Raw genomic sequence first — 106,887 nt, 5'->3', positions numbered from 1 at the left:
CAGCTAAACCACCCAAAATGATAAAATAACTTGGGGCGTAACCGTTGCATGAGGATACATTGACGAATTACATATTTTCCAATGTGAGGATCCCAGGACAGAGGATATTGTACTGACTGTAATGCCCTCTGAGGCAAATTTCTTGTTTGTGATAGGGGGCTATACCAATAAAATAAAATGTAATTGAAAAAAAATGTATGAGCCCAGCACAAACATTGTACTGGATGCCACTATTTTACATCCCATTAGACACTATGGAACAGTGATCAAACAGCAACAAGTTACTGTAGGATATGAGACTGTCATGGAGGGGCAAAAAGGCAACAGGGGATGAATCCAGATGCAGATAGACATGGGGAGCAGAAAAATGATACACGGGGATTTTAATAAACAAATGTCCAAAACAAAACTTACTTGCCAGGTGACTACAAAACCAGTAACAAAAAATCCAACAGGCAAACCAGGACCAGGCAAACCAGGACCAGGCACACCAGGACCAGGCACACCAGGACCAGGCAAACCAGGACCAGGCAAACCAGGACCAGGCAAACCAGGACCAGGCAAACCAGGACATGTGCACAAGGGATAATAACAGAACATAGCAGATGAACCAGCAGACAAAAGAAGGACTATAAATACACAAGAAACTCATCAGACAACAAGACACAGGTGGGCAGATACAAGAGCAGCCTGAAAGCTGATTGGTGGAAGAAACACATGGGAACAGAGCAAGGCTGACGAGACTAATACAACACAGGTGATCACAGAAAAAAGGAGGGAAACCACAAGGACAGGAAATTAAAGTACCACTGGGCACAGGAGGCAGGGAATTTCAAAAATAAAACAGGAAACAAACTAAATCAAAACCAAGATCGTGACAGACATGATGTTGAAATGATTAGTACTGACACTGAGTTTGAACCCTCTGGCGGTTTTGGGCTTGTGTGGAGTCAGCAGGTTTTACCTGCGTAAACGTGGGATTTCTCCAGGTCCTCCAGCTTCCTCCCACAGTCCAAAGACTTGCAGATTAGGTTAAATTGCCCATAGGTGTGAACGCTAGCCTAAATGGCTTTCTGCATATATGGCAGGGCTCACCTCAACTCGCTCTGTTTTTGTTATTAATTAGCAAAAGTTGTAGATAGTAACATGTCACTCATACTTTTGTTTTGGTACTCAGTCGAGGTTCCAAGCGAGCTGAGACGAGACGGTGGAGTGGAAACACTGCAGCTAGCAAGACACAGGACACTGTAAACAAATGCACCATTTCTGAATAGCCAAGCTACTATGGTTGGGTGACTAATATTATTATATATTATTTAGTTTTAATTACACCGGTTTCCAACGCTGTCTTTTACAGCGGTGCACTTTTGCTCCTTGCTGCGGTTTAAGGACGAATAGTGGGGTTGTGTTCAGTATTAAACATTGTATTTCTTTTATTGTTTCATGTTGGAGCCATGAGATTAGTTGATTAATTGATTAGTTGATTGTCAGAAAGTAACCAACTATTTAAATACTAGATTAATCATTTACTGGTAAATCATTTTTTATGCAAAAAGCCAAGCACTCCCTAGTTGTAATTTATGATAATGCAATATATTTCTGATGCACACAAATGTTTCTTTTTTTAAATGTATGTAGAAATTCACAAATATATTTAAAAGGATATGAAATTTTCATAAAAAAATATTTAGATGTTACATTTATCTACAAACTGTAGCGAGTCAGATGTCTCCTCCATTCATATAATCTTCACGTTTGGTTTTGGCCAATATATTTGAGCCATCTTTGTGTTTACTGTGCCACTAACTGGAGGGTGTATGGTCTGTGTAATCTATTATTTCCTCATCATTTGAATTTTGTGTTTTATGCAAATAACAACTATAGATTACTTTAACAAAGTAAAAGGATATAGTTGATGATGATGATGATGAGTATTTGAGTTCATTAGCTATAGGCCTATCAGAAGTATTCTGATTAATGATCGTGAAAACCCTGAAACCGTGATTTTCCCCCTAACAATAATGATATCAAAATGTCTTATTGTGACACCACTAGTCGGACACTGTGGACGTTCCCCCCTCTCCCAGAGCCTCCACCCGCCCTTCTCCCAGTGAAGTAGACTCCTGGTGGCTGGCTTTTACTCCTAAAGAGTCATAGCAGGTGTGTGGTAAGACTGGCTTTACTACTAAAGAGGCATAGCAGGTGTGTGGTAAGACTGGCTTTACTGATAAAGAGTCATAGCAGGTGTGTGGTAAGACTGTCTTTACTACTAAAGAGGCATAGCAGGTGTGTGGTAAGACTGGCTTTACTGATAAAGAGTCATAGCAGGTGTGTGGTAAGACTGTCTTTACTACTAAAGACGCATGTGATAAGGAGGCATCAGGAAACATCCTACAACTCCTGATAGATAAAGCTGACTATGACACATTGATACATGCAATACACACATTAGAAACCATACGAACATAACTCACACCCAAGTGACACCTGTGAATTACTTGGTTTAAAAAAAGATTGACATATCAGAGGAAAAGGAGGAAGAGCTTAAAAGGGCAAAAGCGATGTCAGCCACACTATATAAGACTATGTAAGAACAGAATAAGTCAGTCATTTTTCTGAGAGTGACTCGGGTTGTGTTCTTTGCTTGTAGAATAAACTCTATTGAATCAAACTCTGTCTGATTTCAGTATGTTCTTCATAGATCATCAGGACACTAATAGATATTAAGTATAGAATAAGAATAGAGTTGGGATCAGTAGTTTAGACTTCATCAACTGGCCCGGCCTGAACTTCTTTTCCTCAACAGTTGCTGTTAAACATATAATCAATTATTAATGTCATTAATGTCTTGAAATATTAACAATACGTAACATTTTTGTCCAATGATGGCTGTTTGCTGCAACTGTTTTTTTATCAACTGAAGTTCATATTTTAGCTTTGCAATATTTAAAACAGCAATTAGACGAGCAAGTAGGTGAAAATGTACAAAAAGCTGAAAACATGGTTGTTGCATTGTCTCTGTCACCTCCTTCTGGTGTTGCATCCTTTCAAGCTTTCTCTGTGTGCATCGCCCTCAATCTTTGCCTCAGGACCTCTATCGACCCCTGCGCTCTCATCCATCCTGCTCCCTCCTTCACTCAGACAGCGAGTCGGCTCTCGGGGTCAGTGGGGGCGGTCACTGTCAGCTAGTGTTTGAAAACCACAAGACAAGAACGTCTTCAGAGAATAATCTGCAACATTTTCACATGAGGGAATCAAAATTATTTTATATTGATATGATTGTTGTAATTTCCTTCCATCTAATGGTTTGAAGCCTCAACTGTTGTTAACTTTCCTGTGAGAAAGTTGGATGGTTCATTTGAAACAAAATCAGGGATTGTAAATCTACTGTATATCTCGCTTCTCGCCACATGAACACAGCAAGCTTATGATGTGATGCTGTGGTACAAATTAGAAGCCAGTGCATTCATTTTCTGTCAGCTGTTATCAACTGAACTTTTAGGTGAGCCCATGAAGGATGCTGACATTGTACTTCAACGCTTCCTTTACCTTGACTACACTTGCTAACCCTTAAGGGAGAGCAGGAAGTTGTGGAGGAGGCAGGGAACAAAACAACAAAAAAGGAAGGGGGTGGGGATGTCTGTCTGGCCACCATGTTGACCTCATTGACCACAGCAGGACCAGTCTTGTATGCACACACACACACACACACACACACACACACACACACACACACACACACACACACACACACACACACACACACACACACACAGACCTAATCAATACGTAACTCAAGAAGGAGGGGGGATGATGGGGGATAGGTTGCTAAAGATGGAGGAGGGTAGATGAACGATGTAATTGAAAATACACGTAAAGGGGCAATGTTTGGGTGGTGTTGATAGATGCAACCACACAACAAAATGCTTCTATGACTATAATTGAATTGAATGAGCTATGGGCTAGGAGAATATTTATAGTAGCTTCATGTGCCTGGATTGAAGAAAATCAAGCTGATTTATGTGAAACATAGCAAGTGAAACTGTTGCATTTAGATTGGGAAGCAAAATGTTGCCATTTCAGAGTGTTGCTAAAATAATCTCTAGCCAATTTGTTGAAGCAAAACTGTTTCTAGATCAGAGGTGGCCCGTCCGGACTGTGCCACAACTGTGGCAAGCGAGCGGTACTCGTTCGACACCCGTCAAGAAGCTGCCGAGCTGAGCGGACGTAGACACATTTCCTGAGAACAGCCATTGTTGTTACGATTGGTCAGCTGCCATTTATCATCATAGTATGGATTTTATTTGAGTCAGATGAGCTGCCTTTTTTTTCTTTTGTCATTTGTAGACTTAATAATTACAATATGCAATGCTGCTGTACTATACTGAATATTGTTTTGCTACTACTACATTTGACTTCATAATATATTACACTTACTATCACACACAACTATCTACATTCTAATTAACTGGAGAAAAAATAGTCATAGTCATAGTCCAACCAATCAGATCTTTAGTTTGACATGTCAGAGCTACCGAGGTAGTCTACAAGTATGTCAGCATTTATGTGTGGCTGACTCAGCAATAATGTGCAGCGTGATTGGTCAGTGGGCTAGCGTCACAGTTGTCAAACTGAAATAGCTAGCTGAAGTTAGTATTAGTAGTTCAAGTTGAAAGATATGTAAGAAGTTATGACATTAACATGACATTTTTAGCGTTTTGCTTGGTGTAGATTCTTTTTTTTTTTTACCTAGCTTTGTTTTTTTAACACTCAATGGCTGAAGGAGGAGAAACAGATTTCTCAAGGACATTTCCAGAGAAACTGGACATCGTAAGGAAGGGTCGGCCAACCACACAGCTAGCCGCCCTGACCCAGCCAGGAAAAGGATTTGTACGATCGGTATTTCTGGCTGACGGCGTCGGAGAAGCGTTGCACATTTTATGGCTGGGAATGCGTTTTATTTGCAACTGAGCGTCTTGGTGTTTGGAGCTGTTTGGAGCTACGCTATGCTATCCTGAGGCTAACCAAGGCAGCAAAAAGACACCATAGCATGACAGGACACTTACAAGCTACGGTGCTTTTGAAAACTTTTGGAGAGACCCGAGTGGATCTACAACTCAACGAACACGTTCACAGGAGGACCTCTTACTGGAACTGAACCGCACCGAACATGGAATACGTGTTTTAGCGCTGCAGTGTTGCTGGATTGATTTGTCATGCTTTGTTTCGCATTAATCGCATGATTTTTTGGCGATTAATTGCATTATTATGCGCAAAGTTCACTAATGAATTCAAAGGTAGTGTATTGCGCACTTTTATTTTAAAAGTACTGCACAAAAGGGCAATAACATTTTTGTTGTTTACACTTTAAACAAATAAGGTTCTTTTTAACAGCAGGATTCCCTTTACACAGTAGCAGTTATAATGCAGTTATGATTCTGATAATAGATATTCAGCCGGTGTTCACAACTTTATCTTCATGTGTGTAAGAGATGCAATTTGAAATATACACCTTGAAAACTGCAAACCTATCTACGTCATGTTTTTTTCCTTTTTTTTATGTTTGTTAAATTCTCAGTAGTGATAACTAAATGATATGCTTATTATACATATTCCAAACAAAAACACTTTATAAACTCTAAAAAAAATATTTCAATTAATGATTTATTTTTTGCTATTTTAGCTATTTTGGTCAGACACTATGCAATGCTGATTACCGCAATATGTGTGGTATTTGTTATAAATGTATGTTGGTACATAGAGGGTGATAAGAAGCTGTACAAGGAGGGACTTAGGACCCAGGGGAATGTAGGTGAAGGAAACAGGAAGAGACAGAAGAGAAGCCACACAAACAAACGATCCTGTAACGAGACGATCGGTTCTTGTGTTAAAAATGTCCGCTTAATAAAAAACAAACCAAAAAAACTGCGTTAACGCGCGATAATATAATTGTCGGCATTAATTAATTAATGCGTTAACGCGATAATAATACTTTAACTTGCCCAGCACTAGTTGTCATATAAATATATGTGACTGGTTCTTGTGAGTTTGTTCTTGTCATTGTGTTAATTACGTTGATTTTGACTATATGCATTGTTCGTTAATGACGAAGCATCCCGTCATGTGGGGGTTAGGGTCGGACATTTGATTCTCTGTTTGGGCTTTTGTTTTCTTTTACAAAGCAAGAATGATGGTCTGGAGAAATGGGGATTGTGTGGCGATTGCTTTAGCCCTGTTTGAATCAGTAGGGAACAACTGAAGTTTGTAGCGCTGTTGTTTTCCTGCTAAGCTAGTTTAGCGCGCCTCCCAGAACACGCGCCTCACCAGGGTACAATGTTTTGTTTCCGGGGTCAGAGTGTCTCTTATGTGGTGGGTTGCCATGTTGAGCAAAGTCCACCGAAAACATTATTTCCCACAATTTAAGCTTCTGCATTTTCCAAATGCACTAGTATTATTCAAACATATTGTTCGGTTCGTAAGCCTCGTACCGAACGGTTTAATAGGAATACGTGTATTGTTACACCCCTAGAAAGAAATAATAACCGTAGCTGTGGCGTCATAATGAGGTTATTAGGAGGTGGTTCAACTGTAGAAGGACAGCACTGAGGCCCAGGTATACAATGCACGGCCCGCCACTGTTCTAGATAGATTCAGGCTTTCCTTCAGACTAAAAAAACATTACCCTCATAATTATAATAGATTATCAGACAATTATCAAACAGACAGCATGTGCGGCTGCATCAAATGGGTTAACTGTCTGGGTCTAGGAGAGTGGGAAGTGTGTGCATGTGTGTGTGTGTGTGTGTGTGTGTGTGTGTGTGTGTGTGTGTGTGTGTGTGTGTGTGTGTGTGTGTGTGTGTCAGTGAGTGCAGCCCTATAATGTTAGTCAGTCTTGGTGTGTGAACATATTTGAAGGTAGCGGCGAGGGAGCAGGAGGAGGAGATAGCGAAGGAGGGCAAAGCTAGAGAGGAGTGGAGGAGGGGTGTCTGGTAGACAGAGAGAGGGAGGGAGGGAGAGAGCAAGAGAGGGGGGAGGAGAGACAAGTCGACTGTGCACAATGTTCATTCAAACTGACAGAGGCTGTGTGTGTCCTGGTTTGCACTTTCCATTGCTCCACAGTCAGTCAGTCTCTCTCGCTCTCTCTCGCTCTCTTTCTCGCCACACAGCCTGCAGTTTACAGCAGCAATAGGAAGACACCGGAGAGCCACCAGTGAGGAAGAAAGAAAGGGAAAGAGTGTGACTAACGACAGACGAGGAAGAGGAGGAAGAGAAACAAGGGGAAGGAAGGAAGTGAGGAAGAGTCGGGATTTGGGGAAGACGAGATGAGTGAAAGATGTGAACAGAGGATGAAAGAGAGAGAGAGAGTGGTGGCTTGGATTTTCAATGGGAGGGGTCAAGAATAAGGTTTAAAGATAGAGGAATGCAGAGAAAGAGGGAGGAAGACACCAATGCTCCTTCAGAGGATGTTAGGTAAGTCAGTTTGCACATTTATTTCTTACATTTTTACAGGTTGATGGTTGTGCATGCGTCAGGGCTCTGATCCCAGAGCAGCCCTCGTATCTACTTTCCATTGTCAGTCTGTGGGAGAGGCTGCTTGCTGGCAGACATGAATGCGATGTGACAATGTGTCAGCGGATGTTTGCTGAAACTGATGCATGATGCAATGCCAAGGAGGAACAGGGGAAGAGCGCTCAGTTGAGCATGGAAGTGGATGTAGTGAAGGACACAGAGGCTGCACGCTGACATAGCAGTCAGTGCATTCACACAATGGGATTTTCATTCATGATTTCTCATGTGATTGGCTGTATGTGTGTGTGTGAGGGATGTGCACATTATTTACACGTGTGCATTTGTATTTGAGGAGTATATTTGTGTGTGTGCATGCGGCTGCATGCATAGATAGGCATGTTCCATGTACTGAGTGTGTGTTTTATGTTCTTGTGGGGACATAAATCTGTTTTCACAGTCACATTGTTGGGACTCGCCTTTCTTTTGGGGACATAACGGGGACAAAATGCTCGTCCCCATAACGTGTGTGTGTGTGTGTGTGTGTGTGTTTGGTGATTGGCTGTCCCGGTGGAAGTGAATGGCAATTAGATTAGAGTATTGATCCAGTCTGGGCCAGGTAGCAAGATGCAGACATTGGTCACACACCCAGCAATACAAAGGGGGGTATGGGGCAAACAAACATGTATAATCACTAACAGTGCATATATAGGCAATGCATACATCTCATTCAGAACTCCCATTGAAAAATTCCCTGTGTCTTCATACACAAGCCCACTAATATCTAAATGCATTAATAATGTTAAGCGAAGGCAAACACACACCAGCAAACTAAATATCGAAATAAAATCTAAATAACTAAATATTGAAACACACTCTCACTCACATACACAAACCAACCAACCAGCGAAGCAAAGCTCTCATTCAGAACTGCTATTAAAAAGTTGAAACTCTACCTTCTACACACACATCGGTGAACTTTCATACACACTCTCACTCACACACACAAACCAGGCGATGCCTCCCTTGAACTCATTCACCAGGGGGTCACGGGTTCAAGTCCCAAGTGAGGGGAGGGGGGGGAGGCGGGAGGAGGAACTCCGCTCACTCACTTACTCAGCCCACCAGCCACCCCGTGTCTCTGTCTCCCTTTACCCTCCCCCACATTTGATTTACCTCACAGTCCAGCCACCACGTCTTCTCATTCATACACACAAGCATTCATACGCAACCATGCACAAACACATGCACATACACAGGAAGTAGTGTAAATTCAATAGATGCAACCTTGACATAACACAACACTGTATGACTGTGTGTGTGTGGGAGATGCATGCATATGTGGCATGTACTCTGTGCTTCCTCTGTGTTTGTGCGGAGGTCATGAGGTCCTGAGCCATGGGTGTTAAAGAGGAGTGGGGTTGTATGAGGTACTTATACAAAGTCAGTGTAGCACAGTAGATGGTGGTTGGCATGACCACAGTTGGAGAATCAGACTAGAGTATCAGCATAGGAGCCAAGCAATGCACTCAATGCACGAGGGCAGCAGCCACCTAAAAGAAAGCCTCACCTAACAATATTCAGTTTAAGTCTGTGCTATATTTAGGATATTTACAGCCCTATCTAACAGGGAACTCAACTGAAAGTGAAACTTATCTATGCTCTCTGCAAGGCTACCGGACTCAGTTGACAAGATGTGTGTGATGTGACACATTTTGAAACCTGTCAGCTACTTAGCTAATAAAATGAAGGTATATTTCAGTGAAGATCTGAACTGCTGAACACTTTAAATTCAGACTTTTATATTCTGCAGGATTTGCTTGGATAAAATCGGACACATTTGCCCCATACTACCGTGTGTGTGTGTGTGTCACTGTTTGTCTGTTTGTGTTCAGCTCCATCCACACTGTGACTTCTCATGTGGCTAGGCCTACATTGCATCGACATAGTGATGACAACACACAGCCACACAATGTCTCCTCAAGTAAGAGATGAGTCCTTTCACCAATGTGGATGTAATTTCTGGAGCATATACGTGGATATTTGTCATCACACATATGCCTGGACACACACACACACACACACACACACACACACACACACACACACACACACAGCCGCTCTTTCATAGGAAACAAGAGTGGCTAACCTTTGACCTTTACCATTCAGCCTGTCTGGAAAATACCAAGCCTGGGATCGATCAACACTCCTCTAACCCAGACAGCCCCCAGCCCTCCCCTTCCACACACACACCCACTCACCATTGACTCTCCTCCCTCCTTCACTCCTCACTCTGCCTTTTAGTAATAGCACACTCAAAGTCCCAGCAAGGCCGAGATCCTCCTTGTGGCATTGGCACCTCAGTGACTAGTCAGTGGCAAGTGTCAGTCAGGCGTCAGTCAGGCGTCAGTCAGGCGTCAGTCAGGTGCCACAACAGTGTCAGCGAGCGGCACTCGTTCGGCACCCGTCAAAAAGCTGCCGAGCTGAGCGCGCGGAGCCACGTTTCCTGAGAACACCCGTTGTTGTTACGACAGGTCAGCTTCCGTAAATCAGTTTTATGATTTGAGTTGAGTCACCTGAGCCACCCGTTCTCTGTATACATCCTGAGAGTAACCACGTTGTACTATTTTGTTTCTCATTCATTTTATTGAAGTATGATTTTGTTGTTTTTGCAACAAAAGGGAACATAATACACTCTTTCCAAATTATTACTTTTATAGTGATTTACAACAATCGGCTAAAATAATGAAAATAAATAATCTGTTTTATTATCATTTAAAAGTATATATATGAAAACGTTTTAAAATTAAAACCCATAAAATCTCTGCGTATATGTAGGTGTCAGTAGGTGCCACAAGCTGCCAGTGCCACCAGTAGTCAGAGGAGTGTGCCCCCTGGTCAATACAGTTCGTAATATAGTTTAATCAAAATCATATCGTAACAACAATGGGTGTTCTCAGGAAATGTGGCTCCGCCCGCTCAGCAGCTTCTTTACAGGTGCCGAACTAGTGCCACAGTCCTGACTGACGCTTTCCACTGACTAGTCACTGAGGTGCCAGTGGCACAAGGAGGATCTCACTGTCTCTCCAAAGTCCTGCCAGTCATATTTCTCAGTATTTGGGGACATGTTTTAACAGCTTAATCAAAAATATCTAGCAAGTTTGGTGATGTTTGGTGAATTCTGATTCACAGTCTTGATTTGTGTGGTGCCACGCTAATTCTTTGCATTTGTTTGTTTGAATGGAACTTTAAGGGATGTTTGAGGAACTCTTGTGGACGTATCCAACACGTTCTGTGATGATTGGCCCAACAGTTATTGGCTTTGGTCGAGTTGTGTGCTGAGCCATGCCCTTTTGAAGTTCATAATTCAATATCTTGGCTGCTAAATAAGATATCAACAAGCACATTTGGTCAGCTTGGTCCAATAGTATTCCACAGAACTGTGTTGTAATTAGACCTATGGTTTAGGAGGAACATCTAGTCAGGCCGACTCATATTGTCAAAGTGGCTTTTTGTAGAGCACATGTCATGTGTGTTCAATTTGTGGGGGTGTGGTCTCACCAAAATCAAATTGTTGGATGTTAGTTACAGCGCCACCATGTGGTCATATTCCTTGAGAATTTGCAGTTATTGGGTCAAGTTTCAAGTTTGTAGCTCGTTCCACCTCACAGGGATTTGAGCCCCTGCGGCCGGAAACAAATTTATAGTAATAATTATAACATGCCGTCATAAAATCAATAGGGTTATAACAAAGATAATGGTGGAGGAAATATCAGTTATTTATGTCATTTGTTTCAGATTGGTGACGCTTCTCACTATAAGAACATTAAGGAATACATTCTTTTCAGTTTGAAAGGCACTACAGGTAACAAATAGAGGTAATACATTTATACTTTAGGATGAAACATTGAATGTGCATACTTTGTTATTGGCACTCTTAAATTAGCTTATCTTTCATAAAAATGCCTGAATATGCCAATTACAACATTTGAATGAAGTCTTATAATAATGTACATTCACACATAGTATCAAATGTATATATAATTGTATTTAAGTACAATGTAATATGTAATGGCCATAGCATTCATATGTACCTTTTTATTGTAAGTGTGTTTGCATGTGATGGGCAGTAATTGCCCAATGTACAAACTATTTATTTGATTGATTTCTACCCGTAGTGACCAAATATCTGTTATTTCTTTGGCACTGTTTCAGCTGCAACTATATGTGGAGCCCTGTGTTGTCAACAATTCAGCTGTTTAGTGCAAGTAAGTCCATCTAACCTACAGTATAACCCTGTGATGTAGTGCTACTGTGGTAGAAGATAAACAGAAAACGTACAGTATGACTACCAGCTGTTGTGAGACAAATAGATACCATTGTATTCAAAGCAGTAGATGTCCACTCTGAGATGAATCCAGAGCAGTGCTGGTAGTACAGTATGCATTCTCAATTGTTTTCTTATTCTGTCTAGTGTACAATCAATTCATAAAGATACCTGAAGTATTGCATCATGATAGGGAACTGTTGATAATAATTATGCACCAGACATTCCACTTTACTGTTTTTGCATCTACAATAACACATTCAAATTGACCCATTCCCTTCATGATTTGTGAGAGCTTCCATTGTTGACCGACCCCTACAAAACATATATGCAAAAAAGAATTTTGGCAAATTAACCAATCACCATGCTTTGCCATTGTAATTCCATTCAGAAGCACTGATTGGAGAGGAATTGGAGAAAAAAGAAAGAAAAGTTGCTGCAAATGTCCTGAGTTTTTCAAGTCTTGGGGAACATTCAACGCTGTCGGTGAGTTTGTGACTCAGAGAAACCATCGAGTGTTGAGTGTACCCTTAAACTTGAGCTCACATGAGTCTGAAGCACACACAGACACACCATATACATGTGAATAACACGACACACATCTTTACAGTATTTAGATATTTTATAGGAGGACATTCTGGATTGCTAGACACAAGTGGAACTACAAATGCACACCTGCTTGGCTTATTCAATTGTATGCATGTTCTGATACAATTCTAAACATTTGCTGTAAATAAAAAGCTTAAAAACAGTATTCACATGATCATATGTAAACTGAAAGAGTTTTTGGTGTAAGCGGGTCTCTGTTTAGCAGAGCTCCAGTGTAAGATATGGGGAACAAAATCGACTGTCAACCAATACTGTTTTCAGCTTCCATACAAAAACAGATAAAAAGGAAAACAGACTGTTCAGCACCACATACAGCACCAACACATTCTCACTCCCAACTCGTCATGTACAGATGCCTGGTCAGTGAACATAAGCTTCCAACTATGACACTCTAGGTCCCTCTGGCGTCAGTTCTGGACGTGGACGGCAATGTCAGTTTTCCTTGAACACCTACCCCCCCCCCCCCCCCCCATCCTCATCTATGGATCTATGGTTCCTTACTAGGAAAACTCCACACAAAATATTCCTCCAACAAAGCAGGTTCCCAGTTCACATTCATCGCTGTCGGTGGGTTGGTGATACTGTTAACTCGCTGGTCGATGAATGTCAACCGTGTCCATGCATGGCCACGTTTCCTGAAGCACGGCCTCGATCATCTGCCCAGTTGATGGTTTGTGGGTGAAATAATGGTGCTTTCTTGATTAGGAAATGTTTTGTTAAAATGATCAAGACATAAATAAAGACATAAAAAAACATGTTGAAATTGTTGTGTATTTTATGTTATCTTGCAACAGCTGTACCTGTAAGGCACAGTTTTTGACGGCAAACCCATTAAAAGTGGTAATTTCTGACAGATTGAACAAGGTAAGAGAGAACACCGCTGCTTTGAAAATACATTTTTGAAATGACGAATGAGAATGAAGTGCGAATCAGACCAGTAATCAGACAAGTGCTCAACCAAGCACTGATAAAAACAAAAAACATGAAAAAGCTGACATAAAAAGAATTCATACGAGGAGACATCGAAGGAGGAAGAGATATTTGGTGGAGCAAAAAAAACAGATTGGAGAACATGAAGATTGGAGATAACACAAGTTAACATGACTTCAAGTAGTAGTGTGTGTGAGTGTGTGTGAGTGCATTGCCTATAGGCTCTGTAACAAGAGACTTTTTTGGAGCGGAGGAACTTTTTCCATAGTTATAAGAACATAGTTCCAAGAATCCTCATTTTCAGAGTACACTCTCCCTGCGCATCAGGAACTGTGAGTGATGAAAGTGTGTCGTGATTGGCCGAACAGATGAGCCAATGGAGCATCGGCAACCGCCATTTTTAAAAACCCATTGGCTGTGTAAATAACAGACAACACAAAACACTGACAACAGCTCTGCAGAAAAAAACTGAGAAAAATACAGGGAACCAATCCCCACACTCACAGAGACTCCTGAGGGTTTAGTTCTGCCCCACTGTCAAATCATCCCGTGTTTGAGGGCTCTCTATCAGACATTTTGAGCCCTTTATCAACCCTTTCCATAGGTCAGTATTAGATGCAGACTTTGCCCATGGAAATTACCCACAATTCATTGCAATATGCCGTGAAACACGGGGTAACCAGCAGAAGCATGGAGACCTAAAAAGTTAAAGCAAGAGGACGGCTCACGTGTGTTCAGCCTTTCATATTACATTCACTCAGAAACATTAAGGGTTAAAGATGGAACAAAAAGAGGATATTTATTTATTCATTCATCAAAATGTTGTCATTGAAGCTGTTTTGACAAAAACAAGTAAATAGATTATCTGAAATGACCTTTCATCTTGTGAAGAAAGAGCCTGAAGACGTTCAAATCAGGGAGTAAAAATGGTAAAATAAATACAATTATACATGATATTGTTTTGACATTGTCACGGTAACGTGATATGTCCCATTCCTATTTACACCATTTTAAGCCCTCGCGGTCTCTCCCACTCAACCACTCACCAGGTGACGTCAATAAGTCTCTGAGGGTTCAGGGTTTGAGGCTTTAGGGGGGACACTGGGACTGGGCCAGACAAATGGACCGACACTTTACAAAAGCGGCCGTCTGAAGTCACGGTTAGTGGCTTTAGGGAGAGTGATGGACACAAAACGGAGGACTTTCTTGTCCTCAATAATGCTTATTTTGTTCTGCACATCTATTGTGAAGTCCGCAGATAACATGTAAAGGAACAAAGCAGTAATTGCTCTCCAGTAGGACAGAGACTTCAGCCTCCAGCAGAGCTACGAGTGAAAACAGACAACAACGAAACCGAGGGAACGAGTGAGAGACGAGTGTTGACCACATTTATGGACCATAATCTAGTAAACCTTCACGTGGAAGTGTTGATTTTAAAGTAAATTTGATGTGAGAGAGAGAGATATAGAGAAAGACCCGCAGTGTTGTAACTAACGTTAAGTGTGAAAAATAAAACTTCTAAAACTTCCCACGAAATGTGTCTGTTTGAGTTCATAGAGGAAGATTTTTAACTAAGCAACCAATCTACTTCCTGTTTACATCGGCACCCACCCACATGCCCAGTGTACGTGAAGAGTCACGTGATATTCGTTTTCAGGCGTTTTGGTCTGGACGGAGATCATTTAGGAAACGATGCTGAAACGGAGTGTGGACGGAGATGGTTCTCGTTTTAACGCAGTAGTGTGGATGTAGCCTCAGGTCACTTGAGCATTCCTATTGGCGGTCGTATGCAAACAGAAGAAAAGGTTGAAGGTTTGTCGTTCTTGGGGAAGCTTCCCAGTGGGCAGTTCCTGTCTGCGATTCCACAGGTGAGTTTGTCTCCGTCTCCTCCCTCTTACAGAGCCAGACACACGGTTTCTTTTCTCATTCATTCATTCCGTTTAAAAGCGCACACCGCAGTGCATTCATTATTTTATTGTCTGTAGAATTTAAGTCCTGGTCGGATATTACATTGTTACTCAGGAAAATCTAAGTATTAAAGCTTTTTTTAAAAATCTGGAATATTAACTGACCACCTGAGGTTCTCAAATTAAAGAGACATTGACAATGATTGCAGCTTGGGTAGTTTTACTGTCCATCCACACCATGGGTGTATTCTCATGGACACATGACACGGGGTTGGATGGAGCGTAGAGAGAAATGCAGCTCTATTTGCGGGCCTGATATAGCGGCTTGAAGCACACCTGTCGGGGAATGTGGGTTCAGTTGTAATGATTGCTCCATCCACCAGTGGCTGCCATTTACACCGCATGAGAGGATTCACAACACTAAAGTTCCAGCTTTTTAAGTCGCTCACTATGTTTTTACATCGGTTTTTAGTCCCCTTAAGACAATATAATATGGTTATATATGGTTCTTTATAAATATAGATCCCAGTAAGCTGCATGTCTTCAACTGGGGGAGGGGACTGTGTTCCAGTCTAGATTCGATTATTTACTTTTACATGTTTGATACAATGTTTGTGTAAAGGTTCATTTTGTACATTAATGTGTTGTTTCTTTTAGTTTTTAAACAAAGACACTAGAGGAGCCAACCACCGTTTCTTTCCAGACTTATTTGATTTGAGTGTGTCTTTTAACTAATCAATTGAATGGGCCATTTTATTTTGTTCACTTTGTTTTCAGCTGAAGGGGGGACCGAGTGGTAGAGCAGCCATCTTGCATGTGTATTTATTGTGTGGTTTGAGTCACCTTGCTGTGAGTAGGTCCATTTCATTTGGTTTGGTTTGTGTGCAGTGTTGGTTCATATTGTTCCTGCACCGGGTCATTTTAAATATATCTAGCTGTGACTCAGTTGCACCCAGTTGATGTCAGCTGTCACTGATGGAACATAACTCCTACAATATTGGAGATTATGTGTTAATATTGTTGAGTGAGCAGAATCATGGTGCAGCTGTAGAATGTAGTTTGAAAGTTAGTTTTTAGGCTGCGTATCGTAAGTTTTAAACTCATTTCAGTGACGGTGTGTACGGTTTGTTGAAGTAGGTGAAATAAAGCCACTGAATGTTGTTGAGTAAAGATCCAAATATAATGTACAACATTTAAAATCCAATACATTTCAACCTTTAAATCACCCAAAACATTATTACTGAGTCAGATTGTGAGCTTACAATCACGTCTCCCATGTCTATGGAGCTATGTGTTATTTTCAACTTTTAAGTATATTTTCCATCTTCAGTTGGCCTCTGTGTATTCTTACTTGTCAGATTAAAACTGAACAGATGTAGGCTAGAGCCTAATACTGTCAGCTTCCACCACTTCATCATAGTCTGGTAAATTATGAATCAATGGTGTTTGTTCTGCCCCCACATTTCTATGTGTTGCATTAGAGACACCAAGTGGTGTAGAATGTCATTGCATTTACGTTCTCCTATGTATCCCTCCTCTCTTGCCATAGTTACTTCCTTCTTTGTTTCTGATTCTCCTGAGAGGACATGGTGCAGCACCTCTTCACTTCACCTGTTTGGTAGCCTCTAAAGCTCTCAGTCTGTCAGGATTTAGATGTAGCATGTAAAGATCTACTACGATATATTCTTTGTGTATTTGCTGTTTTAATATAACATTTGTGTTGTATTAATAGATGATAATCGTGAGATGGAATCCTTCTATCTCAGGATTAGTCAAGTCAGATTTCAGGGTTATTGTCAAAGATGAACCTGCGTTCTGAAACAGGGCTCATAACGGTTTGCCTATAAGGTCACTGAGGTCACTGAGGTGGCTGCTTTTACACACTGCCTGTAGAGCCACTGTTCAACAGCAAAGGAAGAACCGCCCTCCACCAGGGACCTGAGTCAGAATCATAGGAGTGATCAACAACAGCTTGTTGTGATTATGTTATATGTCATGAACAGCAGTACATGTTCAAACCTTATTATTGACAGTGAGTACAATCAGCTCTCAGTCTGACCTCTCACCGCCCACAGCTCCCTCCTCTCACCTCCCTCCTCTCTACTTACAGCTACTTCCTCTTACAGGTCCCTCTTCTTACCCTCACCTTCCTCCTCTCTGCCTCCTCTCACCCTCACCTTCCTCCTCACACCTCTCTCCTCTCACCCTTCCGTCCCTCCTGTCACCTCCTAGTTCACAGCTCCCTCCTCTTACCTCCATCCTTACAGGTCCCTCCTCTTGTCAACCCTCACCATCCTCCTCTCACCTTCCTCCTCACATCTTGAATCACGACAGACTGAATTTAGACAAGCGATAAGATGAAAGAAAGTTCCTTATACATTACCCAGGCTTTAATCCACCTGTATTCATTTTCAATAAAAACACCATCACATGATTATTTAAAAAGAATTTTATTTTTGTAAACACATTGATTCATTTTGAAGTATGGGACTCCCCATTCACCTGTCCACATCTGGGTTCTCCCGTAGAGTGTAATCTGGCAGTTTCCACAGTCATTCATACATAGTAGTATGTAGTACAAAAATCAAAGCTTTTTTGGTACATCAGAGAGAGAATACTGCAAAATAGCTTTGGGGTCAGACTAAGGCTTGAATTACTTCCTGTCGGAGGCAGATGGTGGCTTCGATTTTGACTTTTGCCCCCCAGGACCTCACTAGCTTACAGTTATCTGCAGGACATCTCTAGCCACTGACATTCCACAGACGGGAAGAAGAAGACAGGCTGAGGAGGTCTGTGATCGGGATGATGCTGGAGGAAAAGAGAAAAGAAGGCTAGTTAGCCTCGGCTACCAACTGTGATAAAGAAATACTATATAGCATATCTGTCTGTTAAAGTAGATGATTGTTTGAACAGAATACTGCTTGATTGGTTTTACTATTGTGTGTTTCCTTCCATGTGAGATGAGTGTTGGCTGGCTAACCTTCCCTCTCTTCACAGAACCTGCCTCTCGTCTGTTACGTCCCGAGTGCAGCTCCTCCACAGCCATGAAGATGCATTCATTTGTTAGGATAAATAAACAATTTGTGTATCATTTCATAAATGTTTTAACTGTCTGTGTCAGAGTTACACTTGTCAGGCTGAGCTCAAACTCAGCTTATAATTCAACTGAATTGCAGTTTAATTCGATAAGTAAACCAGTGAGATTGTCCAGATGTTCTTTTAGTGATGGAGCCTGATAGAGAGGTGACACCACAGCTTCTCTAACCAGCTGCTCTGTGTGTGTTTGTCTCCAGTGTAACAATGTTCCAGTATATAGTGCAAGACCTGATCCAGAACGCACACTTGAATGCAAACAAACTGTTATTATATTATATGTTATTATATCAAAGCTATTGAGCTTCTGTTTCTATCTTCAAACACAATCTTTCTATGAACTAAAGTGTCTCTGTCTCTCTCTATCTGTGGAGGAACGGACAAGTCCTGTACAAGCTTCCAGAAAACGGTTTCTCTTCTTTCAACTCGGCGGCTCCTCCTCCGAACACCGTTCACACAAAGTAAGCTCTGTCGCTTTGGTCAAACTCTACTTTTTTTTGACGGGCTCATGATCTTTGGCAGTGGTCACCAACTCATAAACAACATTCACCTTTAAAAAAAAAAACAAGAATATTATAGTAATCCGTCTTTTTGAATGAACAACACAGCACCGTCTTGTAGTGTTCTGCTCACTTTAGTGTTTCTTCCTAAAATGCTTGTGTTTTTGTTCTGTGCTCCACAGAAAGAGAAAGCGTGAAGGCCAGCACCACGATGGGCCGTACGTCAAGAAGCCGCCAAACACCTTCATGTTGTTCTTGAAGGAGCAGAGGCCAAAGTGTGTGTCTGACATGAACAGCAGCGGGATGGCCGCTGTCAACTCCGTCCTGGGACAGAAGGTAAGTGTGTTTGCTCTGTGAGACACTCCGTGTTACACAACCTTCATGGCAAGTTTGGTCAAAGATTCTGCTGACGTGCTTATTCTTTATTGATCGGTGTCCAAGAAAACTCTTTCCTCTAACTCTGAATCTTCACATCTGGAAAGCAGCTTTTGATGATTTTCAGTTATTGTCTCATAACTATAGAAGACTTCTTAATGCAAACTGTTCTGACACAAATGCACCGTGGGAGTTTGTGGAGCCCGCTCTCACTATTGTTGTCCTCTTTCCACAGTGGAAGTCTCTGTCCAACAATGAGCAGGCCAAATACTACCAACAGGCAGACAGAGAGACGTGTACATGCTCAGCTGGTCACCCAGCAACAACTACGTATGTACGGCTCATGTTAACACCAGAATACTAGAGCGTATGAATCAAAGTCACAGAAAGAGTCTTGTTTTTATCAGCTCACGTCAGATGGAAAGTTCTTCGTGGGTAGATTCCCTCATAGGGTCATCTGGGCTTCATTAGGTGAAGACAGTGCTGCAGCGGATGACCTATTTGCTTGCTCTCTTCTTTTTGAGTTTCCTCTTCTGTCATCCGTTGAATGCATCTCATGACACTATTCTTTTGCTCTTCTCTGGGGATGGTACGTTTGAAGACGGATGGGACAAAGTCTTGTGACGGAGGTTTATCACTCTTTTTCCCAAAAACGTAAGTAAAGACACATGTAGTTACAGGTTTATTAGATGTAGAGGTATAAAAGTCTGATCATTGTTAAAATAAATTAGAATTAAATATTGCTCTCTTCTTCGCCGCAAACTGAAAATAACCCTACTTTTGATTTGTTACCTCAGTAAATAATGTAAACATGAGTTTATGGTCTGAATTGCTAGTTTCAAGTCTTTTTCAATACACTGTCACGGGGCATGATGGAGGACTCAAACGCAGACCAGGCAGAGCAGTGTGAAGAAGGTAATTTAATGAACAATAATCCAACAGCAGACTTACAGGACTCGGCAGGGGACACCGGGAACAGGACAAGCCGACCGGGCGGGTAGACATTACAAGGATCTGGCAGTGAGTGACTGAGGGGCAGGAGTTTATGTAGCGGGAAGAACAGGTGAGAAGAGTTGTGCTGATGAGGGGGAAGTGCTTGATAATGATCAGAGGCAGGTGAAGGGAATTAGGCTGAGGGAGTGACTGACAGGTAGAGTGGAGTAACACAGACACACAGAACACAGAGGCAAAGCCTAATCGTGACATACAGCATGATGTTCATTTCATAAAAGATGGTTCAATTAGGAGTAAAATAGACAATAAACCAGGTTTTACCATGCTTTCGGGCGGGGCTATCTTGTCATTGACAGGCCGCTAACACAGTGTTGTCTGGTCTGGGAGTTGTCAATGTTTTCATCTTACAACTTTAACCCGTTAAAAAGATTATTTTCCACGACACACAGAAGCTCATGAAAGTTAATATCTTATTCAGCATCGGGTTGTACTTAGCTCCACCCTCTCGTGTCGCTTCTGGTGGCAAAAAGCCCAAATGGTACATTCATGAAATTTGAGCCTTTTAGGAGCAGAACTGAGGTGCCTGGGCAGTAATTTGGGGTTCAGTGTCTCGCTCAAGGACACTTTGACATGCTGACAACAGGAGGATTTCACTTATTTTTTTTAAATGAAAATATAAATATAATTGCATTCACCACTACAAACAGTTTTTATTAGCTGCGAGTTGATTGTGAAAGAGAAAAAATAAACAAGTTATCCTCTTCCTCTGCCTTTATGGCAAAACAACAGCTTATAACCTGCATGGCGCACACCAAACAGTGGTGGAAGTAACTAAATACATTCAGAAGTTAGTTACTTATACTTGGTACAATTTGTATGTGCTTCACTTCACTTCAAAATGTCCAAGTTGATGCTACTTTGTAACTCTACTCCTCTACAGTTCAGAGGGAAATGTTGTAATATCCTCCACTACATTGATCTCACGGCTGAAGTTATGAACCTGTTGGCCTCATTGTGAGGCCTCTGCTCGCATTCCCAAACTAAAAAGACTGTAGTTCTCTAACTACAAGTTCTATTTCAATACATTTGATGTTATATTAAAGAGAACACTTGTGAGATTTGTTCATATGTGTAAATATTGTGTATATTTTACATAATTAAGTTCAGATTAAGTATCTATTATCTAATAATATATAATAATATATCAGTGATAGCTGCCTTTTTTCGCGGAATGAGTATTTTTGACTTACTTTAACTTAAAACACATTACTTTAGCAACACCTTTTTCAAGTTGTATACTTTCACCTAAGTAAAGGATGTGATTACTTCTTCCACCACGGACCATTACAGTCTTTTTTATGTAAATCAGTTTCACAATCTGTCAAACAAAGCCAGACAGTGCTGTGAGCAAGATTTCAACCTGCACAGGGAATCCCCATGGATTCATTGCGATTCCATTGCGATTCCATAGACTCTTAGAATGATCATGTTATTAATTAGTCATCAGGACTACAGTAAGCCACAAAACCCAGTACAAGCCTATCAGAGCCCCCCCACACCCTGTAGAGATAGTCCTTGTTTTCCAGCCTGTCCCACTTGACATCTGGATCGTATTGAGAAATCCTTCCATCAAAAGTCAACACATGGTACGAATCAACAAGGTTGTGTGTGTGTGTGTGTGTGTGTGTGTGTGTGTGTGAGAGAGAGAGTTACGGTATATCGGATTGCTTGTTTGATTTGTTTCTGGATTTACTCTGGCCCATTTGTGTCTCTGTGCTCCTCTGTATGTGGATCCTGAGCAAACATTGATTGAGGAAGAAGCTTAACACGGTTGACGGTTATTTCCACCGCCCCAAACATGAAGACTGGAAATACAAGTTTTTCACTCACAGTGATTTGCTTCTGGCTTTGTATTGCAGTAGACCGAGCAAAAGCAATGGACAACATGGAGGGGAATGCAACCACTTCTGAGGTGAGAGATGCATGTCAAAGGATTTAGGTTGTTTGATGTGCTATATGTAGTATGATGCATATAATCAACTGTCTATCACATGTTATATACCAGGAAATTGCACCATATATCAGGTTCCCCTACCTGTATGTGTAGTTTTTGTCTATGGGTACTACAGGGGTATACTGACAAAAAGACAAAAAGTAATCATTTGGCTGGTATTTTATTATATTTCAATCTCTGTACTTTGTGGCTTGATTGTATTTGATGTTATTGAGCGTCATTGTTTTATCTTGTATATAATGTCTATCAGTGTTTATTAGTATTATTCCTTATTTTGTCTAATTCAGCTGACTTTGATCATTTCCAGAGACCCATCCGTAGCTCCAGATCTCTGTGTGCTGGTGAACAGGAGTATGTTCACAAGAGGAAACAAGTAGTTCTGGAGTCACTTAGCAGCCTGGGAATCAACTGTACGGCAGTAAGGAAGACAATTTATTTGTGTCTCTGTCCCTTTCTCTGTCCTTTGTTTGCTTCATCATAGAGAAAAGTTATTTTTCTTTGGGAATGTGTCGTGTTTGCACAGATCTTCTCCTGCACATGTTTATAATGTGACGACCTTTCTTTTTATAACAGCGATGTCTTTTTCCTGCATGACTATGAGCACCGTAGACCCTCATGGGAACACAGTAGTCTCTAGTACATCCTCAAGTCATGTGAATCTGTATTGTTAGGTAACAGGTTCTGCAGCATCGTACTAGTTCCCTTGAGAAAACAATAGACTTCTCCATTCGATTTTGGATTATTGCGAAAAATAAGCTCTGTGGCAGACACAAGTGTATGAATCTTACACGTTTTGTTCAGCAAGATAATCATTGCAAATTAACACCACTTTTTTTACTTTTTAAGCGTGAATGCAATCAGTAGAAGTAAAATCCTAACTACCCTACTGTCGCATGTATACACATTGAGGCTCTAAAGACTGACTAGTCAGCATGATGACACTTTGGACTCTCATAGCCACTTATTAGCAGACGCTTTTTTAATCCACATAAAAAATAAGAAAATTCACAACACTGGAACACAGACACAGAGACTGATAATAAGTCTGGACCAGTGGAGTGCCTGGCAGGAACAGGCAATCCTTCCACTGTCAGGTTGAGTTTATTAGCCATGGCTCTTTGATCACCTCACTGCGTGCCATGGGCAGAACAGAATCTTTATACACCAGGAGTTCTCCTCCTATTCCCACACACCAGAGAATAAAATGAGTCATGTTGTTCCTCAAAAAGAACGTTTGCTGGGTCCAGCAAGTGCAATTTTAGACCACAACACAGATTAAGAATTGAGTAGTACAATGATTAAATGGAGTAATTTACAACTCGAAGACCAAAAACAGGCAGATAATCAAAAATAATCAAAAATGCTCAACACTGGTGAGAACTATACACAGAGAACAGGGCAGGAACGTAGACACCAGCAGATCAACTGACTCTGAAACAGGGAAACAGACTAAATGCACAAGATGCTAATCAACTAATGAAACCTTGGTGTGATAGAAAACAGACAAAGGCAGGAAGTAAAACCAAACATGGCACATGAGGGAAGTCACTCAAAATAAAAGAGGGAACTAAACTATCACAAAAACGTGAATGTTTATGGTTGGCTTTTTACACCCTGAGCAATAGGGGCACCCCAGCCATACTATTTGAATAAGGTTTCAGTTTGACAGACAGCAGAGAGAAAACAGTTAAAACAGCTCACATCAGAGTGCATCAACATATTCTATTGTTTCATGTCTAGAAGAATGCAGAGCTAATACAACAGCATCTACTAAGAACTTCATAAACCACCCTTACAATGGAGTTTGTAAAATAAGATATTATCTTATCATTTACTTTACTTTATCAATACATTAGCTTAGCAGCTATCAAATGAACCAGCTCTCCTTTATGTTTCCAACAAGGATTCGGTTCCCCACATCGCTCTGCTGGCCTCTGGTGGGGGTCAGAGATCAGCCGTGGGTCTGGTGGGTTCCCTCTATCAGATGGAAAAGGAAGGTCTGTTGGACAGTTTGCTCTACCTGGGAGGAGTTTCTGGGTCAACATGGTAACAATATTCACACTTACACACACATTTGTGTATGAATGAGAACTGAACAGATGGACAGACCAACACACAAAACAGAACAAACAATTGGATTAAATTCTGAGATTTATTTTACAGCATTCCAGTGAACAACAGAGGTGATTCGAGTAGAGAGGAGTATGACATGCAATACTCAAGACTTAGATCTTACTGGTACATGGAATGCTAATGTAACCTCTGTGGTAACAGCAGGTTTATTCCACATCTGCATTTATGACAAAGGACATCAGTAGAATGGTCATCAACAGCGCATGCTCTGTCTACTAGCGAATCCTCCGTTGCTTTGAGGATTACCCATAGTCCTTTGCGTCTACTATTCAGTGCAGGTACAAATTTACAACAGCAGGTAGCGTAGTTTTCCCATTTAGCGGGATTTAACCTGAACCTGTTCAGCTAAATTTATGTTACACTAACGCGAATTGATCAATTAGGAAGCAGTTTGTATGCTAAAACATAACTAGTTATCAAGCACTGTATTTCCATTAACACAACCAATAATATAGTTTGGAAACTGCTCCTCGAAAAGGTCAACAAAGTAGTTTCAGGAAAAACTACTTTGTTAGGTTGCAATGTTGCAATGTGGTCGTGTCATTCAGTAAAGTGGACGTGTTGTGTAGCCTGCCAGACCGCAAAAATAACCTTTTTGAAGCATTGGTTCATGTGTATTAACCAGCCAGGGCAGGAAGGCCCTAAAGCCAGTTGATTGCCCTTCAAAGAAGGGCAAAAGAGATACAAATAAAAGCATGCACACACACAAAAAATGATCGTAAACATGGCTGCTCTTGGTTTCTATAGCATAGAGAGGACGGCCACATGAAATGTAGCCAGGGGTTGAGTTTTACATCCATTAATAATGTTTGCTTCTCTACCTGGTTTTGCTTTGGACTGATAAAATAAGATCATTATTGTTTTTACATTTGGCTTGAAGAGCTTGGTTAATGCAATAGTTCAATACAGAAAAAAAAGCTCAATCTTATTCCCCATGACAATTCATCTTGACCTATGCACTTCTTCTCCTCTGATAGGTCCATGTCCTCCATCTACAGTGACCCACAGTGGAGCAGCAGCCTGGACACAGCAGTGTCCAGTCTGTCGGGTCCTGGGGTTGAGCTGGAGGCAGCTTTGGCCTGGTTGGGTGAGAGGGCAAAGGAGGAGGACTTCTCTCTCACTGATATCTGGGCGGTCTTGACCTCTGCTGGGATCATGAAACAGGTACCAGGTCAAAACACGCACACTTTTACTCATATGTCCCATTTTAAAACGCATCACACTCTGTTATGAAGGTAGTCCTTAAAAACATTGTGTTTCATCAGATGGACCTACGGCGTCTTTCAGATGAGGCCAGCAGAAATGTCACCAACCCTTACCCCATCTACAGCGCCATAGAGAAGCACTGCTTCTCATCTGGTCCTATAGAAGGTACACATTCATATACAGAGGTCACATTAGGACCTTAGTGAGTTATTAGCCCTTTTCACACAGCCAGTTGGACCATTCACTTTGTGAAAAAGCAAAGCCAGCGTGAGGGCGGATCTTCTTCACGGCTGTTTTACAGAATCTCAATGTGAAAGGGGCTGTTGACTTGCAGGTGTAAACAGACTTTCTGTCTCTCAGGAAAATGGTTCGAGGTGAGCCCTCACGAGGCTGGTTTCACAGAGTTGGGTTTCTTCATCGAAACGTCTCTCCTGGGCAGCAAATTCGAGAGCGGAGAGCTTCTGGAGCAAATGCCGGAGATGGATATGGTCAAACTACAAGGTCAGAATCAGAGTCCCCGTTATTGGCCAGGGATGTGTGCACATATTAGGACAGCTCCCTGATGTTCTTACACTGAACAATACAAAGTGCATATGTGGCAGGGGCAACACCACCTGGGGAATTGCACCCCAAGGGTTATGGACATATGAACCTTAAATATTGTTTGGAAAATTGATGAGGAACACAGATTTGTTACTGACATATGACAAATGTTTTGTAAAATTAACCAACGGTTTCTTGTTTGGAAATATTCTGCAAACGTTTTTTGAAATGTGAGAGCCAATGGCAGGGTGGCTTGAAGCGGCCATTGCTTGGGCATTCTTCAGTGTGAACACTCTGTTGGTAAAATCATAATAATCACCCATTCAAAAGGCAGTATACAGTACATAGTGATTGAGTGTGTAGTATACAGTAGGCCTACGATTTCAAACACAGCCGAGGGACTCAAAAGCACAAGCGGAATACCTATACAATATATGCAGATGTTGATACTGTAGATTGTTTCATGCATAAAAGTTATCAAACTGTGTGTGTGCTCGTGTGTGTGTGTTGAAACCATGCAGGTGTTCTCGGTAGTGCGTTGGCTGATGTGGAGACAATCAGAGGGTTGATCCCTGCCTGGCTGAAAGGTGATCACAGTTTGACATTGTCTGACACACTAAATGTATTTTAAGACACTGCAGGGATAAATATCATGTTGTGTGTGTGTGTGTGTGTGTGTGTGTGTGTGTGTGTGTGTGTGTGTGTGTGTGTGTGTGTTTCAGTGCCTGGACAGATAGACAGTGGTGCTGAAGAGTACCTGCGTGTATACAATGCCCTTGATATACTAGTTGCTCTTACCAGAAGCACCGTTAAGGATCCTACTGCTCTGTCTGACCTCGACAAGCTGCAGGAAATACTAAAAGGTAGTAGTAGCAGTTATGACCCTGCTCAGATCATTTACTTTAAAGTGAAACTATTAAATACAATTGTTTTGGTAGCTGCCAGCTAATTTGTAAGATTACAGCTACTGATAACCTGAAAATGATGCTATCAATGTTTCGTCTTCACATTTCAGTGTTTTTGTGTCCGTGATGAAATAATGACACACATTCTGATTCAAAATGCCACGGTGTCCGTTCAAATCTTTTCTTTTCCAGACAAGGTCAAACTTAATGAGTCCGCGTGGCTGGAGTCAAAAAGTTCAGAGGAAAGAAAAAGTCTTTCTCAGCAGTTGATTACGGAGCGGCTGGCGGCAGTAGAGACCTGGAGCGAGAGTCTGGAGGATGGAGCTTTCAAGACACACGGTCAGTGGGTCAACGTTGTAGACAAACAGACCCATTTTAATGTGATGTAAACATGGTGTGTATTACTTTTCAATGTTTTTCCCCAGTCTCTCTGCTCACGAAGCAGGTCCTTCCCAAAATTATGGCATGGGAGTGGGGAACGACCAGAAATTTCCTCTACCAACACCAAGGTGGGAAAACAGACCCCTTCATCAATTGTTGCAATTAACTTTGGTAAAAACGTGACTTTGTTCATCTGGTTTATGGCGCTTGATTTCCCTTTACCTTTGTTATGACTTTGTTTTCAGTCAGTTTGGATTACTGCTAAAGTACCACAACTTCATTGCCATCACAGCGTGCAGGTTTTGATTGGTTAGTAACCGCAGGAGTGAAGGGAGTGCTTGGATCCTTGGATATCAGGATGAAAGGCCCCAAAAACTAGCTGTTCTTACTTTTTGGTTTTCATACGTATTCAACAAACAAATCTTGTTAGGTGAGAGGTGATGGTGGGAGGATTTTTTCTTACCACTTGGATAGAACAATCGTGTATCGTGTAAATCACTACATTCTGGGAAATATGCCGAACAATGGGTCAAAACACTGCGTATTTGAAAAGTGTTAACCTAGATAATAGGTAGATCTAGATGAACCCTAGACAATGAAACTCTCAGGAGTTTGTCGAGACCAAAAACAGACCTAAAACTGAGACACATGTGGACACAAACGACTCTAAACGAGTGCTCCATATCTATTGGAGCTATTTGCAAGTCTTTTCTTTAATGACGGACATTTAAAAAACAGCAACATTATATTTTATTTGCAAATGCAATACAATAATGAAGAAAATTATTCGTAAGTAGATTAACAAATAAATAAGTTAAAACAAGCTTTCCTGAAGTTTGGTTGACTTGAACAATTCTTAAATGTGTTTGCTGGGCAGATTCAATGGTTCCAACTTGCCTTCGCTCTCAAGAAAGATTCCACCTGGTAGACGCTGGGCTGCTGATAAACGCAGCTTACCCTTCATTTCTGGGAGAAAAGAGGGACATTGACCTCATCATCGCACCAGAGTACAGCGCTGGGATCATGTTTGAGGTAGGCCTACGGTATGATTATGGATTGACTGTGTTGTCATTTTAACATGTTGTTGGTTGAGTACACATGACATGTCTCTGTTCTGGGAGAGGGATCCCTCCTCAGTTGTTCTCACTGGGGTTTCTTCCATTTCTTTCCCCATTAAAGGTTTTATTTTGTATCTTTTTCTAAACCGATGCAAGGGTCCAAGGACGGGGTGTTGTGTGCTGTACAGATTGTAAAGCCCTTGAGGCAAATTTGTGATAATCCACAATATAAGTAAAATGAATTGAATTGTTTCAGTCTGCCTGAACCATAAATTAAAAACTAACATGCCTGTAGTACAGTGCTATATATGGGCCTTTCACTGCAAGCCAATCAAATCAAAGCTATCTTGTAGATAATATAGTAGAAAAAGTGCTATAAACCTATTGCTTAACAGTCAGTAATATCATTATGGAAAAAAGAGAATTTCTGGACTTAATGCGACCAAGTCTGCGGTCCATTTTAGATGCTTTAATGTATTTCTAATATAAATTTGGATGATAAACATTGGTAAGACCTCTAATTACTACTGCTAATCCCTTTACACAAGTATCTACTTAAAGTGGTATCTGCCTCTACCTAACTCAAGGGGATTTATTTCCAAGACTTTGTTCCAGAGAATGAAAGCTGTGAAAGCTGTGAAATAACATTCACCCTCTGCTCCTTTCAAAGCCACTGACTCTTGCCAGAGATTATGCAGCTGAGGTGAAGAAGCCTTTCCCAGAGATAGACGACAAAATCCTTGAGGAGAGAGACTGGCCAAAGGACTGCTACGTGTTCGAGGGAAAAGAGAACGAGCCCTCCATCATTTACATGCCACTCTTTAACAGAAGAAACTGCAAAGGTCTGTCACACACACATGCAGACTTTTCATGATTGTTCTTCTCGGAGGCCGAGCTGCTGTGGAAGTGAAAATGATACCGTGATTATTCGGCATTATAGTGAGGCAACAAGCAAACTAAAACATACGATAGGATACTAAAATGTCTCCATTCATCCTTGACTTTGATATTCACTCAGAAACATCAGTAGACAAGTTTATATTGACCTATTCATTCCATGTTTTCCATGTCTGGATTTGTCTTCTATGGTAACAATGTAGCCGTTTACAGGTCCTGATTGGTCCACATGGCCTATAATACATTTCTCAAAGTAGGGAACACACACACATTTATGAGGTCATCAGATAATGGATTAAAAAGACAATCTTTAAGCCAAAATGAAGTATGGCTTAAACTGTTTTATAATGAGCTTACAACTAACTCAGCTAGCTTACTTTATGTGGCAGCCGTAGCTTAAAAAAATGAATCAGAACTGATGGTTAACTTATCAGTACCATGGATTCAAGGATAATTTATTGTCATTATGCAACGCAACAAAATTCAGTTGTAGCCCATTTACAACACAATAAACACACAACAAACAAAACAAAAACAGTTTTGCATTCCTGTAGTTTTTTGGATCATAAGGAATGTAAACAGCAGCAACATGTGAACACAGAGTCCTCCTCCTCCTTCATTGACTCCTTTAATTTTCAGTTCATTTTTAAGAAACGCATCTCTGTCCAAATATCTGTAACGAATCTGTGGGCCCTTAACAATTATACACCATATATTAGGCTTTTTAAGCTTATATTTCCTGGGGTGTAATTCCCCAGGTGGCGTTGTTGGTTCACTTTCATTTCCCCCCCTAAGGCCCCTAAGGCCATTCACATGCTTGGATCCGTAGTGTGTCCTGTAGCCTTCATGATAAACAATCAACTCTGTTAATCCATCGATTGATGTGTTGGGAACAAGCACAGATTTTTGGTATATACATGGAGCAAACTCAGTTCTGGGTTTGAGTGCATGATAGTTTGCCCTGACGCACAGTACTGATAAAAGACAAGGGGAGCACAGACTAAATCCAGGGAAAAGAGGGGGATAACCAGGGACAGGTGAAACTCATAAGGGCGGGGCAGACAATCACAAAGGCAGGAAGTAAGACAAGACACAAGAGGCGAGGACATTCAAACTAAAACAGTAAACAAACTACAACAAAAACCCCAGGACCATAGCTACAGAGCTTCACTTTTAGCAAGGTGTCAAGAAGTAGAAGGGTAGCAGGAGCCTAAACCAGTGTTCGCTGCTTTGTTGTAGATGCAGAGGAGGTCAAAACGAAGATGGAGGAGTTCTCCACCTTCCAGGGTCCCTTCAGCCTGGAGAAGATTGAGTTTGTGTTGGAGACGGCTAAAGCCAACATAAAGAACAACAAGGAAACTCTACTGGGGGAGATTCAGAAGGCTGTTCTCCACCGCCGCAAGAGGTAGGGATGGGTGGGTCAAACCTGAATCTCACATCTCCACATGAAATCTGTGGGCTCATTGTGTCTCTGTGTGTCTGAGGAAACAGTCTGTGTGAAAGGAGATGGACTGATAAAAAAATAATTCAGTTCCCGGAGTTTATATAATATCTGTGTGTGTGTGTGCTTGTCTGAGACAGAGATGTGGATGGTTGACGGAAAAATAACTGACTGATTAAAAATGTAACATGTCCACTTCTCTTTGCTTCTCCCCACCAGGAAGTCTGTGCTGCGCTAGATCTCTGATTTCATCATGATAACTCAGACACTGTGCCTGAGGAGGCCGAGAGAGCACAGCATAACACAACCAATACGTAATCATGTAACAGCATATAATCATACGATCATTGAATGTAGTTTGTGAGCTATGTTTCCAAAAGTATATGGATACTACTCTTATCATAGCTCTTAGTTTCAAAGAGGGGAGATCTTGCTGTAGCAATAATTGGCAACAATTTGAACAAGGTCATATGCTGTTTCAACATGATGATGAAACCCTGCACAAAACCAGGGGCCTGTACCACAAAGCAGGATTTGGGGTTAGCGAGGTAACTTCAGGGTTAACTCCGGGTTCTCAGTTCACTGATTACCGGGGTAGATCGCCGTGGTTACTTACACTGAACACCTAACTTGCTCCAGAGGAGGAAAGTTGGAGATAAGAGATCAACTGGTAAGAAGACACCGCCTACTGACCAACCAAAGCTCGCTACGTAGATATCGGAATTAATGTTACACAAATACAAAGAAGTTTAAGTCATAATCCAGACAAAAAGCAACACAGTTTAAACAGACTCATGCAACAAAAGACGTCTGTCAATAAATCGCTGACTGTGGATGTGTAAATGAACAGATCTGTAATATCACTGTCTCACCTAGAGCCCGATAGACCTGACTATAATTACATGTATATTTTAGTCAATAAATATCTTGCAGACCTATTCTCATGCTGTGAGTGTGACATTATTTCAGCTGTAACCCCAGCGGTGTGAATCAGCATATTCTCTCATCATACCTTCATTTATGTGGGTCAGCTTGTTGAGCTGTGTGAAGCAGTTTGACATGTTGGAGTTGTTTCTTACAGTAACAGGCTGGATGCAGATCTGTTCATTTCCGCGAGAACGAAAATCAGCTCACGGTGAGAAGCATTTATGATTTTTTGCGGTGAAGCGGTTTGTTGTGGTTCTTGTTGACTGTGTCTCTGTAATGGTTTGACGGAGAGAAATTCTGAATATCTCTGGATTCTGTGTCGAATTCTCCCGCTCTGTGATGTATTGGTTGTCCGTGTTAGCTTTTAGCTTTGTGTTCGTAGCCTTGTCCCGAGTGCGTAGCTCGCCGAGTCATGGCGCAAAATACGTGATATTGTGGGTAGGCTACATCTTCTAGTTGATTATCATAGTTTGTGTATAATTGTGTTTGGAGTGTGTAAAATGGCTTGGATGATTATGTTGCCCAGAATCTCTTCTTTAACTACGTATATCAAATGTGTGTAACATTCGTTTCTGAGAAGTGCATTGAACGACACTCTGTGGGGGGGCGGCTGCTATCGGGTGAGGAGAGTTAAATCATGATTTGCAAGATATGAATAATAAAAATTCCGACTGAAATTTGCATTTTTTTAACACACTAGACACTTCTTTACATCTCCTGAAGTTTTGATGTTGGTTAGCGGTCGAACAACAGCAGATGTCTGAGTATTTGGTGGGTATAGGTCAGTCTAGCACACAATTCCTTGATGTTGCCTATGATTTTCTGTTTCAACTCAAATATGACGTCAGTTTTCCTTTTTGTTCACTGAAAAACTAAATAAATTACAATGAAATTACATAATAAGGAAGCCCAGGTCAGCAAGGTGTGAAAATCTTTCTTCTGAAGCCGCTGGTCATGGTCCCTCATACGTTACCATGAAGGAAAAATGTGTTCAAATAAAATGGAGTGAGGCCAAAAAGGGATTGATTTCTGATGGAATACCCCACAGGTCTTTTCCAAGGAAATTATTAGGAAAATGCACGCCTGTAAAAGGAGGTGCTACCCTTTTGTTTCACCATGTAAGGGTTTTGAATGGTGTCTCAAAGTTAGTGCTAGCAACTAACCTCTGGCTCTAAAAGTATTCACACCAGTCTAAAAGTCTAATTTCTAATTGTAGTTAACCCCCTAAGGTTGCTATAACCTACGAAATACAGGAGACGCTCAGTGTCTTCCACTGTGGCCAAACATTCTCAGCATATATACTGTGCATACTTACCCCATTTACTAAATGTTGGTATGTCATCATGTCACATGTCATCCTATAAAACATCTGTCACACTGGTTTCGAATGAATGAACCCTATGCCTGCACTAGAGGTCGCACAACATCCACAGGCGGGAGTTGTGTCTTTATGTGGGTCAATACAACCCAGCATTCATCGAGGCCAGCTGCATACAACACAGTAACTCGAACCCCTTTGCGACTATGTATTGTTTTTTTAAATAAGATGTCTGGGCGATTTAGACAGTAAGATCATCACTGAGTTTTTCTTTTTTCTTCTGAAATTGTAATAAAACTATTGAACCTGACACTGTTTGCCTGGGTTGTTGTATTAACTCTCTTTTAATTGTTTCCTACATAAGTATGACTTCATCGTTCTTTGTGGCATTTCAAGCACTGATTTCCCAATCATAATCTTTGCTGGTATTTTGTATATCTTCAGGTGAAAGAATTCTGTCATAATACAATATCGTGAATATTTTGTGTCTGTTTCTGTGCGTCAGTGAAGTTGCCTGATCCGCTGCAGACGAGCGGTGCGCTACACACATCCACCCTCTCCAAACGAAAATAGAGAAGAAGAAAAAATGCTCCATGAACGGATTTCACAGCTAGAATGCCTTCACGGTGGATAGATACAGAGATAGATGCATTAAAGACGCGAGTAAAGATGCATTAAAGACACCGACATGTTGCCAGAACACCAAACCGAGACGCGAAGAGGGACGCTGCCGTGAGAACGGATCTCCTGTGAGGCTTCAAACCATCTCGGCGCTCCACGGGGGGACAGACGTGGACCAGAAGAAGAGGGGGAAAATGTTAAAAGTTGGTCCGTGTCGTCCACAAGTGCGACGCCGCAAAGCGCCGTCCATCGACAGCTGCAGCATATGAGCATGGATTGAACGCATAATGCATGTCGTTTGGGATATATCTGTGATTCTGCAAACATATATCATCTGCACGTCATCAGGTAAGGTGCCAAGAAGGAACGCTCCTTCAAAACAACACAAACACAATAGGAGAATATCGCGTAATTCAAATAGGATATGAAAGGAAATGAAAGGAAATGTTGCGGTAATGCCATCTCTTACAGGAAGTCGTCATTAAATACTAACAGATATTATGTAATTAAAGTGATATTTCTATTCAGTTACTTACTACAGAATATTTGGCTTAATTTTGTCCTCATATCCTGAGGTAAGACTTTACTTGTTGAAATGTGTGGCTTACAGTATTTACACGTGTTAACAGGCTGTTCGCACAGAGAGACATAATAAAGTACATCCCACCAGTCACTGATGAGAAAGAAATGAGATGGCTGAATTCATGCCTCAAAACTCACACATCATCATAACCCAGCACTTTTATCTACAGCGTCTCATGCAAGTGGGTGCACTCAGAGGCAGACAGTATAGTTGCCTACAGTACACAGGGCTACTATACTGTCAGTATGTCAAACAGCTCACACAGTATGGCCGTGTCACGGAGGCAACCATCCATTGAGTCTCATACTCGGGCTTCCGAGTGAGCACAGCAGAAGCTGCCAGCCCCAGTTTCTTAATTAACTCGGTCTGAGAGTGATATTGTCACACTGCCACGTATCAAAATACACTCAATATGACATCTTTGTGATAGATGCTATTAGCACCAGGTTTCAGAAGCCAATATTACTATTTCCACCCGGGCGGAATAGCCAATGTGGCTTTTTACACGTGGATGTTTATAGCCAACCTGTTTTCACTCCTAACACGTCAATTAACGTTGTTTGGTCAGTGCTCAGGGCGGCCGGGAGGGGAGGTGGATGGGTCAAAGAAACACAAGACTATCGTCCTGGAAACTGAGGTGGACTAATAATATAATACAATACAATACATCTTTACTGTCCACCAGGGTGGAAATTAATTCTTAATTCTTCGCCTCCCCAAACACAAGAAAGGCCAACATTTAGTTAGTTAACAAATAGACAGGACATATTATACATGAAAAAGCTTCATGTCAGTATCTGTGGCTTACTTCTACTTTGTTGATGGCACTTGGGATGAAGGACTTCTTAAACACATTTTTAGTTGCCAGAGGAACTTTATAGCCCGTCCTGGAACTCAAGAGCTCAAACTGGCTGCAAAGAGGAAAGGCGCTATCTGCCAGGAGACTGCATGTTCCGTAAAAAAATGTAAAGTTAAGTATCCATTTTGTCACATCAGTTGTTAGTGTCGTCAGTCACAAGACTCCCGAGAATCCCTAGTTACATGACTCGTTTGTCACTCACTAATCACGAGAGTTGTTAGTTAATTTATTGTCAAACACGCTCTTTTCCTAAACATAACTAACTGTTTTTTGTTACCTAAACCCAACTTCCTGAAGACGGAAGTATATTTGGAAAAGACACGATGCATGTAAAAAGCGTATATTGACACACGTACAGAACTGGCACTAAAGGGTACACAGAGCGTCATAGTTTGAGGCTTAATGCTACTGACCGAGCTGCATCATTTGAAGCATAGTGTTGATATAGCATGGCAGAGACAAGCACCCAGGTCTCCGTAGCCAACAATGCTATGTGCACCCAACCCGGGCACACAACACTGTTTGTGTATAAGTAGCCTACTGTAGGCTTTTTTGTATTCTCCCTAAACCTACCCAAGTAGTTTTAGTTGCCTATACCTAACCAAAATTAAATTACATAACAGAAAGCTTTTGAAAAATATGCATTTTAAAATAAAGTAATTCGTTTTAGAATCGCCACCTTAACGTGGTGGAGGAGTTTGAGTGGCTCAGTGATCCTGGGAGCTATGTTATCCGGGGCAGTAGCCCCTGGCAGGGTCTCCCAAGGCAAACAGGTCTCAGCGGAGAGCCCAGACTAAGAGCGGTTCAAAATAACCCTGATGATAAGGAGCCCACGGTCTTCAGCCACCTCGCCCGGACCAGGGAAACCGGGCCCAGGAGGGGAGCTCGTCGGTGAGCGTCTGGTGGCCGGGCCTTCGCCCATGGGGCCCGGTCGGGCTCAGCCCGAAGAAACAACATGGAGCAGCCACCCTGTGGACCCACCACCTGCAGGGACAAGCATCGGGGTCGGGTGCAATGCAGACCGGGCGGCGGGTCAGGCCGGAGGCCTGGACAAGCCGATCGCCGGCAGCATAGACTAGCTCTAGGGACGTGGAACGTCACCTCGCTAGCGGGGAAAGAGCCGGAGCTGGTGCAGGAGGTGGAGCGATACCAGCTAGATATAGTTGGACTCACCTCCACACACAGCACTGGCTCTGGAACCAAGCACCTGGAGAAGGGTTGGACTTTGTCCTTTTCTGGAGTTGCCCAAGGTGAGAGGCGCCGGGCGGGAGTGGGGATACTCACGAGCCCCCGGCTGAGCGCCGCTGTGTTGGAGTCCTCACCGGAGAACGAGAGGGTCGCCTCCATGCGCCTACGGGTTGAGGGGAGCAAGGCTCTGACTGTGGTTTGTGCTTATGCACCAAACAGAAGTTCGGAGTGTCCGGCCTTCTTGGAGTCGGTGGGAGGGGTCCTGGAAAGGGCGCCGCCTGCCGTCTCCATAGTTCTCCTGGGGGACTTCAATGCTCACATGGGCAATGACGGAGAAACCTGGCAGGGGGTGATTGGGAGGAACGGCTTGCCCGATCTGAACCCGAGTGGTGTCTCGTTATTGGACGTCTGTGCTAGCCACGGTTTGGCCATAAAAAACACCATGTTTGAACATAAGGTGGCTCATAAGTGTACCTGGTACCAGAACACCTTAGGCCGGAGATCAATGATCGACTTTGTAATCGTGTCATCTGATCTGCGGCCGTATGTCTGGGACACTCGGGTGAAGAGAGGAGCAGAGCTGTCAACTGATCACCACCTGGTGGTGAGTTGGATCAGATGGTGGGGGAACCGGTTGGAAAGACCCGGCAAGCCGAAACGTATAGTGAAGGTGAACTGGGAACGTCTGGCGGAGGACCCTGTCCGGGAGGTCTTTAACTCCCACCTCCAGAAGAACTTCTCACACATCCTGAGGGAGGTGGGGGACATGGAATCCGAATGGACCATGTTCAAAGATTCTATTGTGGACGCGGCCGCTAGGAGCTGTGGCCGGAAGGTCATCGGTAAAATAGAATAATGGTCTCAGGGGCAATTGTCTTGCATCTTTTAGACTTCTTTAACTTTGAATACATTAAACATATTTTTCTGATTATACTTACATACTAAGTTACATTTTCAATGCAGGACTTTTCTGTTGAACCAGAGTATTTGTACAGTTTGGTATTAATACTTTTACTTAAGTAAAGAACCTGAATACTTCCTCCACCACTGGTTCCTGTTTGGTTCATGTGACCTGGTTTTGCATTGAAGCAACAAAGACTCAGATGTATCTGATGTATCTGTCAATTCCCGGTGCGTCTACCTTAATTGTGCTGCTGCTGCCAGGGAGGCTGGTTGCAACCTGCAGCATTGGATGGAAACGGAGCTCTAGCACAGTCAGTGGCAGCCTGAGGCCAGAAACACACAGGCCACTGTTTCCCAATGCTAGAGGCGGTGTACCAAGCCTCCCACATGTACAAATCTCCATTTGGCCTACTTAGAAAGCCTAATTACAAGTTCATTCAGTTTTAGGAGTAGAAATAAACACATCATTGTTTTGATGATTCAAAAGTAGTTAAACCATACAGTATAAATTATATTGACATCAGTGCACATTAATTACAAGTAAGATAACACTGGAATGCTTATTTTTTTTGGCTTGTAGAGATTTATTAATACATCTTTAATATGTTCTAAAACATTTTTCCAATATGCACATACTAAATGTCAGAGAGAGCGCAGATATATTACATTACTGTGTTATTGTTGCTAACAGTGGCTGTGCTAGCTTTTACAGAGCTAATATGGGGATTTCATTGTTTAATCTGACCCTTCCCAACCGCACAAACTATCTAACAAAAACAGCATTTCAATATGTCAGTGGTATAGTTACAGTATATAATTATAAATGCTTTATTGATGTTAGCAGGCCTGCAAGTTTTTGATTAAAGTTGGACTTTACTTCATGGCCTTGTTTGCATCCGCTGCAGGCATGGTTTAAAATGGGGGCACTCCGTAAAGATAGGATGGTTAAATATGAGATGTATGGTGCCAAACGTCAAATATCTTTGCTTGACTTTCAATTTATGAATATGCCACCAATAAGTTATGCCCAACTGGTCCATTTCTGTGCATGGATGACACTGTCATGGTGACATCATGAGTATTATAGTATTAAGTATAAATGAGAGAAATGCTATAAATGAGAGACATGCACGTTTGTTGAAAGAGTTGTCACTATCCATACCTGCCATCAGTATTGGGCAGTAATGTATTACTTAGTAAGACATTACAGTTATGTGTACTATATTTTCTTTCTTTATTTTCTTTGGCATAAATATTCATTTGATGGCTCCAGTTTCATGACTCCATCCTCTCCCTCTTTACAATGCTGCTTGTAAGAATCCAGCTGTAATTTGTTATTAATTAAAAGTTAATAAAATTGAACAGTGAGGGTTTAGTTATTTTCTGTTCTCAGTATGTTTCTGTCTAAACTCCTTTCTTTTAATTTGTCCTTCTCTTCGTATTCCTGTCTTTGCAGTTCAACGTGAGCTATAATCACACAGAGCATTCACACTACCAAAGGAACACGCTTCAGACAGAAGAACTGATTCCTCTTTCTCTCTTTGTTTCTCTTTGCAGCCCAGCCTATTGCATCCAAGCTTGATGCGGGTTGGTGGGCGTATAAGGACGTTGTCCAGGGCAGCTTTGTTCCAGGTAATGGTTTCATAATCAACACTATTTGTCAATGCTATGGGAAGTGTGTGGTCGACGTGAGTTGTTTTCCCAATTTTAAATCTGCCCAGAACTAGTGCTAATACAAATACTTACAGAAGAAATGAATGTGCATTTTTCCTGTTTCAGAATGAGACCCAAATATTTCCAAATGAAGACATGTTTGAGTGTGAAGGGTGTGACAGGCCTGCTGATAAATTTGAGACTGACAGTAGGCTCATTAAGAAGCGTAGCCGGACTTTGACTATAGCTGTTTAAACCTCAGTCTACAGCTAAGTTGACAGCTGAAGAATAACGTGATAATGAGAATTATATATCTAAATTCCTAAATCTTAACCTCAACAGGCCATGCTAATAAATAAAGTTGTTTATGAAACGGTAAAAAATTAGACTAAAGCAAGTTTTCACTGATCAGAGGTTGTAGATTGAAGCCTTAAGTATGTTTTTATATATATAATCTTTTGGTAAGAACCTGCTACATAGATATTTTTATATATGTATGTTGTACGTCCCCATTGGTCCTAAATAGAAATGTGGGTGCACACTAACGTCCATGTCTCAGTTAATTAATCCTTTTGGATATATTTTTTAGTCAACTTAATGAATTTAGTGCTAAATTTGGCATTCTTCTACCACTCCAAAATTGATAAAAATGACAAAGCACCCCACCACAATACCGTATTGAGACATTAAGACCTCGAGGATCACCATAGAAAAATCCCTGCTGTGGTTTGGTATCATGGAAATTTTGACATTTAGACAAGAATGTCCGCAAGAACGTGTGTGCTGCACGAAGCAAGATTAATGCACGTAAGGCTCGATTCAGTTAAGCATTCAACACCATCACCCGCTCCAAACTGAACACCAAACTAGGTGACCTTGGCATCAACACCTCCCTCTGCAGCTGGATACTGGATTTCCTAACCAACAGACCCCAGTATGTTAGGTTAAGCAATCACACCTCCTCTACCCTCACCCTGAACACTGGCGTTCCACAGGGCTGTGTGCTGAGTCCTCTCCTCTACTCCCTGTTCACCTATGACTGCACGCCTGTACATGGTACCTATCAAGTTTGCAGATGACACAACGGTGGTGGGCCTCATCAACAACAACGATGAGTCGGCCGACAGGGAGGAGGTCCGACACCTGGCGACGTGGTGCGCCAACAACAACCTGGCCCACAACACCAAAAAGACTGTTCATGTGGCGTGAGGTCTTGGTCCTGGTGGACCTCAGCCTCCTGCCAGATGGAAGGGGCACGAACAGTTTATGTCCAGGGTGAGAGGGGTCGGCTACAATCTTTCTTGCTCTCTTCAGGGTCCTTGAAGCGAACAAGTCCTGGAGGGATGGCAGATTGCAGCCAATCACCCTCTCAGCAGAGCGGATGATGCCTGCCCTGCTGAGAGGCCTGCCCTTGTCCTTGGCAGTGGCTGCAGCGTACCAGACGGTGATGGACTCAATGATGGCTGTGTAGAAGTGCACCATCATTGTCTTTGGCAGGTTGAATTTCTTTAGCTGCCTCAGGAAGTACATCCTCTGCTGAGCCTTCTTGGTGATGGAGCTGATGTTCAGCTCCCACTTGAGTTATGGTGGAGCCATGTAGTGTTAAAGAGCTTTGAGTGGTCAGAAGACTAGAAAAGAACAATACAAGTACATTCCATTTCTTTGTGCATTCAGTAATATTGACACTGATCTGACCCCATACTTTCTGGGCATTATGTATAGTAATATGAATGGTCCAACATGATATACAAGTGCATGGTTTTCAGTAAAAAAACAAAAACATTTTCTTGGGAGAGGATTTCCAAACTCAATATCTCCTATATTCTTTTATTTGAGGCTCACTGCAAGCCTGATATATCCCAACATGCGGAAAGCGACATCCAGCTAATTTACACACAAAAAGCTAATTTACACACAAACTAATTTACACACAAACACACAATTCAAATGTTTATTGATAAAACAATCTTCGCACTTTCGTACCTTAACATCTGTTACCTGTTGCTGCTGTTGGGTCGGGGCATCATAGATATTGTAGCTTCTTCAATCCTTATGGTTATTAAACCTGGCAGCCCTAATATTAATAGTTAATACATTAAAAGATCAGCTTGGCATTCGTGTATTGATACAATATTGCCACGCAAACTTTTGCAATTCTATGCTTAATAGACCCCAACCCTATTTAAGATCTAATTGAACTAATTGTGTTTGATAGCTGAAGTTAAATGTAATCACTCTACCTCAATACAGTACCAATTTACTGATGCATATTTTTGAGTTATTCATTATTATTACTTTTTTATATGAATATATTAATAAATCTGCTAAAAGCATTACGCTACATATAGCTGTGCCAGCATATACATATATATAATGTCTGCTTCAAGCTGTTTTGGGGAATGAAGCAGGGATACAGTCAGCAAAAAAGAAAAGTAAAAGGTTAAAGGTAAAACTCATGTTACCATCATATTGTGCTTACATTTTCTGTGATTACCTTTACAGTCACAGGCAATTTGTTGAAATAAGAGGGACAAAGCTGTGGGTGGTCAAAAGGAGAGCGGTAACAGATCGGTGCCTGCCAGCCTCAGGGAAGAAGGAACAGAAATCACCATACCCTCCTGAGCTAGATTACTGAAAGATGACCCAACAACGTTAGCAGGGGCAACGACTGAGCCCAAATGATGCAACTTCATTGCTACTTTGCTGTTAACATTAAGGTACTCACAATGACCGATACAGTAAAAGGAGGAGTGAGGCAATGCTACTATGATTTGCCATGAGCTATTACTTTGGCACAACAAATATGAAACTAAATTTAACACAAGATACAGTATGCACCCCAGATGCTATGGAACAATGGTGAGTCTTTGGCTGGCGTAGATGGCAACATTCATAGCTGGTACTCAACTTCATTTCTCCAGTTCATCCAACAGCACCTACTGACATGGAGACACTATAAGGATTGGTCAGGTTCAAGACCACCTGGTTGCTCAAGTCACCCTCCTAAACCCCTCTTCCAACCCCCAATTCCACCTGACATCATTAGATGCAATTGTATTTAACAGCAAATTCGATAAAATTGTTTAAAGCTGAGGATATATATGCCCATTTCAGGCCTGTCTCATCCACTGTGTGGGAGACAGTCCCAGGTGGTTCAATAGGAAAGCTCAGGGAACTGAGCACTGCGCACTGCTCTGTAACAGAGGTGGGTGGTTAACCAGCCATACATTCGTCTTCACCATTAAAGTCTTTTCTTTTGTAAAACTGAAAAACTCTTCCGATGAAGCTTGAATCTCACCTTTGTGTCGCTTGTCCAAGGAAGTTTTTGTGTGTGGTGTCTGTGGTGCCAAGCTGTATTGGTGTGTTACTGCACTTGGTGAGAACCACACTTTGGGAGAACTGTTGTAATTTTGAGAATGACTTGATAATTAGATCCACGGATCCTTTGTATTTACACCTGACCTTAATAAATCTTCTCATTTTCTCGACTCTGCCCATACTATGATCGGATCTTGAGTTAGCAAAGGCCGGCAGAAATGTCAACAATCATGGTGCGTCCCAGGTCTGTGCTCTTCCTTTGCGGAGGAAAGTGTTTTTCAACCTTTTTTAAGCCGCGGCACATTTTTTACATTAAAAAGATCCCGAAGACACACCAACAACCAAAAAAGTTACAAAACGACACATTTTAGCATAATACAGCATGGACCGATTAAGTGAAATAGAACATTTTACCACGGCACACCTGACAATCTCTCATGGCACAATGGTGTGTGCGGTTGAAAATCACTGGGTTATACCTTAAAATAAAAGAAATAAAAATGTTGCGAGGGGAGAGTCGCCGGCAGCCCAAACTACAGGAAGATGAACTTTTAACCTGCTGGGCAGGAATAATAGTTTTTTCAAGTCCATCATAAAACAAAAATCAGATGGCCATATAAACTGGTTTTGCTTGCTGTTATCATGCCTTTAGGGCATATTGGCCATTAAAGGATCCCTTTCTAAAGCATTTCCAATGTGAGTGATGGGGGACAAAGTCCTTAGTAATATGAGGCTTCAGCACACTGAGTCAAATCAAGTGGTTATATTTCAATTTAATCTTTTTAGTACAAAGCGCCCTCTTTGTGTTCTCTGTGTTGGAGTTAGAAATGCCGGGGGCGGCTGTGGCTCAGTGGGTTGAGCATGTCGTCCTTTTACCACAAGGTAGTCGGTTCGATCTCCGGCTTCCGCAAATCTAGTGTGCAAGATACTGAACCCTAAGTTGCACCCTTGGTGCTTCACAGAAGCCCACTGCACCTAAAATGCTTAGCATGGGTTAAATGCAAAGGTCAAATTTCTTCTATGTACATGTCAATAATCAGGCACGCTTTAAAACTTAAACTAAATACATTTTAAGTTTTAAAGGGTGCCTTGGTGCGTCAGTATCAAACACTGAAGAGCACTGACCAGGTGGTGGTATTTGACGTGTTGGAGGGATAGCATCAGAAGAGAGGGGCTTTCATACTAAAAAGACTTTACTAGTAAAAGATGACTTTGAAAGATACTTCGTTTGTCTTACTCAGTCTGCTGAACGCTCAAGTGCTTCAGATAAATGCTGGAAAATATCTTTAAACAGAACAAGGATTGTTGATTTTTTTCATCTCTCCATTAACATTGGAAGTACATTAGGAAGAATGTGTTCAATGTCATTTTTTCATATTATGGGCACCAGTCAATTGTTTTAAGATGAGTTTGAAAAGTTGTGAACCTATCCTTTAAGAAGGTGGTCCAGATGGCATTTATTACTGGCTGAGATTTGAACACAATGGGACCAACTCCAGAAGCACCGATGTGATCTAAATGCGTTTGGCATGCATTTAAACTTCTCTTTACCAGATATCTGGATACAGATCACATGTCAAACTCAGGTGTAAATGTGCTCTATGTCATCTTTAGCTAATTACGTTTTTTTTAGAATCTAGAATTCACTGTGGTTTTGAACCCAGTAGTACACTTATATCAAGGATTTATTCACTTTTCAATTCTACTCAACTCATACATTATGTGTCTGTCCTGTGTAGGTACCCATTCGTCTTCCTCTCACTCCAGTCAGCGTTCTTATGTACAGTATATTTGATCACATTTGTGTCTGGTTGTCTCCCTGTCTCATTTATTCCTCTCCCTCCCCTTGTCTCTATTCTCTCTCATCTCATCTGCTCTTTCAGCTCTGCTCTTTATTCATTCCTACTTTTCCTCTGTTTGTGTCTGATCCATTTTTCCTTTGCCTTTTCTCTCTTTTCCTCCAGCGTCTCCTTCTCATCTCGTCCCCAGCCATCCATCCTCTCTCTCTCTCTCTTTGTTATCCCTCTCATTTCTCTTCTCTGGCTCAATTCCCTCTAGCTTACTCTTCCTTCTAGCCTGAATTGTTGCCATGATTCATTTGAATTTGCTCACGACTTAAGCCCCATTCAAAACCTCAGAGGAAATCTCGACTGTGCACTCAAACATGGCTCTGATGAGACTGCTTCCTCTGTGTTACCAGTATATGTGGAAAAACAGACAGTCAAAGGTTAGATTTTGTTGGTCATGCAAATTCAAAATGACACTATAGAGGAAAACCCTGTGTCCTGTAATAGACCATGTTTACTGTGTATCCGTCTGTTCTCAGTCTCCTGTGCTTTTGATAATCATTCTGCATGTGGCAGCATTGCTACTTGTTGTTTTTTTATAAACTATGTTTACCATGTGCAAATTTAAAGGTCACCTATTATGCAAAATGCATTTTTTCATGTTTTTTTGTCCCCAGTGTTTACAGACCCCCAGAGTGTCAGAAAAGAACACCTTCCTTTCTTTGTCTCCAGCTCAATCTATCTGAAAACCATTTGTAAAAAAGAGCTTATCAAAATAAGGTCCTGTTTCTATGTAAATAGAGGTCCCAAGCCATACATGGGTTTCCTCCTGCTACAGACCTGCTTACACAGCTCAAGCAAAGAACACTACTTGTCCTGTTGTTGGCTGGATGAACCAACAAAAAGTCTTCATGTGACTTACTTCCATCACCTGAGGACATGAACACCCAGTGGATTAGCATCATTTGTAGGTGTTTTAGGATTTCTTTGTCCTCACAACAGGAAAACTCTTTCTCAACGAGGGTCAGTACCAGCTTCAAAACTGATGCTTTTGATGGATCTGGAATGGTTGTCTGGGACCCAACTTCAAACTTGGAGCTGTAAGTTTTACCATTTCTACGTTATTTTAATTACTGTGTATTTAGCAGACTGTTAACGTTAGCATGCTGTGCTGCTAATGCGGCTAGCTTCGATTGTAGGTCTCACCTGACGTGCGATGTTGGACGACTAGACCACCGAGGACGAATATTACGATTATGTCACACCACATCACGACACCACAGCACTAGAGCGGTACGGGCGGTAACATCGCAGAGTTACTGCAAACTGAACCTGCAGGAATGGGACATAAATGGAAGGACCTAGTCACTTTATTTCATATGATGTTTATGGCATCTACGTGTAAGTTAAGGGTGGTCGGTGACACAATAAGAAAAGAATACATTATGTATTTTATTTTCAAATGAAGTTGTGCCAAGTGCATTTTAGTCAGAAAGTGTTCAGTGAGACAATTAGAACACAATATGCACTTTATTTTCATATAATTATTTTATGGCAAGTGCATTTTACTTCAGTGTGCTCTCTGCTGAGTACATATCTAGTGAGAGGGCAAGCAGGGAGAGAGAGTGCCATGGATGAGCTGAGAGGAGACAGCTGATGATCAGAGCAGAGGAGAAATTATTAGTTAGAGTCTGTAAACGTCTTCTCGGTGCTTCTCGACCACGCAGAGCCGATGTAAAGACTTTGTAAGGTGAATACTTGTTTTAGTTTCATGTTGTCTCAGGCTAAATAATACGTAAACCTGTAACACCACTGGCGACCAGCTGGACAGAGTGTAAAGTTTCTAGGATTCATTCACAGATATCCTGTACTATTAGTGACAAACTGTAGCACCAATGTAGCAGTTCCAGTGAAACATACATGTTCAAATACTGTCACGGTCTCACTTTGTCTCAATCGGTCGCTATTTTCATAAAACCTATTCATAATTTTTTTACACTGTTTGTTGCTGTTACCATAACTACACATGTAAGATGAGGATGTTGTAGTAAACTATAACTTTCCTCCTTGCACACTTGCTGTCATACACCTTGATGTTTATTACATGACAGTATAATGTTACAGTGGATCTGCCATGTTTTACAGGTGGTCTCAGTGACCTGATGCTCGGCTCTGAAGCTCCTCTCTGGTCAGGAGAAGACGCCCCAGTTTGACAACTGACCTGAGAGCTCCTTCAGCATCTGACAAAACTTCAGTCTACAAGAAACCCGTTACTGATGGAGCACATGATCTGTACCGTCTACATACAAGTTATGGTTCAGCTACTTTTTACGTTATGTGTACCCAATGTATATTTCAATATCAGTTTATGAATAAAGGGCATTACTTTTATGGAGGGTTTTTGTCATTTTTATATTTACAATTAATGATCTTGTGGTATTTGTAACATCCCGTTAGTCTTCTGGTGTGTCTCCTGATTTCTCATTCACTACACCTGCGCTCAGTCACCTGCCCCTTGTTCTTCCCTCTGCCAACCCCACACAGGTGCATCTCGATGAATTAGAATATCATCGAAAAGTTAATTTATTTCAGTAATTCAATTCAAAAAGTGAAACTCATATATGATATAGATTCATTACACAGGGTGATATATTTCAAGCGTTTATTTCTATGGAGAGTCTATGGACCTAAACCCCAGAGAGAATCTATGGAGTATTGTCAAGAGGAAGATGAGAGACACCAGACCCAACAATGCAGACGAGCTGAAGGCCGCTATCAAAGCATCCTGGGCTTCCATAACACCTCAGCAGTGCCACAGGCTCATCCCCTCCGTGCCACGCCGCACTGATGCAGTAATTCGACCAAGTATTGAGTGCATACTGTATACGGACATACTTTTCAGTAGGCCAACATTTCTGTATTAAAAATCCTTTTTTAAATCGGTCTTATGTAATATTCAAATTTTTGGGGTTTTCTGTAAAACTGTAAGCCATAATCATCAAAATTAAAAGAAATAAACACTTGAAATAAATCACCCTGTGTAATTAATCTATATCATATATGAGTTTCACTTTTTGAATTGAATTACTGAAATAAATTAACTCAAGAGAAACCAACCTCAGAGAAATGTTGAGGTAGAACAACAATACATTTTAGTTTCTTAAGAAAATGTTAGATAAATTAATTGAATGTTGCGTCTCTCCTGCCAACTCTGCAGTCCCTCTCTCAGCCGATCTGGCTTGTTAATATTTCTTTCATCAAGAACCTTTTTTCAAAAATCATCTTTTTATTGCTGTGTTCTCATAACATAGTACATTGTAAAAGTTTTCTTTTTTTTTAATTCATCAGAATCAAGATGGATTATGTTATAGCAACACAACAGGGAACAAGCAGTGTGTTTGTGTGGTTTCTCTCACATTGCCGTTGTGTTTTTGTGCCTGGCTGGCCATGAGATGGAAAGGCAAAGGGAGGAAGAGGAGGAGAAAGCACGAAATGGGTGAAAGGAGTGGGTTTGGTGATGAACAGAAGAGAGAAGTAGTGAGAGCTCCTGGGAGCTGCCCTTTCCTCCTGATCTGATCTCCACACTAGCTCTAGCTGTGTGTGTGTGTGTGTGTGTGTGTGTGTGTGTGTGTGTGTGTGTGTGTGTGTGTGTGTGTGTGTGTGTGTGTCCACTACTAGCCTTAAAGTAAGAAATAGGGGGCTGAGGGAGTTGGGCCAGTATACCTTTCAGCTCTCTCCAGCAGTTACAGCCAGAAAATTACGAGAGACTTAATCAATAAAAAGAGAGGACAATGACGGGGCCTTTTGTAATTCATAACGTTCTCCTTATAGTTTTCTTTATTTAGCTTATTATGTCAAGGAATGTTTGAACTGCCTGACTGACTAGTGAAATCCAGCCTTCTCTTGATTCCGTTGTATTGCAATGCAGCTCAATAGATAGGTTTGTATCATCTCTTAAAATATGTGTTGCTTGTCGCTAGTTTTAGCATGTTGATTGCTATGTGAATGTTACACGATCACACATGTACGATGTAGTGCGATTTCTCGAGAGTGTATTAAAAACAAGGTTGAGCGGTGCTCAAGTGTCATCCCATGAACCATGCTAGCCTGATGACTGTAAAGATAGTCTTCCTGACTGAACTTGCGCTTAAGCTTCATTGAATATCAGCGAAGCTGCTGGGCCTGATACAATCGCTGGTCCTGTGCTTAGAACATGTGCCAACCAGCTGATTAGAAACATCTCTTTCACAGGAATATTCCCACCTGCTTCAAAACAGCCACCATAGTCCCCTCTACCTAAAAAGTCAGCTGTGTCCAGTCAGGACTACCGCCCTGTGGCACTCACGCTTCTGATGAAGTGCTCCAGCATATTAAAAGCAACATCCCAGTCAGCCTGGACCCTCACCAGTTTGCATACAGAGCCAGCAGATCCATAGAGGATGCCTTCTCCACTGCTCTCCACTCAGCCCTCACACATCTTGAAAATAACAACTCCTACACCAGAATGTTGATTTCAGCTCACCATTCAACACAATCTCCCCCATGAAACTGACTGAAACTGAAACTTAGCACTCTGGGCTTGAGAACCTCACTCTGCAACTGGTTATTTGACTTCCTCACAAGGCAGCCACAGCCACAACACCAGAGCCCCCAAATACCATTGTTTGCATAACTATTGTTGGCCAGTCTCCTATTTTGCCCATAGGATCCGATACCAGCGCACAATGCACCCTTTAGTAAGAGGCACTGGGTAAAGTAAAAGCACATTGTTAATGTAAACCCATCTGTGGCTACATAGACGCTCAGAGCAACTGCTGAGTCAAACAAACACTGCACTGATTTGTATTCAATTTAGCGGAAGATATAACCCAGGATTTGCATAATGCATTTTTGTTTGTTAGTTTGCTTAGAGCATTTGACTACTTAATAGCCTTAACTTTTGTAAATACACTCTGAACTCTGAAAAAGGTCATTTATTTGTCATTGTTAATGTTAGCTTACTTGACTATAAAGGCTCTGTAAAATAGGAGACTGGCCAACAATAGTTATGTATTTGCATGTGGCCTATTCATTTATGTTTATGAGTAGAATATTAATGCATTCAAAAGATTCTGCACGCTGCCTGCTTACATTAACACAATAGTGACCACCTCTAGACATCCCCTTTCCGGCCTTAAGCCACCCGAGTGAAACATTCCTGGAACCGCCAGTTCTCAACTGTGAAAGAAAAGTCAACTGCCAAGCTCCTAAGGCTTATAAAACTGCCAGAAATTGAAACATTTTCTGTCTCCAAATTCCAGTAAACAGCTGTTAACTTGAACTTCCACAAGAAATTACTGTGCTGCTTACTAAAATCCAATTTTCTTGCAGTGACATCAACACATTTTATCACTATTCTTTACAGCGCTTACCTAACCATATTCATAGCAATAGTAAGCATGCTAACGATTAGCATTAGCACTAACGATTAACATTAGCACTTGCGATTAGCATTAGCTAAAGATAAATGGTTATGAACGGTGAGTTAAAAACAGTTAAGTTTGCATTCATGTTAAACTAACCAGGAGCGAGCCCAGCAGTTCTGTAACTGTACTATGAAATCATGGTGGAATGAGCAAGCTAGCTATTTAACTAGTCAGCCGATAAATAAGAACAATTATGAACAACTTCCTGCTTCAGCCACATACTCTTGTCACAGCATAGGAAATCACATTGCTATTGCCAGATAATCATCAGTAACTCGGATTCACCAGATTTTGTAATGTCCTGATGGCTTTATTTCAAGTCCACAGAAAAGAGAGAAAAGTCTTGTGCTGTGCTGTCAAATGGTACACTGGTTTCACCCCTCCCGGCCCTGGCCATGGGCAACTCTGTGGTTTTGTTCAGGCCCCACGGAAGAGTGCCGGGGGCTTTGAAACATATTTGACATAGTGGCCAAACAGTGGAATTACGATTTCTGGGTCTCTTACATGATGCCATTAGGCCAAAAATACTTTTTCCTATAGACTGACATTGGGAAAAAGGCATCTGTAACTCAGCGTATTATTATTTTTGAGGTAAATCAACTTCATAGTACAAACACTTAAATAGCCCTTATCATCAGGTCCTAAAAGTTATAAACTACACTACATGCTACATGTTTTTAGTTGGAAGAAGTAAAAGTGGATTTGAATGCATCAGCTCTGTCTCCTTTCTGTTCCTGTTCGAGAGGAATCTGGGAGAATCTGGCAGATTTGAGAGAGAGAAAATAGAAAAATAGAGGCAAGACTGTACCTCCGGTGTATTTGTGGAAGAGAAAGCATCTTACCTCAATGTCACATCTCTTGGTGTTATCATTGTGTGTGTTATTTGTGGATTGTGAAGGGGGCGTGTGTCTGTAGCTGTTGTTGTTTAGTGTGAGTATGTTTCTGGCTCTATGTGTGAGAGAGAGAGAGTATGTAAGTGATTATTTCTGTGCCTGTGTGTTTTGGGTATACAATATTACAGCTCAGGGTTGTTATTTCGGAGTGCTGCAGAGTGAGTAAGTAGGACACCAAGTTAGTGATCAGAGGAGCCTCCTCCTTGCTCTCTCACCCCCTCTTTTTTTTTTCTCTCTCACACACACAGACACACACACACATAGCACACATACTGCTATTATCCACATATTTTTCTCTTTTGTTTTTGTCATGCAGTTTCCCTATTCTGTCTATCTCTTCTCCCTAATATCTCTGTCAGTGCCTCTCTCTCTCCCTCTCTTTCTCACACACCCTTGCTAAGCTCACCACAGGAGAGCTGGAAAGAGGAAGAAATGGAGAGAAGTAGCTGTATTATGTAGGAGGAGGAGGAAACAATATTCCTCCCACGGAGTAGAGGAGATATGATCAAATTTAGATGGGACTAAAGGAGGGATAGTGGAACAATGAAGTAAAATTGGTGAGAGAGAGTGAGACAGATAGAGAGAAAAAGACATAACAGAGTATAGGATAAGAGAGAACCAGCACCAGTAGCAGAGACAAAGAGAGTTGAAGTATGAAGTTATGATACTCAATCTCAATAATCTCATGAAATCATTACACATTCACAATCACGCCTGATGGCCGACCACTACATTTCTTGCAATTACTCACCGCGGTAACAACATTAACGCTAATGCGGGCGGTGATTATGGCATCCCTGCTATTTGTTCTAATTTAGCCGGGCCGCTCTGGGCTGCTGTAATGGATGGGCACATGCTCCCCGAGAAAAGTGTTGTCACGAAAATTCCAATGAATTCATTATCCTCAAATGTAGCAGAGATGAGATGAGGGGCTAACCAGGTACAAAGTGTTTACGACTAGATGTAGAAAGAGCAGATGGAAGTGTTATTAGGGAACATTTTCAGAAACATTGTAAGAATTTAGCTGCAGCTGTAATCTACAGCTCTGTACTTTAAATGAGCAGGTGTGTTACCTTTATACATTTTTTAGGGCCCGAGCACCGACAACGTCAGACCGCGAGGTCCCTATTGAAACTGTAGAAATGATTAGGGCCCAAGCACCGACGTAGATGTGATGTCCACCAACCACAGTTCAAGAAAATCCTGTTGGAAACCCTGTATTACCTCATCTGAAGCCAGGTACCCCATCAGGTAGACAGCAGAGAAGATTAACACATTTTGGAGCAGTTCTGGAACAAAAACAGTGAATATCCCAGGGAATTAGTGAAAGGACTTAGTAGGTATGAGGAAGAGAGTGAGTACCCAACATAAGAAAGGAAATATTAAATATAAAACTGTAAAGAGAGGAGACCAGGTGGCTCTACACACTGCTTGGTAATGAGGGGCTTTTGACTGGAATTGAACCTGTGACCTTTAAGTATCAAGAAATCCATTCAGACACTGCTGGGATGGGAGTGATACATATTGTTACTCTGTATTTTTCAATCTGGGGGTTTGAAACTCCTAGGATGTGAGGGGTCATAAGATAATTAAAGGGATGAAGAAAAAAATATATTGCAGAAAATGTTTTGTTTTTTCTCCCCAATGCCTTGCTTTATTTTTGCGAAACACTTGATACTGTCAGTTTGTCAGGCCTCTAGAAAACCTTCAAATCAGATAAGTCATAACCTGTGAAGAGGCCCACAAGACATTCAGCCCAGTATAAGGGCAGGTCGTGACATAGATTACAAAATGCAATCTATTGGTTTCTGTGTAAATGGACACTAATTGTTCATGTTTTGTCCATGTCGTCAGTACGAAAACAACTCAAATGGAAAGTAAATTATGATCCTTTTTTTGTGATCGAGACAAAAAGCATCCACGTGACAATGCAATGGTCATACCAAGTGACGTAGAATATAATGTCAGAAAGGATTGTATTTGGTGTAGGTGGATGTGTCCATCAAACTTTCAAGACTTTCAACCAACAAACAGGTTTTTCAACACAGGTTTTGTTTGTTGCCTAAACTTAACTGTGGATAGTTATTTGAAGCCCAACCATGATTTTACCACACACCTGTTCTACCAACCACACACCTGTCCTACCAACCACACACCTGTCCTACCAACCACACACCTGTTCTACCAACCACACACCTGTCCTACCAACCACACACCTATTCTACCAACCACACACCTGTCCTACCAACCACACACCTATCCTACCAACCACACACCTGTCCTACCAACCACACACCTGTTCTACCAACCACACACCTGTTCTACCAACCACACACCTGTCCTACCAACCACACACCTGTCCTACCAACCACACACCTGTTCTACCAACCACACACCTGTCCTACCAACCACACACCTATTCTACCAACCACACACCTGTCCTACCAACCACACACCTATCCTACCAACCACACACCTGTCCTACCAACCACACACCTATCCTACCAACCACACACCTGTCCTACCAACCACACACCTGTCCTACCAACCACACACCTGTCCCACCAACCACACACCTGTCCTACCAACCACACACCTGTTCTACCAACCACACACCTGTCCTACCAACCACACACCTGTCCCACCAACCACACACCTGTCCTACCAACCACACACCTGTCCTACCAACCACACACCTGTCCTACCAACCACACACCTGTCCTACCAACCACACACCTGTCCTACCAACCACACACCTGTTCTACCAACCACACACCTGTCCTACCAACCACACACCTATCCTACCAACCACACACCTGTCCTACCAACCACACACCTGTCCCACCAACCACACACCTGTCCTACCAACCACACACCTGTCCTACCAACCACACACCTGTCCTACCAACCACACACCTATCCTACCAACCACACACCTGTCCTACCAACCACACACCTGTTCTACCAACCACACACCTATCCTTCCTGACACACATCTCTCAAACACCTGTCCTACAAACCACACACTTCTCACACACCTGTCATTGGCACACACACCTGTCCTACCTGCCACACACCTGTGTATAACTAAACGGTTTTGTTGCCTAAACCTAACTTTCGTTTTGTATCGGAAAGTTTTTTCTGATCGACACGAAAAAAATGGACCATTCGTGTCCCTCTACACAAAACCAATATGTTTAATTTCATGACTATTTCACGACTGCCGTAACACTGTATTGATACATTTCACACAAGACAAAAAGGTTTGGAGCCACTGCTTAATCATGAGCAATACAAACTAGTGGGAGAACTTTTTGACAGACTTTAATAATGTCAGTTTCTCTACCTTAGTTTTTTGGTCATATTTTAATGAAGCCATATTTAAATTAAAATCACCCTAAACTCCCCATTTCTCCTGTCCCGTCATAATGAAGCACGTTGACTCACTTTCCCTCTGTTTTTATGGTTTGAACACACACACACACACCACACACCACACACACACACACACACACAAACACACACACACACAGTCAGTAATTACTGCTACTCTCTCTTGTTCTCCCTCTCTTTCTGCTCACCCTCATCCCAATCACTACCAGTCCCATCTTTCTGGGGTCTGGTGCACTCAGCCTGGAACTTGTGCGCCATAGGGAAGAGGCAGTCGCCCATCGACATTGAGACCAGCCACATGATCTTTGACCCCTACCTGACCCCTCTGAGGCTCAACACAGCAGGACGGAAGGTAAGGGCCACCACCATTTAGATCAGTTATTCACAACGATTGGGTCGGGAGTATTCAATTAAAATTCCAAAAGGTCCAGATTGAGAAAATCTCCTCGGTCAAAGGTCCGGAACATTGCAATAATATCTAACTTGCGCTATTTAGTGCCATATTCAAATATATATATATATATATTCAAGAAGCCTAGCAGTAGTAACAACGTCTCTGTGTAGTCAACAACTGTTGGGGGAGGAGCCTAGCCTGAGGGCTGCGTTCACAACCCTACACGTTCTCTGAGGAGCGTTCCCCACTACACATACATGACCAATAAAGCTGATTCTGAAAAGACTGTTCACCCTGCTGTTGTCTGGAAAGAGATACAGAAGTAACAGCTGCCAAACCACCAGACTTCAAAACTGCTTCTTTCCTCAGCTGTTAGACTCCTTAACTCATCCTCCACCCTCCCTATATAATATAGTGTTTTTGTGTTTTTCTTATGTAGCAAAATGGGACTACAATCTGCATTTTGTTGCGTAATCCTGTTGTACACAGTTACAACTGTTTCCACAGAGTTTTAGTCTCCATGATTAGTAATCTTATGTTGATGTGCAGTTAAGAATGCCTCTTTACGTTATATAATATCTACTTTATATAATGTGTCATTCTCCTATTTAAAAGATTGTAGGCAAGGGTAGATACAGGGAGGGCGGTGTAATCAGCCCTCCTAATAGAACAACTGTAATGGAAAGCATTCACTTCATCTCTGAAGTAGCAAAGCCAGGCCACTCATCCACTTAGCTCTCACATTTTAGTAAGCCTCTTATCTGAGGAAAGACAGAGCAGTTACATTTGATCCCAAGCTTTCAAGCCCCTGTGAGCTCAAATAATAAGGGTGTTACAAATTGTATATTATTGTAGTATTTGTTTATTCCTGTCAATTGTTTTCCGTAAACTAAGGACATGAATGGGCCACAGAAATTTAAATCTGATTTACAGCACAAGCATTAAATTCAAACAGGTCCCTTTTTTTACCTGTATAATTTAACTAGAGAGGCCAACATGCACAGTCCCATCCATGGCCTCCAGGGTCCTGTTCATTGTGATGAGGGCAAAGAAGTTCCACAGAGTGAGCTCCATTTTACTCCCCGCGAGAACAGTGTCAACCACTAATCATGGCCGCTGTGGTTCAGACAAGGTTTGAGATCAGATGAGTGGCAGCAGAAGCTCAGGCTCTGCTAATCCAAACCACTGGGGAATGTAGGTTGCTTGGGCTAATGAAATATCCGGATTACTGAACCACTGTGCCAGAGCTCATTTGAAATACATTTGCATGGAGTTTTTGTAAATATGCGTGCAAATGCACACTGCAAAAGCCTACGTGGTCTAATTAATTGCAAATATTGATCATTTTGTATGTGTTAGGGTTGCATCCCATCGAGAGCGCCGAGGGCATTAGCCGTAAAAGACTTTCAAAAAGACAATTCATTCTGAAATCCTAACGATTTAGCTACGGGGTGAGATAAAAGGCCGAAGGTATTGTGCCGACACCTCAAAGAGGAACGCATATCCTCGCAGGTGGGACAGCCGACGGAGTGACCACCGTGTTAGGTGCGAAAGACTTCCCCCGCATAGAAACGGGGCAGGAGCCGCTCACGCTACAGGGGAAAGACAGTTGCAGCACTTTTAGTGTTTTGGACGGTGTGTTTGGCTAATAGCTAACAGAACTATCAGTACACAAACTGCTGCATACCTCTTCACCAATGCTCTGGAGCCAGAGACTAGTGGCTGCACTCAGGGCCCAGTCTTGGGAGCAAAAGGAGAGGTTAACAATGTACAACGTACAATATAAGTTACCACCAAAAAAATACTCAATACCCAAGATGTTCCCGGGTCTTGCTTCCCAGCTGCTAGGTAAAAGTGAAGGGAGAATCTGTGGGATTACATGCAAGTCTCAGGATAGAGCTAGAGAGCAGCACACTCGGCTTTCCATAGGTTTCTAAATGTAAATTTATATAATTATTCTGTGCCTTTTTATTGGACAGCAACCTCACTAAACATCTACACACATATTGTCGAAGAAATATGTCTGAAGCCTAAATAAAAGCTTCATGTAGCAGCTATGCCCGCAGCACAGGGCCGGTGCCGACATCTGTAGAGATTACATTAACAGTGTATCTGTTGTGTGAGACGTGCAGTGAAAAACACATCTGATAAACTTGCAATCTAGACAGGGGATTAACACAATGTGGGTTGTATTTATTCAATAGCACAATACAGCAAATTTCATTTCAAATGTGAACATTCACACCAACACACACAAAATACTAACACCCTGTATGTAATGGTTATGTACATCGTCTATACTTTACTATTGCCTATTGTGAACATTCTCACCATTTATGACTAACACTGCCAAGTCTTCACCCAGGGTACTCACCTGAAGCTCCTCTGCACGTTTCAGTCGTCACATCTTATCGCACCGTTAACGGACGGGGGGGAAGAGGGTTACATGGTTCTAAAGGACCAGAATACTTTGTTTTGCTTCAGACACTTACTAAATGTAAGGCTGTGTTTTTATTTCAGGTTTTCACACAAGATTCACATACAACAATTTCAATTCAATGAAACAGTTACAGTGGCTACAATAACTCATTTTAACACTGCTATTTTAATAAGTTCTCCTCTTTGTCAGCTTTCACTGATTTTGCTATGAGGTATAATCCACTAGTTGGGGGAAACAGGCCCTTTTCCTTCTCTCTGCTCCACTCTGCTGTTCTCCTGTCAGTGCAGGCTCTCAGTCAGCTCTCTGACATTCCTACGTTTTTGGGGGTGTATCTCTCCTTTTTATGCTGTCCTCTGATAGCAAAAGGGTCTTAGTTTGGGTAAAATAAAATGGTCTAATTTTAGGTAAATAAAAGGGTCTTATTTTGCTCTATTTTTGGGGGGTAAGACCCCTAAAGATCTAGTGGGGGAAAAGTCCATCTCTGAGGGGGTGAGACCCCTAAAGGGTCTTCTGTTCCCTTTAGAGTGGGTAAGAAGTATTGAAGTATATCCCATTCTCTAGTTGGGGTAGAAGCCCAAATCTCTCAGTTTTCCCGCTGTTTTTTTGCTGATTTAAGGCTGGAACCTCCTCCAGTTCATGTGTCACTCACACATGAGTCCTCCTCTCTCTAGAGCAGACACAGAGTGTAACTGGTTGTAACTGGTTTGATCCTGTTCAGAAGAGTGTCTCCCCCGTGTCTCTTGGAGCAGAGTAGCTTGGGGTCAGAGATGCACTCAGTTGTGTTATAACTAGCAGCCCCTACTGACCAGGGGGCTAGTTAAGAGTAGTGAGAGAGGAGTCAGCAGGCAGTCAATGGCAGTTTTAAGAAACAGTGTTCTTGATTAAAAACTATTCAACCAATCAGCGTTGTTCAATATGCACAGCAACTGAGGAGTAATAATAACAACAACAACAATGAAGACCGATTTAACAATTCTGTCTGATATCAGGCAAACCCACCACTATTCTAGCAGGTCAAACATGATGATTGAGAGGGATCACTCTTGTAAGTCTATACATTGTTTTTAAGAGTAAAGTAAAGTACGAGTAGTTCAATCATTGTACAGTACTTGACTAAATGTACTGGCTGTTGAACATGTAGCAGTTAGTACTCAACAGTTTCCTGTTTAATTTTGAAGACTTGAATCCTTTTGTAAACTTGGGTGTTATAATGATAATTAATTAATGATTAATTAATTATAATGATGTAATGTGTTCAGCTCTCTGGTGGAATCAGGGATTGAGACATTAACAGCCTGTGACTTTACACTTTAAAAACATTTAGCGCCTCTATTCCCCGGGGGTTCCTGTCCAAAATGGTTTCAGGCAAAGTACTTCATCAGGCTGAACTGAAACTGTCCTTTGGGAGGGTTTTAGCACACAAATGTTTGGCAGGCTGTGTAATTCCTTTTTTACAAAGGGTCAGAGTTTCAACTCTTTTGTGGCATCCAGGCCAGCTGTATTATGGGAAAGTCATGGAGGATTTTCTCAGAACTGCTTGATGCACTGTGAAACCGTGTACTGGCTTTCCCAGTGTTTCAATATATCTGATGTTTTAGCACCATTTGTTGTGTTCTCTTCCATTGATTCATTGAGAATAACGAGAATTTTCTGAGGTGCTTGAAAATGTACAGCTGTGCTTTAACCTAGACGCAGTGAAAGTCTCCTTACTGCCCAAAACCTCTGTAGATTCTGATGATTAGAGGCAGGATTGTACAAAAGCCTTTTTGTTTGATCCCTTATGTGAACGTTGAGGAGTGCACAGACACTTCGATGAGGCGTTTTGTACAGTAATGATTCAGGGCTTAATATTTTGGGATTGCTGTTACACACTTTTTTAATGAACTTAATGACCTAACAAATCAGGCTGCACCTGGTAGGAAACAAGCACAGCAGTTTAACAGCGTTTGACCCATTAATCAGCGAAAACACTGATGTGCATACGTGTTGATTTGCATAAAGATATTATCTACATAGCCTTGTACAGATCAATAAGATTACATCCTGAACAGACTGTAGTTCATTTTACCGACAGCTTAGTTGTGAAAGCACCCTTAATTATCTAATCTCAAAGGTCCACTCACTAATGTTTTAGAGCTTTCTGTTAGGATTCCTGTCTGCTCCTAGTGTGTGCTCCTCTTTTTTTTCCCCCACAATTTGCCGTTGTTTAGTTTGTTTATTCTTTGTTTTCCTCCTGCATAATTGAAAATAAAGTCCTTGGCTGGATTAAACCTGCTGTGTGGCGTGCGTTTGGGTCCACCTACTACACCATCCCATAACACTTTCAAGTGGACGTGTGCGTTTGAAAGATATGGGCATACAGAGATTGTATGGTGTATTGGTCTAATGCTACAAAGTTGTATTATGGGAATTGTAGGATCCAGCGTTCTGGAGCAGGACCTATAGACATATGTGCAAAATACTGTGTGGCAATCACCCTTACCTGTGTTTACCAGTGTTATGCTGAAGTCTCAATACACAGTATACAAGATTCCATGGCTGCAAGCCAAGGCAATGCTATAGCTTTGCACGCTTATCACCAAGTCTAGTATCGTTTACAATGAAGCAGCTCATTGTTAAACTTTTTATAAATAATAACTGTGGTTGTTGCCCTAGAGCCTTGCAGAAACCAATCTGTTTTGTGTAGCGTTGGTCTTGTTAACCCCTCCTGCAGCCCAAGGCCTATCACAATGAACTGACTGAGAGTGATTGCTAAGTGTTCAGGCTCCTGGCCAGAGTTGAGTTAATGATGCCATTTTTATCCACAGAGTCTCACATTACCATGTGTGCATACATTTAACTGGTGGGAGGAATATTGCTAACTCTGCCAGTGTCAACCCTCTGAGCTACAGGTCCAAAGGGTTTGTAAACGTTATTTGTCATCATTACAGCTATGTGTCACCAAAATATAAAAACATTGCTATAATGTTACATAATAATATATTAAATAAATCAGAAACACGCCAAATTGTCCCTTGTAATCTGCTTTTCTCTTTAATCAACTCCTGTGAATGTGTGTGTTTTTGTCTCATATATCACATGATCTCTTGGTTTTAAAACCTTCAAATAGCCAGTTCAATTCTGTGCAGAAACCAAACACTGGCTCTAGAAAGGATCAGTCACGTTTTCACGTCGGCCACCGTAGTTCTACAAGTTTCAATTGGTTGAAATCTGCCACCTCTGCCACCTCATCGCTAGATGCCACCAAAGAAAGGTTGGACTTATGATGTTCTTCAAAAGAGAAAACAATCTCTTTACAGGAAGCAGCAGAACTGTAGTTCAAGTTAAACCCTCTCAGTCTTTTTTCATGATTAATGCTCGTGTGCATCTGCTCAGCGAAAGCACGGAGCATGGCCATCTGTCCTGGAAAGAGTGTTTGTGAGTGTGTGTGTGTGTGTGTGTGTGTGTGTGTGTGTGTGTGTGTGTGTGTGTGACAGGGTTTAGGACAGGGGTCGGCAACCTGCGGCTCCGAAGCCGCATGCCGCATGCTCTTCGGCCCTTCTGTTGCGGCTCCCTGAGTCCTCCGTCCACACGGCGTTTAAGCATTATTTCCGAGATGATCTCCGTCCAGACTTCAACGCCTGAAAACAAATATCACGTGACTATTCACGTACACTGGGCATGCAGTGGGTGCCGGTCCGACTGGTTTTCAATCCTACTGGTTTCCGTGTGTGTGTTGTGTTCGCGTAACAGCAGCAGCTGTTTTCTGCCTCTGTTGCCAGATTCGTCAAACATTCACAAACATATTGCTGGAGATCTAAAAGCCACATCTCATATATATTGCGGGGATTACGATTGTATAAGTGAGCACTACATCACAGCCACATATGAAGAAATACATTGAAGAAAATATATTTATGGAAAGATCGCATCAACCTGGATTCCAACTCTGTCGAGCAAAATAGCAACATATTCAAAAACGGCCGCGCTACGCTGTCCGCCACTTGCATCTTACACCGTAAAGCGCCTTTTCTTGTAGCTGCCTGATCATGATTTGCAGACCTCCACCCTCGGTAAACTATCGATGGATAAATCCAAAAGAAGAAAAGTCACGGAGGAAAATAGAGAGTTTAATTCTGCGTGGACGTATTCATTTGCTTTCACTGCCAACGTTGCTGGCTTACCTGAATGCTTGATATGTGGTGAGAAATTTGACATTAAATAGCTTTTGCGGCTCCAGACAAATTTTATTTGGTGGAAAATAGGGCAAAATGGCTCTTTGGAGAGTAAAGGTTGCCGACCCCTGGTTTAGGAGCATGTTGACAAGACACGGAAAAGGGTGGACAGCATGTGTACAGAGAGGTTGTGTTTATGACTGAGAAAAATCAAAGGTTGTGGGTGGATGCCTGCGTATGTGTTAATGCAACTGTGGATTGCTTTGTAGGTCAAAATGAAAACTGGAAAGAATGTTCCTTTGTGTGTCTGCATAGTGTAGCATGCACCTATGTTTTATCCAGCTATTCAGGTCAGCCTCTCCCAGGCGAAAAAAAAGTGTACTTTTTTGTACTTAAAATATACTAACATTTTCAATAGTACACTTCAAATATACTTTCAAAGAATTGTACTTTCTGAAAATATATAAAAAGTATACAAAAGTCACGCTTTCACCTATTTTCAAAAATATACTTTTAACACACTTTAAAATAATTGTACTGTAGTATGCTTTCAAAAAATATATTATAAGAAAAATATACTTTAAGTGAAAGTTCTGTGCAATTACATAAACATATTTCTTTGAACTTTGTTTTCAAACATATTTTTTGTATATTTCAAAATGTATGATCTAAATTACCATTGAAACAATGTATTTAAAGCACATTTTATAAATACAGATTTTAAATATACCGAATTTTTGGTATATTTTAAGTAATATTTGAGTGTAATTGGTCAGTAAACTTATTCATGCTATTATTTCAATATATTGATTGTACTATTATTTTGGAATGTGTTAAAATTTATTACTGTGAAAATGCACCGAAAGCACATTTAAAAATATATATATATATTGATATCTTGCCATTTTATAAAATATTATATCATTTTTATTATTTCATATTATAATAAAATATTATATTTTATATATGCGCTTTCTGCGCATGGGCAGAAAGCGTCCGCTTTCCTGTCTGCGCATGGGCAGAGTGCTAGAAATTCAAATTCTGAAGGCGGGAATTCTTTTCACTCTGGGGGATTTCAGTTGGAAGCTCCGGCATTGCCATCTGTCCACAGGTCTCAGTTTTCGGTAAGTAAGCAATTTATAACCATATGTGTGTTATATTTGTTCTAAACAGAGTTGTCTTTACACTTTAAAACAGTGTTTGATAGAAACAACCATTTAGCTGACACTATCAATTGTGTGTTTGCTACTTTAGCTAACGTTACAATAGCTAACGTTAGCTTAGTTGCTACTTTAGCTAACATTACAACAGCTAGCTTAGTTGTGTAGTAGCATAACTTGGTGATATGTATGTTAACATTAAGCTAACATGATATTGCGCTCAAGTGGAATGCTAGGTGAATTCAATTTTAGTAGCTTTTAGACTGTTTTAGTAGCTTGTGGACTTCACTAAAATGCATGCAAATGTTAATGGGCTATTTAATGAGTTGTAGACTGGTCATGTTGATTGCCAACTGTATATTTCTGACTGGTTGCAAGTATGTTTACAAATATTTTTAGTATGGTAGAATTAGACGAAGCTAACTGTGAAATCACGTTAGTAAGTTGAAGATGCTCTCAGACAGCAAGGGGTTAATGTTACCGTCGCTCATAACGGCAGCCATGACACAGTAACGTTAACGTTATATTGCTGCAGCAAGCTGCCGGTAACGTTAACGTTATATTGCTGCAGCAAGCTGCCGGTAACGTTAACGTTATATTGCTGCAGCAAGCTGCCTGTCAGTCAACTCAATGACGCTGAGTGGCAGACAGAGCAACAGCAGCAGCTCACTTTGTGTAAGTCTTAAGTCCGAGTTCACCAGAAGCATCAGTAAAGTGAAAGCAATCACCAGGTTGTGCTTTATGAGAATAACTATAAGTAAAAGTAGTAGGGTCATGTACGCAGAATTAAGATAATTAATTATTCCATGAAGAAAATGTATAATGAAGTCAGTGTATTTTTAAAGGTCACCATAGGTCCTATATATATATATATATTCTAAACATTTTGTGTAATTATTGACGTTTTGAGGGATATTTCAACAACTGTAATCCTTTTCTACAGGCGACAAGTCCTTTCAACCCTTAAAAGGCGGCCATCCTCTGGGCATCCAACTTGAGGAAGCTGATGGGCATCTCATTCTGAAGTATATAGTAAGTCAATGTAACTGCATATGCCAGACACATGTACTGTTTTGTATTACAGAAAATGTTTTAAGATCCTAATATCACTAATAGTTACAACAAATCAGTGCGACAGCACAAAGAACTCAGTTCACACCTGCTAAAAAGGTATAGAAAATGTCAGATTTTGAGTAACGAAAACAATGCCGAACTTTTTTGCTTTAACTTGTCAATGTGAAGTAAATGTTCATTGCACAGTGTAAGAGCTATAGAAAAATGGCACCATGTTCCTTTTCTCTTCGCCAGCATCGTCTGCTATTCAAGTTAAGATGTGTCAGAAATAAAGTGATGGGATTTACTAGGTTACATGTGTCACACATCAGTCATGTGAATTAGTAGAGAGTGGGAACCTCCACACCACTGGTGGTACCGCTCCATAGAGGGATGTACAGACTACTAGCAGTGTTTTAAATAATGAAGCACATTGTATTCATATTTGAATAACGTCTATTCATTCGTAATAGGTAGGTAGAGATCTTCCAACTGTATATTAATGTGTTCCATTGATTCTCTCATATACAGCACGCCTTGGCTGGCAGCACAGTGACAGATTCAAAGAGGGCCTTCCTGCGGCTTAATCGCTCACGGATGACCCTTTTTTGCCAGGAGCTGGCTGCCCTGGTATTCACCAAGGAGGTCCTTGCACTGTCCACCTTGACTGGGAAGTCTGGCAAAATGGGACCTTCTAAAAGGCAACTGGACGTTGCCAAAGTGCAAGCAGTAACTGGTAGGTAATTGTCTTGAGTCGTGTGTGGACAATTTAAAGCTTCTGTGATTTATAAAGCAGCAGGATCACATGTTCGTGGTAAACACACCACCAGTGATGAAATATACGTTTGACCTGCACTGGTAGGAATATTGGCATATCCTATTGATATAGTTCCTCAATGTTAATCTTGATTTACTGTTCAAAAGAATGATATTGGTTCAACAGGATTTCCTGTGTAGTCAAAATAGAATAAAATGTTGTATGAATATGCTGTGTGACATCCTCTCTCGTCTCTTCTCTTAACAGATGCTGTTATTGCAGAATTTCCGCAAACGAGAGCCTCGGACGTGCGAGCGGTCATCAGAAGGAAGTGTAACAACGAGCATTTTAACCAAAAAAAATTAACATGTTTGTATTTAGAGAGCAAGAGTTTGGGGATGGTTCAGTGTTCTGTGTTTTAATGTTTTGCTCTCTGTTCAGTATATTTCTCTTTTTTTTGGTCATAAATGTGTGTTAGTCAATGTTATAGAATCACAAATACTATTTTGGTTTGTGTATTTTAAATGTATTATAAATATATTATATATATATTATAATAAAATATATTTGAAATTCAATAAAGTGTTTTTGATTACTATCTGGGAAGTTCATTCCGCATTTGGTAATACATTTGTAATATTGTAATGTATAATAGTATGTAGTGTACAAAGTAATAAGAAAGTGCACTTTCTTAGTAATTGGAATAAGCCAAAAGTATAACTTTTGGTATACTATTAGTACAATATAAATATATTTATATTGTACTAATAGTATACCAAAAGTATACTTTTGATATATTATTAGTACAATATAAATATATTTATATTATAATGTTTATATATTTATAAAACACTCATAGTATATTTCAAATATACTTCAAACACCAAAAAGTATATTTTAAGTTGGCTATAAGCATGTTTATTAGTACATCCACAGTCATATACTTAAATTGTAATAAGTATACAATAAGTTGTTCCAATTTAGTACACAAAAAGTACAAAAAAATGTACTTAATACACTTAGAATTGTCCAAGACCACTACTTAATTACTACTTAAGTATATTAAGTACACTATAAGTTGTTCCAAAATAACACTCTTTAAGTATACTGATGATAAGTAGGGCTTCAAGTATACTTGAGTATGCTGAAGTATACTAAGATTAAATATACTTTTCATACTTTTTTTTCGCCTGGGCTCTCATGCTCTAGCTTCTTGTAACTGAGTTTCCTCAGAAGCTGTTGCACAACAGATTGTCTGCTTTGACTCCTGCTGTCAGCAACAGATTCCTTTGTTGCTTGGAAATTCACAGGCTGCATCTACATACATTTTTACAGTAACGTATTTCACACATTTATAGATGCACAGGAACACACATTTTAAGTACTGCACATAAACTGAGAGCTGAAGAGCTCATACATTTGGTGTCTCAGTGTGTAAGTATGATACTTACAATATAAAAGTCTTCTGGGTCTTTCATGCTGAGCAATATTTTAACATTCCCATGGGAAGTCTGGAGTTTTGTCATTGTGGAAATGCCAGATTAATCCTATCTAAAACAAGAATGACACTGATCATTGACACTGATCATTGAAACTGGTCGTTTTCATCCTCATCTTCATCAGCATTATAATGGTGCCCCCATCCAGAGCATGCAATGTGCCACTTTAAGCGTATAAAATTAGTTTTTGCAAGCACATAATATATCTTGTTCTCCAAGATTTTGTAAATGTATAAAAAATTTTGTTTTTTGAAATCCAGACTCTATCAATATGCAAATATTTTTTGTTTTAAAAGTGTAACTGTCGGACACAAGATGTCTCCTACGGTCCATTCTCAGTGTGTATGCACTGGAGGTTTCAAGTTTTCACATCACACTGGTGTAAGTTGTACATTGTACCATGATTGGCTTCTAAACTAGATGTACGTCTGGTAGGTGTTTAACTGAGATTTAAGGTGGGTTCCCCCTTCTGCAGTTTATTATGATAAAGTCTGCACAGACGTCATTCTCAATGGTGAAAGGATAATAAAGACATTTTGTGACTGGGAGGACTTTAATGTAGTTCCTTACTGTGCCCCTAATTTCTTTGACTCATAGCAAAAGTACCTGTAATAAATACGTGTAGAGCACTGAGTTGAATTGAGTGATTACTAATTACCTTAAAACAACATATAGCATGCTTTAAAGTGAGATTTAGCACACAGGATCCCTGAGAAATATTCGCTAAAACAATCTTGGAAAAGGTGTGAGAACCAAACAAAGTGTTGTCGACCAATGTCGGATTGCAAAATGTACCTGATCTGAACGGCCACATTCGATGACGTGCTTAAAGCGAGCCATCATGATTTGCAACGGATTTCATCTTTGATTCATTTATATGTTATGATGCGAAGCACATGCTGTGGCAGCTTCTTCGTAGGGCCAGTCAATGCTGCTTCTCATAGCTCACGTGATAAATTGAAGGAAATTACGTCGTCTCTTTTGTGTCTGGAGTAAACAGGCAGAGACGACACAGCAGAGAAAAGTGCTGGTTCAAATTTAAAAACAAATGTAACACATTGATACCGTCCATCTGTGTTCTCTCCGTTTTGTGATGGATGAATGCAGTCTGGCCTCTGACAAAGCAATCAAGAGCTAACGCTAACAGCTGGCTAACGTTATATTGACCCGTCACAAAACTGAGAGAAAACAGACAAAAGATACCTTTGCTTTTGAAAGAACATGCAATCACGTTTGACTGTCAAAACCCTCTGTGTACATCCATGAACAAAATGGATACAGATCTGCTGGAGAGGGCCGATTAAGCTAACGCTAATTAGCTGATAAAATGTCGAAGAGAAACTGGAGTGTAACGTACAGTTAAGGAGTTTTAGGATACGTCATGCCATTAGTCAGCAGTGAAACCTTCATTTCTTCAAGGCAGAAACCTGATCAAATCTGATCAAATATAATAATAATAATAATAATATAAAGAAGAAGAAGAACATTTACCGAAATTGTCCGCCACAGCCTTTAGGGTTTCATCTAACAAGCATTTCTAACAGAGTATCCTGGCAGCTTGTCGGGAAAATGTGTTGAATATTTACAGTTTATATGCTGCTATCAGTCAATTTTTAGAAGCATTTTATGTCTTGTCAACAGTGGATGTTCATTATTAGCCAATCAGCAACAATATCCCCCTGCAATCTATTAGATGACAATTTGTGTATGTGATGCTGTGAAAAGGCCATCAACTTCATTTACATTCGATACAGTGACAGAGTGACCTTCACATTTACAGCTAAGAGATGCGATGAGACCTCTAAATATGACAAATGACTGTCTTCACGAGGACTTTGAATGCTCTGCAGCATGCTGACATTTCACTAAAAGATTGGACAGCATTGGGCAAGCATGTGTGTGTGTGTCTGTGTGTTGTGAAAGTGACAGTTCATTAGTCATATCCTATCTCCAGTACACAAAGGTGCACACACATTCACAGAGTTATGCAATCACCCACTCAGTCACACAGTAATTGATCCGTGTCAACAATCTCTCATTAACTAACGCACAGACAATTTGGACTTCTTTATTCAAATTAATTTAATTTGGATGTGGCTTGAAATAATAATATCCAGAGAGTTCTGTTAAAGGAGAAGCTGAGTTTAAACTTTAAGGCCGAAAGACAAATTAGTCTCTTCTCTGTTTGTAATTAGAACATATGTTGTGGTCCAAAACAGCTGTTAACAAAGACTTCACACAAAAATGAACAAACATATATGTTTTAAAACTATTTTTTACTAGGTTTAGAGAACATTTTATAGCTTACATTCTTTTTATATCTCAATACAAACAAATAGTAGACCTTTTTTGCTGATCGAATTTCTTTAATTATTTCCTATTTCCTCTTGCAAGGTTGTTTCTGCCAAACTGTATCAGCTATATTTGTTCATCAATGTGTTGCTCCATTCTTCTGCCTCAGCTGAACACAACAGGTCCTCCAAATGAACAAATTAAACAAGTTGGTTGCTTGTGCACACGGACCTTGTGAACTTTTCTGATTTGATGCTCCAATTGTCAGGACAACATTGTTTGTCAGTGCCATCTAAATCTCTCTCCCTGCATTTCCTGTCTGCGTCTCTACTTTCTCTTCCACATATAGGCAAAATGTCCTCAAGTCCTTGTCAGGTAAATGTCAACATAGGATTTATTGGTTAAATTAACAAATAACTGATTACATTTCCAGTACATAAGGGGGTTATGTTGAAAGGTAATCACATTAATCTATTAAGAGTGGTCGGAAGAAACAAAAAAAGTAGTCTAATCTACTTCATGTTCACAGATTCTTCTTCATCTTCTTCCTCCACCTCCTGTGCAGAAAGAACAGTGTCAGGGCTGCAAGGATTATACTGATGAAATTGTCTCAAAAGTAAAACTTTTATCTTCCTCTCTGTTTCTCTGTAGATGGGATGTACCATGTACAACACGGGGAAGCATGTGTCCCTGCGGCCGGACAAAGCCCACCTGGTGAACATCTCAGGGGGTCCACTGGGTTACAGCTACAGGCTGGAGGAGGTCCGCCTTCATTTTGGGAGCGAGGATTCCCAGGGTTCAGAGCACCTCCTCAACGGACAGGGATTTCCTGGAGAGGTAAGAAATAAGACAGAGATGCCACACACTGGATTCAATTATTAATGGAACTCACATGTACACCCACACATCTACATCGGCAAAAGAGCAGTGAATACTAACAGGCTGATCAGATAAATGCGGATAGCAGACAGAAACATTGGCAAGCTTAACAACTACTTACATCATTGTTATTTCAGATAAACACGTGTGCAAGTGCAAACATAAAAATGCACACAACACCCACACAGATTAAGTACTGAAACAATTATCTCTCATTAAGAAGAACACTGTTAGGTGAGCAATCTTGATCTCAAATCGTGTTATCCACCATGAAATTAATTCAAACGTGGTTGTCAAAATTGGATAAGCAAGTGTTTTCTTGTCTCTTGGAACCCTGAGCCTGTCTGTACTCAGTTTTGAGACATGCAGTTATGTTAAAAGGAAGCTGTGAAGTTTTGACATGGCTCTCTTAAATTATGCTGGCTGGGTTTGTGGTTCTACATGGAGGCAGAGGTAATCTCAAAGGTTTAGTTGACATTTGTTGTGCAAATCAAAAGAACCACATCTACAGCCAAAGTCAAGTCTGTTTTGTTTATTATAGCCCAATGTAAGAAATCACACATTTGCCTCAGGGGTCTTTACAATCTGTACAGCAAACAGCATCCTCTGTCATTTGCAACAGATAAGCAAAAATGTCCTTAAATGTTTTCTTTCCTGCTGTCATTTTATACACATTGATACTTAGTGTGCACAATTCATATGGATCCACTCAGCATCCACTTGACATATTGACACACAGACCCGAGATCTTTGGTAGTAAATCTTACCTGTATTGTAATGGATGTAGTTTTACTTGGACCCACAAATAGAATATAGTTGAAAAACAGAGAGTGAATTGATTGAAGTAATTGTCTGTGATTCCTTGACGCGGCATATGTTGCTAGGGTGAAGCAGAATTCTTGGTAGAAGACTAACTGAGGCAAACAGGGATTTCCAGTGAGTTAGATGGCTGGTCAAACGGAGGATAAACAGGAGGCTGGGATCCGGAGAACTGAACAAGAAGGAAAACAGAGTCTGAAAACAACAGAGCAATAGGCAAGAAACACGATCCTCTAAAAAGTAGTTTCGTTGGCCTGAGCTATGAGTCTGAACCAGGCTTTTATGCAGCAGAGTGAACCAGGCTTTTATGCAGCAGTGTTGCGTTGGCTTGATTGCAGATGAGCAGAAGAAGAAGCAGTACACCAGGAAACCACACCCAACTCCAGACAACACAAACAGGAATATACAAACACAAAGGGAGCGCATAATGGGGAAAGGGGAGAACAGGACCCTGACTCTATTTGAGTCAAATTTGGACTCAACCCAACTTGGGTCCCGGGTCGGGTTTCGGTCAGGCCGGTATTTGGCAAATCAATTTCAATGGATAGTGCAGGAAATCTTGAACATTTGGGCTCTAACGATGGACAATTTCACATTGTCTTCTTGGTTTTGAAAAGTAAAACCATTTACATGTATACATTAATCAGAACAATAATTCAGACTCAAAAGTATTAATTAGCTGCAATCCTGCTTGAGTAACTTCAGTTTTGCGTATAGTGCTCTCTGTCATTGTGTCTCTCTTTCAGGTCCAGCTGATCCATTATAACCAGGATCTTTATGCCAACTACACTGAGGCAGCTAAGAGCCCCCATGGCATTGCTGTGGTCTCCATCTTCATAAAGGTCAGCATGTCCTTATGGGGGTACAGTGAAAAACAAAGCAATTTCTAAAAGAGCTTATCGAATTTGATTAAGTCATATGGTAGATTTAAATCATAACTTCTCAGTTGTGGATTATGGATTGTCATCTATCTAACTATGTAGAAAAGAATATAAGAATCTTTGTCTGTCTGTCTGTCTGTCTGTGTGTTCTTGGGATCCCACAGAGTGCTTGGTCGAATTTGGTGCAATTTGGACACGCAACACATTTGAAATGAATAAACTTTGAATAATCACGCAGACAGTGCTCTGTTCAGGACTCTGCAGTCCAGCATCGTCCAGCTAGCAAACAACAGCTCATTGACTGCAGTTCACCTTTACTGCTTGACGCTGGCTGTAGCCTACTTACACAACATGAATGCTGGATAACTTTTCTTCACTTCTCTGGACTCAACAAGCATGAGTGGATAGTCTACAGGAGCAGCAACACTCTGCCATTGCAACTCAAACTGTGTATGTTTTCTCTATCCTAACTTTAACTCAGACAACATACCCCATCTCATTATACCCATGCTTTACTTTACAACCGCGGTGGTTATGTCAAAGCAAGTGACTAAAATGCCTATTTATACACCACTACATGTATTTCAGCGATGTTTCTGACCGCAAGTAACCATGAATTAGAGAACGAGCCTACCAGGCACAGGCCCAGGCCCAGGGGCCCAAAGTGTCAGGGCCTGGTCGTGGCCTTCACCTACAAAATGTCACTCAAAGAGACAGGTTCCAACTAAGAAGAGACTAAAAATACAAATAAAAGGACTACAAAGGGATGAAATCAGCTACAAGGAACAATTGCTAAGAGATACAAAGAGACTCATGACTAAGAGGAAAAACATCCACAAAAAGACAGATAAACTTCAAGGAGATTCTACATTCACCCATGCACACCCATCCATACACTGATGGCAGGGGCTAGCATGCAAGATGCCACTTGCTAACATGCAAGGTGCCACCTGCCCATCAGGACTATCTAAGCATTCAAACCCATTCATACACCGCAGGAACAGCCTACAGGAGCAATTTGTGGTTAAGTGTCTTGGCCAAGGACACGTCGACATGGACTAGAGGAGCCGGGGATTGAACTGCCGATCCTCTGATTGAAGAGACCTGCTCTTCTACTGAGCCACTGTTGCCCTACAGGGTTTCAGCTCACCTCGGCCTGGGTCTTATTTTGATTCAGTGCAATGGTGACATACTGTTCCAAACTGAGGAGGCAGGTGTCAGCAAGATTTCCTTAAGTGTCTTCAAGGTCTTCAGCATCATCAGATTCTCTATATACTACAAAAACTGTATCAGTGTCAAAAAAGGCTATTGCCAGACCGCCGCTACATCTCAAAGTCCCAGGCTGAATTTCAGTCCCAGTACGTGCTGTGTACTGACGTCAGGTAAAGGATGTTTTCCCACAACAGCGCAAATGTCAAACTATGCCGCTGCTTGCCTCGCGGTAAAGTCTGCCACTGGTGTTATTTTTCTGTGAACCAGATTTCACCGGTGCTTCTGACCATGAGGAGCACCAACTTGAATGGGTGACGCGACCCATGTCATGGCAGGTGTATTGCTCAGGACCCAAAAAAGCGCAGTGTTAAGTGTGAAGTTTTTGCATGAGCGGTTCTCGAGAACTCTACAAGCAGCAACACCACAGGCCAAGCATTCTGAACAGGCATGTTTGAACGGGCCCTGCACTAGTTATACTAATACAAAGATTACAGTATAGGAAACAAAAAAGTTCCCTGTTTCAGTCCTTCGGCCACTTCCTACATGTGTTTTACAGTGTGCTTTTTTTTATAATCTCCCTCTCTTTGTCATCTCTCAGTTCTCTGAAAACTCCAACGCCTTCCTCAACCGCATGCTCAATAGAGACACCATCACCAGAATCAACTACAAACGTAAGACACACAGTCTCTCTGTCTCTGTCTCTCTTCATAAGCTCATTCTAATCAGTTTAAAGTGTTATGTAGCTCACACCAAGATGAGAGTGTGAAAACTTTAAAAGCATTTTTACCAAAAAACTCTGCGGGTTTGAGGAATGAAGTACATAAACCAACTTTCTCACCCAATCTTCCACAAACATAAATCAGAGACGAATTGTAAGTAGCAAAATACACTGAATCTAACATTTTCAAAAAAGTTGAACTGAAATTGCAGCAAAAGAACAACAGCATTTGTTTCTTTAATAGAAACCTAACTTTACCCTGAGACAGATTGTCTTCTCGGCAAAAACCCTAGCATTTATAAGTTGAGACTTGTTCAATCACCTTATTATTTAAAATAACAAGCTGATATGTATCATCACCTAACTTCTTTGACCTGGGGGAGCACATCATTTTTTTTTTGTCTCAATTCACAGATATTCTTCTGAACAACATTAAATGCAGGTTGCAGTTCCTTAATCACACTAAAATACGCTTCCTTGCTCTCCCTCAACTTTCCCTCAACTTTCTTTCTTCAAAATGGAAATACTCTCTTGTCTCTGTTCCACAGTTCTCCCCGTCCTCATTCGAATTTCATGCTGTTACTGTCACTTATCCACTCAAGCTCACCATTGCTGTTGTGTATCGCCCACCAGGGCCTCTTGGTGAGTTCCTGGAGGAGCTCGACACATTAGTCTCGCACTTCCATGACGATGGCTCCGCACTCATCCTGCTCAGGGACTTCAACATCCAGACTGATAAGTTAGAACCTCTTCTCTCCTTCCTCTCCTCCTTTGACCTTTGCCACTCCTCTTGTCCTCCTACCCACAAGGCCGGCATCCAGCTGGATCTTATCTTCACTAGACACTGTTCTCCCTCTCCCTCTCCTCTCCCCCCTTACTTCCTCCACCTACCCACATGGTTTCTACCCGTAGTGATCTTCACTCCCTCTCCCCCGCTGATCTTTCCTCTTCTGTTACCTCTGCTCTCCCTGATCTTGAATCCTTCTCTCTCCTATCCACTGATATTGCTACTGATCTTCTCCTCTCCACCCTTTCTTCTTTTTTGGACAAACTCTGTCCCTTCACCTCCAGGCCTGCACGGCCAACCTCACCGGCCCCATGGCTGTCGGACTCAGTGCGCACTGATAGACGGAGCCTAAGAGAGGCTGAGCGTAAATGGAGAAAAGGCAAACTCCCGGAGGACCTTCTTAACTTCCAATCTCTTCTTTCCACTTTCTCCTCCTCTCTATCTACTGCTAAAGCTACGTTCTTCCGCTCTAAAATCCTAACCTCTGCTTGCAATCCTAAAAAACTCTTTGAAACTTTCTCTTCACTCCTCCAACCCCCAACCCCTCCTCCTACTTCCTCCCTTCTCCCTGATGATTTCGCTAACTTCTTTGACAAGAAGGTAAACGATATCAGATCCTCCTCTCAGCCCCCCTGTCCCTGTCTACCCTCTCCCTCTCTACCCTGTCCAGCTCTTCCCCCACAGCTCTCCCTCCTCTCTCCATGCACCATCTTACCCTATCTTGCTCTCCTCTCCCCTAACGAGGTCCTCAATCTTGTTACATCTAACCGCCCCACCACGTGCTCCCTTGACCCGATCCCCTCCCCTCTTCTTCAGTCTATTGCGACTGAACTCCTTCCTTTCCTCACCCACCTCATCAACACATCTCTTGTCTCATGATGCTTTCCCACAGCTCTCAAGACTGCCAGAGTCACCCCCCTTCTGAAGAAACCATCACTTGACCCCTCTGATGTCAAGAACTTCAGACCGGTTTCTCTTCTACCCTTTCTATCCAAAACACTTGAACGTGCTGTCTTTAATCAACTGTCTTCCTATCTCCATCAGAACAGCCTCTTGGACCCCCACCAGTCTGGGTTCAAAGTGGGCCACTCGACTGAGACAGCCCTCCTTGCGGTGACGGAGTCGCTTCACGCCACGAGAGCCAACTCTCTCTCCTCTGTCCTGATTCTCCTGGACCTGTCTGCGGCGTTTGACACTGTGAACCACCAGATCCTCCTCCAGACCCTCGAGGGGATGGGCGTCTCAGGCTCTGCACTCTCCCTGTTTGCATCCTAACCTGACAGGTCGATCCTACCAGGTGACATGGAGGGGGGCCGTGTCAGAACCACGCATGCTGACTACGGGGGTTCCACAAGGTTCAGTCCTGGGCCCCCTTCTCTTCTCGCTCTACACAACATCTCTGGGTTCTGTTATTCGCTCGCATGACTTCTTGTACCATTGTTATGCCGATGACACCCAGCTGGTCTTGTCATTTCCCCCCGGTGACACCCAAGTGGAGGCACTCATCGCTGCGTGCTTGGCTGACATCTCGAAGTGGATGACGACACACCACCTCAAGCTCAACCTGGACAAAACCGAGCTATTGTTCCTCCCGGGAAAGGGTTACCCGCACCGTGACCTATCCATCACCATTGACGATACTGTAGTGACATGCACCCGGACTGCGAGGAACCTGGGTGTGACCCTGGATGAACAACTGTCATTCACAGCAAACATTGCATTGGTTACATGCTCCTGCAGATTCCTGCTGTACAACATCAGGAGGATTCGCCCCTTCCTCACTGAGGAGACGGCACAGGTGCTAATCCAGGCTCTTGTCATCGCCCGCCTAGACTACTGCAACTCTCTACTTGCCGGAGCCCCGGCGTCGGCCATCAGACCGCTGGAGCTTGTCCAGAAAGCTGCAGCTCGCCTGGTGTTCAATCACTCCAAGTTCTCCCACACAACTTCCCTTCTCTGTTCTCTACACTGGCTCCCTGTAAGAGCTCGCATCCAGTCTAAGACTCTGGTGCTAGCCTACAGGGCAGTGAAAGGAACAGCTCCTTCCTATCTCCAGGCCATGGTCAAGTCCTACACCCCCGCCCGACCACTTGGCTCTGCTGCCTCGGGGCGATTGGTTGCCCCGTCGCTCAGAGGTCCCTGCGGCCGATCGACCCGGTCACGGCTTTTTTCTGTCCTGGCCCCACAATGGTGGAATGAACTCCCCACTGACGTCAGGACAGCAGAGTCGCTGCCCTTCTTTCGGCGCAAGTTGAAAACTTACCTCTTCAAGAAGTGCTACCCTGAGCTAAGGCTGCACGATTATGGCCAAAATCATAATCATGATTATTTTGATCAATATTGAGATCACGATTATTCATTAATTTTAGGGACAACATCTTTTTATTGCACTTTCACGTTTAAATGAACAAGAACACTGCTTTCACTTCCATGTTGTGCTACATTCCAGCTATTTACAATTTACCTTTCACACGAAACCCGTGACCGTCTGCTCTCTGTTCTGTTGTCTGTCTCTCTTCTACTAATACCGGAGTCGACTGCAGACAGAACTTGTTTTGAGGCTGCCGCTGCAGGGTGCGCGCATGACCCCTCCCATCTCGTTCTCCCCATGGTGGTTGGCTGACTGTTAGTTGAGGAAGCGCTTGATTTGATATGTAGCAGAGCATTTTAAACGTCAATATTGCTGATGATCATGCTCATTTAATTGTGGCAGCCAAAATCGTGATCGCAATTCAAATTCGATTAATTGTGCAGCCCTACCCTGAGCCTTCCACTTAGCACTTATTGTATTGTCAAGTTCCTCGATGTTTTTTGTTCCAACTCTTGCCCAACTTGAAACGGCCTGGTACATAACCCCCAAAGGACGCACGGGACAACTCTTTCCAGTCTGACAGTCAACCTTTATTTAGTTTTTCCTTTCGGATCTTGACTGGTCGCTTCAGCTGGTTGCATTAGCAATAGGTTGAAAACCTTCAAAACACAAAAAGCAAAAGTTAAACAAAAAATGTAGATAAACTTCAAACAATCATCACCACAAAAATCATATTACAGTACCAGTGGCTTCTTTGGTTGCACCCTTGGTTGGAATTCCTCTTGCCTGGCTCTCTCTCTGTTGAAATGCTTTCTGGTTTTCTGAGAGCAGGTGTTCCAACTTTCAGTAACGAGCAGCCTCCACTGGCCTGCTGGCGGTGCCTTCTGGGACTTGCAGTCTTCTTGGCATGTTCCACCATTTTGTCTCAACATGTATTCATACTAGTTTGTTGCACTTGTTTTCGTTTGTTTCTGCACTGTACTTTGGCTCTGGGTTATGCTCTTAGATGGAGATGTACTTATGACTTCTGGTGACTAGTAGTTCTCTTGAATACCTATGTTGAATACACTTATTATAAGTCGCTTTGGATAAAAGCGTCTGCTAAATGACTGTAATGTAATATAGAAACCAAGTAGCAGGCCTTAACCTTAAAATGTAATGGTATAAACTGTTTCCCACAGGCTGCAGTTTTTCCATGAAGTCCCCATAATGTGATCGTGTGAATAGATTTTTGTCCCTAATTAATACAACACACATTGCTCCAACATATTTATGTTTCCGTTGGGAAAATATTACTTTTAATTGGTCCAAACATTATGGATGTATACACTGATGCAATGTTCTCCATAAACCACACACTCACAGTATGTCATCTCTCCTCTTTTTTACTTTTGTTTCCGCTGATGGGTGTGAACGTAACAGATATTCACACAATGCCCTGTATCACCTTAACACTCTTCTCTCTCTCTTACCCTCTCTGTCTAGATGATGCGTTCTTATTAATGGATCTGAACATAGCCGACCTTTACCCTGACACCACGCGTTACATCACCTACGAGGGCTCTATCACCATCCCTCCCTGCTACGAGACTTCCACGTGGATACTCATCAACAAGCCTGTCTATGTGACACAGATGCAGGTACATGAGTGTAGGATAAGTAAATGTGACATGGAACACGCATTCTGTTGATTAGATTTCTAATTTCCTTGCCGACACAGGGCACAAAGAGCTTTGAATTGCAAATTACGACTTCATAACCTGTAACTGAAAACATCTACTTTTTCCTAAGTGGTTTAGATAAAAGAGGCTGGTTGTAACAGTGATGTAATGAAATGCAGTGCATACACACAGAGTGCACACAAACATCAAAATGTTAAATTGCTTTGCCTCTGAGTAGTCTCCGAGGTCTAAAAACATCTGTATCTTCTGAAACAGTATGGATGGAATCGTTGGTGATCTAAAAAATGCCATCATCTGCATGCAGTCACAGTAACATGCACATCCTGTTGTTCCTTTGTTCTGACCAGAGAGCCTTTTATGTGACTGAAGAGCAGCTGGATAGATCAGATGCAAATCCCAGCTCTTCAAATCAGGAAGCTCACTGTCAAAATGCAACACATTACAATCCAGCACAGCACTCACCTGCATACATCAATGAAATGAACTCCCACACACCATCTGGAATTTACTCAAATTGTATTTACTCCTGCTGATCTCAACGCTCTCTAATCTCTTTCTCTATTTTCTTCATTCCCTCTTTCCCTTTTTACATTTCTATTACGTCAGCCTTTTCTCCATTATATTTGCTCCACCCTCTAATTTTCTTGGGCTTCTACGCTTCCTCCCCTTTACTGTCTATCTCTTCATCCCTCTCTGTTCTCTCCTCTCTCATTCCTCCTTCTACACCAACTGTTGTGACATGTACAGGTTTTCATTTGGTAAATGAGAACTCCACCGATTTTACAGGTGCCTTTCAACAGCTGCCTTTTATTTCCTAACATGGATGTTGAATCATCCTTAAAACAGGACGATTCAAAGATGGCACCCCATTCAGTCTTATGAAAGTTGCTCACTGGGTGCAAACAACTTTCACAGGCTTCTTCTCGCTTCCTAAATTCTGACGTGTATAGAGTCCTTCTTCAGTCAACCCGCTTGAGAGTATGCAAGACTTCCGCTGTCCCAGTCAACTGACTGAACTTGAATAACATTAATCAATAATAAAGTTCTTGAAGACTTTCCAACTGTTACTGGACCAAATAGATTAAAACAAAGTAATTTTGGTGGGTGGGGGTGGGGGGGTTAAACAAACTCAGCTGAACCTAACTGTGTTCGTGAATTAAACTGCACAAGCTGAACTCAAACAAACTCTACCAATGTCATTGTCCACCCACAGATGCACTCCCTGCGCCTCCTTAGCCAGAACGAGCCCTACAAGATCTTCCTGAGTATGAGCGACAACACCCGGCCCACCCAGCCTCTGTTGCAGCGCTGCATCCGAACAAATATCAACTTCAATAAGCCAGGCCGAGACTGTCCCAACAACCGCGCCCTCCGCCCGCAGTACAGAGGTAATATGAAGGAGGAGAGGGGGAGGTTGTGGCGATGTTGTTTCGGCATTAAAAAAGATAAAAAATAAATGAAATGAATGAATACCAAGTATGTTTTTTACACTTTCCATCCCTTCTAAGCTGTTTGGGGCAGTTTTTACATGCTTGTGCCAAGACTGGAGACAAAATTTCTTTAATTCTTGAACCCCAGTCACTCCTGTATAAACAGCCAGGAAAACCTCCATCATGATTTGCTCATTTAAAAAAAAAAATCTCATACACATTTTGAAAAACGCCATTGGACTAGAAAAGGTATGTTACTGGGTCTTCACACATACTTAATTATTCAATGCAGTGTATTTCCAGATTATGTTGCATTGCCAGGTTCAATTATTTTGCCTGACGTGTTTCTTTTGCTGGAGCCTCTACATCTGGCCAGCTTATTCATTTAAATGGGATAATGTGTTTCCTTGGATAAACATTTTTTACAAAGTGATATTGTCTGTCATAACACACCATGATTCTCAAATATGCAAATATTTAACAATATTTAATGTAATAACCAGGCCTGTGGCCAATATTTTTGAAATACTAAAGCCAAGAGTCCAAAGTCCCCCAGTAATATGTCCTTTAAATCATACTTCTGATTTTGACCTAAAACAGTTAAATTGAATAATTATTTAATGACTAAATTGTAGAATAAAAAGTCACCATGAATAATTTGATTGAAATTGTATAATATCAACTATCAACGCACGTGGAGATCGACCGAAGTAAAGTGACGCTTATCACTATTCGTAGTCTACAGTATGTGTGCTGTCCAAAGTCACATTCAGGAATAGCCGATCACATCTTGTCCCTCAAAAATTATTTGTGAGCTATGAGCAGTTTGATTAATAAAAATGTGCTATCATAGTAGAAACATTAGCCTACAATCAACAGTACGATGTTGATGAATAGTAACTCACTGAACTTAGAGAAGCGTATTCCCACCACTTCACAGAAAATAGTGTTATGCTGGTAAATTACAGTTATCTGCCACTGTGGTTAAAAACCTCTTAAAACTGAGAAAACTGAGGGGCTAGCGGGGGGGGGCAACAGAGTACACACATGTAGTACAAATCACTTCTGAGAACAAATGAAATGATATTTTATGATATATCAAAAACCTATGTAACGAAGACATTCTGAGCAAATGGACCATGGAAGCTATTTTACTCTCTCAAAAACTTATATATACACAAAGTAATACTATATACTACAAATTTCACCTATTTTTCGCCAGGAGACGGCGAGCTATGTTCTCCGTTACCGATACCAACCAAAAACTACAGCACTTTCACAGACAAACCACATATCACAGAGCATGAGCATTCCACACTGAATCCAACCATAATTTCCACATTACTCTCCTTCAAACCATTAAAAAGTTACACTCCATCAGCCACAGAACAACACACAGCCAAACAGCAAAAAATTGTAAACGCTTCGCACCTTGAGATGGTTTTCTGGAAGAAAATCGCCAAAAATCCCAAATTAATCCTTTCAGCCATGTGCTGCCGGTCTCTCTCTTCCGTTCTGTGAAAGAAATTAGTTTCTATGTGATTGCATGACAAAGGGGTAGTCTTTTTTTCATTTTCAGCGAATGGGTTTGACACTTGGGGGGCGTGCGCCATGGTTTTGGATTTTTAGTGGCGAAAATCGGCCAATCATAGGCTGTGTGAGGTTCAATTGAAGTCTGTAAAACTGGAATTCAGACGAGGTTGAGCCCTGTTCTACAGGTTTACATAGGGCCCAGGCTCTCAAAATGATGCCAAACTGCTATATTCGATAGATTGAACACTATTAGTGATAAAACAAGTGAAATATATAGTTATATAGGATATCAAATTACAATAAAATGGCTGATAGTGCTGGTTCCAAAATCAGAATTAACGTCGGCTGACCTGTTCAAAACCATCGATATTGCTGGCCTGCTTCACTTTTTTTGAGAGACTACTGACATTGCTTGTGAGGGTTGATTTGGGTGTATCTGCATCATTTAAAATCAATAAAAGTGAATTCTTTTCAATCGAACCTGAACATTTTCAATTTGAGCTGTGTGTTATCTTCATTCAGCATTAACCAGTAACATATATGTACACATATTAACAAATCTCACAAGTGTTAGCGTTATTATGCCATTACAATTATTCAAATAGACCTTGTAGTTAGAGAGATAAGCTCTTTTGAGTATGGGTATGAAATTTTCGAGCAGAGGCCTAAAAATAGGGCTAGGTTCTAAGAGGTTCAACTGCATTAACTGTTAATTTACATGCAAAGAATGAATATTTAACTGTATGTTAGTTATTGTGAAATACTGTACCGTACCTTAAATTTACAGCAATTCATTACAGTCAGGAAATACAGCAAATAAGCAGAACTCTCAATCTTTCTGCTGTTAAACATGTCACTGCCATCAGAAGAAAGGAGGGCTAGCAGTTTGTAGTTTTTAAATCTATAGTTAACAGTACATGAGCTTAAAGCACACAGCAGTGCCTTCTATCTGTGTAAAAATATATAAGTGCATTTAGACCCCTAAGCAGCAGCAGTAAGAGATATTAACATGTAATCCTTTAACATCTGAATCTGCAGGCTTATGTTTAAGTATAGAGATACAGCTGATATAATTAAAGTTGTGTCGGTTAGGAAAGGATGGTTGACTGAGCATGGCTCCGTGTCAGAAGTGTCTTGAGAATATGAAAATAGAGAGTGAAACAGAGAGGGAGATCTAGAAAAAAAACAGTGAGACTGTCACTGTCTCGTCTTGCTGGATTTCTCCCCCACTCGTCTCTTGTCTCGTACGTGGATTCCCCGTTGTATTTCTGTAAGTCTCCTGTTCCGATCTCATCATTTATTAAAATACCTGCTTCACACTACTCTGCCTGGTCTGCGTTTGAGTCCTCCACCATGCCCCGTGACAGAAGGATCTGGCCAAAAGTGGACTCAGCAGACCACCATTTTCATACCACTCTCCAGGAGTGGCATGAACAGTTTGCGGGAACCTGCCAGGCCTATGGAGGGCCTCTGAGCATCCAGAGGGCTAACCTGGAACTAAGCCGCTCTGTTACCCCTAAGAAGAGGCAGAGCGCAGTCCACCGAAAACATTATATTTCCCACAATTTAAGCTTCTGCATTTTCCAAATGCACTAGTATTATTCAAACATATTGTTCAGTTCGTAAGCCTCGAACCGAACGGTTTAATAGGAATACGTGTATTATTACACCCCTAGAAACAAATAATAACTGTAGCTGTGGCGTCACAATGAGCTTATTAGGAGCTGGCTCAAGTGTAGTAGGACAGCACTGAAGGCCCAGGTATGAAATGCACGGTCCGCCACTGGTTTTATGTGAAGCACTTTGAATTGCCTTGTTGTTGAAATGTGCTATACAAATACACTTGCCTTGCCTTAATCTTTCACTTTCAGTACTAGTTATGTAATTTCCTTCTCTTCTCTTTTCTTCCTCAGTAAATCAGTGGCTCCTCAAGTAGAAGATAAAAAGGTATCGTGCTGCAGCACCACGAGAGGAGAGGCAGAAATCATTCAAGTCTATTTCATACTGCCAAACCGAGCTGGGCCTGCTGTTTGACTTGAGCTGAATGGGAGCCAAAATCATTGTGCTGTACTAAAGGCAGCCTAACTAAACTGATCTCAGCTGACCGGACTTCAAACCATCTTCTGTGCAGGCCTACCACCCATCTACAGTGCAAACACAACTCGTAGGCCAGCACAGTGAGGGTACAGACCTGACTTTGAGTCCAAAGTGTGAAATAGACCATAAGTAATCTGATGTCTATTCTCTACTGTGTTTTCATGTTTTGTCTTAACTCACAAAGACTGGAGATGCAAAGACTCATTTTCTTTGGCTGGTTTTCAGTGGGATGGATGTTATTTAAAGACTACAGTGTGCTCTGCCTGCCTGCTAGTGCACATTTTGACTACACAAGGCAATTATGAATATGATCATCGATTGACTGGAGAAATTATTACATTATTACTGAACCCCAGCAACGAAGAGAGACTCAGCTGTGTTATGATGAGAGATCTGCTGATTCTGAAATCAAATAGTAAGTGAAGAAGGTAATGAATGTGAAATGTGTGCATTTCAGGTTACATAGCTGAAGGGAGAGAAACAGAGGGAGAGACTGCAATGCTGACATTTTATGGAACTGAACAGATGCATATCACTGGAGACCAGAAAGGCATAAGTCACTCATTTTGCATGTTTGTTTTTTTTACTGTTTTTTTTTTGTACAGCCCACTTGTCATCACTTCAGGTCTCTGCTCTGCACAGCAACATAAAGGCTAGGTCTCCCCTCTGCAAGTTAATGGACTTACTGAAAATCTCCAATCAGAATTGTTTATATTAAAGGCCTAATTCTATAAGGCCAATGATGATCAAATTGACCGTCAGCTAAACTCCTCCCCTTGACATTCAATCATAGCTTAACAACCATAGCTGGTGGCCTATCAAGCTCTAAATGTGTCCACATGTTGAAGTAGTGTACATGGAGCTGTAGTAAGAAATGCCTCAAAGTTTGGAGGACGGTGTCTGACAAAACCAAGAACACGAGAAAACAATAGATGTAAGAAATGTATTACAGTGTGTCTGTCTTCTGTAGTGTAAACTGCAATTGTTAGCATGCCCAGCTAACTAGCTTAACTTTCCACCTAAACAAGTAACCAAGTGTCATTTCCAAAGTCAAGGGCCATGTCAATAACTAATTAAATTATTTCATGTGGTTACAGATTATCAGTGGCGGGCCGTGCATTTTATACCTGGGCCTTCACTGCTGTCCTGCAGCTGAAACACCTAATAACCTCATTATGACGCCACAGCTACAGTTATTATTTATTTCTAGGGGTGTAACAATACATGTATTTGTATTAAACTTACGTAAAATTACAAACCGAACAATGTGTTTGAATAATACTAGTGCATTTGGAAAATGCAGAAGCTTAAATTGTGGGAAATATAATGTTTTCGGTGGACTGCGCTCACGTAGGAGACAACGGGCTGTGACCTCTGAACCCGGAACAAAAAAACCCAAAACAAAAGACAGCTGAGGTACCGCACGTGTGTTCTGGGAGGCTACGCTAAACTAGCTTAGCAGGAAAACAGCAGCACACAACCTACAAATTCTCCACTCCAGCTGTTCCTACTGATTCAAACAGGGCTAAAGCAATCGCCACACAATCCCCATTTCTCCAGACCATCATTCTTGCTTTGAAAAAGAAACAGCCCAAACAGATTACATTTTCCGGACAATAACTCCGCGCATGACGGTATGCTTCGTAATTAACGGACAATGCATATAGCCCAAATCAATATAATTAACACAATGACAACAACAAACTCACAAGAACCAGTCACATATATTCATATGACAACAGAGCAACAAATCCAGCAGACCTGCAGCGGAACACGCATTCTGCTACACACTCGAGGGCCATTAATGCTGACGTACTTGTAGGCTAGCTAGAAGGCTCTGGCACGTCAAAGAATACAGCCAACATGTTAAACTAAAGTGAATCAACACCAACACATTAGCTTGTTTTGCTGTTGTTATTAGTTTGCTGTGATGCTGTTTCTCATTAAAGAGACTATGGGCCACACGTGGAAGTGCAACCCCCAGCCAATAACAGCATGCACTGTGTGTAGCCAATCGAAATCGTCAACTAGCGCCATTGTCACGCCCCTCAGTGTCTGATCCAGAGGGACAAGGCCGCCTTTAGCATCTGTATGATACACAGTGGCCGTATTTGAGGACCTGGGATGATGACAGGTTGTTACATTGCTGTGTGTGTGCTTTAGTGTTTCCCCTGCTCCTCTCTCTCAACTGTTGTGTGAAGAGTGCTTCTATCGGTGCATCTGTTTGACTGAGAGCAGGGGTGAGTCACACACAGAACCATCAGGATGAAGCGTGCGTTTCGACTGTATTCATTCAGAATCTGGCTATGCGGTAACTTCCCACAGGGTCGTGTGGAGGTATTTGTATGTTTATTTGTGCTTTGCACCGATCAGAAAATAACATTTTATTTCTCTGATTCACTGCTATGTTCTCGCTAACTCCACCCCCTTTCTACTTCTTTGCTCGACTCTGCAGACTGTTGAGAGAGAAGTATTAGCAAAGACTGTGTATAAGAAGTGGATGTAGTCGTTGGGATGTCCCCCATTAGTTTGTGGACTGATGTTTTGAAGTCTAGTGTTGAGCGTTTTGACCGCCGCCATCTTGGATTATGGCCGCCCCATGTTGGCTTTTTCCAACCAGTGAACAGAAGTGACCATATTTGGACTGTGGAGGAGAGACGTAGAGATGCCGTATACAGCTCTGGTAGGCACCTGCCAATCACAAGGTAGCCCCGCCCTAATGCATACCCTGCTTTATGGTCTATTTGACTCTAAATGGGCCATAATTTACTAAATGAACAACACGCTGTAATGAAGAAGATTTGAAACTAGAGATTGAGACCATAAACTCATGTTTACAATGTTTACTGAGGTAATAAATTAAGTGAGAAGTAGGGTCATTTTTCTTCCATATAATCGGTATTGTTTTTGCAACCAGAGGAGTCGCCCCCTGCTGGCCAGTAGAGATAATGCAAGTGACACTTCCGCATTGGCTTCACTCTTCAGAACTGGAGGTTGCTGAGTATTAGTGTTGTCACGATACCAAAATTATGACTTCGATACGATACCAGCCATAAATATCATGATACCCGATACTTACGATACGATACCAGAATTCGATACGATACCAGAATTCGATACAATACCACAAATACGATATGATACCACAAATACGATACGATACTGGTATATTTATCTATAATAGTAATAAATAAAACATCTGTATGGTTCCTTTTTTTTACCAGCTTGTTCCTGCCCAGCTTTTTGAACACTTAACAAATGGCATTAATATTAGTATTAGCCTACAGCAAGATATTAATGAAAACTACCTGTCGTTCTTTGAACTCTTTGAAAAGTTCGGGGTGTCTGTCTGAAAGGTGCTTTGCCATGTTTGACGTGTTGCCTCCCTTGGTCTGTGTGGCTTTGAAACAAGTTTTGCAGACGGGTCTCTGTATGTCAGTGGGCTTTCCTTCACTGTCTGCAATGGAGCAAAGTACTTCCAGATTTCACTTCTGGCATCTTGTTTTCCAACAAGCAGAGGACGGTCGGCAAAAGCTCCTGCACTTGATGCCATGTCTCCCCTGCGATCACTCGCTGTGAGTGAGCGCTGCCTGTTGCGTGTGTGAGTGCTGGGCAGCCCCGCCCCCTTGCAGTCAATGCATGCAGGCAGCATGACAGGGAGCGGAACAGTGAGTGCGCTCTGATCGCGCGCTATTATAATGAAGTATCGATACTAAAAATATGCAAAATCGTATCATTTTTAACGTACGGGTACCGCGGTACCTTTGACCCTTTGCTAAGTCCCGCCGCTCGAACGCAGACTGGACCATCAAAGTATAAAATCAGCCAGTTCCGACCAGGGTCCGCCAAGTGTACGGCTCTGCTGGTTTTGTGGATTTTGAGCTAGTCATGGTTCAATGCTGTGCCTGGGGCACCTGTAATAGTGATACTCGTTATACTTTACGTTATACTTTACGTTATACTTTTACATAGTTTAGCACATCATGAATTAGCGTATTAGTACTTCTATGCTAATTAAGCATCTGAAGGTATACTGAATGTATACACATGATGTTTTTGCTTTTTAATGATCGTGAACTGAATAAAGATCTCCAAGAACAGTGTTGTTTGTTAAATTTATTGTCTTCTGTCTCGATCACAAGGTAATGGATCACGTTTACACTGACCTTTAGGCTAGGTCAGGGGTCGGCAACCTTTAGGCTACTCTCCAAAGAGCCATTTTGCCCTATTTTCCACCAAATCAAATGTGTCTGGAGCCGCAAAAGCTATTTGTTGTCAAATTTCTCGCCACATATCAAGCATTCAGGTAAGCCAGCATCGTTGGCAGTGAAAGCAAATGAATACGTCCACGCAGAATTAAACTTTCTATTTTCCTCCGTGACTTTTCTTCTTTTGGATTTATCCATCGATAGTTTACCGAGGGTGGAGGTCTGCAAATCATGATTAGCCACTTAAAAGAAATGGCACTTTACGGTGTAAGATGCAAGTGGCGGATTGCGAAGCGCGGCCGTTATTGAGTATATTACTATTTTGCTCGACAGGGTTCCAATCCAGGTTGATGCGATCTTTCCATAAATATATTTTCTTCAATGTATTTCTTCATACGTGGCTGTGATGTAGTGCTCACTTATACAATCGTAATCCCCGCAGTATATATGTGATGTGGCTTTTAGATCTCCAGCAATATGTTTGTGAATGTTTGACGAATCTGGCAACAGAGGCAGAAAACAGCTGCTGCTGTTACGCGAACACAACACACGCACGGAAACAAGTAGGTTTGAAAACCAGTAGGACCAGCACCCACTGCATGCCCAGTGTACGTGAATAGTCACGTGATATTTGGTTTCAGGCGTTTTAAGTCTGGACGGAGATCATCTCGAAAACAATGCTTCTACGCCGTGTGGACGGAGGACTCAGGGAGCCGCAACAGAAGGGCCGAAGAGCCGCAGGTTGCCGACCCCTGTGCTAGATGCAGAAACCAGAGGTAAGTTAACAGTGAATGGTTGTTATTCTGTTGTGTATTTTTCTTTATAAAGTCTAGATGTCTTTAGCAGACAAAGGTAATTCAGCATTTAATAACAACATTAACACACGTTGTCTCAAAGTCTCACTTTACAGTTTGTTCATTTTACTCACTCTATATCTGTTTTTCATAGTTAGGTGAAGGTGGCTGTACCAGACAGAGGTATGGTAAAAATGACTAACGTTAAGAAAAGGTTTCCAAGTCTCTTTTATTCAGGTATCGATGGCTGTAACACGGGAAGCAACATCCTGGATCTCCTAGACAACAGAGAAGATGTGTTCACTCTGGACCAGATGAGAAGGATGGAGGACCACAGGACCAGATGAGAAGGATGGAGGACCACAGGACCAGATATGAAGGATGGAAGACCACAGGACCAGATGAGAAGGATGGAAGACTACAGGACCAGAATTCAGTCCTTCAGTGGGCTGAGTAAGTAATCCCTCACTAAGACTACAGAAGTATCAGTAATAAGATTCCATCATTGAACCTTGTAAAGGTCGTATACTTGAGTTCAAAGTATTCATCTCTTGTGTTTGTGTCTCACAGGGCAGGACTCCTCTGTGCCTTTGTCTCACTCCTGGGGCAGCTGAGAGTGGACATCAACCAACCCATCACCCCAGGAAGACCCAGACCCACCACAGACCATTGAACCACTCTCAGCACCCCAGTGAGTCCGAGACCCAGTGAGTACAGTTACGTCCTCCCTGCCCCTCCACCAGCCGAGAGGACGAGGAGCGCCCTGTCCCCACCGGCACAGAGGACGTAGTTTGTCTCCGTCTGCTTCTTCTGTGCTGGTGGGTTTGGGAAGCTCCTCACACACACAGGAAGCCGTCAGCAGCTCTTTGCATCTGATCACACACCAAGAAGCAGACAGACGCTTCAGGCTGAACGAGAAATAATCATTCTAAAAACTTTAAGGTATTTCATTTGTCACATACGTATGTTCATGTAAACTGTATGTACTGTATGTATACTGTTTATTTACAGAGTAGCACAATACAAATACATGTATGACAAACTTTCTGAATATGTCTTTATATTAGAAACAATAACGACTGCACCTCAGAGGACCCCGCTGTTAAACTCCTGAAGTTCGCAGACGACACAACGGTCATCGGCCTCATCAGAGACGGTGACGAGTCTGCGTAAGTTGAGGCAAGTTCAACCTGCCTCAGGAGCTGCTGATCCTGTTCTACTCAGCCATCATCCAGCCTGTTCTCTGCTCCTCCATCACTGTGTGGTGGATCGGCCACCAAACAGGACGGAAACAGACTACACCGGATTGTCAGGTCTGCAGAGAGGATCATCGGTTCCAGCCTGCCCCCCATCCAGAGTCAGGAAACGGGCTGGAAAGATCACTGCAGACCCTCCACACCCTGGACACAAGCTGTTCCAACTCCTCCCCTCTGGTAGGCGCTACAGAGCTCTGTACGCCAAAACCACCAGACACAGGAACAGCTTCTTTCCAGCGGCCGTCACTCTGATGAACAATAAATAAGTCATATTGCACTACTACCTCCGTTTGCTCTATCACCTCAATTCCATTGCAATTGTTTATAGGTTTATGTTCACATGTGTATATATATATATATGTATATATACATACACACTTTTTCTTTTGGATATATATTTACACTAATATTGTATATAGCTGTTAAATGTTTCTACCTATATCTGTTCCCTTCTTTATCCTTTATATATATTTGTTCTTGTTTATTGTAAATGTGTGTGTGTACATTGAGAGCGGAGTGGAAACCGGAGACAAATTCAGCCAATAAAGATGATTCTGAGTCTGATAATATTTCTGATATATTTCAAAAATCTGACAATGTATGACAATTAACATACAATAAATATTGTGCAAGTGATAATTTAATATCTTTTTGATTTTCATTTCACTCAAAGGCATTACTGTTAGTACTGTTAAATATTGATAATCATAATAATACATGTTGATATAAATAAAATGGGGAAAGCTTTAGATTACGGCCCGCAACGTGCAGAATAATTCTTCCCAATTTATTTATAACCAAATCATAAATAATTAAAATGTGTACCGATTATTTACTAGTACAGAACGTAATGACACATACATGTGGGGTCCATGATAGAAGTTGGTATCGACAGATGGGGGAGCATATTATGTCCATTTCCTCCTTTATCATTGTGGCACACAGCAACAAGTTCATTATTTTTAGTTTCAGCACTTTTTGAAAGTCAGCTTTAATCTCATTATTTTAAATATCTGGATTTATTAGGACTACGCCAGTCTGCATACTGTTCATTTTCTGGAAGCTTTTAAAATCAATTACGTTGAAAAAAAATGTTAAAATTAAAGTTTAAAAGTATTTACGTACTCTATCAAATGAAACAGGTGTGACGTATTTGAAAGTTTTAGAACACAAATAGTTTCTATAGCATCTAAGAGTACAAATGGTAGTAAGCATTTGCTTAATTGGTGTTACTATAAAGAGGGGGTCCTTGAAAAATCTTCTCCTCTGTGAGGGGTCCCTGGCAGCAAAAAGTTTTAGAACTCTTGTTTTTAATACTGAATACGTTTGATATCCTAGATATATCCTTCATATACATATTGTAGACCTTTTTGTCTGCTTCTCTCTGGAATCACATTTTATTTTTATAAAAAAATTAAGAAATATTTGAGGGAAGTTAGTGACAGTGTGGGTTCCATAGTAGCTGAAACGGTGAGATGAAGTCCATCCCCTTGCAGTGTCCCCGATGGGACCTTATTTCGGAAACAGTACAGTCGTCGAAGTTTTGTGAATTGTAGCGTGTAGCAAATGTTGCAAGTCATAACAGTTGCAGTTTGTCGGAGGTTTGTGGTAGTATCATTTATTTTAATGTGAAACCACCTTCTAACCCCGAGCGGAACCCAATTTGGTCCTAGAGGGGGGGGCGGGGGGGGGGGGGGGCGACAGAGTGTACACATGTAGTACCAATCACTTCTGAGAACAAATTAAATTATATTTTATGATATTTCAAAAACCTACGTGACGAAGAAATTCTGATAAAATGGACCATGTTTAATCACTCAAAAACATATATATACACAAAGTACTACAAGATACTACAAGTACTACCACAATTTCACCTATTTTTAGCCAGGAGAAGGCGAGCTATGTTCTCTGTTACTGATCCCAGGCGCGACTTACGGCACTTTCACAGACACCCCGCATATCAAACAGGACCAGCACAACACGTCACATCCGCGGTTCTGACCTCTGAACTGTTGAGAAACAACTTCCGCCTCCGCGAGCGGTGAACCATCTCAACACGAATTGCGGCAGTATTGAAATACACAGCATTAACGATCTCGGTCCTTCATTTCGGCGATTGTTGAGCATACACCACGTTATAAAAATGACAGTAACTTAACCAACACAAACAAGATAATAAACACAATAACCTAAATCTAGCCCAGACACCATAAGTAGCCTTACTAGGAGGTGGTTTCGCGGTTGAATATTGTGGTCCTTCTGAGTTTGTCGGTGGAACTCAGGCAGCGCGGCTCAATAGATTCTCTCGGTAGCAGAGATTTTCTTCGGCTCAGTAAGTGAATTCCCGTCCTTACGGCTAGCACAAAGTCGACTTGAGGAGAAAAAAAAGTCGTCCTTTTTCTCTGAAGAAGTCCGTTTCTTCACCTCTGCAGGAAAATGGTTCGCTTCCTCGTCCAGGATGCGAACAAAAACAGAACAAACAGTCCAGTAGATACGTCCAGCGAATTTAAACTGTAAACCTAGGATTTTCTTTTAAAACAGCAAACGTCCTGCAAAAAAATGCTGTTTAGAAGCTGTGTTCCCTCCAAATACACGTTTGATAAAGTGGCCTTAAGAAAACGTGATTTACAATTCATATGCTGTTCTTGCCTGATGTGGTTATCGTTATGTGTTGCTAACTTTATCCAGTTCATTATGTTATCAGTTAGCATTCTCTAATTCTACTAATTGACTGTCGTAAAATCCACTAACATGCTATAATGCACATCAGTGGCGGCTGGTGGAACATGTTCTAGGTAGGGACATCCAATCAGTTTCAGCAAACATCCCATTATGATTTAATGCACAAAAATTAAGGTAGTTAAGTTAAGTGATTTCATTATGATTGGGTCCGCCCACATAGCGTCAAAAAGAAAAACTAGAAAAAGAGCAGTGATAGAAGTCGCGCGCTAGGGGACGCCCCTCGCGCTCAAAGCATGGTTTTCTCCTCGCAGGCTTCAATTTTGCACGCGCGGGACCTCTACACACGCGCACGCGTGGATCTCATTTGTGCTCGCGGATTTGGACATTGATTTGCCTTCATAGTAATGCACCATGAAGCACCAGAAGCATCATGCAAGAAGAGCTGTCAGAAATTGGAATTACAGATAATTCATTAAAGTCACTTAAAATAGTGAAACAACATAATCTGTAATCAATATTCTCCATCGTACTGGACTCAACATAATGATATAAATCGCACAACGGATGTCTCCAAATATACTTTAGAGTGCAGCAATAGACAGTTGCTGCGTCTAGTCTGCCGCAAATTCAATTGAAGAAGAAGAAACGCTCTTTTCCCCGACACCACTGTAGTGAATGCAGCGCGTCTCCGCGCATGACCCGGATGAAGTTCTGCTCAACTTTATATCCCACAATTCCTTGCTCCGTCTTCCTCTTTCCCTACTGCAGCCATGTCTAAGAGAGGTACGAAACCCACCTTGTAAAATCCACATTCATCTGCTGTGTTTTACTTTCTGCCAGTCCTTATACTGATGTTAGTGTGTAATAGAGTGGGGAAGATAACACATCTCCGTGATTAGTTTGACATTTATGCAAACCTTCTCCGATTTGTGAACGATAGCATTTTCCCTGGCTAGTTGGCTGAAGCTAGGTTCCGCTGTTAGCACCGTGTAGGCATGAAGCATGTACCGCTAAAGCTAGAGGCAGAATATGAATTGGCTGTTTTGCTGTAAACTTCAGACAGCTTTAATTGTTAAAGATCAAATGTCTCATCATTTAATGATCTCAAACGAGAAGTCTGTGCTGCAAACCGCCAGGTGTGACGTTAGCTAACGTAAGGCCAGCCTAGCTAGCTAACGTTAGGCTGTGCCGGTAACGTTACATCACGTTATCTATGAGTGTGGTCGTTAGCAGTGTCAAACTTTATGTTTTAGCCACTTTTGAAACAAATTTGAGAATAACGGCGGCTGCCAGTTTGTCTTTGTCACACAGCTCATGTTTGTCAACTACTCAAACCTTAAGCACCGTTTGTGACGTAAAGTTAGCCAACACGCAATGTGTGGCCTTCTGTACCATCGTGAAGTCTTCTTTGATGAATGCTAGCGTATTTCTGTCAACTGTTGGTCTCAATGTTCAAAGACTCAACAAATGCCATTTGCTAGCTGCTACAGTCTGATAAGTTGTAACTTAGTGATTTTGGTAACACAGGTCTCGTTAATCTGCTGGTGACCATTTCAGCGATGTTATGCTTTAAGTCCTGCATGTAGTGTATACATGTTAGAATGGCTGCTCTAGCACAAGCCAGTGTTAGATCACATGTAAATAGAAGTGATCAGTTTTACCTGTCAACAACTGAATCAGAATATCAAGTGTCTTATATAACACCATTTTAAATGTTTATTAATGCAATAAGGTAGGGATTATGACCTGGACAACAAATGTAGAGATGGCACTTCATTATAATCACAGGTCCCTTGATTTTGTTCTGGAAGTGGTAAAGGTGTAACTGTTCATTTTAACTATGTCCCGGTCTTCTTACAGGACGTGGTGGTTCATCTGGAGCCAAGTTCCGCATCTCGCTGGGTCTCCCAGTAGGAGCGGTCATCAACTGTGCTGACAACACAGGTACACCTCAACTAACCTGTAATGTTATGTAAATATGCAATCTTTTTTGCAGGTGGTATTAAGTCCCGAGTTAAAGTAAGATATTTATGGGAAATGCTTATACTCATGTTCACCTTCCTGCACAGGTTAGTGGATTCTTGACTCTTTAAATTGGACAGGAAAAGATGCGTTAACATGGCAGCAGACGTGTATTCTAGCGACGACCTTTTGTATGTACATTTTATTGTGGTGGCTCCATGAGTTCAGTGTGAGTTGTAGAAGGCAGTTGGCTGAATTGAATTCGACAGATTGTCCAACAATACAAATCTTAGTCTTTGTTCCACGCTGTCCCCCTTCCAAAAAGCACTTGCTTGGTCTGCTCAGTGTCTGGGTGAGTTGTCGTGGAAGGGAACATGAACCTCATCACTGTGGGTGAGATGGCGGTTACACACTGGCTGACTAATCTCAATCAGTGATGAGACAAAATGACAAGTGTGGTGTCCCTGGGCCATAAATCAATATAATACATTGTCTTTCAGTTGAATCAAATCGTGATGAAATCATACATCGATATCGGGACACATTTGCGTTGTCTAAATAGCTAATAAGCACATACTAACTAAAATTTCTAAGGAAATCTCCAATATTTTCCACTTATGTTCTTAATTCAATGAGAACATTGTCAGTACTTCTCATTCATCAGGTATGTAATTCATAGTATACCAGGGCTGCAAGGTGTGTCAAACATTACGGTTGAATATTTGTTCTATAAAATAAAACCGATCTAAGTATCTGTTTGTTTATTATGTCCATGGAACTGTTCTTTCTGTGCGGCATGTTTAAAACGTAACCTTTTGTCAGACGCCCTGTTTTTATTTGCTCCTGTTGCTCATCGGGCGAGGAACAGCTGATGGGTTACAGCTCTATAGTCTACAGATGTTATTTCATATAGACTATTAATTTCTTCATTGAATTATCAATAAACTGATGTGATATTGTGATGTATATCGAGATATATGAAATGACCTATATTGTAAAAGGTTTTGCCCAGCCCTGTTTCTAAAACGCTAGAATACTGCGATGTTGTTTAACTGATGATTCTGCCATGTCGTCCCCTTCATGTTTGCGTTCTCCCTCCGTCCCTCAGGTGCTAAGAACCTGTACATCATCTCTGTGAAGGGCATCAAGGGGCGTCTGAACCGTCTGCCTGCTGCAGGAGTGGGTGACATGGTCATGGCCACAGTCAAGAAAGGCAAGCCAGAACTCAGGAAGAAGGGTAAGTGGAAACAACTAGTCTGTGCAAGCTACTGTTGTATTGGCGTAAAGAGGACGAGGCAGCTTAATTAACACGCGCATAAACCACTGAGATATTCATTTAGGTCCTTTGCAGAAATGCATTGACATTTAGAAAATGTCTGCATTGATTTTAAACTCCACATGTGCTGAGAGTGAGGAAGACTTGGAAGCACAGGCTGTCTCATTGACACTGAATAGCTCATAGTGCAACTCAATTCCTAACAGTACAGTGTCCCCACAGTGCAATCTCAATTAAAGTAAAGGGAAATAATGGTTTCTACTGCCCGCCTCTGTTGCAGTGGCCCGTCTCTGTATTTTTCAGTTAAATTGAATTGTCAACACAGGTGTGTGTGTTCTGTGCCTTTGTAACAACTTTAACTTTCCACAGTGCATCCTGCGGTGGTGATACGGCAGCGGAAGTCGTATCGGCGAAAAGATGGCGTGTTTCTTTACTTTGAAGACAACGCAGGTGTCATAGTAAACAACAAAGGAGAAATGAAAGGTGGGTTTGTTCGGATTCTACACCAGTAGTTGTGTTGACACATGAAATAGATTAAGTATCATTAAGTAGCTATGTTTTGTTGCGTAATGACCTCAAGCAAAGAAGCAGCTAGACAGATTTGTCCTACGGTGTTTGAGATGGTTTCACTAATGTAGTTGATTTTTAGAGATGTTGGTGACTTCTGTAAAATAGGTTGTGGTGGTAGTGTTTCTCATATAGCTATGCCCATTTTATTTATATACATTTTACACAACACACTGTAAAACCTCTCAAACCAGTCCTTACAACCTGCAGCCTGTCAGTCTCAAGAACGCTGTTGAGTGTCTCGGAGGAAGCACATGTGAGATGTTTCCTTGGTATTTTGAGTTTGTTACGAGCGCAATCGGTGGAGTATTAATGTGTAACCACACTTCATCAACTTTTGGCTGCGGCTCATCCAGAGATATGGTGTTATATTTAAAACTAAATTACATTTTAAACGAGACACTTCCTCTTTCTACTTCAAAGTAAAAGCCCTCTAGCAGGACAGAATCCCTTAATTTGTAATGCAAAGCTTTCTTTTTTTTAAATATTTGCAGGACCAAGTTGGGAATGTTTAGTGTATTGCACAGCTCCATAAATCAGTGGAATGTCTGCTTCTAAGTGTGGAAAGACGGTAGTCATAGCAGAAACCCCATGTAAGCTAGTATTGTGACATTTATCAAAGGTAAACTTGATGTAGAAACATGGGACTGGCAGCAGCAACGCTGTCTGTATGTGCAACACACACGTGTGGACTTGCAGCTGCAGAGCAGAACCCTGCTGGCACAGCCTCCACCGGTCCTGGGCCACAGTGGCATCCTGTCTCTGTTGTAGGAGTCTAGTGACACACGGGGATTATATCTAAGAAACTTTGTAAACTATTGTTTTAATGCTCAATTTGACATTAAACACAAAGAAGAGATAGTAGCCAACTAATGCAAAATAACATGATGCCATGGCTTAGATCATTTCCTACTTAAACACAACCGACAACAGACTGGATCCCAAAACCTAAAACATACCCAGCGAACGAATATCAAAAAGGTGAATTATTACGGTCCGGCCTTCCTCAAAACCAACCCTAGTGATGCGGGTTGTAGGTTACTGGGAGGATGCTCCCCTTGAAAAAAGCACTTGCTTTGTCTGCTCAGTGGCTGTGTGAGTTGTCGAACAAGGGAACATGAACCTCATCACTGTGGGTGAGACGGCAGCGTCACACTGTGGCTGACTGATCTCAATCAGTGATGAGACAGTACAATCAGTCTATGTAATACAGATGTTTTATCTTATGTATTGCTATCAATAATTTAACGATCACCTCACTTTGTGGCTATCCCCCAAAAACATCTAATGCATTCAGTCATGAAGTAGACACGAGGAGAGTTCACGTTATCTTGCCACATTCTATTTGGTTTCCTTTTTGTTAAATGTGTTTTTTGTCAATTACAGCAGTCAGCTGTCCCTTATTTCCATGTGTATAGAAATGAAGCATGTTGTGTTGGAACCAAACTAACTCTGCCTTACTTCTCTGTATCTGCAGGTTCAGCCATCACAGGCCCAGTGGCCAAAGAGTGCGCTGACCTTTGGCCCAGGATTGCCTCCAACGCTGGCAGCATAGCCTGAGCTGCATCCTGCACCTCTGTTCGTTTTCAATAAAAAACTGTTGGTAGTCCAGCCACTTGTCTTGGGTGTTTTCATTTACCCTCCATGTACAGGAAACGCTATTTTTAAGGTAATGCTGAAATAAAATGGCTTATTAGACCTCTGCTCATGTTGAAGGTGGGCTGGAGCTCTGATGGGAATTTATTAGGTCACAAATCTTCATCTACCAATACTAACGAGAAGAGGTCTAATAACCCGTAGAAGAGGTCTAATAAACAGATCACCTGAAGACACTACAGATATGTGATGTATGGATGTTGTGGAAGCTTAATTCGAGTAAGTAATGGATGTTTTAATACTAGTTTTAATGTTGCAGTATTCATAGAGGTTGACTTGCACTCAGCTAAGTAAACATGGCTTCAGTTTGTGTGGAACGAATCCTGAATAACAGCCTCCATTAGAGGCTGTATTAAAAACCCAACAAAACTTGGCCAAAGATCCGTCTGCTAAAGCTTTATTTCACAACCTTCAGTTCACAGATAAACAACGTATGTACAGAAACGGCTCATATTTCAATGGGAGGCGTTCAGACTACAGCAAGACCAACCACTGGGAAATAGTGTTTGAACCCGACTTCTCTAATCAGCAATACACAGGACACGTCTTCATCATGAAGATGAGAAGGACGAATGAATGAACACAAGGATAGGCTGCACATACACAGTGGCTGAATCAGCACTTTGACATGCGAGACTCAATCGTTACAAACATTAACAGGAATATTATTGATGCTTACCTCTACTAGCATTGCATATGCACAGTACATATACATCTGTTACGCCAGGTAGTGTGTGAATCATCCGGGTTTCTGCTTAAAGTCGTTCTGTCAGCACTGGGTGCGTCTGGTCTACTCCACCATGTTGGGTGCAGCTTCCCTTCTGTCACTGACTGTATATCACCAATACGTTCATCTCACACACCCTGACACTCCATCCATGTTCCCCAGCGGAATGATGGGAGGTTTTATGGAGTAGGAGTGTCGGGCAGATTGGAAATAAATACAGTTTCATTAAGGAGTGAGTGTTTATTGTCTAGACAGAGGTGGCCTCCCCGCATTAGCTCCCGATGTTGGTGCGTAGCTCCTCTTTACATTTCATTCTTCTTCATGCTTCCCACACAACTAACAACTCTTTTCACATTGTTTTTCCTGACCAACAGTCCAGACCTCAAAGAGATTCCATTCAAAAGCAGCTAATCCTGACATTTTAGAAGCTGTAAGGAATGTGAAGGTTTTTGCCTTATAAATTAGTTAAAACTAAAAAAAGTGACACTCAAAATTGATGTTGAATTTTCTGTTGATCAAATAATCAATTAATTGACTTTGCTAGGCTCCTCAAAGTGTTAATTTTCCTAACTTTGCAACTGAATGCAGTGTGCAATGCTCAGCCAGAGTAATACATTCGACAGGAGTATCATTAGTAACTAGGGGGGGGGGGGCACACAATTAATTAATTGTTTCAGCACCAATGAGGGACAATGTAAATTCTTTCTTTTCAACTGAATTTGTCTGCATATTCCAAACAAACATTTGGTGTATTGTTGGAAATTGTTCAGAAATAGTCTCATTGTTATAACATACATATACAGGTTGATTATTGCTAAACTGGAGCTCAATTTCCTGACCCTAATAGATAAATGGTATTATTTATTTACACTCCCCTTCATGGTATCACATGCAGCCTGGGATTAAACGGGCCCCCTCCTCTCCCCCTGGACTCCTCATCCGCGGGGGCCTCAGTGCGGGCGCTGGGTGTCGAGCTGGTCTGGGGGGGCTTCTCACACGTGGCCTGGGGATGGGTGTGCCACGTCCCGTCCCGGTAGGTGCAGTAGCATACTGTCCACTCGTCGATGTGCAGACGTTCCCCCGCTGGGATCACCCTGTTCCCAGCGAAGCAGTTTGGACCTGGAGCGACAGGAAGACAGTCGGTGCACGTGTTGCTCTCACAACCTTGTTGTTGTTGTTGTTTGCTTTCCCTCAGTAGTGAAAGCACTACTTTATGCATTGTTGGGTGATTTAACATATTACATAATGTTTGTTTAATCTATCAAAAAAAAACATGCATTGTAAAAAATAAAAATAAAACTTATTCTGGTTTACGAGGGTTGTTTGTTGCCAAGACACTAAGAATTATAAACAATATACCTGCAAACATCAGCATGTTAGCATTAGCCACTGTCAGCGTGCTAGCATGGCATAGTTAGCATTTAGCTGTGCTCAATTACAGCCTCACAAAGCATGGTGCTCTGGTTTAGTCTTGCTGAGTGATGACCCAGAAGGATTCAAGCGGCTCTCACGATGACAGCCAGTCTTCAACAGGGGGTCCGCGACCCCTAGGGGGTCCGCGGAGGTACTGCAGGGGGTCCGCGAAATGTTTTGGTTGATTAGACAATTTTTTGTCTGTCCATTATTTTAATAGGTCAGTATTGTATGCAAGATAACAGCTGTGTTTATGCACGGCAGCGGCACTAATAGGCCATCACTCGTTTTCGTTTCCACGTTTATGTTTAAAATGAAAACATGAATTTGAATAGCTTGTATGCATGATTATCATGCAATTGACAGACAATGTTGATGTTGGCATTGGTATCAGCTGACACGGTATGTTTCTAAATGTCAGTGGCACAGCCCCCCTACTCACTGTACCATCACATGTTTAAAACAACAACATGAATATATGAACCTGTGTATTATTTGAATAGTTTAGTATTGAATGCACAATAAAGAGCTATGTTTATACATGGCACTAGGCCCAGTTTAATATAAAACACCATTTTATACAATATATCTAGTCGGGGGTCCCTGCTCTATCTCTATCAGTTTGGGGGTCCTTGGCCTGAAACACGTTGAAGACCCCTGCTTTAAGTGTTAATGAAAGTGGCTGCAATGCTTCCTTTCTAGTGTTAAGAACAAATGGAAAGGAGACAAGCCTAGAATAAGATCTTCCTCAGTACTTATGCTCTCCCTCAGATCTTTCCTTGACCGCATGACGTTTTCCACGAGGACAAGGAGAAAACAGAGGACGTCATATTTTCTACAGAACAACGGACACAATTAGAGACTAGCTGGTGAACATGGTGGAGCATTTAGCAGCTAAAGAGACAGATATCCTCTCCGGAGTAGGTGGAGACCAAACACAGAGCTAAAAATAGAGTGAATGTTATAGTGTTGTGTTTGCACACTTTCATTTTCAGGCTGGTTTCTGCAGTGAAAGCAGTTTTAAATGAGACTTGCAATGGGAAAATAAACTGCTGGTTTGATTGAAGCACAACTTCTTTCTTCAATGGCGGTTCAAGTTCATAATGAAAAGTCACATCGATGTGTGTATGATATTAATAGAAGTGGACAACATGATACAAGCATCACAGGGAAAGCTACAGATACTGATTTTTATTTAAGGTCAAATTAACCTGTCTATGAAAACATCCTTCCTCTAGATGCTGTTTATTCCTGAATGCCCGTCATATACTATAATAGGATATCTTTAAATCAAGAAGTTATGTATTGTTGGGATGGACATGAATACCATGCAAGCAGAAATGTAAACAGTCTGCCTTTGATATGATTTGCATCCCTCAATCACAGATGGGGGTTCCTTTATTTGGCAGCTACCAGTGAAACAATTACCAACGCCGGTCAGCAGGAGGACAGGAAGTACGGTTCATCTGATGCCAGATCCAACCACGTCCAATACAGCACAGCTGAGAGGGAATTTATCAGCAGCGAGGGGAAAAAAACAATGACGCAACAAACCAAACCATCTGTCCCGCTGTCTGTCCAGCAGAGGAGCAGCAGAAATAGAAACTACAATTTAGATACACAACTGCCATAAAGCAGCAAGGCAACAGGGAAGCAGATGTATGTGGTGTATTACATGTGCTCATAAAGAATCAATGAAATAATGGTTTTGGTTGTGAAGCTACTTTGGCTTTTCATTTGATTCTACAAAAAGCAATCCATAATACAAGTTATTATTATCCCTGATGCTATTTCTTTCTGACGCACACACAAAACCCTCCGATGTAAGACCTTAATGCCAGCGGCAGTAAAAGCGTGTCACATAATAGGGAAGGCTCCATAAGCTGCCGTGTGTGTGTGTGACGTAACCTGTGCTGCTTCTGAGAGCTGCAGGGGGAACACTGTTACAATGACGGCCTTCTGATGATGTGCAGAGGGCATGAGTGTGTGTGTGTGTGTGTGTGTGTGTATGTGTGTGTTAAGGGAGTCAATGAGATGGGAAATCACAGCACGTGGTTATGCTCCTGCTATGGTCTGCCTGCTACACACGGATTAAACTGATGCCAGTTAAGAGGTTGTGAGTGGAACATGTGATTTCAGCCTAACTATGTATGAAAGGTAAGCTAGGACAGCAAGTTGGAACCCATAATTCATAAACCAAATGTGTTTGCCTTTGTCCAACTCAGAGAGCGGTAACTGAAGTAGTACAGAGAACAAAGTTTACAGTTTTCAAATTGGCAGGCAAACTGCACAACAGGTTGTGAAGCCTTCATTTAACGTATTTGTACACAGATTATTTTAACCCAAGACGTTTTCGCCATATAATCTGCAAAGAAATATTTTAAGATGTGTTCTCAACCTTGGTTTACACAACATGAAAAACATATTTACAATAAAAAAAGCTAACAGCTTCTAAAGTCCGCAGATTGCCAAAGCAGAGTCCACATACTGAGGCGCGTGTTTTCTGGTTCTTTATTAGCTATAAACCCACAGCTGTGTATCAATGGAGCGACCACGACGTTCTCTCAGAACTGGCTCTGCTAAAGGATCAGACTGCTGATATTCTGTCTCTTTTATTACAGATGTAGTTTCATCAAACAAATTCTAAAACACAGGTTGCTAAAACAGGAGGAGATAGTGCATGTGTTGGGGACTTTTTCCAGCTACAGATGAATACATAATGCGTTGGTGAGTATTTGGGACAGCACGACTGACTGTGGATTAGTGGCGGAGCTCTAACCAAGTGGTTCGATCCCCCAGCCCCGCTAGTCCATGTCGATGTGTCCTTGGGCAAAAATCTTTTGGCCACATGGCAACATTCATACCTGCCCATCAGCACTGTTGTGTGCAAGGTTGCCCCCAAAAGAGGCTTTCTAGAGATTCTAGAGAACGGCTTGTTGTTGAGTGTCCAAAATTGAGACGGTTCATCCTCTTGGGACCATGCCTGAGTTTAGTAACTTCATCACATTATACCTGTTACATAGTTTTACTCCCGTGTGTGCAGGTGGAAACTGTGGCTTGATAGCCTGCAGTCCAAGAGGAAAGACCAAACACATTAGTGGTCCTCTGTGGACCATGAATATCCACGGCACATTTAAAGGCACATACATTAGTTTAGAGACACTCATGGACCAAAGTACTGGACTGACAAAGAGACAGCACTTGGTGTGAACCCAACACTGAGTCTTACCAGTCTTACAGATGGGGCAGCAGTGGTTGGGCTCGTAGGTGGGGTTGACACAGTGCGGGGCGGGGCAGTCCGATATGCTGCAGTACACCTCTCTGTTGGCCTCGCAGCGACATTGCTCACACCTCGACAACTGGAAAACACAAATAATTGTAATATCATTGACTTCAGGTTTTAACATATGACCATTTATCAAAAGTAGTCCCATTATCTGTGACCATTTGGTGTAATTACAGTAAACAAATGAGCCCATGGCAGAGGTGACTGGTAGGTTCAATCATTGTTATGTCACAGAGGATATGTGGACAGTCAATGTCAAACAAACACACACACACACACACACACACACACACACAAAGACAACTGATCTGTCTCTAGTGCTATTGGACCGGTTGGATGCCCTTCATCAATGCACCATCAGTTACATAAAAACAGTCAATACCTGTCCTTCCACTGCTCCATCCCCACTGAGCACACGGAAGCTGTTTTGTTGACCGCACAAACAAGGCAGCTCCTCTTGGTTGAGCAGCTGTTAGAACTGGCTTTTAACTCACTCGCAAACTTTTCAAACATGTGCTGTTATGGCCTATGTAGAAATGATAAAATTGCACTAAATGTACAATTTTAACATTTATTTTACCATGATTGCACAAGCATGTCTAAATCTGCAGGTACACACTGCTGGCTGCTAACAGATTTGGGGGATTTAGATGCTGTTAGCAAACATGCAGGATTATTTGTACTCATCTCATCATTGCTACCATCGTCCAATATTCGCTCACCTTTTCGCGTAAACTGTGTATTTAGCAACAACAACTTCTACTTCACACTAATTAACTGTGTCTGTCTGCTGCTATTTGGTGCTGATGAGATGCACACAGTTTATCAGAGCACTCCGGTCACTAACCGGAGTGGACACACACACGATAGGGACGGTGGAAGCCCTTGGGTTAATCCAGCTACTATGGTATGCAAATATTCAACTTTCCACATATGTGAACATAATGATAAGTTTGAGGTTCTTGTACTTTACCTGAGTATTTTCATGTTATGCTGCTTTACACTTATACTCCTACATGTATCTCACAGCTGCAGTTACTAGGTGCTTTTGAGATGAAGATTGTATACATTAAACACATGATCAGCTCATAAAGTAGACCCGACATAATATAAAGGTGTTAAGGTTTAGCTCTACCTTGCCAGGAATGCAATTCCAATAATAAATAGCCCACATAACTAATGAGCACGCCACTTTAACTGTTGACACTTAAAATACAATTTACTACAAATTTGACTTCAATACGATTTTGAATGCAGAACTTGCTACTTTAGCTAATGTAAAAGTACTTCTTCAGACTTTGCTTCTATAGGTATGTGATGAGGGATGGGGGGGGGGGGGGGGGGGGGGGTCGGATCTTTCTCACCCTGAACTCCTCAAGGGGTCGGTACGTTTTCCCCCCGTAGACGCAGATCCTGGCCATAGCCTCGCACACCGGACAGCATGCCTTATATCTCATCCGCGTGCACCGGGGGTGGATGCGGGGACACTTAGGTTGGACGCACACAGGGCCGTCCACGGTGCACGTGCACGGACACGCCGTGGGGCTCGGGTAATACACTTCTCCGATTCCGTAAACAAACCCGTGGTCGTCGATGCACCACTTCCCCCGGTAGTCCCAGAACTCGTAATCCAAGTCGGTTTTGGAGGAGTACTCCTCCGCCACCGCGAGCTCCGCGACGCGCCCCGGACCGTGCGTCAGCAGCAGCGGCAGGACGAGCGCGATGGAGAGGCAGCTGAGCGCGCGGTGCGGCTGGCTCATGGTGAACAGGTTACCCTCACCGACACCAACCATCTGCGTGTCTGTGAGCTTCTCCCACCATCAGGGGCGCCGGTGACGCCGATACATGCGCGTCAGTCCGGAGTGTCACTGCCATGCTGCCCAGGAGTTCATTCATACACATGGCGGGGAAAAAACAAGCGCGACTATAAAGCTGCGACTGTGTCAACAGGAAATATTAACAGCAAACTTAAGTGAGTTGGTCTTTAAAGCTACGGAAGTGATTTTAGGAAACTAACTGAAGTTTAGTTTAGTTGTAACAAACAAGACACGAAATAATACAATACATTAAGCCTTTCAGCTCCTTCATGTATTATAGTCATCATATGAGATTCAGGGTGATGGTGTTATTATAAAGTGACAGAGAGATGCACAGCAACAATAATATAATACAAATAGAAATATGACTAATGATAGTAGTAGCCGTGGATATAATTGAACATTACCACTAGCATACATATAGAAATAATTAGATTTAGTATAATAACTTCTTGGGCTGATCACTCCTCCCCTGGTCAACAGGAACTACTTCCTGTTGAGTATTTCTTTACTGTCCTGTTTCTTGAGTCAAGTCAGTGGCTCTGCATTCTGTTAGTACGATTTAAATTACTTTTTGTCAAAGAATAATCCAATACAACTTTCTATCATATTAATATTGAACACAGGTCTCCACACACAATCACTTCCTTTCAAAATGTATGCTGTAGACCAAATACTAGTGTTGAGATAATACACATTTAAAAACCTAAAGATCAGTTTTACAACACTTACTTTTAATATTTAAAATCTGATTTCAGAAATAATGGCCAAATTAGGAGAAAATACCATTTAAAAACGAGGTGTCAGAAGATCCAGCACTAGTGGAGCAGAAAGAACACGAACACGAAAGACTGAGAAATCCTCTTTAATTGGCAGATAAGTCCAGACAGTAGAGAAAAAAGATGCAAAAACAGGCATACTACTAAAAACAGTCCAATTCAAGTAGGAAACGGTCCTTTAAATGCACCAATGACTGAGGTTACATGTGGATGAGGGTTACATGTGAATTTCCCTGCTTGTGGCGTTAATATGCAGTCTAAAAATAAATAGCCTCAGCTTTAGAGGAGCTGGCCGAGTACGTCAGCTCTTTCTCCAGACATGTGATGAATGTTAACTGTATACACTCAATGCAAGACATTATATATCAACAGACCTTTAAAAAGCATCATTTCATGTTACGTTTCTTGGTGTCTGGTCCAACACTTATGATTTCCAGTAACAGTTTTCCTCAGTCTCAACTCTTTGATGAAGACGAGTTATTTGTCTGATTCTTGCAGGAGTATGGTTTTAATATAGCATGCTGAACCGAGTGCACCAATAATGAAACGGTGCCTTTCTCCAGACTGACTTCAGAGCTGGAGACAGTCACAGTCGAGTACAGGTTTAATACGAAGGCTGGATTTCAGTATATTAATCTAAAAGGATCGACTACATCTCTAAAAACACTAATTAGTTAGTAGTTTTGCAATTCACAAAAACTGATAACCTAAACAATGCTGAGGTTTTATATTTTGGGGGGGGGGGGCACACAAACTGAGCTTCAGGCAATCTAGACTCCGAACATGAATCATGTAATGTACACCGAGTTTGGGCTGATTTAAAGGTTTATACATTAAGTGATATTAGAAGTGTGTGGAGTTCAAACATTACAGCAACATCCAACAGTACAAAGTGTACACAGCGGGAGTTACTGGAGGTTTACGTTCAAACGATGCATGTGGATCGTTTGAACGTACAGCACCGTGATGTGGCAGAACAGCTTAAACAAGATGATCAACAGAAAAGAAATCCTCATATTTTGAGAAATTGATAATCTTTAATGTGAGAATGTTACTCTGCCAACTGTAAATGTATGTGAAGAATGTACCAATGGGTGACAAACAGGAGCAGACTAATAACGGCGACGTTTAGGTTGTCACGTTGGGAGGGGTCACTGCTGACCTTATGAAGTCTGTATGTGGTTATGTTAAAGACACATGATTATAAAAAGGAATGGCTTGTACAATGCCTGGAACACACAAACTTGCTCGGGTCAAATTTTGATTTTGATTCATTCGGCCACATCATCAAAGCAGGTGTGCTGAGATATACATTTTAAAAGAAATGTAAGCGACATCCTAATTCCCCCAACAGGCTCTTGCTTGGCCCAGCTGTATGAATCCGGCTCATGCACTCTTAATGCACGTTAACTATTTATTGACCATACTATCAGAGCCTCAACCATTCAGCACTGCTCATTCGCAAGATCTGCTATGATGAGCCACCATACATGTCTCACTTCATCAACACCTGGTGCACAACTACAGTGCTGCTGCTCCACTACAGGAGAGCTGCAGCACGTGGAGGCCTTCTATCGTTACCACTGTGTATCTTAACAAAGCGACTATTATGCATCATACTGTTGGCTGCTCTGGCTGGGGGGTAGTAGTGGTGGCGGTGGTGGTGGAGGGGCTGATTCTTCTGAAGGAGGGGGAGGCGGAGGTGCTGCAGCAGCCACATTAGGGTTAGCCGCGCTGGGGTTGGCTTCCTGAGCCGCTGGGGTGTCAGGTGTTGCTGCTCCGGCGTTGCTGTCTGAGGAAGGAGGGGGCATGCTGTTCCTGCTGTCATCACTGGGGGTACTGCTGCCTGGAGTGCTGCTCTCCCTGGGTGGCTCAGGGGGAGGGGTTGCTTTATCAGTGGCAGAAGGGGCGGGGTCAGATGGAGGAGGTGGAGCAGGCTGAGGGTCTGACGGGGGCTCTGCAGGGGCCACCTCATCTGGGGGGAGAGATTGAGAGATCAAAGCTTAAAAATGTTTCGGCAAATTTGGCATTGTGGGCGAGTACCACACTCAACTGGATATTGGACTTCCTCACAAACAGACAAATACAGTCAGTTCTTGAAATCAGCATCACAGAGAACCTGAAAGCTCAAAAACAGCTGAAGGAAACTCAAGGGGACAAAATTAGTGCTGGGCAAGTTAACGCGATAATAACGCGTTAACTTGCCCAGCACTAATTAAAACAAGAAAATGTCACTGTAGGTACCTGTCTCCATTGGTGTGGGCTTGTCCTCCTCCTTGGTCCCCGAGTTGGGGTTAGCTGTGCTGCTAGCATTGGCACTGCTCTGCTCTGCAGCTTTGTTTCCAGCTGCCTCCTGTTGCTGTTGCTGCTGTTGCTGTTGCTGCTGCTGCTGCTGCTGCTGTTGCTGCTGCTGTTGCTGCTGCTGCTGTTGTTGCTGTTGCTGCTGCGCCTGTTGAGCAGCTTTCTCTGCCTGCTCTGCTGCCTCTCGCTCTCTCTCCTCTGCCCGGCGCCTGGACGCCTCTTCAGCAGCAGCCATCTCTGCTGCTAGCTTCTCCATGTCCACCTCAACCTTCTGACTGCAAAGCTGGAGACAGAGGGAACACTCGTGAAACAATGGCTTCTACAAAACACAATTGTCCATTTACAAAATGACCTAAAGATGTCACTAGATTGAAT

The 106,887-nt window shown here is 41.8% G+C and overlaps 5 protein-coding genes across 9 annotated transcripts in view; 3 read left to right on the top strand and 2 right to left on the bottom strand.

Moving 5' to 3' along the window:
* Positions 1-19,870: 19,870 nt before the first annotated feature.
* Positions 19,871-33,334, top strand: LOC306709139 (cytosolic phospholipase A2 gamma-like). Of its 3 annotated transcripts, XM_079177184.1 has the most exons (15): positions 19,871-19,901; positions 22,121-22,173; positions 22,523-22,633; positions 24,119-24,261; positions 25,326-25,512; positions 25,614-25,719; positions 25,915-26,055; positions 26,619-26,684; positions 26,820-26,960; positions 27,195-27,341; positions 27,428-27,511; positions 28,261-28,415; positions 29,112-29,283; positions 30,578-30,743; positions 30,999-33,334. In XM_079177184.1, exons 2-15 carry the CDS (start codon positions 22,138-22,140, stop codon positions 31,015-31,017), a joined length of 1,674 nt encoding a protein of 557 aa, XP_079033310.1. In that variant the 5' UTR covers positions 19,871-19,901; positions 22,121-22,137; the 3' UTR covers positions 31,018-33,334. The 3 variants fall into 3 exon arrangements, with proteins under 3 accessions (XP_079033310.1, XP_079033311.1, XP_079033309.1); XM_079177185.1 differs by lacking the exon at positions 19,871-19,901 and having other exon boundaries at positions 21,997-22,173; positions 22,523-22,625; XM_079177183.1 differs by lacking the exon at positions 19,871-19,901 and having other exon boundaries at positions 21,997-22,173.
* Positions 33,335-33,932: 598 nt separating this feature from the next.
* Positions 33,933-81,624, top strand: LOC306709894 (carbonic anhydrase-related protein 10-like; the record flags this gene model as incomplete). 2 transcript variants are annotated; one of them, XM_079178208.1, is made up of 9 exons in its annotated part: positions 33,933-33,993; positions 38,736-38,810; positions 53,897-54,039; positions 68,088-68,273; positions 69,881-69,976; positions 71,826-71,898; positions 76,529-76,683; positions 77,939-78,113; positions 81,602-81,624. In XM_079178208.1, 9 exons carry the CDS (start codon positions 33,933-33,935, stop codon positions 81,622-81,624), a joined length of 987 nt encoding a protein of 328 aa, XP_079034334.1. The 2 variants fall into 2 exon arrangements, with proteins under 2 accessions (XP_079034334.1, XP_079034335.1); XM_079178209.1 differs by having other exon boundaries at positions 33,933-33,998; positions 38,741-38,810.
* A 9,818-nt stretch (positions 81,625-91,442) lies between these two features.
* rpl23 (ribosomal protein L23) lies at positions 91,443-96,144 on the top strand. Its single transcript, XM_079177082.1, has 5 exons — positions 91,443-91,511; positions 92,589-92,672; positions 93,799-93,927; positions 94,336-94,449; positions 96,011-96,144. The coding sequence occupies exons 1-5, from the start codon at positions 91,499-91,501 to the stop codon at positions 96,091-96,093; spliced, it is 423 nt and encodes a 140-aa protein (XP_079033208.1). The 5' UTR covers positions 91,443-91,498; the 3' UTR covers positions 96,094-96,144.
* A 1,649-nt stretch (positions 96,145-97,793) lies between these two features.
* On the bottom strand, positions 97,794-103,375 carry LOC306709198 (von Willebrand factor C domain-containing protein 2-like; the record flags this gene model as incomplete). Its single annotated transcript, XM_079177261.1, has 3 exons — positions 97,794-98,035; positions 101,559-101,688; positions 102,980-103,375. 3 exons carry the CDS (start codon positions 103,373-103,375, stop codon positions 97,794-97,796), a joined length of 768 nt encoding a protein of 255 aa, XP_079033387.1.
* A 906-nt stretch (positions 103,376-104,281) lies between these two features.
* Positions 104,282-106,887, bottom strand: part of LOC306709565 (SWI/SNF-related matrix-associated actin-dependent regulator of chromatin subfamily E member 1-like) — a 12,222-nt gene continuing 9,616 nt past the window's right edge. For both annotated transcript variants that reach the window (XM_079177750.1, XM_079177751.1), the window contains exons 10-11: positions 106,456-106,795; positions 104,282-106,186 (exon numbers count right to left, since the gene is read on the bottom strand). In XM_079177750.1, the coding sequence (XP_079033876.1) occupies positions 105,819-106,186; positions 106,456-106,795 (708 nt within the window). In that variant the 3' untranslated portion in view covers positions 104,282-105,818. The remainder of the gene's footprint in view (positions 106,187-106,455; positions 106,796-106,887) is intronic.

Source organism: Pholis gunnellus, assembly GCF_910591455.1.
Source record: "Pholis gunnellus genome assembly, chromosome: 17".
Lineage (NCBI taxonomy): Eukaryota > Metazoa > Chordata > Actinopteri > Perciformes > Pholidae > Pholis > Pholis gunnellus.
The sequence above is the reverse complement of the archived record's forward strand: the minus strand, read 5'-3'. Positions and strand labels throughout refer to the sequence as shown.

Bases quoted from the DNA above. Each gene is read 5' to 3' on its own strand.
- LOC306709139 (XM_079177183.1), top strand. From the start codon at position 22,060: ATGAAGACTGGAAATACAAGTTTTTCACTCACAGTGATTTGCTTCTGG. The intron at 22,634-24,118 runs GTAAGGAAGACA...GTTTCCAACAAG, and splicing joins TGGGAATCAACTGTACGGCA to GATTCGGTTCCCCACATCGC. The intron at 26,961-27,194 runs GTAGTAGTAGCA...TTTCTTTTCCAG, and splicing joins GCTGCAGGAAATACTAAAAG to ACAAGGTCAAACTTAATGAG.
- rpl23 (XM_079177082.1), top strand. The intron at 92,673-93,798 runs GTACACCTCAAC...TCCGTCCCTCAG, and splicing joins CAACTGTGCTGACAACACAG to GTGCTAAGAACCTGTACATC. The intron at 93,928-94,335 runs GTAAGTGGAAAC...AACTTTCCACAG, and splicing joins GCCAGAACTCAGGAAGAAGG to TGCATCCTGCGGTGGTGATA.